Below are 144,179 nucleotides of genomic sequence, written 5' to 3'. Positions count from 1 at the left end.
GAGAACACAGAGTGCTACAAACCTGGAGGTGTATCAAATCTTATGCTTTGCTCCTTTTACCTCAGACGTCAAAGCTGGGAGGGAATTCACACCCGACTGCAGTCCTGTAGTCGCCGGAGTAACAGGCTTTATTTTACTCTGTAGCAAGATGGTCATTCAGCCATCACTCATAAAACACAATGGCCGATTATTTATTAATGTTTTGTCTGTAAAAACTAAGCTGTGACATGTTCATGGATAGGCCTTAGTGTGTGCTGTGTGTATGACTAACGCCTGGATTACACTCCTTGCAGACAAGGACCGCTGAAGACCCAACGGCTGGGTAACCATTCCTGTTATACTTTTTTGTTGTCCATTTTAAGTCTGCCACTTAGGACGCATTGTTGATGCTTTTTACTGTAAATTCTACACGAGTCTGCACAGCACATCGAATTAATGTCTAACTGTTAACTGTCATAAATGTAAAACAGTGGTTGGTTTCAATTTCCCCTACATGACACACAGGACCAATATTCCCTCTAAGCTGCGCGCGTGCGCAATTGCGCACTGATGGCACGGTCTCTGTGCAGAAAAAATCTGAGTTGCGCACAACCATCGAAGATGTGAGCAGGACAGACGGAACAATTGACGGAAAAAGTGTGGACTTTATACCAGTTTTTAAATTGTGTTGATCGGCCACGTGAAACCAGAGTTATGATAAAAATATCTGCAATGTTTGGTTTTCTTCTTCCTGAATACTGTTGTTGTTTATATTTACTGCAGGAAGAAACGGTAAAAACTGCGTTTTATAAGGAAAACGCTCGAAAGCACTCTCCACTTATGAGCCAAATCACCCCCCACCCTTTCCCATTGGTTGAAAAATGTACCATGTCAACACATGGTATTTAGTTGTTTAGGAAGGGGACGTTTTAGGAGTGACGGCCGTGTTTTGAGATGTGAGAGATTTGCTACATTTAGCGCAAATCTTGTGTAGTCAGTGTGTAGTGTAGTCAATAGTTTTGTTGTGTGTGTCAGAACAATGAGGCGACTGCTGAATGTTACAGGTGTTACAGCAGTGATACATCTCCTGCTGTCAGGCCTGCAGGTATCAGGCTGTTGTTCTCCTTTATCTCATAGTGGACAGAAAATATTTTTTGGAGTGGCACAAATGATTTGTGTGGCATCAAATTTGATGCAGAACAGCTGATTGTTCTGTAAATAGTTTAAAATGTTTATTTAAAAAAATGCCTTGGCTGCATTTTTAGGTAAACAGCTGCAAAAACTTTGTTGTTTGCAAAACTTAGTAACTTTTTTGAAGAAGTAACTATATAATTAATTGCCCAACATTGGTCTTTATATACTGTATTTTGCAGACAGAGTTACAGGACTCTCTCCCAGACCACAGACTCATAATACAAGTCAGAGCTTTATTTAAAAAAAAAGAAGAAATTTTTGTTTTCAAAATTGGAGTTCAAGTTATTTTTACTTCCAATAGTGTTAACATACTACACAAGTCATGAACAAGATTCTTTTTATTTTCATTGTAAGTGGGCTAAAGCAGTTAATTAAAAGTAGTCTAACATAAATGTAAATGCTGTAATTTGATTATATTAATAAACCATGTAACTTGGATGGATTCAATGCTGGCGTGACCACAGTGCACACGTCTGCTGTTTCTCACAGTGATCCAAGGGTCTGCTCAGGGAGTTTGTGTGTTCGCTCAGACACATGAAAAATTAGAGGGAACGTAATTCCCTCTAGAGGACGTAACAAAACTAAAGAACACGCTTACATTTGCCGATTGGTATTCATGCTCTATCATTCATAGGGATGGGTACCGGTGTCCGGTGCCATGATGGCACCGGTTCTGACATAAACGGTAGTAACCAGACCGAAAAGCAGCGCACATTTCGGTGCTTTTTTTTCCTAAACTGTGATACACTTTAGATTCTAGCCAATCATTTTACGTTTCCGAGGATAGTAGGCGGGTCCAGGTGCGTACGTTCTTTTAGAGCAGAGCTACAGATTAAAAATGCCCAAGGCGAAGCGGTCAAAAGTCTGGCTGTACTTCACAGCAAAAGATGCAAACTCAGCAGCCTGCAACAAGTGCTTTAAGGTGATACTGTGATACTATCAAAGGAGGTAACACCTCAAATCTGATGAAACACCTGGCGACGCATAGCGGTTTTTTTTAAAGCCGAGAAATGCGCCGTATTTGATAACTTGCTGCGGGTGTGGTGCCTGTTATCGGACCGGGAGCCCTGCTAGTGTAGTAGAAATGATGACGGATGATGATGGCAGCAGCAGCCGTTCTTTTCTGCGTGAGTAGCTTCATGTTGTTTGTGTGTAATTTACGTTGAGTAGGCTAACCACGTTATTACATTAATGCATGTAAGGTGAACTAGCGAACATCATCATAGCTACATGCAGCTGTCTTCTTGTTTGATGGCAGATACTCCCTTCACCCTGGCCAAAAAGGTTAAAATGACCAAAGAAAAAGTGGAAAACAGTTAAACATGAGAGGTTTTTGGACAAAGTTTGTTTTTTTTCCATTGTTTAAGCACTGCTTCCAGCCAAGAGTGATACCATATATGCCCCATAGCTGCAGAAAAGGCTAACATTGTTATCTTTTTACAAAGAAACAGCTGAACATGAGAGGTTTTTGGACCAATTTTGTGTTCTCCATTCTTTAAGCACCGGTTTGAGCACCGGTTTGAGCACCGTTTAAGCACCGGCACCGTTTCAAAAGTACCGGTTTGGCACCGGTATCGGATAAAACCTAAATGATACCCATCCCTAATCATTCATTTAGGTCTTCAACTACCATGTTAATAGAAATGTCGCATTCTCATCCCAGCTTCAATCACATCAGCCTAAAGATCAGTCGGCACCCACCTAGGTAACCCCTGGTTACTAGGGAAGAATGTTTACTCCCTGACTGGTTGGCAAGTGGTTGCCTGAGATTGCTGGCTGTCGCCGGGGGAAATGAGTCATGAAGAGGGTGCTGCACCAAAAACTTTGCGATTGCTTTGCTCACAAGCAGATTGCTACAGTCGCCTGTTTGTTTAGAAGAAGCCAACGTACTTGTGAACACTTGCTGGGACCAATGGGAGGTAGTGAAAAAAATTCCAACACAAATCAGAAATGGAGACTGTTGGCCTCAAAGTAAAACGAGTTTCTCACCAACATGTTTCAAAAAGGAGGGACTTGTCTTGATTTGCTTTACACCTTGGAGTCTTAACTAAGGATACTGTAGCAATCTGATGGTGACCAAAACAATTGAGATGAGCTCTTCAGTGCAGCACTATGTACCTTTCTGAGACCAATTTCACCTAGAGGCAGTCATCAACCCATCAAGGGAATATATTTTTCCCTTAGTGGCTGGTGGTTACTATGGGCCCACAGACCTAATTTCTACATGTGTGAGACTGGGACTTATCAATCACAGTGACTGCCAGCATCCTCCCCAGCTGCAGCTGGTCGGGGAATATTCATTTTTCCTTAGTGACAGGTTGTTACCAACTGGTCTCTAGAGCTGTGTGACTGAGGCCTCACCAAGTTTGATTATCACAAAGCTTGACAAAAAACAACACTGCTCTAAACTCTAATTTGAAACATCTAGAGTACACAAAAAAAGAGAAACAATGCAGCACACCTTTCTTAATGTTATACTTCAGTGATCCTGGGCTCTATTTACCTATTTTGCTGATTTAGTAATCCAGTCTTGTGTTATCTGCACATTCCTCCATGCCTGAGAGAATACTGTTTGTCCTTCTATGTACGTGATGTGTGATTAATATACAGTACATGCAAATGTGTATGGCAGAAAGTGTGCATGTACCACTGAATTATGTGTTGTGTAATGAACGTTTTTGAATAAAGTCCTTGAGATTTTTTCTGCGCCGTGTTTTCATTGTATGTTCCTGTACATTCCAGCAGAGCTGTTCGTGTGCATGCAAAGTTTGTGCGTGAATAATTGTGTTTATTCCCACCAGGCCACCTGAGGTAGCAGACAGATCAGGCTGCACTGTGATTCATCCCCAGGCCTGTTCCCTGTAATCTCTTCTGCTCATGTCCAGGCAATAGCTCTGTTTACATAATTACTTCCCTGAATACATTAATGCCTGTCTCCTATTCTCATTCCACGCAGTCATCCAGGCTTTTCTCGCCTCACGCTACCTGCAGAGTCTGCTAATGATGGCCCGACTTGTTTATTAATGCCACCAGGTCCGATTATCATTCGAATTAGCAGGAAGAAGAATATGATTACACCCAAACGCTTTGTCAACAAGCCAAAGTTTCTGAATTGCCCTCCTGATGTGCATTTATGAGGATGATTAGCAGTTTCTCACAGTATTTTTCACTCACACACACAAACACACACACACTGCAAATGCTTGGCCGTGTGCTGTCTGACTCCTCAGTGACAAAGTGCCAAGCGGGAAGGGTTTAGGTTTCCTGTCTCTGAGGTTGGTGGCAGTGCTTCGCCAACATCCTGGAATTCACACACATGTCACACTCACTCATAAACTCTCAGTGACAGATGTAAACAGTTTTGCATGCGCTTAGCAGCTGGTCACATAACCCCCAGTGACTTGGCAGCTATAAAAACTTAAAGAGCAAACAAACCCGCTTTAAGCATAGCTCAACTTGATGACGGGTTGGTAGTTCAATACTAGGCTGAGAGGGAAATGGCTGTTTTTCCTTCACCCACTCCACCCCCACCCCAATGTCCCATTCTGCCACAGCAGCTGCCGGCCAATCAGATATGAGCAGTCAACACCACCAGGGAGCCAGGGTGGAGGAGAGCAAAGCATGCTGGGAGGGAAATGAGGGGCATTGTGGGATGGATGTTCTGGTAGGGTGGAGAGTTGTTCAAGCTCTGCACCAACCTCGTCTCCTGCTGAGAAATGCTGGTTAGGGATTAGGGCTGATGGATGAGGACGGAGGCAGGCGGAGGGGAGCCTGCTGAGGCAGAGTAAGGGAGGACAGAGGAAACAGCTGGGACACGTGAAGTGGAGGTGAAGGAGGAAAGAGAAGCATGCCAGCATTTTGTTCAAACTTCCTGGATCGGCAAACACAACCAAACACTATCAGGCAGTTCGAGGGGGAAAGAGAGGAGGGATGAGGTGGGGAGTGGAAGCAAAAGCATAAGCCAATCCAGGAAAAACAGTCGATATACTTATGATTATTAAAAAACATATAATTTTTAATTTGTTTGACCCACAGTTTTTGTTCACATCAATCTAAAGCTGAACACAAGAAAATGGTGACACTTTCAAATATACACAAGTTATATGTATAAGTTCTGAGACTATTTAAACTTGGCCAGTCTTCCCAGTCTTTAGCGTCCTCTTCTCTCGACCAGTTATATACACCAATATATGTGAGACATGGACTCCACTAGACCCCTGAATCTCACATATAATGCTGAAATCCTGAGGCCACAGCCATAGATGAAAGGGTGGACATGGTCTACAATAATGCTTATGCAGGCATTACATGTCATTGTAACATCCACATGGATGGCAGGACCCACGGTTTCCCAGCATACATTACTCAAAGCATCACCCTGCCTCTGTCGGATAACCTTCACGTGTGTTCCCACAGAACACATATTAACAAGTATGTGTTGTTTAGAAGGACTGCCCTCCTCTGTATAAAAAAGAACATGGCAGCAGAGCTTAGATTTGCAAAGTTGCATCTGAACAAACCACAAGACTTTAGGAATAGTATACTTTAGACAGACAAGACCAAAGTGAAGACATTTGGCGCTTGGTGCATCACCACAAACACCTTATAGCAGTTGTCAAGCACGGTGGTGGAGGGGTGATGATTTAGGCTACGTCCACACTAGCCCGGATAGATTTGAAAACCGCAAAAAAAAGAAAAAGAAAGAAAAAAAAGATTTGAAAATGGCGTTTTCAGTCGTTTTTGTGCGTTGTGCGTCCACATTGAAATAGCCCAAAACGCTTACGTTCCAGTCCTGCGCATGAGCAAAAGCGAGAGAGAATTAAAGAAATTGAAGAAAAGCTATCTGCAGCATGTACAAACTGATATTAATCTTTTTTAGGGCTGTCAAAATTAAGGCCAATCAAAACAACTGCTGTATAATGCACTCCGCTATCTTTGTTTAATTGGTCACATGACTGCATCACACGACTAAAATGCATCATTGTTTTAAAAAGTCTGCGTTTTCGAGTGTCCACACTGCGACGGGACAGCTCCGTTTTGAAATGTATTCGTTTTCAAGAGCATTTTCAAAACGCTGTCTCAGTGTGGACAGGAGGCCAAAACAGAGAGAAAACGATGCGTTTTCGTTTGAAAACGCATTAGTGTGGACGTAGCCTTAGGCTTGTTTTGCAGTCACAGGACCTGAGCATCTTGCAGTCACTGAGTCAACCATAAACTAAGTTTGGTCCAAATTGGGTGATGCAACAGGACGATCATCCCAAGAAAAGCAGCAAATCTATAACAGAATGTCTCAAATCGAAAAGAATCAACTTTGCAAGGTTGGAGTCATTCAGGCCTCAACCTGAAAGAAAAGCTGCCGTGGGACCTTAAGAGAACTGCAGGCATAAACAAGCCTGCAAACCTCAACAAACTGAAGCAACACTGCAAAAAAGAGTGAACCAAAATTCAACAGTGTGTGAGACTCATAGTCATACAGAAAAGTAATTTCACCAGGAGGTGGTTCAACAAGCATCTGAATCACAGTCTCTGCTGAGTTTTTTGAGAACTTTTTTTTCACAAAACTGCAGGTTAGAAGTTGAGTCTAGAAGCTTCCCACCCTACTTGAACCTAAGGGCAGGTCCCATGAGTAAGGATATTTAAAAAACACATGTGCGGGGGTGTAATGGGTGTGCAGAGACTTTAACATTAAATCTTTTTACTTACAAGTAAATGAGACGATGTCTGTAAATATGATGTAATGTTTTAGGGACAACTCAATCCCTTTAAAACTATATAAAATTGGATTTTTTTCTTGGCTACTGTGTAGTTTACACATTAACTGTTAATGTAAGCATTTTAACACTGACTATGTAGTGTCTGAATCCTAACGGAGACAAAGAGGTATAAGGGAGGATGAAGAGGGAATTTTAAAATAATGAGAAGTGACACCGATGACGGGAGGGGGGACGTGAAGTTCAGGGAGTTTGCTACCGGCCGTGGTGATGTTATAACACCGTCCTGACCTTTATTGTTAAACAAATGCAGGACAAATCAAATCAAGTTAGCTAACATCCTCCATCTAGCCTCCTCTTATTAAGACCAGCTAATAACCTCTGCTTTAGGACAGGAAGGTTCACTTTATAAGCGTGCCAGTGAGAGTTTAATTGTGGGTGACCGGCTGTTTTCAACACGGCCGCGTATTGTTTTTCTTCCCATACATGCTGAGGAGGCCAGATTTGAACTCTCTCTTCAGTTCTCACGCATGCATCAGTTTACTTCTGCAGATTAAATCCACATTGTGTCAACAGGGTTAGGCCGCATGCTTATACATCCATTTAACCATTAACCACTGGCTGAATAGCAGTGACTCATCCCTGCAGACTCCCTCCATTTACCCCCCCCTACCTCTCACCCCAAAGTCACACTAATCATGCTAAACCAAGTCTCGTCAGTTGGATGCCCTGGATTCATGCCCCTCAGATAAATGCATACATTGTGTTTAACGGCTTAACAGGTCCACTTGCACGCGCACGCACGCCGATGGCTGTGTGTACATTTGATGGAGGCAGAGAGAGAGATGGCAAACAAGAGCAGAGTGAACAAACTGACCTCTATCTCTCTTTGTGCCGCTCATGCCTGGTTAGTAATGTGAAAGAATATAAATCAGGTAAAACCAAAGCAGCTCTGTACTGAAAAATACTTTGTTCTGTGTGTAACATACTCGTAATAACAACACCGGCAGCTTTTGTCAAGATCATTAAAAATGCAGCACAAAGTCTGGGGTTGGGATATATCTACTTTTCTGACTCCTATACTCACATTTCTGTTAGTACTGCTTTTTATATTAGTGTTAATGCAGAGGGAGAGACCCCCTGCTGCATAACTTTACATCAGTGTTAAGATCCCCTATGGGCATGTAAAAGTGCAAAAGAAAGAGTCTCACCATCTGCACATTAAAGGACAGAGATACAAGATACATTGTAGCCCTTTAGCGATTACAGGGAGAAAATGTACATTTCCATGTTCAGCAGCAGCAGCTCGCCGTCTCAAGGCCATCACATGTTTAGGCAACAGTTTGTCTGTGACTAAACCCAAAAGGACCACTCGAAGTAAAAGAAAGGAGTCTAATCACCAGCTTTGACTCTTTTCTTGGTCCGGGGCCACATCTGTTGTGGATTTTCTCGCTCACCTCGGTGTCAAAAGAGTGCACGTGTGTGGGAGAGAAAAAATACAGAGGAAGCATTATGCCACGATGACTTAAAATGCCAAAAGCAAACTGAATAAGAAAATAACTCAAATGTAATATCAGAGGCAGATGATGTCTAATAGTGTTAGACAAAGGTCGATTTAATCATTAACAGAGGCACTCACTGGAAAGGGAAAACTTAACAGAGACAGCACTGATATAATTCAAACTAAATCCCCTGAAGGCTTTGCAGGGCTTTCACAGTACGACCCTCCCTGGATGAGATTTTCTAAGAACTGAGTTGCAGGATACGACTGACAGAGAAACTCTGTTCTCTTAATCCGTTTTCAAAAACACGTCACAGTGCTGAAGTTTTCTAAACATAACGAGGAAGCGCAAGAAACACAAATGAATCAACCGGACACAGCAGCATAATGTTCAGCATAATTTGCTATGGTGTCCCTGTCACGCCATTGTTTGTAGGTGCACCGGTTCGACTGTTCTTGAAGATAAATATCTAATCCACCAGTAACATGGCAGCAACCCAGTATATTTAGACATCTAGATGTTGTCAACATGACCTGCTAAACTCCAAAATAAGAGTTTTGGCAAAAACGCTGCCTGCTCTGATGAACCTCAGTTTCTGCTGCGACATTCTGACGGTAGGGTTCGAGTTTGGTGCAAACAGCATGAAGGCATGGATCCATCCTGCCTTGTATCAACGGTTCATGCTGCTGTCGGTATAATGGAGGGCCCCTTACCAGCAACTGAGCATTGTTTAAACGCCACAGCCTAAATGGTATTGCTGACCATGTCCATCCCATTATGTACCCAACATCAGTGTATCCATCATCTGATGGCTGCTTCCAGCAGGATATCACACAGCTCGAATCATCTCAAGCTGGTTTCTTTAATATGACAATGTGTACTCAAATAGCCTCGTCAGTCTAACAGAGCTGCTTTGGCTGCGGTGAAACAGGAGATGGATCCATGGTGAATCTATGCCATGAAGAATTACAGCAGTTCTGAATGTAAAAGAGGGTTTAACCTGGCACTAGGAAGGTATACCTAAAAAAGTAACATGCGAGTCTATAGTCAAGGAAGTAGGCTTTGGTTGCTTGCTGGTAAAAAGTCCATGTGCTGAGCAAAAGAGGGACTACAGCTGCATTTTTAAAGAATGACGATGCGTGGAACAGGAAGTCTAGGTTTTGATATCTGCTGGCTACATCAGTGTCCCCGGAGACAAATGAGACGACAATCTACAGTAGTTTAGTTACTGGCAGGAGTTAGAATGACCTATTCTTAGCAATTTCTCATCTATCTGAAAATAAAACATATATAGCTCACTAGCACAGTCTACAATAGTTTAGTTTGGCTGAGATGACACTAACTACAGTGCTAGGCGATCCATGTCCACTAGCTTCTATAACACAGTTCAAATCCTCATAGAAAATTCATGCTTTTCTATTTTTTCTACAAAATCAAAAAACAAGCGTGTTCCTACACACGTTTTGAGACACTGACATCCGAGTTTTAGAACATAGACAGTGTATAAAGGATGGACATGTGAAATCAAATCTTGAAGTCATGTGATGAGCATTTCAGCCGTCTTAGATTTTTTTTAGGCTCCTTGACAGCAAGGAGTGGCAAGGGGTGGATCTAAATGTGGCACCACTATGAACTCATTCTGCATTGACACAACATTGCTCTGCCCTTAAGCATGCTCTCTCTGATCTATCATCCCTTTTAACTTTTAATAGGACCAGACAGAGGTGCCACCCCCTAATGGCCATTAAAAGGAACAGAGTTGTAATGCAGATCACCTTCAGATCCAGAAGATACCTCCACCTCGTACACTGCCCCCCCCCCCCCCCCCCCCCCCAAAAAAAAACAAACAAAAAAAAAAACAGTATATAATCAAAGTGACATCAGGTCATTATATTGATGTGGTCAGTTAGGTAGCAGAGGGGGTTGTTAATCAGTTTCAGCTTCTTTGGTGTTATAGAACTAACAACAGGTGAGCTAGAGGGGCAACAATGAGACATTCCAGAATCAGGAATGGTTTCACAGGTGGAGGCCACTGACATTTTTTCCCTGCTCATCTTTTCTGGATTTTATTTTTAACTAGGTTTGCTTTTGTCTAGGTTCAGTGCCACTACTGGTAGCATAAGGCGATACCTGGAACCTAAAGAGTTTGGACAGGTAGTACAAAACAGTCAGGATGGAACATCAGTTTGTGCCATTGCCAGAAGGTTTGCTGTGTCTCCCAGCACAGTCTCAAGAGCATGGAGGAGATTCCAGGAGACAGGCAGTTACTCTGGGAGAGCTGGTCCAGATCTGGGAGGAGATGCCCCAGGACACCATCCTTTGCTGCATTACAATCATGCACATATCATGTCAGGCATGCATGCAAACATGTGGGGCACATACACAATACTGAGCATCATTCTGTGTTGCTGCAATGAAATTTCAGCAAACTGGACAAATTTTTCACTTTGAGTTACAGGGTAACTTTCAGTTCAGCTCTCTGTAGGTTTTTAATTTCCAGTCCACATCACTACAGATATCCAGCATGATTCTTTTTTCACATTTGATGTATTTCCAAAGTGTTCATTCGTGTACATAATGTGTTACTTTGGTAGCATGTTCCCACCCATGAAATCTACAAAAACTACCTCACAAAGTCAATTTATTAACTTTTTAACTGTAGACTGACGGTTGAGAGCACTGACTCTTTATTCCCTCTTACATTAGTTTTTATTCAGAGTATTCTGGTATAAATGACGCATAATTTGGAGTAAACTACGCAGCACCAAATGTATCCGTAACAGAGACACGACAACACAGGGTAAGTTATTCTTTTGTAGAGCTGCAAAGCAGTAAAGTGGTTTATTATGATGCAGTAATGTGTGGTTGGACAGCTGAAGATTAGACATAACATAAAAGGGTAATCTAATCAACACCCTTCATGGCCACAAACTTCGCGTCATCCCTCAATAACTACCCTGCTCTGAATCAGATGCCGAGTCGATACATCCCATCAGGAAACCGCAGCAATTTGGACCCTACAAAAAGGACTGGACCTATTCTCCAAAGGCATCAACAGCAGCCGGCCTGTTTTGGAGTGAGACGGCGGCTATTGTCGTGGAACCGCAGTAGAATAGACGGCCGATAATGACAGGGGAAATGGAACCCAGCGCACTAAATGTCACACTCGGTCTCTGGGGGCGTTGCATAGTGCTTAGCCTGTTGGTGGACCTGTTTAGAGCCGAGACAGACTGATAGAGATGGAAAGAGAAAGGGGGGAATAGAGGAGTTGGATGGAAGGATGGGTGAAGGATAAGTGAGCGAGAGACTATGTGCACACATGTGCTCGTCTGTATTGTCTGCCTGTGTTCGAGTGTGCTGTAGCTCCTTCCATCTCCCGAATCTCTACGTGTCTCTAATTCATAGTGACCTCTCCATTGTTAGGGAGCAGATGAGCTGGGTCCAGAGCTACACTGATTGAATGGAGTCCACTGAAGCTGTCTCTCTGTTTTCTACACTATTCCCCTGGCTGTCTCCCTTCATTCTCATCCCAGTTCATTGTTACAGCAGAGGTGCCCGGGTAAAGCACACACACGCACACACTCTCATACAGAGCCTAGGGCAAAGAAAGGGGGCCAGAGAGAGGGGTCTTTCTTTATTGCTCTGATCAAAACATTCATCTATCCTATCTGTCCCTCTCCCTCCCTCTATTACACTCCCCTTATTAAATCATTCCCCTCCTATTTCAGCTGAATTTATCCATGAGTATTACCTTACCCCCAGACCAGCACACACAGGCTTGCACACTCAGATCTCAATTTCAAGCAAATTTATGTATATAGGAGCTTTTTTTCTCTCTTTGAGATCAATTAGATAGAAGCAGGAAGGAGAAGATGTGTTATGAAACAAGGGCTGACCTTGACACATACGCCACAGTCAAATGAGTCACACACACACACACACACACACACACACACACACCTATACAGTAGGTCAGCCCGTGTCGATGTAATGAGACTGAGCAGAAAGTTGGAAGCAGGAGATGATGGGAGGAGGCTTTTCAGGAAATGGGTCAGAGAATTAGAATCACACCTCCTCCGTGCCGCTGCAGCTACTTGCCGGCGCTTCTGAAAGTGTTTCTTGCAAATCGAGAAAGTCTCTATTGTCAATGTCTTGGGAAAAGTGGAAATGAGAAGGAAGGATGAAGCAGGAAGCGGTGAGGTTGCTGAGGAAGCACAAACTAGTACTCAGGGGTCTGAGCTGTTGCATTTGAGGAATTCAGTAATCCAATTACCCAGAAGAGCATATACTTCTTTTAGCAAACTGCCTGTAACCCAGGACAGATGTTTGTGGCCAGGCATATGCCCAAAAACACAGACACACTGGGACACAGACACACATACCTAACAGAAGACTTCAAAGATGTTTGTTTCCAGTGCCAGATAATAGTACATCCTCCCTACTCTGTTTCGAATGAATAAATTATCTAAGCTGAAACACACAAACTTGAGAAATTCGGTTTCAAGACTGTTTTGCTTGGTGTCAGACGAGCCTATTAGTAGCTTTCTTAAGGGGTTAATTGCGCTACTGCTCTACAGGGCATAGAGCAACACTGTGAAAACTGTAAATCTGCTGAGAAAAGAGTGTGGACAGATTAAAGCTACAATGAATATCTGGGTTATTATTTGTTAAATTATAGGAATAAAAAGTAAAGCTTGTGAAAAAAAAATCAAGAGCTACATATTTGTGTGCTTAAAGCACTGTGTGAAAGGCTCAAGGATGAACCGCTGTTGTGTCTAGATACAACAGACAACTTTGCAAAGACATTTAAATTGTTTCTTTAGGCACTTTGTTACTAGTAGCCTGTCTCAAAAGACATAATTACTTCTCATTTCATTAGTTGAGGCTGTGAAAAATGCCAAAGATAACACAGTTTGACAGGCATTGAAAAAAAATCTTTTTTGCACCAACAAGGTGATTCCCAAAGAGCTTAGCTGAAAACTTGGCATATCTCTGTACAGACAGACACATAGATTTATTTGTGTGGAAATTGGCTTGCACAGAATCACCTGACATTTGTGCACATCACATAGAAACAATCACATCAGCATAAAAAACATAAGCACAATATGCACTTTTGCTGTCCTTAGGGATGCCACTGTAGATGCAATGTTTAGTTTGTCCATAAACACACAGTGAAACACATTCAGTCATAGACGAGCCTTCCCAGACCTCAACATCATTAAAGCAGGATCATCTTGACAGAGAACAGAATAAATGGCAGCCTTCAAGAAGCCTAGAGAACTATTCCTGAAGAATACTTAAAGAAATTATAAGAAATATAGCAAGCCCGAAAGTGAGTTCGGGCTGTGTTGAAGAATAAACCTCAATTTTACAAACTGTTTCCATTTATGTTTGCACCTATTTCTAATTTTCCTAGCAAAATGTAAAGAAGTGAGAATTGAACTGAGACTCATCTCTCTCAGAGAGCTGACTGTTAGTAGCTTTCAGTTTTAACTTTAAATGCTGTGCTACTATTAGCTAGCGTTACGGTTAGTTAGCATTATGGTTAGCTAAGCTACAGTTAAATTATTTTAAAAAGTGGCCCAAATTTGGTGGCAGCAGCTACACCTGTTATGCTATTCTTAGTAAGGTGTTAAGTCACATGTGGCAGTCCTTTTCTAGCAGCCATTTTGATGTGTCGTAGCACAGTAAACACAGGTGTAATTAATCAAATTAATTACTGTCCTGTTACATTTAATGTGCCACAGCCATTCTGGTGAGCCAGCATGCTTGGCCTGGTCTTTTCAAATGGAACAAGGACATAATTAATGTTATTAATTACACTAGTGTTTACCCTGTTATGACATGTCAAAATGGCTGCTGTGACAGTGGTGTGTTACTGCTACAGATATCTGACAGTCCTGACATGATACTGTTGACAAGTCTCAGTCTTGCCATGTTTACCGTTGGCTAACATTGTTAACAAACTGACAAGACAGATTATGTTTAGCCCTCGGTGCTTCTGAGGCTTTAGTTCACTTATAAATGCAGAGTGCAGTCTAGCTAGTAAAACGTAACACCTAGCCTAGCTTAAATGTAGCTGAAATTTAGCCGGACTTTGGACATAAAATGGTGGCAGAGTGGTAAAACAAACATCTAGAAAACTGTTTGGAATGGCAAAAAAATTCTGTCTACTCACTTCGTCCAAAATATTAAAACTATTAATGGCCTGTAATTTATATTTACTAGACAACATATTGACTTCTCTTGACAAAAGGATGCGTAACAACTTTTTTTAACGAGTGGGTGCAGGAAGGTCCCTGTGACAGGTCATTTTGCCTTCCTAAAGAGACCATTTACAAATGGTCTCTTTTTGTTAGCTCTTTTTGTTAGCTTTTTTTTGTTAGCTCTAAGCCAACTGATGCGGCTTAGAGCTAACCCTTAGAAAATGGTACAACAGCCATTACAATAGCACATAAAGCACTCGTTCCATCCTGTAATCATCATTATATCAGACCTAATCGCCATTATTGACTGTCAGAAATATGAGGTGAACAGGCTGTCATATAAGCATACTGCCAACCTGACCAGATGCTCTATAGGCTGAACCACAGCTGCTCGCTGGGATTATCTCATTTCCCACAAGCACACTAACACACTTCTTGGCCGACACATGCTGCCCTCCACTCAAATCACACACATGCAGAATTAAGAGAGGTGTCCAGTGTGAGTAATCTTGTCACGCGAGACAGATCAGTATATTGCAGACACATCTATCACACCTAAATGAATCACTCCCACACCATTTCCCTGAGTCATACACACAGTGATAGAGAGCGAGGGAGTGCGAGTTCCCAATGTGCAGGAAAGAAGGGCGTCAATAAAAAAAATGTCACTGATTGATCGCTTAAACATATGCTACTGAATTACTAAGGAGAAACATCCAGAGACAAACACACATAATAAAAAACACAGATTCAGAGTCTGTTTATTTTTTAATCCGGGCCCAGTCCTTACATACAGCCTTATAGCTGCAAGACTTCATTCAGTGTGGATCTATCTGCATGCCAGAATTAGCCACCTTATATAAGTGTTACCCTACATTGCAGTTCAACAGTACTGCATTAGAAGCTGGTCTGAGCACACAAGGATAGGATGGGAGTGAAGATCAGGAGGACACTGCTACTGACCGCACTATTGCTTTTCAATAAGGAAGAGAAATGTAACAGTATAATTCACTTTGAAGAGGTTTTCTCTTGTAATACAGTCCTTGAGAGTCAACAAAAACAACCAATTTATTAACTTGAAATGCCCATCCCAGGCATTTCCTGGTGACTTATCATGTTTTGAAGTGGGACACGACCCAGTGACTCGGGAACGCAGGCTTTCTCATTGGAGAGTAGATGGTGAATGGGGTCACGGGATCCGTCGCAGATGGTGCAACCCCTCCTTCGACCAAGTCCCGCACACCCCCGTGACCGACCCCGTCCCCCTCCTCCGACGCTGAAATCACGCTGCGTGCTAAAATGAAACCTTAATGGGAAGCTTCATGGGTTATTGATCGCGAGGGTTGACCATTTTATCATGTAGTTCAGCGGTTCTATTTTTTCATAAAGGCCTGATTGCTTTTTTCCAGTCAGAGGAAGAAAGGTTTATTCGGCTGTTCACCGTGAAAAAACCGAATGTAAAAGCCGGGACACGTGCACGCGAACATGCACTGTCTACTTTTTCAACATCCTGTTTGTCTTTGACTAAACTCTTTTCTTTGTGACTGTGGCTCTTTAGCTTCTAGCTCAAAAATCCCCCCCCCCCCCAAAAAAAATAAATCAACGCCTACTTGTGCTCCAAACGTTGCACTGTTGCAGGTGTTTATATACAAAACGGTAGACTTTGATACCAAATGACAAGTTTTATTTTCCCTTGACAGGCAATTTTACTTTTTCTAATTACAAGACGGAGCCTGGAGGCAGCAAATATTCATTACTTGACAGCTAAAACTCTTATTACCGTGATTAAAAACAGAAGAGTTTTGCACATTGGGAATATATTTTTCCATGTTCAATAAATCATCCTGTGGATGCTGAAAATCACGCTGTGACCCCCCTCCAGTAATATTTGAAATGAGTAACAAATCCAGACGTGTTGGCAACGCTATGTAGATAACAACTTTTAGCAGAGACTTTCACCTGAATTAACTCATTCTGGGGACTGAATCTAGGACCTGTAGAGTGTGCCAAAGACGCTCCTATGAGTTTTAATGCTGATTGCTGACAGCCCAATCATCATCCCTTCTTTTCCCCTTGTCGTATTACTCAATCACCCTCCCCCATCCACTCTGCCATCTCCCAGGGTCCGACCAGAATGGGCGTTTGAAGGCTGATATCCACACTGAAGGTCTCAGTGATTCGTGTGACGTTGACCACACTCCTCAGCTTACTGTGAACTCCGCAAAACAAGCATAAAATATTCACAGCAAATAGTTAGTATGAAATCTGTTCAACAAGAAGAAGTGAAAAACTTAACATGTGGTTTCTCACAAAGAGTACATAAAACACTGTAGTTTCTTAGGTTGTAAAATGTGTTTTCACAGGAATCGTCACAAGCAGTAATATCTCAAGAAATGTGGACAAAGAAAGTGATATATTATTTTCATATGAACACATCATTCACACTCCTGAAGTCTGCATGGAAGCCGCAGAACCCTCTTTGTGATTGATTTCAAATGGCAACAAGCCAGCAACCACTTGCCAACTAGTTGGGGACTTCACATTTGTGGGGTTGCAGACCAGTCTCGCCTGTGTTACTGAGGCATATTTACAGCCCGTTCTCACTCCTGACGCGTAATATACCAATGATTTTTCCGATCTCATAGTATAGGAACGTGTTGGGTTCCCGGAAGCATAATATACCGACAGTTTGTCACCTAGCGTAAAATGTTACGCTTTGGGAGTGAGACCGTGTTAATATTTAATGTTTTATGTAGACCAAGGGATCACCTGTAGGGCTGAAAAATCCATCAAACTGGCAAAAACTGCAGTTCCTCTTATGGCCACTTGAGGCTGGCAACAAAAGAATAATTTGACCCCTGTCATGGCCTAGGTCTGTTGACCCAGAGCTCATGTATTTTTGGTATGTTTTTCAGTATGTTATGTTTTTGGTGGTTTTCTCTCCTTTTGTCCTTTCTCCCTGTGTTCTCCCGGAAGTTTTGGGGTCGCTGAGGGGACGGCGATCCAGAAGTGTTCCTGCACTGGAGGCTGCCCCACCTGTCGCACATTAGCCTTCACCAGCTGCAGCTGATGGCCTCATGAGGAGCGTCTTATTTAAGAGGGTGGCAGAGCTCCAGTCGGCGCGGGATTATACTAAGTCGAACCTGAGTCGGGAGTCAGGAACGTCGTCACGAGGGGAAGTCACCTTTTTCATTGTTATGGACACGTGCACTGTGTGGGATTCATAGGGGAATCGCCACAGGAGTCACAGTGCCGGAATTGTATATAGTTGTTGTTTCTGTCCGCTCACTACAAATAAATCCACTGTCCTTCACTAGAGTCTCGCGTTTGGGCCCTACTTTCTCTACAACTCCACGGTCTGCCGTCACAGCCCGTGACAACCCCGACATATTCCCAGTTTAAAATGCTTTAAAATGGGATGACACACGGTTCTGGCCTATAAGGGTAGTTTACAGTCTATGGGTGAACATTTTTCTAACCTATCCATATTGATACAATAGTTAGAGGCAGAGTCGTTATGATTGACAGGTGTCCCAATGTAGGCATCTGTAGCTGCTGTCTGTCTGCTAGGTCTTATCTCTATTAAGTGAAACACTGAACTGGATCTCTCATCCGTGTCTGTGCTGTCAGTGCCTTCTGGAGCATGTCTAATGAAAATATCTAGCAAAAAAACACTGCTTGCTAGTTGGTACAGCCTGCCCAAGAAGTTTGGTGAGTAAAAATTAAAATATTTTGCTAGATACTACTTAGCACTAATGGCAGATATGCATGTCTGTGTATGCACTTGTATAATTTATGACTGTACCTTGCTAACCTAGCCTTCTACCGTTAGCTGAAAACTTAGCACTCCAAATCTGGTTCCAACAACCAATGTGTCTATCAATGAAAACAATAACTTTGAGGTTTCAAAACAAAAAGTCCCAAACCAATGAGTAACACCACAGTGGCTATTTCCATCTTTTATATAGAGTCTATGATTTTAGCCTACCAGTCAGTGATAATATACAAGTTTTTGCTGTGCCAGCTGCATTCACAATAATTCAGATAAAGAAACTGAATAATTAGAGAATGACCAGCTACATCACCACACCGTCATCGAGCAGAGACAAACTGTTAGCAAGCTAATGCTTCCTCTGATGCTGTGACAAAAAGCTAGCTATATTGTTTCTGGCGTGCAGGTTGTAGCAAAAAACCCTTAGCAACTGCTGAGTAGATTATTTTGCCCTCAAGACACATGAGGATTGTTAACATGAGTGATGACCCAGCATTCCAACTTGTGTAATGAATAAAGGCAAGCCTATATACTCACTTATAGCCAGGCCGTTGAGGCATTAATCTTCACGATTATCAACTGTTTTGTATAGAAATTCCAACAAAAGCCTCAGTGGATACTATAATTCTCTGCCTTGATGATTACTTCAACAAAAAAATGCAAATTACGCCAGAAGTGCTAAAAGTCTTAAACATGCTTGTGAAACCTTTAACAATGCTGGTGTGTGCTCATCGGCAGCTCTTCTACAACAGTGAATTTAGGTGGCTACAGGATTAGTGCTTAATCACAATTATGAACTTTGAGTGGCGTGCTACCAGGCTAAGTACTACACTGATGCTAACACTGGTCAAAACGGGAGTCATTTTCAGATATATTTGATTAGTTTAACAACTGCATCACTGAAAAACAGAAAATGGGAATTTCTAGAGAAAAATAAAGTCTTTAGTTAAACTCTGGAAGCCTCTCCTCTATGTCAAGAGATCCGTTTCAACCCAGCATTTGACTCGGTTGTCACATGTTTGCAGAAGACTTTCGCAGAGAGCCCATGACATGGGAACCTTTGGATTGTGGACTCTTTCTCTGCGGATCCAGTTTTACAAGACAAAGATCTATAAGAAAACGACAGCCTGCAGCTTATACAAGCTGACCCTGCTTTACTCTGGATACTGGCTTTCAGTCAATATCCCTCTCTGTCAGAACAGGCAATCACTTCTCTTCTTTTTGTTTCCTCACCACCTATTTATGTGAGTCATACTTTTCCATTGTGACTGTCAAAAAAAGGAGTAAATTGACAGCAACTTTGAAAGCTACTCTGTGTATCAGCACATTACACCACAACATGATCCCATTACATGACAGAAGCAAACTCAAGTGTTTTACTGTGGGAAATATTTTTTTGTTATGTTTTACTTACTTTTGGGAAGGTGGTCTTTAGAAATCTTTGATGTTTTTAACGGCCCCTCATTTGATTCACATGACTATTGTGGTGAACTGGTGTAAATATAAAAACTGAATTGCTATAAACCAGGGTTTGCATCTAAAACGTAATATGTTTGTCCATAGCAAGCTTTTCCACTGTTTTTATTTCCATCTCACGTCGGCAGATGGGGTTGTCATGGGGTCGGCCAAGTTTTTAATCCCAACACCCAAGTGTGGAGCTTTGGGATCTCTGTACTATAAGAACAATATGCAGCATATGTTTTAAGAGGTGTAATATGATGGCCTCTGATGCTTTTAAACTTAAGCACGGGCTGCTGAGCTACTTTCATGTAATGGCATGTTTAATATCTATCCTCACCTGGGTGTGTGTTGAGTCTGCTTTCTGTTATGTAGTGGACAAGCACAATGCTTTCTGGGATTACAAAAGGATACACAAGAAAGTGAGTTTCTTTATTAAATGCTCCCTGCTCTCTCTAAGGGCAGTTCAAACAGAAAGAAACAGCATATAAGGTGTATTAACATTACAAAGACAATAATAAAGTCAATAGATTAATAAATAAATAATGTAAAAGTGTCCCTCAAAGGTCTCAGTGAAATCTACAAACAACCTTTGGGTCTTTATCTTCGGCTGTTCATAACTGTATAAATGTATGTTGAACATCCTACTGAAATTTTCTGAAAACCTGGCCTCTGATTTTTAAATAGATTTTTAAATGAGCAGTAGATAGATAGATAGATAGATAGATAGATAGATAGATAGATAGATAGACATATGGATAGTTAGATAGATTACAATGTTAGATAGTGCAGGAATTTATATATTTACAACAGCTATAAAAAAATAAAGTTAAAATTAAGTTAGCTAAAAACAATGTAGCTAATGTAGCTATTGGATAATTGCTAACAGTTAAACAGCTGACTTTTAGGCTGACTTTAAGGCTTGTACCAGTCAGGTTAACATTTGAGAACAGTTTAATACTTAAGTGCTGTTAAAATGAGAGCTTCACTGAACTCTGAAATACCTCTTAAAGTGTTGCTCAGCATTATGAACATTGTTAGCGTTAGCATTAGCAAAGCTGTGCACCTCTCCGTTTGCAGTCGTGCTGTGTGAAATTATGTGTCAGCTCAAGTGGGTAAAGACGCAACAATGTTGTTGCAAATGACTATCTTTTCACGAAATTAATCTTATTATCGATTAATATCAATTTTTTTGACAACCCTGTTTTGCATGCCTAAATGCTTTGAGTTGTTGCCATGTGATTGGCTGAATAGATGTGCTCGAGAGTAGCGGAGCTGACCGAATAGCGTGGCTGATAATTATGCTGCAAAAACATAACCTGTATGTATCATGACAGCACAGACCTGCAGTACGAGAGTCCAGTTACTAAAGGGATAGGTCTGAAGTCCAGACCCATCACCAAATGAAAACCTACTGGCACATTAAGAAAAATACATCAAGCAACTAAGTAGCAAAAATTTGTCTTTTAGCCACAGGATCCACACTTTTTTGTATAATTGGTTCTACTTTTCTGCATTAAACCCTTCCTCCTTTCCTTGTGCTAAATTGCAACACTCTGTTTTCCACTTTATTTCGAGAGCACCGTCATGGACGACCCGGCTGAAGGATGCTACTCAAACTGTGTCATCAGTATTCAGTCTAAGCGTTTCCCAAAGACAAAACTGACTGTGGCACTGATCAATTTCCCAATAAATATGTGCTCAATCAAATCGCAGCATATCCATCATACGAGAGACAGTGACTGAATGATTTTTAATAAAAAGACCAACACCAGCAGACTTATTCGTCACTCCAAGACTCTCCCCCACCACTCAAAAATCATTTGCACCCAAGTGTAAAGCTCTGCTGCCCCCTTCCATCATCTCCAATCGCCGCTCCACTCCTTCTCTTCTCATATCCTTTCCTCTTGCTTTACTGGTCTCTCCCAAAGCTAAACCTTTATCATAGTAACCATCATCATCCCCTTCACAGACTCCACCCTTGTTCCCATTTCTATCTTTAGTGGAGAATGTTGATCTGATTATGGCATTTGATCTGTCCCGAACAAACAAGTACAGCAGGAGGTTGTATGCACTTTTGTTTTGTTTTTTTCATCAAGTAAAGTGCTCTTTAAAGAGCAGAATGAATAACATTGGGACATGGTCTGCTTATAGTAAAACATAAGAACCTTACCAGGAAGCATAACCTCGCTAACATCCAAACTCCAGGCACTTGATGATAAGTCTCTAATCCTCTGTTTATGTATGTGGCTTCAATCAGGTCGCAGTGGTGAGAGTGTTTGTTTGTGTGTGATACAATGTGTCTGAATCACCCTGCCTGGACATGGGGGAATATTTACAGGGGGGGGGGGGGGGATGCACGTGCTCATAGGCAGAAACACAAACAGGTGTTCTGTTCAAAACTTTCTTTGCGTGCAAAATCTGAAGCAGGAAAGGAAAATGTTAAAAAAAAAGAAAAAAGAAAAAAGTCAAAGACAAACAACAAACAGCTGAAGCTGATTCTGTTATAGTTTGGATTGGGGACAGATTACTGGAATATTAGGATGGGATTAACCGGCCAGGTTAAGCTTTTTGATCGTCAAATAAATATGGCTTAGGAGCCGCAGACAAGCTGATGTCACATGGAATTAATCCATCCATGATTTTGCTATGATTTGGAAACTCTTGGGTAATCCACTCATGAATTTAATATGCTGTCAGCGTGGTGGGGCTGCGTGTTTGTGTGTGGAAGTGACTGGTGTCTGAACATGTGTGCATATGAATCACTCTTAACACAAGTGGCTCTGTGTGGAAAACAAACCCATTTTACAGACTGCATCAGGGGTGGCTGGTTAATGCGGGGGCCGCTGACCTCTTTCATTTATACAGACAAAAACGGGCTACTTAAACATATATTAATTATAGCATGTATAATTATGAAATGAGCCTTGGTTTTCAAATACATTTGTTAAAATAGTTTTTTTAATCATATTTACTCTTCCAGCCACGATAACTAGTGATCGGACTGCAAGCATCTCTGGCCTTGAACACCACCCAACACGCACTGTACCCGGCCCCTATCGTGCCTCCTGCAGGTGTTTGTGCCCAGCCAGCCCGTTCTCACTCCCAATGCGTAATATACCAGCAGTTTGTCACGTCTCGAGTTGTCCATGGGAAAGCGAAAGGTGACCTTCCGCGTTCTTATGCTACGCGCCGGACTGTGGATGAAACCGAACAGAATGACGCTCCCACGGTAACACACGTTCCAGCCGTGTATTCCAGCCCTAACGCTAGCATTATCCCTAACCTTAACCACCATCTTAATCATGTTAGATAGTGTTTTCCAAAGCGATTTAAGTAAAACGAACGTACGTGTGTAGATTCATTAAAAACGGTTCTCATGTTTCCTCATTTTTCCGAACTCATAATATAGGGACGTCTTGGGTGGCCAGAAGCATAATATACCAATGATTTGTCACCTAGGGTAAAACTTTACGCTTTGGGAGTGATAACGTGTTGGCCAAGCTAGGCCCCATGGGTTCTCCCTTAAGCACCCTCCCCAGGCCTGGCTCCAGGGTGGAGCCCTAGGCTACGTCCACACTAATGCGTTTTTGTTTGAAAAGGCATCGTTTTTGGCCTCCCGTCCACACTGAGACGGCATTTTCCCCGAAGGAAAACGCTCTCGAAATCGCATACATTTGAAGACGGTACTTTCGCGTCGCAGTGTGGACAGCGAAAACGGAGACTTTCGGAAACGATAACACATTTTAGTCATGTGATGCAGTCATGTGACCATGAGAGGATACCGGAGAGCATTATACAGCAGTTGTTTTGTTTGCTCTCAATCCTGACAGCGCATTAAAGATTAATATCAGTCTGTACATGCTCCAGATAGCTTTTTTTTCCAATTCTTTAATTCTCACTCGCTTTTGCAACTTTGTACTTTTGTGTTACTCGCAGCAACAACTCCACCTCATTGTTGGTCCATTTAAAAAATTCGGTGCTTTTCCTCAACATTTTGCCGCGAGGTTTCAACGAGCCGGAAAGTAAATAAACGGCAGACAGAAATGAGGCAGGTCGAATCTTCTTGCGTTTCACGCATGCACAGTACTGGAATGTAAGCGTTTTCAGCCGTTTCAATGTGGACGCACAACTCTGTGAAAACGACTGAAAATGCTAGTGGACGCGGAGCGTTTTCGGAAGAAAACGCCGTTTTCAAATCTATCTGGGCTAGTGTTTACGTAGCCCTAGTAACCCTATCCCAGGCAGGCTAGACTGTCCCCCTTAGTTTACCTCTCGCATGGGTCACCTGTATCACTTTTCATCTAGTACCTCACCCAGGACCAATTTGGCAAAAACCTCCAGACAGCATAGCCTAAGAAATATACAACCAATTTAGTCACATTTATACAGCACTTTTCTAGTCTTACTGGCTACCAAAGTACTTTAGAGTACAATAAAGGTAGGCAGATTGATACTAATGCGATAGGATCAATACTTTCTTTCTATGCTTTAAGTATTTGGAAATCAAACATGCACAGGAAAAGCTGAAAGTTGTGTTTTGTTGTCTTAACTCATCAATGGTGGAAAGTAAAACTCACTGGTCATTAAAATGTGTTCAGAGTATTCAGACTGATGCATTACCCCATACATCATGACGCACTGCTCAAAAGTATCAACAACTCACCCATTTTATCTACCTCACATCCATGACCAGTTTAGAACCTCAACTAAGCTAATAGCATATCTTTGGGAGGAGGCAGGAGTTTCCAAGAACACCACACAGTCACAGGGAGAACACGAAAACCCCACACAGCGAGGTCCCAGTCGGGGTTCAAACCAGTAACCTTCTTGCTGGGCAGTGACAGCACCACCACCACCCTGCCCAGCTTGCAAGTTTAACCAGTTTGATAGCTAACAGTGAAATGTCACATGGTTGCAAAATCTGGCCCTTCACTTACACAATATATCTATGTTAGAGAAGCAGACGGTTCACATGAGGGATAAATTCATTTTAAATGTGAGAGGACAGAGCCGTGAGGTTTCTGAACAACTCAAAGTACACACGAGCAAGTAAGTGTGTCTGTAGCTCTGTATAATCTAATGTTTATTTTCTGGGCAATTGAAAGGCTAATCCAGCTGTCATTTCAACATTCTGTAAGTGTGACTCAGTTCAGTCTATTTGTTTTTCTGTCTGTTCGTGGATGACAGAGGATATCTGTGAGAGATAGAAAGGTGTGTGTGTGTAATAAATAGGAAGGATGCTGATGTGCGTGCCCGCTGGCTGTAAATGATTACGTGTATCTCATTTTTTAATGTTTTCTGTGTATGCGTGAGTGTACATGGGAGGGGTGTGTTTTTGTTTTTCTATATTCACATCTGTGTCAAAGCTCCCCCCCACCAACATACACAGATACCAGCTCCGAGCTCCAAAATCCCCTGAAAGCTTTTGATCCTGCACAAACGCGGAACTCCCCATTCTCTCTCCTTTTTCCTCCCCTCTCTCCCTCTGTTTCTCTCACACACACACTGTCTGCCTCTTTCTCCAAAGCAGCATTAAAACTCACTCGTGTCCACGTCTCTCCTGACTGAGGAAGTGCTCACTGCTTACTGCACCTATATCGCAAAAAAATCATGGACAGATCGCGGCTGGCTAGGGTAAGGCTCTGCAAGGTGCCCAAGTGTATTTGTGACAACTGCCTCGTCTAACGCCAGCGTTCCCCCATCTTCAAAAAGAGACCTAAAAGAAACACATGGGAGTGCAGGGGGTGGGAGGAGACCGGCACTTGGCTTATAGTCCCCTCGGAGACTCATCCTTCATCCCGCTACCGCATCCCAACAGCTTCAGTGTGCACCGTGCATGCATTCCTAAAGATGATGAAAGTGACTGAGGGCTGACCTAAAAATGTCACTACAGGAAATTGTTGGGGGGGGCAGACAGTTAGTTGAAGCAAAACAGAAACAAAGCAGGTGAATATTAAAGTGTAGTGGGATTGGGGGGTAGAAGGAAAAATGTGATGGCATTAAAGTTTTTTTCTTTTCCTCCAGCAAATTATCTTCCTTGTGTGCACTTGGGACACAGTCAGGGAGCAAAAAAGCCCCCCCTCCCACACACACACACACACACACACCTCCTCACACGCTCATACATATATTACACATTTGCTAGAGCGAATTTTTCTTTTGCTGACTTTACATTTAAATGAGAGAGGGGGATTATCCTAATGTCTGACGCTTAGGGCACAAGTGTGGCATGCACACCCCCTCCGCATGTGCGGAACGGGACGCCGGTTGTTCCTTTTGTTGCCATGGCGACAGACGGCCAATGAAAGCACAGCGGGGTAAATCTTGAGTCAAAACATTTGGCGCGTTTTGAGCAAGGTAAGGAGGGTAAAAGGTTTTAATCTTTTTTTGGGGGGTGGGAGGAGGGGGGGTTGTTGCAAGTTTTATTGGCAGTGTGAGCAAGATTGGGGGCGGGGAGGGGGTGTACATGCACATCCAGATACTCACAGCCCGGCCCTATCTCCACCTCAGCCCCCCGCCCCCAACCCCCGCCTCTCTCTCACTCCTCACTTCTTTCTCTTCCTTTCTCAGGCAGAGAGATGGAGCAGAAAGTGGCGTGTAATTACATCCTAATCTTTGGCTGGTATCTGCTCTGCTACAGGGGCTGTTAGTACAGAGAGCTGTCAGGGACACACTAACACACAGAAACACACACCTCCAGAGATTGTGTCCAGAAGTCTACACATTAAATCTGTGCTTAAATGGCTGTGTGTGTGAAGTCACCGCTCGACTGATAGAGGAGCGTGTTCTAAGAGACAGATGGGCGGCTGATTTGACTCCAGCATGTATGTATGGATGCGTTTGGTTATATAATTGTACTTTTGACATACAGCAACTCTGCCTCAGTTTTATAGATGGAAAAACGCTGATGTCTTCTACATTTGCGATGTGCACGCGTTCATTTTCTAAGTCATCGAGTCATCTAAGTCGAGCAGGGAGTGATCTCATAGTCCAAAGTGGTCATTCAGTGAGGTTGTTCGTACGTCTTCCACGCAGATGAGGAAATGCAACCAGTCTCCACACACATCCAGGCCAGCCGGCGCATCATATCGCGCTTCCCCCAAGCCCTGACGATATATATACGGTTCTACAGCTGAGGGGTCTTGCATTATACATGCAAAGCTAATTTGTTGTGCGCACACATGCAGCACAGAGTCAGTCACACAAACACACGCGTGAAAACATGCACTTAACTCCATTTAAAGTGCACTGAAGTTGTTAAAAGTAGGCCAGGGCTTGCCGAGGCCGGAGAGTGTAAACAAGTCCTGATCAGTTTGGTTCCATTCCAGTGGAAGGACTCTGAATTAAACATAACATACACTAGATCTGTTTATCCAGGGGCCAGGCACAGACCTCGGGCTATGTTCAATCAATCTGGCTGCAGATTAAATCAAAGGGTCGCTCTGCATATACAGTACTGCTGCTTATACTGCCAGGTAAACTACCATGGGGGGTAGTGTATTTTATCTGGGAAGTGCATCAAGATGTCAACATGTGTACATTTGTTAATTAGCATTCTGAAGCGGCATTGACTTTATAATGAATGCAGTGCAAGGCTGAAAGCAGGCTCGAGCACGAAAGCTGGAGCTTTTTTGTTTCCTTTTGCTTGACACATTATTTTATGTTTGAGTAATGCACGCACATTTCTCAGTTGTTTTGTAACTCCTGCTCAGTAAGCAGCTTAACGTGCACTAAAGTGATTCATTAACACGTTCCCCTTCAGGAGTTATCGCGGCGTAATTAAGGCAGGTCGCAGCTTATCTGTTGACCAACAGGTCCATTGTCGCTATCCGGCTTTGTTAAATGGATCAGGACCAAAACATGTTAAATACAGCTTGCAATCAACTAGTTGTAAGAAAATTGGATGAAGTACTTGGTATTAAGTAAAGTTAATAGTTTAGTGCTTTGACCGTCAAATCATTTTAAAGATGATTTAAAATGCAGAAACACACAAGTGTGAGCAGCAAAAGAAATCATGCATGGATTGCATATGGCTGCTTCAGTTACAGTGCCCAGGTGCCGTTTGTAATGCGTGAGTGTCATTTGGAATGGAGCCACCGTTAATGACATTAGCATTTGTGCTTTTCTTACTGTGACAGCTCTAAATGGCTTTGCCATGGAAAGACGTCTCATGTCAGGAGGCTCAAATGAACTGAATAATTACCGCTACTGAATCAAAAATCGCAATTTCAGAGTGCTATTTTAAAGTCACTGGATTCTAATTAAGCTGCGGCCCGCTCGTTAACGACAGATGCTCTGTGGCCGCACATTTACTCAGCTGTAGGTAATTAACATGAACTGCAGTAGGCTCGTGGCTAGCAAAGAGCTGTCTCTAATCACCAAAAAACAAAGGAGAGATTACAGTTAACCATTACTTTAGAAGACAGATTCAGTGAACTTAAAATTAATGCAAGTAGCTGAGCTGAAGCAGGAAAATATTCGTGGGATACAGGGTTGGGTGATATGGGTGCTTTTCCATTGGCAAATACCCCCCAAAACCGTTATTTTTTTCTTGGTCGCAATGTAACGGCTGTTCAATTTTCATAAAATAATAAACATTTCTAGTAATTACTGCTATAACACAGAGTTTGGAGAGCAAACTTCTAGACATTTCAAATTTTTAAGACAAATAAAAGAAATTCTGAAAAAGATAGAAACTAGCATAGGCTAGCCCTTATATGACAGTAAGTAACTTCAGTTCTGTATGTTTTTAGCTAAACATGTTTACATTAGAAATTTAACATCATTTTATTCCAGGTCTTACAGACTAGCAGCACTGCTAACAGTGTGGTTACTCTCTCATAACAACAGCAGCTAACACCTAACTTGTCAGCAATCAATAACAAACATCAGTCACAAACTTTCCTTTAAATGTTCAGCAAATTCAGGTTTTTTTTAATCAGCCATTTAGTATACCACTCCTCCATTATCTAGTGCTCTGAAGCAGCTTACCTTGCCAGGCTGAAAAGCTAACATTAGCTTAGTAGTAAAGCTTTGAAAAATACCATCAGAAGTCAACAGCAAGTTAGCAAAACATCCAGTTACAAGCTAGCTTGTTGGCATGTTCTGTAGTTCTGTGAAAGAAAAGTTTTCACAAGATTTTATGAAGCCCTGTGACAAACATGTTTTACTAGCTGGTAAAAACATCTTCAGGAGCAACAACAAAATAATAGTTTATCAGTTTTTCACACCATTCTGGAGAAATTTGGCCCAATGTACAACGTGGCTTTAGCAGTCTGTACTTTGACGGGACAGCTTGATGCTTTTCTTCATCAGCCATTTTTACCATAGATTTATTCATGTGTTTGGAATCACTGCTCTGTTGCATGAAAAAAAATTGACCAAGGTTTAGTTAATGGACAGATGGGCTCATGGACTTAAGAATATTTTGGTGTACAGAGCAGTTCACAGTCAACTTAACGACCCCAAGGTGCTCAGCTCCTGTGGCTGCAAAACAAGCCCAAATCATCACCTCTCTGCTAACGTGCTTGACAGTTAGTATGAGGTAATTGTATGTATTTGATATGCTGTGTTTGGCTTCCTCCTAACATGGTACTGTGCATTATAGCCAAACATCTCCACTGGTCTCATCTCTCCAAAGGACATTGTTCCATAAGTCTTGTGGTAAGTTGTGTTGTAACTTTGCAAACCTTAGCTATGCAACTTTTCTAAGCAAGTTCAGCCTTTTCTTATTTGTAGTGAATTTTAACATTTAGAACTTTAACTGAAGGCTGTAGAGTCTGAGATGTAGGTTTTCCTCTATTTGTAGTTTGCCTAAACATTGCACGGCCTGACCTTGTGTATGAAAACTTTCTCTTTTTTTCAGTATACTTTATTATATATATATATATATATCAGCTTTCACACTTGGCAGACATGAGCCTCGTTAAATCATGCTCATCCTTCACGGCCTTCATTACGTATAAAGTGTAAGTTACCCTTCCCTGGTTTTATCCAATTTGCTCTTCACCACATCTGTGGGTACAATTCAGTGTTATTGCAGTGAAACATATCAGTGACACTGTGACCTCAAGAATGAGTATTAAAACTCATAATAACAGATTAGTTTGCATCCAGCTGTAACCGAGGCCAAATGTATTCTCCATGAGAAAACAGAAGGGAAAAAAATCTCGCAGACATACATAAACAGACACTTGGAGCAATTTATGCTCACACACACACACACACACACACACACACACACACATACACACTTTTCCCCTCCAGGCTATAAAACTCTTGAGGTCAACACGAGGTCACCTGGGCTAGATCATCGACCTCTTGATGAGTGTGCATCCTGAGCTGACCTTGGCTCTGTCCCCACACTGGTTCTGTTTCTCTCTGCTCTACGCTGCCCTGGGCCTAGTCCTATCTGTCTGGAATGGCAATGAGCCCAGCTATTTTCAGCTTTGTTTTGCATTTACAGGCAGACCTACAGACCCTTGCAATTTTTTGTGTGTGTTTGTTTTTTTCCGCAGCGGTGCGGACATTATTCTGCACTAAAAGAGTCAGATACTTCAGATGGCACGAAAGCACCTTTATCTGCTGTAAAGCGGGGTGAGGAAGTCTGAGCTTTAAAAACGGCATCAGTGAGAGAGGAAGAAGAGAGAACGGAAAGTGCGTTTTTTGCCGTAGGTGCTCCAGCACAAGCGGGGCCAAGTGTTGATTAAACAGACCAGAAATACAGTGGGAATAAGAGGCAGAGCAGATAAGAGCCTTCCAAATACAACACATACACATACATACATATTGCTTCACACAAGGACAGGAGCGCAGCAGACAATATCTACCTCTAACTGCACTCACAGTGTTTTCATGCCAAGGAATTACAAATTATATCTATTTAACTCTCAGGGCCACAGAGAGTCTTTGTGAAGCCTGGAAAGTTGAAGCTGAATTTAGCGAGGAACAACAGGCAAGGCTGAGTATTCACCACCAACTTTATCTCTTCAAGGACTCGCTGTTTCCTTCTCATACATCCACAAATTCTTTTGACAATTAGGTCAAGAATATACAACTTATAAAGCCAGAAAGAAGAAAAAAGACAATACTGGCTGAATTGTGACCTGAGGTTTTGGCTTTTGTAGCTTTAAAGAGAATTACTTTACATTTGTCTGCTTTTCTGTCGTCACCCGGCTCATATCCGTGTCTTCCACTCGGACATGGCAACAAAGACGGACTGTGTTGTGTTGACAAACTGTCTTTGCCTCTCGTCCATACGGTTTTAACCTATACGATGCGAATGCGTCAGCTCTGACGCCTCGAGCCACATTCCTAGTACTGGCAGCGCATTCCACACAAGCCACCCATGCTCCGTGCGTACCCCGTGCTTCTCTGCGGCCCCCGTGGGGAACGGCAGAATTTGGCAAGTTTATTTGTTTATTGTTCGAGCCGCTTTAGTCTGTTGCTTGTGAATTGAAGTGACAGCAAAAGCTGTAAAGAAGCGGTTGGGGTGAAACAGGGTGGCGATTTTTCTTTTTTCACATGGCTGACGACGCCTGTGCATGATGTGCAGCGTAACATCGAATCATCTCATGTTGAAGGTAACAAGGTTGGACAATTGCATAAGCAAACTATGCATGGTGGGGTCAGCGAAGTGTTTTCAACGCAGGAGGTGCTCGGGCACTTTACTTTGTGGTCTAGGTCACCCACGTTTCGACAGCCGTCACAGCCCGATACTCAGACACAGTCATACTGTGATAGTTGTTATAGGTTCATTTGGGAAACACAGCAAATTAGATTTCAAGTGTAAAAACTTTGGGTATTTGTGGGTGTAGAGTGTGAGAAAATGTGAGCCATTATGTGGCTACTGTAGACAGCTGGATAGTCTGGATTGCTTTTGAGAGGTGAGAAAATGCATTTTCTCTTAAATATCACTTTAAAAGCAGAGAGTTTCAGTATTTAGCCTGTGGACTAAAAATCATATGAAAAAGGGGATTAACAAGACATTCAGTTTTAATCCATTACATTAACTTGCAATTTATTATTACATTATAGACTGTATATAAAGGATGGTCATTGCCTACTGGTCTGTAAAGTTCTGTTTTTGAAGACTTTTTTTTTTTTTGAAGCTCTGTCTTATTAGCAAACAAGCAAACTTTTTAAACAAGCTTGCCTTTGTAGAATTTATTGGTGTATCAAACAAACACAGATACATTGTAATTAGTGCTAAGTACTCTACTTAAACAGATATTCACCCTCTAAAACTGGAGCACTGACTTTTCAAATTAATGGTACAACAATTGCTTCCATGAATATGGGATCAGACATCTATTTCTGTGACTCATATTAGCTTTGCTAATATCAAACAAGAAAGCTAGTAACCTTGTAGGCAACTAAATGCCATTCATAGTAATTATGCACCTGCTAATGAATAGCTTCAGTCCATAATAAGAATAAAATGGTTGCATTTTTAACCCTTTAAAACCAGTTGGAGCAGGCATGCTCCGTTTTGCGTAACTATTTTTAAATCCCTGTAGAACTGGAACCACGTAAGCTAGCGCAAGAATTATTTTTGCATACTGAAACTGGAGGAGTTGTACTTACATTTTATGCCATCAGCTTGTCCTAGGTCACGATTTCCTTCCACATATAGCTTTGCAAAAATTGCATAAAAAGCACTTGCAGCAAACACAAAACATAATATTCCAGAAACACGCTTTGCCGATCAGATCAGCTGTTCGTAACACTTCGAACGTCAGCGCAAACTATCGCATGTCTGCCATTACCTGCCCAAAACCGGAAGTGATGTCATTTTCAAAAAAAAAAGATTTTTTTTTTTTCCTTCAGGGCCTCATCAGCCTATACTGGTGCTTTTAAAAGTCATGTTTGACTTTATGCTTTTCTGTATAGTTTCTGGGATGCTTAGAACTCAAACTGCACTGCTGGAAATAGTTTATTTTGATGCACATGCTGTTTTTTTACAAATTTGCATTATAGTATTTGTTTTTCCTGCAGTATATAAAACTTGGTGTATCTCAAAAATAAAACTATGAAGACACTCAAAATAAATTTCCTGTTATTGGAAATTATTTTCAGGAACTTCTTTGTATTTGCAGTTTTGAGGGATAAAACTCTTACATTTCTCTAACCAGAAATATATGTAAAAAAAAAACAAAACACAAAAACAATTTTAAATTTTTTTGTAGTTTATTGGACTTTTTTGCAATTTATGTAGTTACTATGGACTTAATGCATACATATTATTAAATTTGGGCTATAATGGTTGTATTGATATATAGCAACTTAAAATGCTCCCACAAATGGCACTACAGCATGTAAAAATATAAAGATATACTCTGGCGCATCTAGCTCGTTGTTTTCTCTCATGGTTCAGTGTCTGTTCACACAGAAAAAACTAAGCAAACACTAAGTGAACCAAAATGGACCACTACAAACCAAGTGAGAACATTTAGTCCACTTCTTAGTGTGCCTGAGGCAGAAAAAACAGTTGTCTTCTGACCTGGTACATAATGTGAATACTTTATATTAGTTTTATAGCTAGCTGCAAGTCTGTGCTTACCATTTATGTACCCTGCACATCAGTCTTACTGTGTTTACACCAAGTAGGAATATGAACGAGTTTCAACGGAATAAATACTGCAGATGTGAAAAAAGTATTATTCAAGACTACATGTTCAGTTCATGGTGCCCTAAGTAGGATTATCATCATGCATCAACAATCTCTGCACAATCTCAAGAGCACGGAGGAGATTCCAGGAGGCAGTTAGTTACTCTAGGAGATTTGGACAGGGCTGTAGAAGATCCTTAACCCATCAGCAGGACCAGTATCAGCTCCTTTGTGCATGGAGGAACAGGATGAGCAATGCCAGAGCTAAAAATTTACCTCCATCAGGCCACTGATGTGAATGTCTCTGACCAAACAATCAGACTGACTTAATGAGGGACCCACATCTTCTTCTGGGCCCTGTGCTCACTGTCTGGCACCGTAAAGCCTGACTGGCATTTGTCATAGAATACCAGAATTGGCAGGTCCACCACTGGTGCAGTGTTTTTCACAAATGAGAGCAGGTTCATCCTGAGCACGTGTGACAGACATGGAAGGGTCGGGAGAAGCTATGAACAATGCTATGGGTCAATGATGCCTGCACAGACCTCTACAGGCTATGCAGTGGCCCCCTGCCATTAGGTATCCTTGGACCATTGTCAAACCTACGCTGGTGTAGTGGGTCCTAGGTTCCTCCAGTTGCACACTGTTTTACCTCATGTTTTGAGGCGATGTTGAACTTGCCACATGAGGCTGACATTGCCGGGCCTCATGCAGGCAGTTCCTGGAGGATAAAGGAACTGATGTCATTGACTGGCCCCCATGCTTGCCTGATATAAATCCAACAGGTCACCTCTGGGATATTGTTTTATCATTTAGTCCATGCAGGTTCCACCTTACACGGTCCAGGATCTCAGTAATGCATTGGTCCAGATCCGGGAGGAAACCCTCCAGGGGCATGCACTGATGTTGCCAGGTGTGCATACAAGCAAACCACTGAGTACCAGTTTGAGTTGCTGCAGTGAAAATTTGGCAAAACAAACTAGCCGGCCACATCATTAATTCACTTTGATTTTCAGGATGTCTTTGAATTCAGCCCTCTGTAGATCAATCATTTTTATTTCCATCAAATCGCATCCATTTGTTCCTAACACATTACTCAGTCCACATCAGCACAGATATCCAGCAGGACTTTTTCCCATTAAGATTTGATGTGTTTTCAAAGTGTTCCTTTAATTTTTCTGAGCGGTGTACAACGCCATATTCAAGTTATAAGCAAGCTGAAATTAAACATCCCTTGTTAAGAAACAGTGGTAATTTCACAATACTCTGGTTGTGTCAGTTTTGGTGTTAGTGAGGCTGCTTGGTGCATTTGAACCAACCTCCAGCGCTGAATAATACAGATAGAGAAGCAGATTACAAACTATCCAAACATGGAAAACGCAAACCAGAGACTGTCTCTTAATCCCAGCAACACATTGAGATGGAAAACAGTGGATAACGGCACAGAGACAAATAAAAGCTTAATCTAATAAGTCTGACTCGCTTAGGCCACCACACACAGTACACTGCTGCTGTACAAACAGGCTGAGGTAATCATGTCTGTGCGTGTGTGTGTGTGTCACGGCCTGAGAGGCCGTGCAGCACCAAAGCTGCCCTCACCATCTGGCCTTGGCAAAATGAACACAGTGTTCCTCCACAGTCTCTCTCGCTCTCTTTCTCTCTCTACCTCGATCGTTCGCTGGGGGATTTGATACTCATCCACCCAGAGAGATTAAGCGTTTCCATATTCCAGTCATATTCCCCGGGTTGTTTTGCTTTCTAAAAACAGTGTTTGTGTGCCAACATGCTTGGTGGATGGATGGGTGGGTGGGTTAGTAGCCAGGCAGAGAGAGAGAGAGAGGGAGGCCGGGAAATGACATGAAAAAAACATGTCAAATCTGGGTGTAGCGCCAAAACCACACGAAGGTGAAAAAGTAGGTAGACTGAAGGTCATGCTGGTATAATGAGTGTAAAGGTGCATAAATATAGCAAGTGTACACATCCTGAACTCTGTGGGATACCCACAGGGACCCTTAGAGGTGTTGAGAGGGTGTCTTTTCATGTGTGTGTCTTGTGCCTCAGTGTCTAAGGTTAGATTCACAGTTCACAAGTTCAGGGACTTCCAACACTGCAGAATAAATGTGACGCCACACATCTTTGTGTCCCCAAAGCGGCGAGGACCTTCCATCAACCTACACCCGTTCTCCATTCTGCGACCCTTAATCCAAGTCAACATTTCTAAAAGAAAAAAAAACAACATTTCAGGATAACAATTTCCACATTAGGGGATTTTCTCATCTCTGTATCCTTGTGAGGACATTTGAAACACACACACGAAACCACAAATCATTTGACAGGAGTGTAAATCCACAGCTCCCTAAGAGGCTTTACCAGGAAAGATCACACTTTCATATACTCCTCTGTTCCCCTCCCTTTTTTTTCCTAAATACTTGTTTGTTGTTGAATTCAGAGAAGACAAACGAGACATTGGTCACTCTTACTGAACTGAAGATTTCTGCACAGTGAACCAGTTTTTTTAAACAGCACTTAAAAACAGAAAAGGACACAGACTGATAATAAACAGCGCACTCTGCTCTGCGGTCTCCCGTGACAACCGGGGTTAGCGTTCGCTCACATACTCCCTCATGCGCTAAATAATTCAGGGAGGACAACAAGACTCACCCCATCTCAGGTCTGAACCTCCTGCTGTGGTTCAGCCCTCACACACACACACACACACACACACTAAAGTATATTCACGCTTTCCAGCAAAGGAGAGCAAATCCATCCAAGGACACGTAATGCTACTAAATATTCTATTGTCTGGAATGGGATGTTTTCCTTTATTCAAAAGAAAAAGAGTGCTCATTACTGAAAAGTGTAATGGTGATGAAAACCAGATTGGGAGGCATAAGGGAGAAGACATAATTACATCAAAGGGCTCCAAAGCAGAAATCCAACGTTCGACACAAACAGCGAACAACAGCAGAGTTCAGTCCTGCAGTGTTTGCTCCGACACCCTTTAAAGCTGCATATTTATCATGAATCTTCAACAGCAAATTATTCAGTCGCAGAGTGGCTTTCTGTGTTTTTTGGACACCTATTGTCCAGACTGATGGAAGGATTTTTTTCTTAATTAGAAATTATTTACTTTCGCCCATTTCCTGTATCCAGGAGGGACTCGAAGGCATCCCTGCGTGCACTTGGCAAATGCAGGAATATTTTGAGCATGCTGCCAGGAATACTGCAGCGCTAGTGTGCTGTAATCTAAAACTTTAAGACAGAAAAAAATTCAATGTAAACTAAGAGATATTCAACCACTTACTGTATGGGCAGTCATACTATCCTGTCTTTAAGTCTGACATCATTAACTGTTTCCGGGTCCAAACTCTGCTTTTGGTCCCAAAGTCAAACAAACGCTGAGGCATCACTTACAAAATGTCTAAATTCTTTCATCTGTAATAAAATGATCAGTGTGGCGATATGAGGTGTAACAATTAAGTTTAACATCCAGGCATCCATTAAAACAGAATTTATGAAGTTTAACGGAGTTAGAAGTTAGCAGGGAGTTTGGTAGTTTCCATCTAAAGATTATATACCATGTTCTGACTGAGGGATTTCTGAAAAATGAAAACGTACAGCTCTGCTATCACTTCCGTCATAAATGATGACAGAAAACTAAACAGTAGTGACGTTTGTAGGGTTACTGAAGTTACATCATCACTTAACAATCGGATTGTCTACCAGAGAAATGGTCTATGCTAACGCTTTAGAATAAAGCTGCATTACAAAGACAAAATTGAAACTTTTCTTTACGCTTATACACCCAATCTTATACACCCAATATGTAATACTCTCATTTTATTCCCCTCAGCTTGACTGGCCTGATAAATTGCTTTTTGGGAAGACCCAGTTCATTTTTATCAAGTATTCTTTTTTTCTTCTTTTTTTAACCTAGATTTAGCTAGCATTAATTAGCAAACGTAGCATGCTAACATACCAAACTAAACTAGCAAATATGGTAACTATTATCTGCTCACCTTGTTATTATAGATGTATCATCATAGACTGTATATTATATACAGTCAAAACAGTGTCACTATTAGTTTCTGAATGTCATTTTGAGTCTGTGCAACACTTTGCCAATTTTCTGTGAGTATCTTCTTACGAAAGAAGCGTTTTATGTCTATATGTACCCTATCTCCTCCTTAAAAGGTTGGACAATGTGAATTTCACTCATCAAAACTGAAGAACAAACTTCTGTTTTGGTAAATTTAAAAAAACGTCTACAGTTGTCATTATGGTGGAAATTAGCTTTAGTGATTGCACGCATGCTAATGCTAATTCCCTTGAAGTTGAGCATTTTAACATGGAGGTCCACAGGTACACTTTTAAACACAGATTTTAATGACCACCAAAGGAGTCACTTACTATGTATGCCATGCCATTAGAAATATATGCTAGCATTTCACTTGAGGGACATTGTTTTCAGTATTTTGTAATATGTTTTGTTAACTTAAGAATGTTGATTTGTTCATTTCTCCCACCAAGGTATTGTTTTGAATTACCAGATATTAATGAATCACTAAATCACTAAAGACCTTCCACTACGTTTTTGTTCTATGAAATTATATAATAAATATATCTAAAGAGCAGAATGTCTAATTTTTCAAAGCTATGTTAGCATGATGTGAAACAGCAGTTGTTAAAATAGTGAAATAGTGCTAAAAGTAATTACTTAATACTTGAAAGGAGCCAAAAGAAAATTGAAAGACTAAATCGGCTGAAATATGTCAAAATGTACCTCAGAACTGAAGGGAACTACATATTCAAGTTATAATCATCTGAATCGTCTGTGAATTATTTACCTGTTTCACACACCCACATAGTTCTTTGGTGCATTTTCGATAAAGGAAATATTAAATGTCAGTAATTCCTTTGTGTCAAAAGGAAGTGTTGCTGCCATGTTTAATACATATTCAAATATTCTAAAAGAACTGTGATGAAAAAATTTAATTATTTATTGTTCCCTAAATTAAAGACATTTATGTAATATAAATACAAATACATAGATGGACAGAAAACCAACTTACTTATGTATGCAATGTTTTCTTGATGATACCTCGAAAGCTCTTTTTTTCTACCGAGTTACTTTTTATTATTGTCCAACCAGTGCTCTTCATATTGTTGGAGCAGCTACATTTGATAATAAATTGGCCCCCAGGAGAGGAAATAACCACTTGAACGTTGCCATTCTGTGCAAGTTTAAATTAGCTGGCACGAGATGTAAGAAACTCTGTATAAACTAAGGCTAATTAACAGCAGTGGAATCCAGCAGACCTGGAGAACCAGATCACATCTCTGAGTTCACCAAAGTCCTTCCAGGTCCTTTGAGCAACTGCCGTGAACAGCTTTTACACACAGCTGCGTCTCTCACTGTGTGTCTTTAAACTTGCTTGAAACAATCAGCTCACTTAAAAGTGGCGAGTGAGTGCACGGCGTCTGTAGTTCAGCCAGACTGCAAACTTTTAACTTTTATTTATCTTAGCATCAACCCTACAATGGGATCCATAACTCCCAGTGTTTTCTGTACACAGGTGGCTGGTCCAAGTAATCTCACTTGTAGCTCCACATGTCTCTCACTCACACACACACAAACACAGACACACACAGTTTTACACCCATGCTGCAATATCTCAGCCCACACCAGATGACCAACTGTTTGGCCACCTCTTGTTGGCCAGCCTGTGGTTCAGAGATCACAACACGGCCTGCGGACATTAAAATGACTCACCCTTCTCTACAGTCACGTGCGCGTGCAAGCACACACAATATACCCCACGCACGCACACACACACACACACACCACATTTGTCAGGATGAAGTCACTCTGTGTTGGCTGGAGAGGGAGAGATAAAGGGAAAAATCTTGAGCAGCTGAAGAAAAAGAAAAGACAAATGGGAAGTAGATGATGAAAAGAGTTCAGGTTGAGTCTGGGTCCTGCGCTGTCCTCAAACACATTTTTTCATCTCTCAGTAATGGTCTGCTGTGAAGGACCTTTCAGGCAGACGGTGTTTCTGACTGAAGATTTTGTTCATTTTGATAATCCTTAAAATATATATTTTTACACTTTTCATTGCCAGAACATTACATTTCCTATTTTCTTTCATACATTGACTAAAAACACACACATGCACAAACTGTAAATACTAGAAACCTCTCTCGTGAACCGAATCCAGACAGACGTTTCATTAAATGTGCATCAATTTTTCTTTCATGGGTCACAGGTGCCAGAAGACTTGAGCCTTCAGTTTGCCTACTGGCTGCGCAGGGCTTTAGCCGAGCAGCCAATCAAAGCGAACGTGAGGCACTTCTTTGGAAGAATGAAAGAACATGCAGCGAACCTGAAACCCAACAGGATCCTTGTTTCATCTCAGCTTGGAAACGTTTAAAACAGTGACTTGAAAGGCGGTTCCACAAAGTTAAATATTAGCACAGTCTTACTGTTACTGCGCAGACTTGAAGTGTAAATATGGATTTCTAATTTGATTACCAAGCAAACTGGAAGTCTGAATTTGTTTTCTGTACTTCTTGGAAGTGTGTGAGTCTGTTCAACAAAACTAAAGAATTTCTGAGCTGCCTGTGTTTTAAAACTGAACGGAACAGAGACATTAAACGCATGAAAGCATTAAATAAAGAAAAAAAAAGATACTGCAGCAGGTCTTTTATTTTAGACCATGTTGCAGAAGCCATCTGAACACATGGTTTAGAGGTATAATTTCTGCTACTGCAACTGTGGGCTAATAATATCGGAAATATCTTAACTTCAAATGTCATTGCAGTTTATGTCTCTTCCTCTGGTTAAATTGTAATAACTTTGGCAATGCACTGACTAGGAATGTGCATAATTAATCCACTAGACAATTAAATGTTGCCGTCCTCGCTAGCTGGCACCAGAAGACGACCGCAGACTGGTGCAACTGGTGGAAAGTGGGGCAGGTGACAGCTTGGAAAAGTAGCACAATTTGGATTTTTCTTAAATCACAAAAACAGGCAAGAGCACTATGGGAGCACATTTAGTAAAGGCAAGTGGAAGTAACCCTGTATAAAGAAGATCAAAAATGTTATCCATATTAGGAGTGTTTGAATAATATAAGTAGAGGTTCAAATATTTTTTTAACCACAAATATTTGGGGGGAGTTTTCCAATAAATTACACTCAGTTTTAACAGTTTTCCTCAATATCTTTTCCCTTTTTAAGCAACTAGTATACTAACAGACAGGAAGCGCTCTTCCCCCTACTTTTCATCTAGTGCTTTCATCTGGGACTTTTAGATATACTTTGGGTTTTGATAATTTAATTTAATAAATTAACTTTGTCTTGCTAACAGAATACAATAATAGAATGTATATTAAAGATGGAAGCACTATTTGTCTGTAAAACATGAAGCCACTGCTTAAGTACCTTCATCCTCTATACCCCAACAGAATTCTGTTAGAATGTTTCAGATTCCCGAGAATTCCAAAAGAAGGTGAAAATCTGATGAACATTTGAAACACCTAAATATATATAAAAAAAATACAAATAAATAAAAACTGATGTAAAGTATATCAGTTATAAGCTTTTTAAAAAAAATTAAAGATCACAAGTTGTGCTTTTAAGTCACGTATGATTATTTAAGATCTGTATATTTGAACATTTCATCTGCTTTCCTCTATTATGTCTTTCTCCTACTACTTTTATTCATCTGCCTCCTCTTACCACTGCTCTCTCCTTCCTCAATCTCGACCACATCCTCCAAATACTGATTTCCATCAAATTAGACAATCGACTTTCTCGCCTCCGGACAGTTGGCCAGAGCTGGCTATATCAACAAAAGCTGGTTAGAAGCTAACGTTGTTAACTCACATCATGTGAGAATGCAAACAAACATTTTGTTATTCTCTAAATTTATTCACTAAGTGCCCGAGTCGCTCAAAGTATTGGATCCACTTTGAAGAAAGTTTCAGTAATGCTGGCTAACAGCAGCTAACAGCAGCATTCACTGATCACTCAGTATCGCTGTCATCGGACAGAACGATGAGTAACCAACTCATTCACTCATGTCGGACGCTCCACATCTGGCATTATGAGGTATACAGTTACCTGATAGCCTGCACTCACTGGTCAGAGTTTAAGGTGACCCTGGGTTAAAACATAAAATACTGCAAAACATTTTATTGTCACATCCATTTTTACTCCTGATAAATTGTGAAGTGCCATCATTATTCAAATATATTAAAATATCATATGTACAAAAGCATTTTTATACACAAACACTACTAAAAACACAGCAGTCGGCTGCAGCTGAGGTATGGGCTACAGAGAGTTAAACCTGCAGTCCAGCAACAAATCTGTTTATTTGCAATTGATCTTTTTAACTAAACTATAGATGGTATAAAAGGTGAGGATAGCTTCTGGGCCTCAAAAGAAAACCCAGTTGGTAGGTTACTTAAAACTTCACTTTGTTTAATGGCCAGCAGGGGGCGACTCCTCTAGTTGTAAAAAGACTTCTTGCTGTATAAAAATTTATACAAAAACACCCGTGGCATCCTTTCTCTGTGACCTCAATAAACCTTTCCTGATGACACTTCGACTCATAATGAACACAATATGAAATTTGTTGTCTTTGTTTTATGTTATGGCAGAAAAATTTAGGCTATGCTCACTAGATAATGTGCTTTTAATGACAAGCTGTTAGCATCCTTGGTTTCACAGGGTATGCTTTATTGGCATGACCCTGTAGTGTCCTTGGATTTTCCTCCTCTTCGACATGTCAATGGCTGTGAACAAAGAGAAACTTGTAAATAACTCATGAAAGAATAAAGTTACGTTGAAACCAAGCACACCATTGTTTTTCTTGTGACATTACCAATAAGTTTGATGTGTCACATGGCCCTCTTCCTATTGAAAAAATAAAAGTTGTATCCAAGATGGCCGACTTCTAAATGGCCACCATGGTCACCACCCATCTTGAGGAGTTTGCCCCCTCACATATACTAATGTGCCACAAACAGGACTTTAATATCACCAACCATTCCCATTTTATTACAGTGTATCCATATAAATGGCCCACCCTGTACTTCCATTTTTTAATATGCATTCTGAAGCTAACACCACATCCTAAGCAAGCAAACGTGCCAATCATTACTTGCTAAACATTAACACGAGCATATTCACTGAGAGCATGTTAGCAAGCCGATGTTAGCTTTTAGCTCAAAGAACCACTTTGTTTAAATACAGCCTTGCCAAATATTTTGCTTGTCTTTCCACTATAATTATGCGCTCTTCAAGCAGCAGATCACACAGAAACTTGAGCACGAGCTGCAGTAGGATTGTTTTTGATGCTCTTGTTACCCACAGTGGTGAAAAGAAAAGATACCGTTTTAGAGGGATCTCACAATGTGGCTCTTCATAGTTTAAGTGCAGGCTGTTTAATACACTGGCCTGAGACGGAAAGTGGCTCAAGAAACCTTTGCAGACCAAGCAGTGTATTTTAGACATCAGTGACATCATCCCAACATTGTTTTCGACAGAAAAATTCATCTTGTTTCAATGATTCTGCCGCTGCTGTGTGCTTGTGGCTGCTAAAGAACATACTCTGTCAAATAACACCAGTGGGATGCCACTGAGTGAAAAAAAAGAAAGAAAAACATGTGTTTTACCAATAAAAATCACATAAAGATGTTACTCTGGTTTAAATCGAAGCAGCAAATCTGAGACTTCATGAGATGTCAGTTTTTTTGCAGTGGATAACAGAGCAGAGGAGACAGACGGACGACTGTCAAAAAGGCAGAAGGCGAGCGCACAAACTTTCACACAAAAGTCCGAGGACTAGCAGTGAAGTTAAATTGGGGCTGATTGTATTCTCGGCGTAGACTTGTCTTTGTCCCTAAGCTCTGTCTAAATATTGAAGCAGATCGTGGTGAAAAGAGCCGGCTATCCTGAGGATTCAACCCAATCTGCATATTCATCACAATTAATTAGGATTCCTCTCTCTCTCTGCCATCATTTTTTATCTTTCCTGCTTTATTTCTCGAGAGGCATCTACAAGACAATGGTGGGGCGGTGATCGGAATCAGTTATTAGGGGGTGCGCAGGCGGGCGCACACACACACCCCCCCCCTTGCTTCCACATCTTAGGTTTGAGAGTGATTCTGTCTGCATCAGATATGATGATGAGTGTGTTATGGGCACATTTCTCTGTTGATACAAACTTCCAGTGCTTTCTCTCACTTTGTCTTTTCCCTCCTTTTGTCTGGGCCGACTGTGCATCGCGCCTCCGCCAAAGTGACGGAGAGCAGTTATTGTCTGGCAAGACATACGAACGAACTGCTGCTCAACAGCCTTCTCGCAAGGCTAACTCCTTTAATTGCTCAAAGAAGAAGAGAAGAGGCGAGAGATGAAGCCTTAGGGTGAGAAAGTGGTGAAAGTTTTAGACAATCTGTCTGCCTCGTGTGCTCAAGGCGCTATAAGTAGCATGTTCAAGTCAGTATTTATGCACATTCGAGGCTCTGTTGACTTGGACTGGAAGTCAACTGGAAGTTGTATAAGATAAGTTTTTCTGTTTGCACAACATAATGGACACAGAACAAGCAAATGGATGTAAACGACTCGACAGTTAAGAGCAGTACTTGGCGACACTGGGAAGAACGAGCAACCTTCTAACAGGAAAAGAGAGGGGCAGCCATTCGTCTTTACTAGTTGTACGCCTGTGGTGTTATAGGACAGTGAAGAGGAAGAGAAAAATATAGTTATGAGCAACAAAGAAGCAGACGGCAAACAGAATTGAATTTATGAAAATAAATACCCTGTCTGGATAACTGGGTAAGTGTGGCTGTTTTGAAAACCATGCAAGGACCCAAATAATCTAAATTACTAAAAGGCATCTAAAGATATCTTTTACATAATCAATTACTTTCATTGGTTCAGAAGATGGCCTGACTGCAGTTTATCCAAACTTTAATTCAGACCCTCTTAAAAAGATTTAGCATTTTGTGTGTGGAGAAGCACCATGCCTCATGTGAATACAGTGCAAAGTCCTGTTAGTCACACCAAAGTAAAACATAACATAGCAACGTTATTAGTTATTATTAATCTCTGGTTCTCTTCCACAGCGTGTCTTCATCCTGTCTTCCTCCCCTCACCACCAACCAATCACGTCAGACCGCCTCTCCATAAGGCTGGTTCTGCTGGAGGTTACTTCCTGTTAAAAGGGAGTTTTTCCTTCCCACTGCTGCCAAAGCGTTTTGTTTTCTTTGTATTATCGTATGGTCTTTACCTTACAATTTAAAGCACCTTGAGGCAACTGTAATTTGGTGCTATATAAATAAAACTGAGTTGAACTGAACTGAACGTCCTCATAGTGTAACTTGGAAAAATTTGTGTCTTCCCGGTGTCTGAATTTGATTTTTTTCTTTGGTCACCAATTGCACGTTCACCAATTACATTAGGAGCAGTACAACATTCCTGGAAAAAGAAAGCTGACATTTATATGCATAGTACTTATCCATACACAAGTTTGCTAAACACTGGAGGCAAACATTTATGACAAACAACTTCAATTCCTCAAAGTTGTAGCAAGATGTAAGTGATAGCTCCCGATTGTATTTCCCTATTTTTTGAAAACCTTTTTTTTGACTTGACATCATAAATCTCAGAATGATTGTCTCTTAAACAGGGATGCACCGCTGCAGAACAGGAGTCTGCTTTGCAATACAACATGATCAGGCTGATACTTACACCTTTTTCAGGCTATCCCAAACACCATTTTAAGCCATCCAGCAGCAAGCATCCAAATCTTTAAGGCAGAAACACAGCCACTACTGCAAAGCCACTGGGAAGCAGAAAACCAGGCAGTCACACCCATGGACTTGGCTGCGTGCTGTAATCCTGATATTTACAGGCATCTACAAAAGAGAATTCTTGGTTGTTTTTCTTTTAAAGACATTGTTGTCTCCTATTTTTCTGCCGGTGATAACTTTGCCATGTGGCCGCCTGGGGTGCTGAAAGTGTTGAAAGAAAATAAGAGGGAGAAAAAAACAAAAACGGAGGGAGTGTGAGACAGATGACAGAAGTCGTCCATTAAGCGAGCAGAGCAGTCCTGGTGTGAATATTGCATTTCTGCGTTTACCACAATTACAGGCCTGTTCACTGTTTCACTTCCTGCCGAGGGCAAAAATGGAAGAGAGGAGACACTCCTGTGGGACGATGAGAATATCACCCGCCCAGCCGGGGATGTGAGATACGGACACGCGCGCGCATCTTACTCAAGTTTAACGCCACTGCTGTCACGTCTTCGGTGTCTCTGTGGTTAAAGCGATCCTAATCTGCCTGCTGCGGGAGCTAAAAAACACTTAGTCTGCTGTTGTGTCTAAGGCCGCTGCTCTGCGATTTAAGTGAAATAAAATTTGCTGTGGAGACTGAGACGCTGCGCTACTCGTCAGTCAAGTCGCGTTATTTTGACTGACAGAGTGAAACGATGTCGCTCTACGAGCTTTCCGAAGACTTTCAGGCTCCGAATCGGCCTCATTTGTGTCTGTCCATCTTTAACACTTGAGCAGATTTCTTCTGCTGCTGTGAAGGACAGTCTAGCGACGCCGACTCCCACGCAGGCATCGCATGCAAACAGACATGCAAGCACACATAATCAACCTTTCCACTGGCGCTGAAAAAAAACAGGAGTGTCGGAGACACGGTCACGCAAGATCCAAATAATAGGCTGCACCACAGGAGACGGTTGGAGGCCGAAGGTCAATCAGATGACAACTCTGAGCTGCGATGGGCCAAACAAAACAAGCCCTCTGCTGCTCTTAATCTCACCTAATGACGTCCCTGTGGGCTGACAGCTCTAATCCCGACCTCACTTGTATCCCCTACTTTTGCTCTGCTGCCTGACAGAATGAATATTTCGTCCCATTAGTTCTCTCTAAGAGCATCATTGTTTCTCACATCTGCTTCACAGCCATGTTTATTTCTCATTTCCACTGCTGACGTGAAGTATGACTTCAATTCCAAAAAATACCAAAACACAAAGGCTCTGTGATGTTGCCTTCACTTTAAGGTTTCTTGCCTTGGTTTCGTGCTCACAATCAGTCCAAATTCAATTCTGGAGAGACGGCTTTTCATACTCCAAGAATTTGTACTAAACGATGTAATTATCTTTTCTTTATTATCTCTGACCTTTCTGTTGCAGCTCACTTTTATCACTCTTACCTTCCTGTCACTGAAATCTTTTGATGACTTTAAAAAAATTATCTAAAAACTTGGTAAATGTGGAATCTGCTTAATATGTGCTTAAAAGTTAATATCAAACCAAAGCAGCCAAGCAGCCATCATTCATGTTATTACCCAGTTTTTGGGGGGGGGCAGAGGGGGGAGCTGTGACACATCGAAAGGTCCTGTGTAATAAAAGATCTGCTGATATTGAGATGAGATATGTCGGGGACTGTCTGATTCAGCTCAGCGGCTGATTGAGTGATCGGTCATGCTGTACATTCACGACGCAGAAATTAATCAAGAGCAGCGCACTGGCAAAACACAAAGGACAGACAGCGTGATTGGTCCATTTAGACTGGGCATGTGCGCCATTAATTTATGCCACATGCACGAGATTAGTTAACAGCCCCCGATAAAACAGGGACTATTTTACGGCCGTATTAGTCATCCACTAAAAGACATTGCATGAAATGAGGCGGGCAAACAAGAAATGCGGAAAATAAATTGTTATTAAGTGTGTTTGTTTTCATCCATATGGTTCAATAAGACGGAGTCGGTCTCCTATCGGTTTGTGATTGAATGAGATCAAGTTGGCAATGGTCACAACTGTTTGGGGACGGGTTGCCTTCCATCAGACGACCTCTGCAATTGTCTAAAATTAACATGTTGAATAAACGCAGAGAAAGAGTACCGTCTCATGGATTTTGCCAGTGTTGGTGTATCAGATTAACTGACAACTGCTTCTGTGCCAGAAACTGCTGTTAATCAAATGGCCACTTGATGCTGTCTCCAAAAGTGGCCTAATCCTCCCCAAAACCTACATTACGCTACAGTCACACTAGAAAAAATGTTAATTGGAGACCATTATTGTGACATTAGTGGATCAATTTGCAATAAACTTGTTGCCTTTCAGATGGTTGCTTTGAAGATGGCGTCCAGATATGCAGTTACTTGCAGCCAGTTGGCGTCTATGGTTTGTGATTGAATAGGATAAAGCTGTTTGGAGACATGTTGCCTCCCACCAAGCGACCTGTGCAATCACCTTGCAATCGAATGTGGTCACCCAGAAGCTGAAGCTGCTGCTCACTACAACTACTTGCAACTGAAAAAATTCAAACCAATCATCAACCAGGAATTCCCTCTAAACACCAGGAGATCCCATCCTTTTTTTCATTACTGAGCTGTAAGACATGAAGCATGAAGACACACCAATCAAATTTAACCGCTTCAACTTGAACATTTCCATTTTAGAATAGAATAGAATAGAATAGAATAGAATAGTGTTTTACTGTCACTGTTACAAGAACAATGAAAGGCAGTTTGGTATTTTCATGAGTCTCTAAGTTTCCTCTAAGCTCAAAGCTGTCCATAGTCCAAGTGACCACCTCCTCAAGTTGCTATAGTACGAAAGTTATCTCCAATTCATCTTCCTGGTAAGCAAGGACAGCGGGCATGCTGTTGTAGTTTTAAATCTTTGAATCACAACAGACTGCGTCACCGGAAACCAATTATGAGGTTTAAAGGGTGGGCTGACCCACAAGAAGCATACCCAGCTTTTTGACAATTTTTTGTACAAAATGTTGCATTCAGTACGATTAACTCATCTTAATTCACCAGGAAAGTCATTACTGAAGTCAAAGCAACTGCTTTCTACAGCCAGAGGGTGCAACCCGATTATTCATCTTTGATGAACATAAAGCAATAATTCTGTGTAAAAATGCACCTGATATATATATATATATATATATATATATATATACACACACACACACACACACACACACACATATGAGTGTATATATACATATACATATATACATATACATGTATATACATATATATACATACACATACATATACACATATACATATACATATACATATACATACATATACACATATACATATACATATACATACACATACATATATACATATATATATATATTAGGGGTGCAACGATACTCGTATCGATATTGAACCGTTCGATACAGTGCTTTCGGTTTGGTACGCATATGTATCGAACAATACAAATTTTTTTTATCAACTTTTCTTCTGACGATGCTGTCTGTGTTGAGAGCTCAGTGGATCTGCCTTCAACTACTCCGCCTAGGCTGCACTGTCGAGCGCAGATCCACTGAGCGCAGCGCAAGCTAGCAAGACAGAAGCTAAGCTCGTTGCAACATGGCAAATTTAACCTCCCCCACCCTCATTCAGATCTGGCCTTTGGAACTATTTTGGTCTTCATGTGAAGTATGACCCTGAACAAGGGCGTAGATTTGGTTTTGGCATTGGTGGGGACGGATGATTCAACCACCGAACTCTGCCCGGTTTCTTTTTTTTTCCTTTTTGTTTTTGCTTCTTAATAAAAAGAGGAGAAATATACTTCTCTACATATGCTATTCTACATGCTTTTAAACCATTTAAAATCACAATTCATAGTTTTATATGTGAATGATATAATGTTAAATTACTATTAAACAAATGACTGACTAAGTATTTTAGGCTTTAGTTTACTTCAGCCATATTCCATATAAATCAGGTATCATACAAAAATAAAAATAGCTTCAAATACACTCATGACAATAAAAGAATATGACTTTAAGGACTTAACATCATTACTTCAGTTATAGTACACCAACATCTCTGATACATTAGCACTAAGGGAACACTAAATGATCTGGTGGGTTTTGTCCATAAAACTACTCATCTAAGATTAAATAAATAAATAAATAAATAATAAAAGATCTCTCAGCAAAATTATGCAACAGTTTAGGCACACAATTGCCCTGATCAAATCAGTGAGCTGAGATTTTCTATTCTAAACATGAACTACTGTTACAGCAACAGACATGGACTACTGGTGTCCCACACAACAACTCAATGTCCACTATGTGAAGGAGCCAAACACATGCCTGCTCCTCTCGTTAACTGAGATAAACTGCTGGCATATTTGTTTTACATCTATACTGTCCAGTCTCTCCTGGTGGACATGGCATACAGCAGCATTGTTTAATCTCATTTGAGTCATTGTTAACCTTAGCCATCTTTTTAGTCTTCTGAGAGCACTGAAGCTTCTTTCAGCCTCAGTACATGCGTTTTATCCTCAGATTACAATTATTATTCTGTGCTTGATGTGGCTCACCTTTGGCCCTGGCTCTTCCCCTCTGACTGCACTAGGACATATTGCCACCTGATAAAATAACACATTGATTTATGCCATATAAAAAGTGAGACATGTCAAATCAGATTTTTTGTCAAATATACACTAATGAAACAATTTACATCAGCAGCCTAACAACTGTCATGATAATAAATACTAGGTAATCTATAGCACCAAATCATCAGTCAGTCACCTGTGACCTCGCCTCTTCACCTCTGAGCTACAACATGGCAGAGCTGCCTCTGTCACCTGATAAATAACAGTGAGACATTCCAAATACATGCAGTCACACATGTGTTTCAAATACAGTCATGAACCAACAAGTCATCATCCAATTTCACCTGTGATCTTGTGTCACCATCACTCTCTGAGCTTTGTGTTGGTTCTTCTGTCACCTGACAAATAGGACATACATGACAATAAGAATAAAATGTGTAGCTGCTTCAGTGTTTCTGTCAATTTGTGCAGATCTTGACTCATCAGTAATGTTTGCAGGGTGAGTGCATTTTTAAAACAATTTGTGCAAACTGCACTACAAGATGGATATTTGCAAAATCATGACGACCTCATGACATTTTGTCTCAAAAATTAACCCTATGAATATGTCAGTACCATTAGGATGAAATTATTGTGTCACCAACATTTTAATGTTAGACATATAATTTTAACAGCCTCTGTAAACTAATATCCTGGCTTGCTCGAGGCTGCAGTTTTCTCTGACAGTTTCAATCAAAATTAAAAATGCTACTCTGGGAGACTGAGAGAACTAATAGTGCTGCCTGTTGTGCAGTTAGTTTCCAAAACACGTTATTCATGGTTACATACAATTTTAGACTGATGTGGGCCAAAGCCTAGCATAGCCTGTAACGTTATTATGACGGACACATTTTATGAGTTAATTTGGCTTTAAGTGACTTACAGGTTTCTTTGAAAAATACTTATATCCAAGTTCTTCCTTTGCGCTGCCGTCCTCCTCTCCTCCTTGCAGGTCCTCGCAGCGCAGGCTTGCCACTGCTAAAACTAAACAGAGCTCCCTGAAAGGCACAGCCAATCACATTGGCCATATTTGTCACATGAGGTAGGACTCCAGTAGAGGACGTAATTTAACTCTTTCTGCACCGCTGGGTGAATGAGACGTTGAGAGATCTTTTTTTTTCTTTCTATCGGGTTTGACTTTCTTTACTCGAATAGATCAAATTATTGGTGGGGACAATTCAATAATCACTGAATATTGGTGGGGACGTGTCCCTTCCGCCCATGCCAAATCTACGCCCTTGACCCTGAAGGTAAGCGCGTCATGGACAAAAGTACCACAGTATGTCGGATGTGCCACGCAATGCTCAATTACATGGGTGGGAACTAGTGCGTTAGCAGGTTAGCTCGTTAACGTGTTGACGCCGTCCAGCCCCTCGCACAGGGCGATCCGCAGTAGCTCGTTAACCGAGATTTGCCGTGTTGTGGCGTTAACGTCATTTCAGATTAATGCTGACAGCACTAGTGGGAACAAAATGAATATGACTGCACATTTACGCCGACATCACCCTAGTGCAAAGACAAGTGGAAGCAGACAAAAACAACAAGCACGCATGCTACAAACTTTACCCGAGTCATTTAGACCAGCAGTCCCCAACCTTTTTTGCGCCACGGACCGGTTTATGCCCGACAATATTTTCATGGACCGGCCTTTAAGGTGTCGCGGATAAATACAACAAAATAAAACTAGTACCGGTACCAAAAAAAAGAAAATTTATTCATAACACACGTGAAAAGACCCAGGAAAACCGAGTAAACGATAAAAATGATAACAAAATAACGCTGAAAACCGATAAAACCCCTGAAAACTATACATTTCACACCTGAGCCCCAACTCTCGCGGCCCGGTACCAAACGACTCATGGACCGTTACTGGTCCGAGGCCCGGGGGTTGGGGACCGCTGATTTAGACAGCCGTTAGCAGATGATTCTATTTATGGGGACCTGATATGTTTAATATGCTGCTGAGAATATAGCCCAGAAGAAGCGTATAGTATAGCTTTTATTTTGGAAAGAGCCATTTCTCTGTAATAAACTCTGTTTTCCAAAGATGAGTGATTTCTCGATCAGATAGATTTATTATTTTATCCCTTTGTTGTTTCAGCGACATTAAATTTAAAAACTGTACGTTTGAGTTAAAATATATATATATATATAATTTTAATAAATGACAAATTAAAAAAGCATGAACATTTTTTTGTATCGAAAAAATATCGAACCGTGACACCAAAGTATCGAACCGAACGGAACCGTGAATTTTGTGCACCCCTAATATGTGCATATCTATAAAATCAAAGGTTTAATTACCCAAATAATTGACCATTAAGGAAAATGCTCATGTTATAAAATAAATGTATACCAATTAAATACATTTCATTAGACGAGATTCCATTATATGTAACATTTTACAGTGTAACACATTCACCTAAATTAGTTTTTTGTGTTTCTTAGAACAAAGGCAGGTTAAAGGCATTTCAAAGCCTCTTTAAAGATGCTAAGATTTCCACTGAGAGTGGCCAGAGGCATTAAAAATGAGTACATCAGAAGATCAGCTCAGGTTGAGCAGATGGAGACAAAGACATTGGACACATTGGACAAAGGATGTTAAATATGGAGCGGCCAGGAAGAAGGGAAATACTAAGACCACAGAGTCTTAGTATGTGGATGTTGTGAAGGAGGACATGCAGAGGACTGGTGTGATAGAGGAGGATGTTAGGGATAAGGTGAGGTGGAAACAGATGATCCACTGTGGTGACCCTAAAGGGGGCTGCAGAAAGAAGAAGAATACCTACACACTAATCATTTGTCATCGTCAAACTGTGCTCAGTTTTGACTGCTATCTCAGTGTTTTCTCACTCTGAGACTGACCATGTAGTCTGACTTATTGCTCCTTAATCAACTAACAAATGAGTCACCAAGAATATCCATAATTTAGACACGGCGTCTGCATCAGATTGCAAATTAAAGGCTGCTTTGACCAGATGCATTTGTATTATTAGTGACTGCAATCAGAAATCTTGGGAGAAACCTTGTTAAAACGTTGCATTTGCTGCATTTACAGCTGCAGCATAACAAGGCACTCCATCACCTCTAATAGTTTTGTTATAGGGTAAATTAGGATCTAGTTAACCCAGTTTTTCCAATACTGCAACTGTACAGGAGAAGCCTCTGACTGGACAGCCAGTCGAAGCTGCTTAACAGCCACAAGTGAAGGACTTTACATTTTGCATTTCATGTAATTACCAGTCAGGTCTAAAAGCAGAAGAGAGAGCCTTAATCGCTCATTCACAACAACATAGGCCGGATGTGGCAACCTCTGAGTAGTTCTTACTGTAAGATGTTTTAAGTTTGACATGACCAAAGCTCAAACCACACGCTGCAACTGGGAGCAACTAAAGCTGCTTGTGCTGCCGTGTCGTAGCCTGAGCCCGACCCGAGGGTGGAAGCAATAAATTACTCTCAAACTGAGGCTTTTTTATGGACGAGAACTTTGTAATTTTGCTTCGAGGCATGTCATGAGCAAAGCATTTTTCTCTGCTACATTTTAAATTGCTTGCAGGTTCTTCATTCACGTCATTAACTGGACAGCTGCGATTATAATCAAATAATTGGTCCCGCAGCAGTTTTTTTTGGTTGTTTATTTGGTTTATTTTGTCGACTTCAGCTCCTTGAACTTCTGCCTCTCTTGTCCTTGTTGCACAAAGAATTTCCTTTTCTTTTTCTCCAAATGCAATCTTTTCAGAAAGTCAGACACCCATATTTTGAGCTGAACAATTCTGAGTGCCTTTTGAAGGTTGTTGGGGTGTAGAGTCAATAATACAAAATTGTAGGTCTAATGTGCCAAAGAGGATGAAAAGCAATTTTTATTCATTGATTTTATTCATCTGAGTCTGATTACAAGTCTTTGGGAACATTGCTGCCTTTGTGAAACAAGTCATATGAAGCATCTTGTGGTTCCAGGGTAAATTAAATTAAGTGATGTCGCTTGGGTCAGTGTCATGTTGGAGCAAAAGACTACACACCCAGACACACACACACACACACCAAAAACCCCCTCCTGTCATAATTTGGTACATAATTATTTCATAATTACAGGAAAATGCATAGACTTCTGTCAAATAGCTGCGCCGTCACTGCCTGCATGGGTGCATGCTGTTTCAACCCCTCCACCGCCCCAACATCCACCAGCAGGCACAGAGAGGATAGTTTCCTTTCAAATGTAGCAAATTTGTGGGGAAATATGGACTCTGCTGATGTAATAAATGAATCATTTACAACGAGAAGTGTCTGACTGAAGCACAGATATTTTTTAAAAAGTTACGTTAGCCTTCTGGCAACCATCTTTTTGGAACTAGAAGTTAATTTGTTTAAATTAAAGTGTGCTAATTTATCAGCTAATGCTAGCTAGCTGCAATATTGCAGATTTTAACACCAATCCAATACTAAGTATTGTACTGAAGTATTGACCCCATTGCACCAATACCAACTTTGGTATCCATACTATCGACATTTGGATTGATCATCCCACCTTTACTAGCTAGCTAACAAGTTGCATTCATAAGCTGTATGAGTGCCAAGCACAGATAAATATCAGCATATTGGCTAATTAGGATTAAGTAGGAGACTAATATATAACACACAGCAAGCTATTATTTTATTTCGATTATGCATCAACATTGATCCAAGACCTAAGAGCCACTGACTAAAACACCCCCAGGACACATGTCAATTAACAAGGTAACTTCCCCCCACTAGTGGGCTGCAAATATGCTTTTTAACACTGTAAAGTTGGACACAGTGTTTTTGCAACTTTAGTGTTTTAGTGTTGTCTGACTATTTCCCCTCCTGTGGGTGTGGTTTCCAGAGCATAGATGAGTTTTCCACTGTCTATTACAGTAAATCCAATGTCCAATCCACAAACACTTGCTAGTAAGCTCTGCCGTTGCACATTGGCAACCTCAACCAAACACACCTGAGCCTTTCCCTCAGCTCTCTCAGGTATATCTGAGGATATTTTAAATATTCACTTCTTCTGTTACATTCAGAGGTCAATAGCTTCACTTCTCCAGGAATGGGGAATTTTGGAACTGCTGCCAGCACACCAAATAACACTTCTGGACGGCTCCAGCTTCCCGGTGAGCTTCCAGTAAAAGGAACTGGTGGTACCAGCCGCTTTCCAGTTCACACATGCACACAGTCACAGAGTGTCAAACCACAACACACTCACATTGCCAGGAAGGGGTCAAATTAATGGCTGACTTTGCAGCTCTTGGGCAGACGCTCAGACACACATATGCACAGGCAAACGCACACACTTGTACTTGCTCGCGTGCACACGCACACACATACACAACCACACAAAATAATTCCATTTCTCCCCCTTTCACCGCCCTTCCGCTCAGTGCCACTCTGCTTTTTTTCCTTGTTCTCTCTCTAATTTGCATAATGTACTCGCTCCTTCTGAAGCTCAGGCTATACACACACACACACACACACACACACACACACACACACACAGATGGCACCACTGGCTTCAGACACAGTGCAGAGTGGGGAATGTGAGGGGAACGAAGGGACGAGGAGGAGAATGTTCTGGTAAAATAAACACACACACACGCAATAATACCATAATTATCCTGGGCACTGGCCTTGGCACTAACCTGGGGAAAACCCTGATGTGCCAACTCACTGCACCCAGTGACCTATCTCAGCCAGCTGGAGAGGAACACAGTGGCATGCATACGTAGACGTATACATACAGCATGCACGGTCCCATTCATGCAAAAACATTCATGCATACACAAAGTACACAAAGCCAGCAGTGCAGACAGGCTAAGTAAACTCATCACCATCTCTTCTGTTCTGTTTAATCACTCTTGCCTTTTCATTTGTGCATTTAATTATTCGATTTACTTATTTTGGTTTTCGGAGGGGGTCAGATCACGTCTGTTTTGTTGGACTAAGTTATCCTTGTAAAGCTCTGGGCCTGATTATCCTGTGATGAGTCACCCAGGGGTGGGTCAGAGGGAGAGAGAGAGAGGGAGGTGAATTCAGTGCACAAGAACCCAACAACCAGGCCACTAGTTACATAGTTATAAACAGAGGGAGAGCGCGCACAGAGAAATGGGCCTTGAAAGGCATCAATCCCTAGCTCAGGCATGGGAGAGCTCGAGTAGAATGAGGACAAATCACACCACACACACACAGACAGACAGACAGACAGCCATCGTTTAACCTGCTTCCTTTTCTTCTTGTTTATCAAAGCTGTGCAAGATGGGCTCTCTGGCTACCGAGAGCCACCGTTCCCGACGCGATTCTCACCAAGCGGTACATGTCAGGTCACATCATTTACTTGCTAATGTAGTCAGTAATCACAGAAAGAGAGAGAGAGGGAGGAAAATAACAAAAACAACAGGCTGTCGAGGACAGATCTGCAGCCGGCAGGCTTTGTTGATGCCACGAGAGCTGCGGTCGTTTCGGATAAAGTTGCATAACATCTCCCTCATACGGGAAAGAGGAGGGGGGGGGGGGGGGGGGGGGGGTGACATTTAGAAATGGCCAGATAAGGGGGGGTGACAAACACATGTTGACACACAAAAAGCCATGCAAGCTTTTCCACTTTTCACTCAAGTTGCTCTAATAAGTTAATTTTCAGGAAAGTTGAGGCATTTATGATAAAAAACAAAGTAATACTTATATAGTCTACACTTTAGCAAAGAGTTTTGAACTTGAGTGGGTTTTCGTGTACACTTCCTACACATGTATACCGTATATATGCACAAACATATGCAAACACCCACAAGATTGTGGAACAATTGCATCCAAGTTTCTCTTATTTGACTTGATAGACTTGCAGCACTCGCAAATTTCTGTGCCTCGCCGTCACTCTTTAAGCCTTTTTTACTTGAGGTGGGTTCTTCTGTTTTACTCAAATATGATTTCCTGCAGGAGCACTCACATTTCTGGTCAAGTTATATCCTGCCAAAGTAATATTTGCTCTGTTTGAGCAGAATATTTCAGAAGGCCATCCACTTATGCGCAGGAACACACATTCACACACACACACACACACACAAGCGCACATATCTGCTGAGCCTGATTCAACAGGACTGGTCGGTGTTCTCACAGCGCTAACTGTCGCCACAGTGAGAGGTCAAACAGAAACAGTAGCACAACTTATATAAGTCACAATAACAGGCACAGGGGGGAAAGAGGGTGAGGGGAGCGTGGGTGTGTAAATGTGTGTGCGAGCAGAGAGAGGAAAAGCTGATTTTATGCTAGCTTCTCTGCAACTTTTTCAGTAACCCAGGGAAGCTGTCATTTTTCACACCAAGACTCATATTGCTTCTTTCATAAGTGACAGTTACGTCATATTTTATCTTCAGAAATTTAGTAGCTAACAAAAGCATGGAACAGAACATTAATAATGAGATTTTTAAAACAGAAGTGCATGTTGGAAATGCTAGCAGCACTACAAGCTAGTTAGCTAGCTTGGCAGCTAGTTAGCTTGCTTATTAGCATTAATCTGTAATTCACCATGATATTAAATGAGTGCTAATTATGGTTAGCTAAAGCAAGCTTAAAGAATATACCTGTAGAAAGCAAATAATGTTTATTTCAGCTATAAAGACAGTTATTTTAATGGTTCAGTCACACTAAAGAAAAGATAGACGCCAATTTTGCAACTACAAAAAAATCATTAATGTCCACTAACAATACTGATTTTTTTCTGCATTCAGTAACCAATTGCAAGTCCCCCAGCAGTTGAGCAGTCAACACCCTCAACCTCTGGACAACCACTTTTGCAAAATGATTGCACGGGTCATCTGTTGGGTTGCAACCTGTCTCCAAATAATTGCAGTGCAACTCAGACTGAGTGCAATCACTTTCAGACAGTCAAATTTATAAGATGGCTTACCAACACATTGGAATTAATCTGAGTCAGTCTGTCCATGAATTAGTTAAATTGCTATTGTGGAGCAATTACGTCACCTTTTGTGAGGATTTTCAATTTAAGATCTATAAGGTAATATCTGGACTCCAATTTTAAGTAGTTACTGTGAATTTCTGTGTGCGCAGATGGCAACAGATTTGAAATTTACACCAGTTTATTGCAATTAATCACTATTGCATGTAAATGCTAACTTTACCACATTCCATCACAAACGTAAAGACTTATTCTGTCTTATTGCTTTTTTCTCGACATCTTAAAAGTTGCTTTAAAGACAGCGAGTAGCCGCAGCTCTGGACGCCGTCTTTTAAGTAACCACTTCAAAGGCAACAAAATTGTAAGACCAATGGACATGGTTGTTGGTCATCCAATGGTCTCCAAACACAGTTTTCCCTACTGTGACTGTAGCATAATGTAGGTTTCCACTTTTGGAGACAGCATCAAGTGGCCATTTGATTAACTGCAGGTCCCAGTCTTTCTGCAATGGCCTCATTTGTCAGGCTCTGAAGTCGTTCCTTGGCTTCCACTTCCACAAAGTTAATCAGTTAATCTAGCATGCTAACACTGGCAAATTCCACTAAACGTTACTCTTTGTCCATGATTATTCAGCACCTACTCCATCACGGCCTGCTCCCGAACATTTATTTGGGAAAGACATGAAAAGGAGCATTAGCGGTCTATATGCTTTCTTGGTTCCGCCAGCAGCGACCATAAAAGCATACAGAGCTTTCATGGTTGCTGTTGTTGATCCAAAATCACCAAACTAAGTCAAACATGCTGTAAATCTCTTCTAAACAAACAGCAAAGACTTAAATACTTTTAATTTCTGTCCCGCTTTAATGCCAGATTTTCACTCGCGTGTTACCCAGAGAGGATGCAGCATCTAGTATAGTGAGGGTGAGGATAGGATACAAGTTCGTACTGACTAGGACAATGAATGTGTAGACTTCAAGAGTGATTCAGTGCGACAGTTTAAAGGGGAGGGTGGAGAGGACAGAAGGACAGCAGAGGGGTAGAAACGCAGAGGTATGCAGGGGAAAGGAAAGCGCAAGAGATTTTCTATAAGCTTAAGATAAAGAGGTCACGCTGCTCGTTTCTGGGTCAGCTCACATTAAACAGGCAGCAGCACGGAGCTACCGTGGTCCTCGGCCCCGTGGAGGCGCAGCAGTGCGGACGTGCTTCCACCGACTGTGACCGCACATTAGGCACTCACTTTGAGCTGTACAGGCACCGCTCAAGGCGTCAACACATAAAGTTGCCCTTTCTTCTAATCCGCAGCATATAGAGGCGCACACACAGAAGTACATCCAAGAGCCTGGCAGCTAGTGGTGGAGTTTGTGTGTGCCGACTGGCATTAATGTTAACCTAAACTCTGATCAGTGACAGTCCCTGGAACACTGCTGAAGGCATAAACACTGGAAGGTAATGGACACACACAAACACACATGCAGGACATGGTATGGAATACATGTGAGACTGAAATGATGTGCAGAGTTACTGAGCTGTCAGCGGGGCACACGAAGCTTATTTTTATGTCACATTCCTACGATTGTTTATGCTAGGACTGATCTGGGAAGCGTGATGGAACTCAGGCTTTTAGACTCCGGTGGTAAGAATTTAGCCCAGCTTCGGCTGATCCTCAGCAGATGACAGTCACACAGGAAAGAATAGCACGTCCCTGCCAAATCGCACCATTTAGCTAGCTGCTGGTGGTTTAAAGGAGTATTTCAGCAAGCAGATGGTATTAAAGTAAGACACCTCAGAGATGGATTTCAGAAAGAATGCTCAAAATCAAAGACAGAGAAACAGAAGTGTTGCACTTTTTAGTCAGCGTGGGCCAATCTCCACTGCTCAGTCCTACAGTTCGCTTCTCTTTTGTTTAGCTATCCTTCACTGGAAAAATAAATCTTTTCCTTAATCACTGAACATGTTGCTAGTCATGTAAAATCACAGGCAATAGAAAATATACTGCAGCCTATGACACTTTTCCCACAAAATGCACATAATTCATAGGGCAGGAATGGTCGAATGCAAAGCAAGGTCAAAGTTCAACAATCAATGTGGCCCATAAACTGGTGAATCATCAGTAAAGTCTGCAACCTGTTGCTTTTTAAGTACAAAGCAAGGGCATAAGGACATAATGCAAAAAGAAAACCAATGCTACACTCAGACTAGGGAAAACAGTGGTTAGAGGCCGTAGCACAACCAAAATTACTGCAACCGTGTGCAGTGAACTTGCAATCTTGCCTTTGAAATATTTGCTTCAAAGATGGGGATCACGGCTGTGACCAATCACAGTCATTCGCCGTCTTCAGATGGCTTTGTTGCGTCAATCTGCGATAAAACAGGACCGTCAGTCTGCAGCTGACTAGTGTCTGGTTGGCAATTATATGCAATGTTTGTGATAACACAGCGATAAACTGTGATAAATCATCAAAAATTGCAAATCTAAATAAACATAAATTCACATAAACTCAGTCTATAGATCTGAAACTAAAATTCCTCCACAACAGCAACATAGTTGCCACAGGACACTGATTTACCTGCATCAGGTGACCCGTGCAATTAAAACTTGTTGCCCACACTAGTTGTAATCAGCCTCCGCAAGCGGAAAATTTTCAATGCAACCACCCAGTCGCAAAGCAGTTGCTGTCCTATTTTTATTTCCAGTGTGGCTGAGCCATTGTGCAGCCCATTGCTGCTTCCGCCACTGCAAACTGCTGCCTGCATTGTGCAGACAAGCAAACTGAAAGTGACAGCCTGCATTCAAATAAAAGTAGTGACGCCACCAGCAAAGACATTTATAGCCTAGCTCTTCATATAAATCTCATTTTGCTCCACAAAAGTGAATTTCTAATGACGTGTTCACTTTGAGCAGTCTAAGCGTTAAAAGCAACGAGACTTGTTACCTTGTTCTTCGATTTGTTCTTCATGACACATGCAGTGGGAACAAGTCTGCATCCCTACGACCCGGCTCATTAGAGTTGGATTTGTGCAAAAATGATCTACAGCCTCACCTCCACAGCCACAGAACATATATTACAAGGATGACAACACGAGTAACACTTTATAGTAACTGTTAGTTTATTCAATCATCCAGAGACAGCAACAATGTTACAATAACCAACCAGCTGTTTAACTCAAATACTACTACCACTTATTAACAGCCATTATAAAGTGCTGCCACGTGTTTCACTGAGCTGTGCATCAAACTCATTGGTCTGAATGAACTTCCTGTCATAAAGCTGGATCTGTCAACATGTGAGCTCATTAAGGCCAGGAATACACCCACGACACCTTTAGGACCTTCGAAATAGCACTTCAACCAAACAAGACAAAGGTCCTCTCCTTCCACTCGCTGCATTCATGATCTTCACCAGCGACGGCGTTGGCTCAGTTGTCATGGAGATGGAGCTGCTGAAGCTCAAGCTCAGCAGCTACCGAACAAGGGTAAGGTTTAAGGTTGAGATCTCTCGAAACAGATTGCAACGCAGACCTGGAGTCGGATGTTTTCTCAAACTTCTATTTCCACGGCTTTCATGCAGAGCTGTCGTTTAGGAGATTTCTCCTTCTGTCGGCTTGTCAGACCTTGAATTGGGCTGAGGTAAGTTCGCAGCACCTCCTCTGGAAAGGAAAGCATTTCCTTTTTGTTCTGGCCACGATGCGGGTTAATGCGGGTGAGTTTTTACATTCAGGCTCTGTTTACTGCTAATTTCACATGGTTAAACCAAAGATTTTGAAAGGCACAACTAATCTTTTGTCGCCTCCTGAATGTCGCCTATTCATTTTGGGGCTAAATGTGTCACATGTCTGAGTGATAACTACAGCAAAACTGGCCACTTTCACCTAAATTCATCAACTAAGCTCTAGCTAAAGAGCCAAAACAGGAATTTGGGGGTGTTGAGAGGGGTGGGAAGGAGGAATATTCTTTCAAGGGCAAATAATGGACCCGACTGAACTGAACTGAAAGCAGCCATTAAATAAAAGAAAGACAAGAGAGAGCAGGAGAAAGAGGCAAATATCTTTCCAATTATCAGCTCTGGAGCATGTTCTTAAGAGAGAGCTGAAAGGACAGGTTATTAAGCTTTAATGCATCACAGCATAGGAACCATTCAAGGCCTTCTCCCTCATTAGACCTACCACCAGCCTCACAGTGTGTGTGTGTGCGTGTACGGCCTCACACTACACTAAACACTTAAAGAGTAATGAGAGCGTGAGTGCAGGCTAGTCCGCTTACAGACGGAATCATTGCAGATTTAGCCAACATGGGCATTTTCATTCCCTTGTATAGATGGGATTAGCACACGTACAGCAAACAGGAGTTACATTTTCCTAATAAAACCACTCAGCGGGATCGAGAACACTGTTGGACCCACGCCCAAGCGCTATATACAAAATGTATGACAGAGAGAGAAAAAAAACAAAGATTTGATCAGATTTTCCTGGATGTTGTGATCTTTTAATGAAAAAAAAGAGAGAGGTAATACTTATAGAAACACTGGCACCGCTCCTCGCGGGATGTGGCTCTGATCTCTAACTTTCATTTCTCGCCTTTATGTTTTTTTTCCTTTCCCAGGCAAACAAACAACATGATGAAATTTCTGCGGATGATATATTGCCCCGGTTGATGTCAGTGTATTAGAAGTGTGGTGTGGGGTTGATTCCGCAAACAAAGCCAGAATTGATTCTCCTTATTGAAATCCGCCACGTAATATCTGAGGGGATCCATCTGGACCGCAAAGCTCTCTCGCCCTCTATAAATAAAAGCAGACTGAAGAGGGGAGAGCGGAGGAGAGGGGGGGAAAGGAAGGAAAACGGGAGCCTCACCCTGGAAAAGGGGGGCTCCCGATCAACGTTGGAGAAGACGGAGGAAGAGGAACTTAAACAATTTGGCCTGCTCGGTAGAGCTGAGACTTCGGCGCTGCCAGACGGCACCATATGAAGGCATTAGCGAGACAAAACACCACCTAACACCCAGTCCAACTTCCTAGGATCAATGAAGAGGCATTGGCTGCAGTGCCTCTGCTCAGTCAGCCACTAACTCTCCTTCTGTCCATCCAGTGATTATCACCATGTGTGCACACTGTGGCCCCGGAGTTTGATGAGGATGATTTTCCCGTAGATGGGATGATTAATGTGGCTGCTCTAAGATGCTGAGTGAGATTGATGCTGCCCACTATCCCCTGCATGCCTAATCTTTCATCCTTACAGTAAATATGACACAATGTCCATATGCACGTGGAAACGGCCTGATTACAAACAGCTTGCGAAGCCCTCGTCCCGTTTAATGATTACATCCAAAGGCACTCTGAGTCAAACGGCCGTTTCCCATAATGAAATTAGCTGGTCGCACTATCTGCCTGCCTCTGAGCGCGAGGCAAGGAGTTTCCGTGAGGGTCACCCCAGCTAAGTAATCCTAGTTAAGCAACTCGAATGCAAATGAGATGTAAATCAAGCTAAAACGGAACACTGGTTAATTTGGCCTCCTGACATTGCAAACAGTCGCAGGGGGATCCAATGCAAATTGCATGCAAATGACAACTGACGGTCTTTGTCTCCATTGGCTCAAGGGTACGAGCCTACGAGCTCAGGTTCGTGTCTAGTTTTGTCTATGCAAATATTTAATGTATCCAAGTGGAACTAAAGAAAGTAAATACCCACTGGAGAGAGGGCTGGAGAGGTGGACGAAGTTCACAACAGGTCACGAGGCTGTCATCGCAAGAGCTGAGGCATTATACACCCACACCGCGCGGCCCCGGCGCAGGAGAGGAAAAATCCAAAACCTCAGACCAGAGAGCGCGAGCGAGCCAGACGTTACATTCCGACCACTCCGCGTTTACCAAAAGCCAGGACCCAGCTGTGTGTGATCCAGCCAACTCCTACATCATCTGGAGCCTTGCCTTATATATTCACTGCTGAGATCAAGCCCTACAGTACAAAGCCCCACATATAATTTTGGCAATCCTACCAGGCCTGTTTTAAGACCTGACAGAGAGCATATCTAAATCCAAACCCCCCTGGGAAGAGGTCAAATCTTTGCGGAGACGAGCCCCTAAAGACCAACGGGCTGAGCAGAATGACTTTCCTGGTCCATGTACCGACCCCCAGTATGGATTCCCTCACACAAGAAATTGATTTTCCCTGCAATCTTCTATCAACCATCAATATCAACCATCAAAAGAGGTGGAAATCAACTAGTGGCAGCTTCTGTTTGTGTCTCTTTTCATCTATTAAAGAAAAGCCATAAAGTATGAGAAATGGCCGTCTCCTTGCATCTCTCTTTTCTCCATACATCACAGTGTGTCTCGGCTGGTTGTGCACAGCGCACACCCACCCTCTTCAGGCTTCAGCGCTCTCTCGCCTCTCATTTACTCTGAACGGGGCGAATTCATGTGTTGCCCCACTGAACCAACGATTTGTGGCTTCGCTTTTGCATGCGCTGAAAAGTTAAGACAGGTTCAGCGTTTCAAGAGCCAGCCAAGAAAAACACGTTTATTAAAATGCTCCAGTGCTGCCATAAGCCAATGAAATCATATCATGAACAGAGAGGGCGAGGTGGTTGCTAGGGCAGCCTGTCGGTTCACATCAAAACTAAGGAGAAGCTCGTCACAGTGGTTGAATTATTGCACCATGTGTATGAAACTGCCTTGGCTCATGCAAACTGCTAATCAAACTTCTGCTTCGGCAACTGTCAAAACAGGACTAGAAACCAGTTAGCGACCACCCGGCAACCACCCATCACAAGGGGAAAATGAGTACTGCTGGACTGTTGCGACTGGTTTCTAGCAGTCACCATAAAATCGACTGCTAAAACCCAAGTCATGCAGACCTAGAGAGCAGTCAGTAAGTCCTTGCAACCACCAGACTCTTAGGAAGAAAGTTTAATCTGGTTGCTGAAGGTTGCTTATTGTCACTAGGTGAAAGTGGTCACAAAGATCCTTGCAACTATTTTGGTCACTCGTTGATTGCAGCAGTTGCCCTTGTTTGCATGGAAGACGCTGACTTGTCTTGTGATTTGCAGACGAGTTGCAAAGTGGTAGCGAAACTGTGAAGATGTTGACACACACAAACAGAGACCATTCTCCCTAAATGCTACATGTCTTTTGAAATGTAAGCACTGAGGCATTACTTTAACAGTGAAGGTAAATATTTCCCATTTAAGGCTTGAGTTACAGTTTTTTACGTTTCAGTAGTGCTTGCTAGGTAGTTGGGGAGTGATTGCAGACTCTTCCTCTTCTGTGGAACCAGCTTCCAATTTGGATTCGGGAGACAGACACTATCTCTACTTTTGAGATTAGGCTTCAAACGTTACTTTTTGCTAAAGCATATACTTAGGGCTGGACCAGGTGACCCTGAATCCTCCCTTAGTTGTGCTGCAATAGACGTAGGCTGCCGGGGATTCCCATGATGCATTGAGTTTTTCCTTTCCAGTCACCTTTCTCACTCACTGTGTGTTAATAGACCTCTCTGCATTGAATCATATCTGTTATTAATCTCTGTCTCTCTTCCACAGCATGTCTTTTATCCTGTCTTCCTTCTCTCACCCCAACCGGTCGCAGCAGATGGCCCCGCCCCTCCCTGAGCCTGGTTCTGCTGGAGCTTTCTTCCTGTTAAAAGGGAGTTTTTCCTTCCCACTGTCGCCAAAGTGCTTGCTCATAGGGGGTCATTTGATTGTTGGGTTTTTCTCTGTATCTATGAAGCGCCTTGAGGCGACTTTTGTTGTGATTTGGCGCTATATAAATAAAATTGAATTAAATTGAATTGCAGACAAGTCAGCACATTTCATGCAAACTACAGGCAACGAACAACAAAAAATTATCGTTATTAACCTCGATCATATCAAAATTAATAAACAATAAACCCCGAAATCACAGAATTTTAGAAACTATTTGAAATCACAAAACAGACTGGCGCCTAGGGTTGGGCGATATGTACAAATTTTCCTACCGACAATCGTCAGTCCAATAACCGCAATGTGCGATATATTCGCACATGTGCAGACTTTTTGATGGGCGGAGCAATGTAATCATGCACGGACTGATCTGCGCATTTACAACACAGAAGTCCGAACATGGACGAACTAAATTTGGGCTGTCAGCGTTAACGCGGTCATCACAATTAACACGATTAAAATTTCTAATGACTAACGCGATTAACAATTAACCCATCTGGAGCGCAAAATGAACAAACTTTGGACAAACTACCCAAAATGCGTTGACAGACATTTCAGGGATTTTGACTCAGTCTGCGCTCCAAATGGGTTAATTGTTAATCGCATTAGTCATTAGTCAGTTAACGCTCACAGCAATTAAAATTGCTCACAGATCAAAGAGGGTGCTGTTAAAACAGCGCTATTATGTCACTATTATCACTATTAGCAAACTTAGTCATGACCAAATGAATAAATCACCGATGGGCTCAGCCTATCTTCGATAGTCGATATATTCGTCCAATCGCCCAACCCTACTGGCGCCCCTGTCACATTTGAGCTCCAGTCCATAATAATCCGATATCTGGCTTTTTACTAGTGCTCACATATTCCAAATATAATAGAAACCAAAGAAGCTGCTCTCAATGATATATTTTTGGAGGTGTTTAAAATGGTATTAAAGTTCTCACAATCGTGGCTGTTGAATCTAGTCATTAAAAGTTATTGGATTTATCGAACGTTGTGGGTGTTCGCAATCACATTTCCAAATGAGACAGTCATATACAGCACTCATTTCAAACGCACATAAACTCTGCTGAGAAAAGGTAAACAAGCCATGCATTTCTGTCTGTCTCTGACCCATTAATTTAAATCTGAACTAAGTTTCAAGTCACGCTGATTTTTTTTCTTTTTAGTAAACTTAGTGAACTACACCTCCGAACTTGAGCTGTCATTTATTGGTTGACTCGTGCAGTGTCGCCCTCCATGTGGCAGGAGAGTTTTGGGACAGAGAGTGTGTCACTTAAAACACTTTAAAATACATGGATGTGAAAATGTTCCATAGCTCATTTATTCCCATTACTCATGAAATGAACGAATCATTTGGTTCATATGGTCTAAATTACTCTTAGAGCAGAGGTCTCAAACATAAGGCCAGGGGACCAGAATCGGCCCGGCGAAGTCTCCAATACAGCCTAATGGGAAAATATGAAGGAGGACACAAATTTAACTGTGTTTTCATATTTTTCATATATTGAAAAATTATATATAAAAATTATTATTATATATAAATATATTATTATATATAAAATTAAAATGAAGATTTCTGATTTATTAAATCTGTAATTAAATTTCTGTACACTGAGAAACTGAAGTTTTGCTGGTACAAAACCATGTGTGTAACCCGGCAGTGTGAAAGGAGTTTGACATCTCTGCTCGAGAGGGTTGAAATAAGAGGATGAAATGGTTTGGTGAGAAGGAAAATATGTAACTGAACAGTCTCTTTTCGGTTCTTTGGGTGTGTGGGGGTTTCCATATGTGGACTGTTTAAACAACAGCTTGTGTCTTCATACATTTTTCAACATTTTTAACTCTTTTCGCCATAAAGATGGCAGTCACTGCTGTATCTGTAGGGTAGAGGTGAACATTTTATTTTGTCAAGAAACATTTTGAGGAAAGTGACATTTGAGTCCAGCTGATTAATACCCAAACACCTTGACGTTGCCGACCTCTGAAGGAACTGAGAGCCAAAGGAGTGCAAATCATGTTATTATGGAGTAAAAACTCAGTGACTCAACATCTCCTGACCTCTGGACGAACTCCACCAGCAGCTGAGCTTATAAGCCCACTAACAGAGTTTAGTGTGCTGCCCTTTCAGTCACTCTTTACATGAATGAAACTGTGCTGGACTGTGACAACAAGTGTGTGCAGAGAAAACAGGAAGAAGGTAAACAGCCAGTTCTGCCTCAGGCTGGTCCACCTGCACTGATCAGGCTTTGATGCGTGCATGCACTGTTTAAACTGCACTTACTTCTTTGTGAGATAACAAAGATGGATAAAGGTGTGCCTGCGAGTGCTTTTTGCATGTGCTGCTGCATCGCTGCCGCCCACTGATCTCTCTGTGCGCGCCTAGAGGCCCTCCGAGGCCGCGTGCGTAGCAAAACAAGCGCACCTGTGTCTTCAGTCTACGCCACGCAACCCGAGCTTACGGGTGATGAATCAAACTACTCCTGTCCTGCTTTCTCACTATTCATTTCATTCATAAACCCAAAAATACTGCACAAGTCGTCGATTGGCTGGGGCGGCGCTACGCAAAAAGACGCCGTACTCTCCCCCGCCAATGAGAGACGAATAGTACGCTCGCTCCATCTCTCTCCTGGTTTTCATGCTCCCTCTTTAACCCTCTCTTATTTTTCGCTCTCTCTCTCTCTCAGCCTCAGTGCATTACAGCAGTCAAAACAACCGCCTGGCTGAAGAGAGCGTAGTGCAGAAACAAGTGCTGTGTTTTCAGGGGGGTAAAGGGAAGGAACAGCCGGGCAAGCCTACCAACCTGCAGCGTCACATGCCTCGAGTCACTCCTAAAACCCCCTTCCCTGAGGGAGTGAGCCTTAAGTGATGATGACTTAGTCCTATGTCACACTTTAAGCCAAGCCATCTGTGTGTTTTGTCCAGTGATTCAAAACCTTCAAAGCCACCACACATCATGCACTTGCAGCCAACAAGGAAAAGCACTTAAAAAAAAAAAATAAACCTCACAGAATGATTGATCGCCCGATTGACAGTTGTATCGACTGAACTTTAAGTGAGCCCTCTTGAGATGGGAAGGTGGTTGACGTCGAACCTAATTCGATATGACCCAATTCAATATTCACTCCCCCCCCCCCCCCCCTTCCTCCAATGTGCAAATCTTAAGCGACACAGAGAAGAGCAAAAAAAAAAGAAAGAAGAAGAAACAACAACAAGAGAAGCACACATGAATCAATAATAGCAGTGATCCAGTGACTTCATGAACTCGGTGTGAGTGTGCCACTGTTTGTGGGGAACTGGGTTGACAGGGTTCATGAGGGATTTTTAAGGTACCACACTGCCATCTATAGTCAGGCTCGAAGGCTGTAGGCACCTGACGGATTACATCATCATGTCGAGGGCGATGATGTGTTTTTCTAAGATGCTGTGGCTCAGACAAAGAGAAGTAGGGACGGGAAAAGAAGAAAAAAGTTTACAAGGTGCGGGTGCTTCTGTATAAATAAAGAGGAACATCAGAGGCACTTCTTTTTTTAAACTGAGCTTTAGAAGATTTTAGATCACTTTTTTTTTTTTTTTAAAGAACCCTGATTTAATCAGCGATCATCTGACAATAACACCCACATCTACCAATGTGCCACAGAGGATTTCAGCTGTGGAGCAATGTTTCAGTCTCACTAACATGTTCTCCTTCCTCCAACCATGAAAGTCGGGCAAATACATTCAATGTAATTACCAGTCTCTCCTTTCATATCCAGTAAGCGGCCTAAGGATATGGTAATCTGATCAGCAGAGTCAATGATGTCAGTCAAACCTGCATTTTAACCCCGCTCTCCCAGCTCCTCTGAAGCCGCTAATGCCTCCAAAACTGATTCAGATTACATGTCTGATAAGTAGCCTGGGGCGATCTTGGCGACTTCACTTGAATGAGATGACAAACTGTCACATCGTCATGTCAGCAGGCGCCCGGTCCTTGCACAAGTGGGCACGGGGAATAAATATAGCTCCGACAGCTCAGGGAGGTGATGTTTGCGGCTGAAACAAAACCGAGCACGTGGGTGTTCGGTTTGACACCGAGCCTGTTCCTGCTGATTTTTCCGTAAAGGATGACTAAAACTTTCCTTCCGCTATTTAGATTTAACGTGACCAGCAAGGCGCCACGTTATATCATCGCAACCCCGTTCCCACTTCAATTTATACAAGCCGCTTCTCAGATGGGCAACACTTTATGGCACAGTTTGAAAACAACACAAGCTTGTGAAAATGTAATTGAAGGATTCTGTGGGATCTCAGTGCCTCCTAGTGGCAGAGACATCCCACTAGTGCACTGCACTGAGGGTTACATGGCAATTAGGATGGTTAAAGAAAACTGAAGCTTTGTTACTGCTATTAAACAGCATGAACACTAAACAGAAGCACAGAACATGACGACTGTTGTTGTGTTGCAGGTAAAGTCAAGCTGCTTCATCCTGGTGCGTAGTTTGGGATCTTAAAAGCACAGCTGATCACCCCACACTGTGGAAACATTTAGAAGTGCTCAACTGCATGGATTTAAAAGAAAATACACTGCTCAAAGAAATGAAAGAAAGATGGATTCTCCCCACCCGTCCATGTCTGTCACATGTGGTCAGGGTGAACCTGCTCTCATCTGTGACAAGCACAGAGCGCCAGTGGTGGACCTGCTAATTCTTATATTCTATGGCAAATGCCAATTGGGTGCTGGGCAGTGAGCACAAGCCCCATTAGAGAGTCCTCAGGCACCCCTCATGAGGTCATTTTGCACCTCTGGCAGTGCTCGACCTGTTCCTCCGTACTCAAAGGAGCAGATACAAGGCCTGCTGATGGGTTAAGGACCATCTACGACCCTGTCCAGCTCTCCTGGAATCTCCTCCATGCTCTTGAGACTAAGCTGGGAGACACAGCAAAGCTTCTGGCAGTGGTGCATACTGATGTGCCATCCTGGAGGATTTGTATTTCCTGTCCAACCTCTGTAGTGTCCAAGTATTACCTCATGCTACCCATTGCAACACCGACCCAAGCTAAGTGCAAAAGTAGTGAAAATACAATGAGAACAGATGACGTGGGGAATAATGTCAGTGGCCTCGACCTGTGAATCCTGTATTTGCAGTGTCTCATTGTTGCACCTGTTGTTAATTTCATTAACACCAAAGCAGCTGAAACTAATTAACACCCCCTCTGCTACCTAACTGACCACATCAATATAAAGTTTCATTGACCTGATGACGCTCTGATTAAAAAGTGTTCCCGTAATTGTTTGAGCAGTGTATTAATGACTGCGTATGAGTAAGGCCCAAAAGAAAACAACAGCAGATTTAACGGGAGTTATTCCACTCAAGGCCAGAAAAAACTAATTTCAACTCTGTTGAACTTCCCACACGTCACAACCTTGAGCCAAAAGCACATTTTTCTCCATGACCAACTTTGAACATCGCTAACGTGGATATATCCGTTTCAAAAGCAAAGCTCTCCCAGTTGATTGTCTGTAGTGCAGAGTAACAGAAACAAGCCTTGGAGCTTTTTTCTGCTTTCTGATAATTCACAGAGGAAAACTTGAAAAAGTGCTTCTTGTTTACACTTTAAAGGATTGTATCAGCATGTGGGAGAGCTGGCTCATCAAAACAAGATCCATCTTCTGAAAGCTTACCCTTTTACCTTTTAATACCCAGCACAATTAAATTATTGTTAAAATAATTTTCCAATATAGTGAAAATTTAACAACCACAAATTTGAAGCCTTCAGTGTTTAATAAGCTTTACTTAAAAACAAGATAAGAAAGTGTGCTTAAGTAGTCAGGGACAGCTCTCCAGGCTTCTTGAAGGACAGTCAAAGCTCTTCTTTGGGTGTTGCCTCTTGTTGATGATCCCATGATGCTTCAATAATGCTGAGGTCCTGGCTGTGGGGAGGCCAGTCCATGTCTGATCATGTTCAATTGTGGTTTGTTTGTGTCTTTTCCACTCGAGGCATGTTTTTAGTGCACGCAACGTGAACCCAAATGCTTCCCTGATGGCACTGAATGCTGGATCACAATCCAACAGTAGTTGGACAAGATCTCAAACACCGCTGTCTGAGATGCAAGCCAAACTATAACCGAGCCGCCACCGTTTTCCCCTCTCTCCTGACTCTGTCTGTACAAATTGATTTGAAACATATTTCAAAATTGTTTTTTCATTTCATTCGAACTGTTGCCACCCATTTTCAGTCTTGTAATTTGTAATGAGTTCTGCAATTTGCCATATCTCAGTCTTTTCTCTTCCCTTCCTTAAGAAGGGAACAGTAGATTGGATCAACTGAAGGGCCAGAACCATCTCTCAGGTGCTGTGTCAAGTTGTTTTTTGACCTAATAAATCTTTGGGAATCAGCTTGTTGGCACAAAAATACTATTTTATGCCATTGGCTCATTAAATCGGAACTAATTGTGTGCGTTTTTTTTTTTTTTTTTTTTAAAAAACAAGCTGCTTGTTGCTTGCAAGTGCCAAATGATGCAATTTCAAACTGGTTCTTTGCCAAGTTGTCCGTTATGTGGAGACAACACCAGCTCATCTCTTGAGTTGGCGCTTATTTTTCCTCCCCCACACACACTTTAATGATTCATAGGTCAGTGTTACATGATCTAATTGATTAAGGCTTACACTACCACTTAAATCAACTAGTCAGAAACATTTAACAGGCATTAGAGCAGGGGTGTCCAACTCCAGGCCTCGAGTGCTGGTGTCTTGCAGGTTTTAGATGTGTCCTTGATCCAACACAGCTGATTTAAATGGCTAAATTTCCTTCTCAACATGTCTTGAAGTTCTCCAGAGGCCTGATAATGAACTAATCGTTTGATTCAGGTGCGTTGACCCAGGGTGAGATCTAAAACTTGCAGGATACCGGCCCTTGAGGCCTGGAGTTGGACACCCCTGCATTAGAGGATCCAATGTTCATTTAAAGCTCTTTTTAATCTCAGTAGCTTTGCACGATTCAGACCTGTGTGTCTTCTACTTATACCAGCTGCCTGTATTAAAACTGTCTTCTGACCCTTATAAACAGAAACTCTGGACAGCAGTTGTGATCCACTCTCAGTGACATCACAGAGAACCACGAGTTGGAAAAACTCTTAAACCTTAACATTCAGTGCTGTCTGAATATAAGGAAAAGCATAATGAGAGTAATTTAACGTGGACTTACTGAAAAGCAAAATGTAATTTAAAAATAAGAGAAAACAGAATAGACTTGTTTATTAATAAGTAAATGAGTTCAAATTTATTCAAGTTTTGATACAATATTTAACAGAAATGAGAAGGCAACCCTCAGCAGAGGTCTTCTGGCTACAAAGCTGCATAAGAGGGACAGAATCAGTGTTAAAAGGAGGCTCTCGAGTGAGAATGAATCTAACTGAACACAAAACTGATGCGAATACGTGAACAACAGTAAAAATAACATGAGGGGAAAAACCTGAAGCTTTCAATTAGATCTTAGTGTCGAATTGTTAAAAACACAGAAAACAGTTTTTCCTTTCACAGCCTCCCGACTCTGCCAAGCAAACATAACACACATCGTGAAGAGACTAGCCCACTCTGTGGATTACAGAACACCAGATATGAGTGCCAACAGTGGTTAGCCGTTCAATGCCTCGTAAATACAGCAGTTTAGCCACTCGAGCCGGGCGCTGTCCTAGTTTGATACAGACAACAAATGACAAGAATTCTGGTGAGCGTTCATGAGAGATGCTCAAGTGAGCATGAAAAGGGTTTAGTGTTACAGTCCTTTCATCAGCAGAAGCCCTTTCATTCTCCGAGAACGATGACAAAACAGTTCACCCGAATGCAACGCGTTTGTTTTTAGTGGCGCCGAACAACCTCGCTGAAGTGTGCGCCGTGAAAAAGGCACAATTTAAAATGTTCTGTAAACAAGAACGGGCTTTAAATGGTAGAGCCTCTCCTCTGTGCTTTTAGTGGTTCAGCGTGTCATCATCAGACAATCCTGCTCCTCTTAACAGCTAAGAGAGCGCATACAGGCCGCGGCGGTACCTGAGAAAGTGACCTGCTGAAATGTCCGCCATCATAATTAGTGTCATTTTAAACTGGCGATCAATATTAAAGCAAAGCTCTCGTACATGTCAAACTCTGGACAACATTGTAAATACCAGAGCCCGACAGATATCAGCCGATATCAGCATTCCTAATCGCGCGTTAAAGTTGAAAAGTGGAAAGAAGACATGGCTGTAGAGCATATTTTGAGTGTTGATGTTGCAAACTTTTAGTTCAGAGATCACTCCTCTGTGACTTCTCGGTAAGCAACACCTGTTTGTTACACCACAGACAACAAGCAGCTGATCTGAGCACCTCCAGTTAGAGTGCTTTTAAACTACATGTGCCAAATCTTATGGAAATGTGGTTATGCTAAATATTGCTGCTTATAAGTTGGATTTTTAAATTGCCAGATATCAGTTTAGGTCTTAGTCATCCTACATCAGTGGGGCTTTGGTAAATACTGTGTATGAATCAGCCTTTAACTTATGAAATTGTACCAGGTGTAAAAGCTACTGGAACCCTGAGAAAAGCCAACATGGGCTTATAGCACACTGTGCTATGAGGCGTTCAGTCTAAGTAGCACAGAGTAATGCACTGTTCCAACACATCAGTAAACCTTAACAGTCATTGGTCATAGCCTAACCAATCAACATTCACCTGTTACTTTGTTATGTCATCACAAACTGCTTCATAGCCAAAATCTTTATTCCGTCACGCTGAGCCGCAAACTCAGTCTTAAACTGCACATCGAGACGATTCAAATGACCTCGATGCAATACGATAAATCTGAGGGCAATGAGAGCACGTGCCTGGACCGATATATCGTCCTGACTTAAGGTATCTGAAATGAAAAACCTGGATGGGAGAAGGCCAAATAATGGACAGGTTTGCTTTAAACGCATCACTGCAAGGTAATACAAGACCAGCTGTAACTAATAAGACACAAATCTGCATTAGTGTCTCCAAGTCGAGTGAATCAGTAATAAAGCACAACAATGTTCATCAAACAGTTGTGTATTAATGCCATCTGCAGCTGTTTGTCATCACAGAGCTCCAACACAAGCAGCAAGAGTCTAATGAATGACTTTGGACAGACTTCTAAACCTTTGGTGTACGTCACCTCTCCAGACCAGTTCACAGTGTCCCTGTAACTGACAAAGCTCTGGGTTCAAATCAGTCCTTTTTGTTGACACTGAAATACTGACATTGTGGAGAAGAGCTGTCAAAAAGGCCTCAAAAACAGAAACAACATGCCTCAGAGTGTGTGTCAGCTCCAGTCCAAAAGAGAAGAAAAGAGGCCTGGATGGCAATGGAATTACATGGAAGTCTCCTTCACTAGTTTGGCTCCTTCAACTAGTTTATTGGATCCCGTTAATATCCCATTTACATGGAAATTCCATTTATTCCTTCACATCTGTTCAGAGAAGCGGAATATCCAGAGGCAACTGGTCCAAGTCAACAGAGGAGAAGAGGTCAGTGATGCCCTCCCCGTCAGCCACGCTCACAAAGCAGCCCTCCTCATTGTGAGAGAAGGCCACAGGGGGACTGAGAGCAACAAAACTGCACTCAGAGGGGGGCTGGGGGAAGGTGAGAGTGGAGGGCATAGGAAAGCGCTGCTGCGGTTCAGGCTGAAGCTTGGAGAGATTATCAATTCCACAACTGCTGTTAGCGTTTTCTGGAATGACACGGGAGTGTGAATGAGGAGACACCGGTGAGGAAGAAAGTGATCAAAATCACCCAAAAATCTCAAACCAGAGTTGGAGCTGGGCACAGTACCGTTCAAGGCTCCTGTGACAGCAACGCGGTTACGGGGATACGTCGTTTCCTCGTCCTCTGTGGCACCAGAGCGACAGGACGCTCAAACACAAGACTCACCTCTGGAAGACTGAGCGAAGGCCGCGAAGGGCAAATCGAGCATGGAGTCGCTGTCATTTAAATAACTTCCACTGCCCTCGTCAGCAGCTGAATAACCTGTGGCTTCGATGGGGAGGGGCTCATCGGAGCACATGAACACATCAATGGGTCCCTGAGTGCTGCTGAGGTGGATCTGCAGGCTCTGAGCATTGAGAAAGCAGACACGTGAATTTTGATTAACGACTCAAAAACAGCAGCAGTTCCACTAGAGAACAGAAATGACTCTAATAACGTTACACCTTGTCCGACTGACATGTACCTCGTCTGGGTGTGGCACTACGAGTTGAGTCTCTGCGGGGGCTTTGATCACGATCACAGTCTGATCTTTCAGAGCGGGAATCCTATAGATATCCTTGTAAGTCAAATAGGCGTATGTGAGCCACAAAGTCAAGGAAGACAATAAAAACAACAGACTGGTGTTTGTGTGCCGCTGGAGCTTAGAGTTCAATGGACTCCAAAACTCATGCACGTGTCGCACCAGCAGTGTGGTTTCACCTACATCGTGTCAGCTTTTCGAATCACAACTGTACGACTGCAGGACACCGCATGCTCACACTGCAACAGTTTCTTTATCACAAGGTAGACCTGTTTTCTTTACAACAATATGAGCCACAATTCATAAAACAAACACCAAAAAAAAACACTATAGACCCATTAGGAAGGTGTTTTTCCCCCTGCCACAAGAGAGGCAGATTTATCCCACTTGGGCTTCAGTTTTCCTTTTAGCCAAGCCGGCAATTAAATACAATACATTTGTGATAATACATCAATCAAATGTGATCAAGTGGCAAAATTCATTCATTCAATTTGTTGCCAACTACAAACATCAAAACTCACATTAACTACTGGCCAAAATGTCACTGATGTAAAACAGGCATTCCCAACAAATATGACACAGCTGCTGCAGGTGGGATTTAACTACAAAATGACCCGCACGCTCTTTAACGCAGGCACAGTGCAATCAGTCCGTCTGCGGTTATGAATTGGATGGCAGTTATTTTCAAACCTGCAGTTGGTCTGAGCCAATCCGCGATTGCTGGGAGAAACTGCCCTCCCACCAGGCAACCAATCACCCTGTAATTAAAAGCGGGCGTTGTGGACCAGCTGGTTGCTGCAACTACTTTGAATCGGCCATCAAATTTGATTTGAAAAAATAAATAAAAAATTCAACGCAATCACCAGACAACCACTTCTTTTTATTAACCACAAGTCGGGTGCGTTCTGAAACATTACTGATAATTAATTCCAGGTATTGTTTGCTCTTTGAAAGCTAGTATTTTTCCTTGATTGGAACAAATAAACTTTTCCTCCTTTATGCCAACAGCACACACACCACTCCAGTAAAGACTGTCTCTGGTCAGCCATTATTAAATGTTGACAGTTTACAAAGAAAGATGTACCTCTAGTGCCACCTGCATGTCTCATGAAGTCATTGCAGTTTGAAAGGCAGACATACTGAGACTTTGAGAACACCTCAGGGCTCCTGGTGCTGTTACTTTAACTGCAAACACTAATATTTTTATCCGAGCAGTTTTGCCCATTAAACCTGCCTTCAGAGTATTTCCTGGGTGACAATAAAGAGTGAAATGAAGCTGAACAGACAAAGGATATCTGTGACTGTGGCAGTCCTCACACAGCTCATGAATCTGCTCCGTACAGCTTTGGATCAGCTCGTCCAGCTTCCTCTCCTCCTCGCCAAGAGCCTTTAGCACAGGCTGATAGTCTTCACTCAGTTGTCCGCCCCTGTGCACAAGCATTCAAAAACACCCAGGTCAACAGCGAAACAAGCAACACTCAAGGTATCCAATGTGCCTGAGCATTAGAGGCAGAAAAAAAGCCCCCTTGCCCTACTAAATACAGTGGCCTGCAAAAGTATTCGGCCCCCTTGAACTTTCCCACATTTTGTCACATTACAGCCACAAACATGAATCAATGTTACTGGAATTCCACATGAAAGACCAATAAAAAGTGGTGAACACGTGAGAAGTGGAACGAAAATCATACACGATTCCAAACATTTTTTACAAATAAATAACTGAAAAGTGGGGTGTGCGTAATTATTCAGTCCCCTGAGTCAATACTTTGTAGAACCACCTTTTGCTGCAGTTACAGCTGCCAGTCTTTTAGGGTATGTCTCTACCAGCTTTGCACATCTAGAGACTGAAATCCTTGCCCATTCTTCTTTGCAAAACAGCTCCAGCTCAGTCAGATTAGATGGACAGCGTTTGTGAACAGCAGTTTTCAGATCTTGCCACAGATTCTCGATTGGATTTAGATCTGGACTTTGACTGGGCCATTCTAACACATGGATATGTTTTGTTTTAAACCATCCCATTGTTGCCCTGGCTTTATGTTTAGGGTCGTTGTCCTGCTGGAAGGTGAACCTCCGCCCCAGTCTCAAGTCTTTTGCAGACTCGAAGAGGTTTTCTTCCAAGATTGCCCTGTATTTGGCTCCATCCATCTTCCCATCAACTCTGACCAGCTTCCCTGTCCCTGCTGAAGAGAAGCACCCCCAGAGCATAATGCTGCCATCACCATATTTGACAGTGGGGATGGTGTATTCAGAGTGATGTGCAGTGTTAGTTTTCCGCCACACATAGCGTTTTGCATTTTGGCCAAAAAGTTCCATTTTGGTGTCATCTGACCAGAACACCTTCTTCCACATGTTTGCTGTGTCCCCCACATGGCTCGTGGCAAATTGCAAACGGGACTTCTTATGGTTTTCTGTTAACAATGGCTTTCTTCTTGCCACTCTTCCATAAAGGCCAACTTTGTGCAGTGCACGACTAGTAATTGTCCTATGGACAGATTCCCCCACCTGAGCTGTAGATCTCTGCAGCTCGTCCAGAGTCACCATGGGCCTCTTGGCTGCATTTCTGATCAACCTCTGAGGCCGTCACAGAGCAGCTGTATTTGTACTGACATTAGATTACACACAGGTGCCCTCTATTTAGTCATTAGCACTCATCAGGCAATGTCTATGGGCAACTTACTGCACTCAGACCAAAGGGGGCTGAATAATTACGCACACCCCACTTTGCAGTTATTTATTTGTAAAAAATGTTTGGAATGATGTATGATTTTCGTTCCACTTCTCACGTGTACACCACTTTGTGTTGGTCTTTCACGTGGAATTCCAATGAAATTGATTCATGTTTGTGGCTGTAATGCGACAAAATGTGGGAAAGTTCAAGGGGGCTGAATACTTTTGCAGGCCACTGTATACATTTATGCATAAAATGGGTCTGTTTGTTACTTACTGGCCCAGTTTATACTTACCACCACTGGATGTGGTTTTTAGACTTCTTTTTGATGAGCTGGATCCCTTCAAGGACATTTGTGATATCATAGATGCGCCTCTTAGAGGCGCCAAGTTCCCGACACACTACGTTTAAATCCAAAACCCCATCGGTGGAGCACCTCAGGAGTTCTGCAAACTTCCGGGTCAAGATACCCAGCGACGTATCGAAGCGTGACCTCTCCCGCTTGCACATTAGGGAACCGAGACCTGGAGGATAAACGGACAGGTGGAGACTGAGATGTTTTCTTGCTGGTAATGGCTGCACCTTAGGAGTATCTCTTAACCCCCCTTTTCCTTGACTACCTACTCAGATCAACTCTGTACGGTTTGCCATGACTTTCAGGATTTTCTATTAGGTTATAGTATCTGGTTAGGTTATAGTTGCCCTGGAGGCAACAGCTACAGCAGGAATAAGGTTGGCTGGTGCTTGTGTATGTGATGGTCTGTCAGAACTTTCTCTCAACAAGATAGTTTTACATGCATGTAGCTGAGATTACAGTTAAGGCGGAGTTCAAAGATGGGCAGCGTCTGACTGCTCAGTTAGTGAGTAAGGCTGCCATTCATGACCCAAAAACTTCAAAATGTTAATCCTTGTGATAATCATCAAGTCCCCCAAACTGTATCTGTCACTGACTCATTCAAGGATGAAGATGACACCAATTTTGAGTTTAAGTTTTTTACCAGCACAGTTCTGCAGTACACCAATGACACAACTGTCTAACAGGTAATATGACCAAAAACCTTCCAGTCCTTTCTTGTCCACTAGACCTACAGGATCTCATTCTAAATCCGTAGGCTTTAAGATGAATCTGGTGACCCTTTGCATCTATAGCAGCTTCTACTGTTCTGGGAAGACTTGCTACAAGATTGAGTGTGTGTGGGACTTTTTGCCCCGCTGATCCAGCAGAGTACTTATGAGGTCAAATGCTGATGTTGGAATTAGAAAGTCTGACTTGCTGTTGCAGTCCTAGAGTCCAGTGAATACTTTACACCACTCTGTCCGATGCAAGCCTCATAACACCAACCACAGGAGAACCACAAAGCTCCTGATGCACACTTTTTGTCCTGATGTTAATGCCAGAGGACCTTTGAAACTCTGCAGTTACTTAGTCAGCCTAGCTTGGCAAGGACTTTTTCACATTGTGTACTTTAGCACTCTGTCATCCTGCCCTGCAAGAGTGCATGCTCTGACACTTCAAGGCTGAGTTACTAAATACTTCTGCTTGCAATAAAACCACTTACAGCCGATCTTGGAATATTTAGGAGAGGACCAAGTTCATGAACAGACTTTCTGCAACAGTGCAGTCCTATTATAGTACTAAGCTCTTGAGAATAACCCAGTCTTTCACAAATGTTTGCAAAGGCAGACTGCATGACTGAGTGCTGGATTTTATACACCTGTGACCGTGGGATTAAATCAACACCTCAACTGAGTGATTAAGCCGTGTGGCCCAGTTAGTCCATTTTTTGAAGGAGAAGCATATCAAAGCATTTGACACCATTAACTTATTAATTTAAGTTTTTGCTACACACGCCATTGGAACAAAATATCACCCATTAACTATGCTCTCCTGTAAACTGTAAAGCTGCGTCCGAGAGGTTTTATCCATTTCTTCCTTGGAACGGGCATGTTTTTCCATCTGATAATCCAGAGCACAAGTTATTACATCACACAGCCTTACTGGTTTCTCCTGCGTTTGTCAGATGGACCTCTGGCAGCACTGCCTCCATCCTGGAGGTCTGGGGCGGGTCACCGTCTTCCAGCTCCAGCTTTATTCCTTTGCCTGAAAATATTTAAGACAACTTGTTAGAAGTTACTGCTTGATATTGCAATATCATGCAACTTGTGATGTGTTTCCCCCTAATTTGTCACAGGGCTGCAATTTTTGCAGTAATATAAACTTGTCACTAGCCCACTGCCTTTACTTGAGAACCATGTAATTGTAAGATGTGAGCACGTCTCTGCATAAACTAGTAAACCCGTGTTGCCTTCACGGACTAATTGCTTTAGTTATTTCAAGCTGTCACTTATTACTTCGCAACTGGGGCAGAAGCTAGCTTCCCTCATCAGTGTGTGTGTGTGTGTAAGCTAACAGTAGAAACACTCCCCATCCCCCTCCCATGCTGAGCATGCGGCAGTTGTTTTGCAGCAATGATAAACAGCACCCCGCTACCGGGCTCCTTACCAATGTTTCCTCACACAAACTCGACGGCTGAAGTGTGCAGTCAGATTACACGGCACCCGAAGTCCGACATTTACACAAGTCCCCGACCATGCGCGAAGGGAAAAAACAAGCGTAAATCTACCGGAAATACGCAAAAGTTCGCGAACGGTCACAGTCCACCCTTCTAAATAAAATCATACTCACACGGGTTTAAAAGTTGAACTTCTTCAATTAAAACATGACATCGTTATGAAAAAGCCTTTAAACCTAAAGTATGAAGTGATCCATTATAGCTTATATTAACTATTAATGCAAACTGTTTAAATTCTGTATTGTGTCGTGTTTTTTAACCAGTTTGAAGAAAATCAGAAAAATAAATAAATAAATAATAATAAAAACAGCAGAAACTAAACAAAAACATTACATTTTACACCAAATCTTACCATCTACAGTTATTTTTTTACTACTGTTGATTATTTTAGACGTTATACTCTGATTTTTATACAGCAAGGACACCTATGCAACTTTAAAACTAAATACTTTTTTGGACAAGCCTTTATTCTGAAAAGGTACTTCCTGGCTAACCAGCACGCAGATGACCGATAATAACCTTAACTGATAAACCACAAAGTATTTAAGTCTCTCACCGCTTGCGTAAAATAGTCTCCGTTATATAGACATGTCCACATCAGCTGTCAAACCGCACTTCGTTTCTCAATTATAAACGGCCGTAACAAATATAAGCCTTCGGGCCTTTTCGAGCTTCACTTTCCTCTGGTCTCTGGGGTTTGGTGCTGCCTACCTCCAAGAACTCCACTTTCACAGCGATTCCCACACAAAGGGCCCCGACCTATTAGGGTCCACACAGCCTCTGTACACTCCTGTTAGGCTCTCCGAGAACAAGAAACCAGCTTTTCTTCTACCGTCAAGCAGAAACAGTCACCCTTATCATGATTTCTACTGAGCATCCTGACGGGGTTTTAAAATGTTTTAAATTCAAGCTGTAAACAGTTTTCCCGGTATCCTTTTAAACCAGATTTTCACGAGACAGGATATCGGCTATGCACGCTAGTGGTGGGCGGATCGATCCAAATATCGACTGTATCGATACCAAGTCGGCATCGGATCGATACTAGCCTGGTGAGATCGATTCTTTACTTTAAGTTTTGCTCTTGTTTGCAGTGCTGTGCTTTCAACAAATATGAAACAGCCTCGCTCCTGTGTCAGCGCAGAGAAGGCGCACTTTGCTTCTCCTCCCCCCTCTTATGTTTAGGTGTTGTGCTGTCACGTGACGCGATTTAGACGCTTTGGGGGTTAAGTTGTTTACACATTTTCACCAGTTATATTATATTTTCACAACAGTACTTGTTTTAACTTGTTTACTGGTTCTCGTTCATTTTTTAAAGAAAAATCTTTAAAAAAAAAACTTGATAACCAAACCACCACGGCAGACCCGATGGTATTTTCATGCTTCGCAGCATCTTTTATTCTTACAATAATCACACGGCTGCTGTAACAGCACATTCAACGGCTGCAGTTCTCCCGCTGCCAGCTGTACACATCATCAACAACACAAGAAGAGTACATTTTTTAATCTGGCGAGGCATGACTGTAGATGAGTCCATCTCACCTGCAGCGGCATCCCCATCGCCCGCCTGAGGCCGGGAAGCCATCCGGCCGAACCTACTCCCCAGTCCGCTGAGCAGGCGAGGGAATCGGCCCGGACAGGGAATTGTCCACTCTGGTGGTCGCCCGCGCCTCCAGCGGCAGCCCCGTAGCTGGTCCGGTGACCACCCACATTGGCATGTGAGGGTTTTGTTGTTTTTATCCAGGTTTGCTTTTACTTCATTGGAAGTGTGGTTGGGAGTATTGTCACCATAAAAATACCATGCCTCCTCTACACACTGATGACAAAATTTAATTTGCAACTCCATACTCGCTGAGATATGCCAGGTTTTCCGCTAATAGCGCTTTGAGAATCACCTTGTTGGTGCAAAAATACCAACAATTCTACTTTATTCGTGTATTATTATTGTATCTATTTTGTATGGTCTACCCTACAATATAAAGCGCCTCGATGCGACTGTTGTTGTGATTTGGCGCTATATAAAAAATTGAATTGAATCTCAAATTATGTTACCTTTGGCAATTTTTGAAGGTTTGATAAACGGAATGGGAACAAATGATATATTTTTATGACAGGCTGCAATCAACAAATTGCATAAAGGTACAATTTAAAATTGGTTCTTTACTCAGATGTCAGTTGTGTAGGCAGAACACTGAGTTAGGTGTCTTTTTTATGCTTGAATGAGTCATAAATCAGTGTTAAGCAGCTTAACAAAAGAGCAAGAGAAAAAAATACATTCCTCTATAAAATGGTCAGGTACAAGGACTGGACTGAAAATGGGTGAAGAAGAAGCCAATGTACAAAAATAAACTACTGGTCAAAACTACATAAAAAAAAAAACTACAAGTCTGTTTCTTTGGAAGGAAAATGTACTGAAACGAGTGGTGGCTCAAGACATTTACACAATATTGTAGATAAAAACTTTACAGCAAAAAATGGCACAATATGCTTGTGTCAAGATTACAACTGTATTATTAAAAAATGTCTAATAATGAACGACTTAACAAAAAGTGGATAACATCATCACAAAACCATCGCTGGAATTACAAGGACAGAAAACCTGAACTGTGCACACGTTCAAATACACAAAAAACAGCTTCCCAGTGTCCTACATTCAAATTTGTCCCGTTACTATAGTGCAGCCATAGAATGAATGCGCTGCTTAAACTGCTGCCCACTGACAAAGCTATCACAGAACAGGTTGCATCTTAGAGTTTAAACCTTCCAACACATCATCCCTGAACTTTAAACTTTACACAAACAGCCAACAACTTTCAGTCATCATCATCACCAAACTTGATCTTCTTCCCCTGGAAGGCCAGGATTTGTCCTTGCTGCTCCTTCCTTCTCTTACTGGCCTCCCAGGATGGATGCAGTGCCTGCTGTGGTGCCCGATGTGAGAAGACACCTCCACCCCTGTGATCTTTTTGTCTCAGAACATCGCCTCTGCCTTGTCCCCTTCCTCTGCTAGCGGTAGCAAAGCCCTTATCCTCAGACTTGGGGTGTTTGCCATCGGGGCAGGGCTTGCTGTACTTAGACCCTGAACTTTTGTCCGGCTTCTGGAACTTGGGCTGTTTATTGAAATCTTTATTGTGTTTCCTAAATTTATCTCCACCTTTCCCTCTGCCAGCACCTCTACCCCCACCTGCCAGAGAAGGACAGAAGAGAGACTCCAGCTTGGTCGCTTTTGATTTCAGCCTAGATTCAAGCTCATCGAGTTGATTCTCGAGCTTGTCCGAAGACTTCACGTTCTCAGCAGAGTCCTTTCCTGCCTCAGCTCTCTTATCCGCCGCCACCTCCTCCATACTTTCGTCTTTTGGCTTTTTCTTTTTCTTCTTGAATTTGCTCACTTTTCCTACAAAGAAGCCGTCATCATCATCGCTCTCCTCCGACTGCGATGACTGCTTGTGGAACCGTTCCTCCGTGCTGTCATCAAAGTACTCTTTCTCTTCATCACCGGATGACTCTAAATCGCTCTCTTCCTCAGCTGCCTCAGCCTGGATAATGGGTTTCTCTTTTTTAACTGGAGATTTATTTTTCACAATCTCCTTTATGTCACTAGTTTTTCCTGGTGCTGCTCTAACACTCTTAGGCTCTGTCTTTTTTTGTGCGTGAACATCAGAAGTTCCACCTTTCTCCGTTTTTTCTCCGAGTTCGGCAACAGCTCCATCTTCACTCTCTTTAAGATGTTCCTCCTCGCTGTTTTCCCTAAGCTCCTCTTTTCCCTCCTTTTTCTCTTGTAACTGCAGAGTCACCTTTCCTTCCACTGCCTTCCCTTGATTTTGCACTTTTTCCTTTCCTCCTCGCTTCCCGCTCTTCGTCCGCTCCTCTTTGAAGGCTTTCACAGCTGCTTTGATGTTCTCAATCTTCCTGCTGAACTGAGGGTGGGTGGCGATGCGAGCGATGGCCCGGTCAGATATGGTAGACTTGGGGTTCTTGCAAACCTGCTCAAAGCTGAGATTCTTCTGTAAGGCGGTCTTGGTCACCTGTAGATAAGTTGAAAAAAATATTTCAAAATGAAAAGATAAAGAATGAAATGGTAAATGGCCTGTATTTGTATAGCGCTTTTACTAGTCCCGCCTAGGGACCCCAAAGCGCTTTTACACGTCCAGTCATCCACCCATTCACTCTCACATTCACACACTGGTGGAGGCAGCTACAGTTGTAGCCACAGCTGCCCTGGGGCAGACTGACAGAAGCGAGGCTGCCATATCGCGCCATCGGCCCTTCTGGCCAACACCAGTAGGCGGTAGGTGAAGTGTCTTGCCCAAGGACACAACGACCGAGACTGTCCGAGCCGGGGCTCGAACCGGCAACCTTCCGATTACAAGGCGAACTCCCAACTCTTGAGCCACGATCGCCCTATGTCGAAATGGCTTGGAAGTCGTTGCAGAAATGATTTGCTGATAGGACAACAAGCCCACCTGATCGGGTACGAGGTTCTTCATGTCGTGGATCTCTTCCAGAAGTCTCGCGGCTCTCCTCTGATTCCTCTCCATCTCGGTCTCGTTCCCCTTCTTCTTCTTCAGCGCGCCAATCTGACGCGTCAGCTTCCTTATGATCAATGCCCTGACCCTCTTCACCTCCTTCCTCATCTTCACCACCTCGTTGTTGAGGTTCAGCACATCTGCCTCCTTTTTCTCCTCATCATGACCAGGTAATGGATTCTTTTCCTGCTCCTCTTTTTCCTCATCTTCTTCCCTCTCACTTCCATCTTCTTTCTCTTCTGTTTCTTCTTCCTCATCTTCATCTGTCTCTCCCTCCATCTCCTTCTCTTCGTCCTCAGCGGACGGCACCATTTTCTCCATTTTGTGCAGCATCATCTGTTGAAAAATAAATCCATATACTGCAATAAGAGCAAGCAGTCCAGCACTAGCAATGGTGCAAAAGAAAAAAGTCACGTGAGGGCGAAATGATCTTTTTTTCCCCCATATTAAGTAACTAGAATGCAGACCGTCATAAAAAATTCAAAGTGCAGTTCATTGATATTTGAGGTTATTTAATATAAAAAAAAATGTTGTAATCATAAATATACATCAATTAGATTATTACATCCTCCAACAAACAGATGCATTCTCATAAACTTAGAATTAATGTATTAAAACCACAAAGGACCGGCTGCCTATTTGTGGAAGTCACCATGTTGTCTCGTCATGTTGAATACAGTGGCTGAGCTAAACTCTTGCTTTTTAAATTAGTGTCTGCACCTTCAGATGATATGAAACATCATTCCTATGTTTTATCATGTGAGAAGGAGTCGCCTTCACCAAAGAATCGAAAATGAAGGAAAGAGACAACGCCACCACCATATGGATAAAATGTCATCCTCTTCCTCCTCACCTCAACCTTCTAAACAAAGTCAGGGCACTAAGACATGAAAATATGCACAAACATGTTCATTTACTCCAGTTATTGTTGCAATTAGTTATTGATCAGTTATTGACGCCCCCCCCCCCCCCCCCATTTTACTCACAGCTGACAACAGGTTAGCTAAACAACAAGAACAGCTGGTTATGACCTAATGTTACACCAGCTAACATTAGGCTTGAGTGTCATAAGAATCACACTTTCTCTCTGATAAACAGTTTGATGACATCTTCACTTATATAAGAATTTATTCAGTAAGTGCAGCAATGTTGAAACCACTAATGCTAATGTCTGCTAACAGCAGCATACTCAGCAGTGCTTATTGACCAAAAGGTTCAAAATATCCTCAACAGTTCACCTCTGTATTGCCATCATCAGTCAGACGTTAGCCTCACTGACTCGTATCAGACTCCTTTCACAAAGTTTTTAGGATACTAACTGAGGTAAATAGCAGACTGGCAACTTACACTCACTACAGGTGAGCGTTGGTCACAGTTGTTTGTCCTACAGCGACCACCTTAGTTACAATCTACTGATGGCTAGGGGTGGGATTTTACACATTTCACCTATAAGTGGCTTTAAAGGAGAGGCATGCCACTCAAAGAATCCTGACTTTAGGAGTTTAGGTTGGAGTTAAAAACATTATTTTGGGGCAATGGTGACACACTTTAAGTTGATTTATCAGATTAGATAGATGGTAAATGGCCTGTATTAATATAGCGCTTCTACTAGTCCCCCCTAGGGACCCCAAAGCGCTTTACACAGCCAGTCATCCACCCATTCACACACACATTCACACACTGGTGGAGGCAGCTACAGTCGTAGCCACAGCTGCCCTGGGGCAGACTGACAGAAGCAAGGCTGCCATCGGCCCTTCTGGCCAACACCAGTAGGCGGTAGGTGAAGTGTCTTGCCCAAGGACACAACGACCGAGCCGGGGCTCGAACCGACAACCTTCCGATTCCGATTAACTCCCATCTTGAGCCACGATTGCGGGGCGATCGTGGCTCAAGATGCAGTTTTTATGTCCAAGTAACCACTGAAAGTACAGTAAGATTTTAGCTCATGCATCAAAACAACTTTCCTCTGTGGCAGAGTGGCATGACGTCCCCAAAGAAGGAGTTTGTTTCTGAAGTCCACCCCACACCATAAATAAATAACATTAAATTAAATACACCGCATACTGCTTTACCGAAGTTATCTCTTTTATGGAGCTTTTATCTAAACAGAGATTGGAAACAACTTTTCTTACTACCGTTCTTCCGAGAAATCCAAAAAATGTGCTTAAATACCCGGCGGACCCTTCCAAAACAAACGTGGTTGAACACGCATGGAAGCGTTTCACCACAAAAAAAATTAGCAATAAATAGCTCGCTCTACTTAAAACACGATTAAACCTGGCAACAAATCCAAAAGACCATCGCTGCAAAGTTTTACCGCGACACTTACCGTTCAAAAAGTACAATTAAGAGCGAAAACTGAGCAAATTGCTTGGGCTAGCTGAGAGCGGCCATGTTTCGGACGCCTCCGACAGCGGCGTGACGTCAGACGTCAGCGAGTCTACGCCGCCGTGTCGTGAAAAGGGGAGGGCCTTCCGCGGACTGTTTTTATTTATTTCTTTGTTTCATGTGCATAAAACAACAACAATGGTGGATAATTGAAGAAGTGTGAATATTAGAATGAGCGAATGACGTGTCCAGTCACAGTTACCAGGCCGATATCACAAGTGAATCAACAGGGGGATGATGAAGCGGCGCAATGCGGACTGCAGCAAACTCCGACGGCCGTTAAAACGGAACCGAATCACCGAGGGTATATATAGCAGGTACAAAAAGGGGGCCGGGGGGACGTTATTGTATAACAATGGCGCCTCGTTGCATATGTCAAGACAAGGCGGCCAGTCTCTGCTCATGTTCATATTGAAGCGTATTGACGCTTTGTTCTCGAGCTGAATGAACATGCCCGCTTATTGTCATAATTATAGGCCTAGTGTGGCATCGTTTACACGGCTAGGCAGTTAAATTCAAATTCGGGTTAAATGTAAAAGAATAATGCAAATTGCGTTCAGCGGTCAATCCGCTTGAAAAAAAAATCCCAAACAAAAACTAAACAAAACCGTGAAGTCGTGGGGAAAAAATCCTGCTCGTGCTCGAGATGACAGCAGCAATGTCAGAGGCGCTCGTTTTGAAGTGGAACGGGTTCTCACCTGTGCTTTGTCTGCCATACACCGGGGGCTAAATTTAAACACGTCAGTGGAAACCGTTAGCAGAAAACAAAACGAGTCCCCGGACCGGAAAAGCCACACACGATTCAAGCACGGCTCGCAATTTCAAAATAGCATGGCCTTTCCTATAGACTGAAAGATGGCAGGCCAGAACAGCTGTGCAGCAAGCTAGCATGTCCAGACATGAAACTCTGTACATACTGTTTTGCCCCTAAAGGTGTTTGGATGGTTTGAACATTGTTCTGATCTTTTATTGATGGGAATAACTGTATGCGTCCGCGCTCTGTGCTTCACTGTTTTTTTTAGTGGTATTATTATGTTAATTTTTTCTGTGAAATTAAATATTTTTAGCTTTTATAGTGTGAAAGATAAATAAGCTCCATTTGTGTACAACTTTCCCACCTCTTTTATCAATTAAATTAATATAAGCATAAACGGAAGCTTTATGCTTTAAGTTTTTGTGGTCTTCTGCAGTAGACCTGAAAGTCACATGCTCACTCAAAAATGCAGTTTAGTGTTATTTGAGCTTCTGTTCTGTTCACACAAAATGCTGTGCAGCCCCATCATAAACTGAGAAGCCTGGTCAGCCTTGCTACAATGTTAGACACCCCAGGGACCAGGTGATCCTCAGATAATGAGTAAGCACTTGGTGATGATGGGGAGGAAGAACTCCCTCTTAAGACAAAGAGACCTTTGGCAGAGCCAGGCTCAGGAAGGGGCAGCCATTAGGAACACTAACCCCCAAAATTGGCTGGGGACACTGTGGGAGAGAGAGACGAATGTCTGTGCCATGCAATAGTTTGGTATAAAACACGGAGCTTCTCCAAAGGAGAAGCATTCAGCCCCAGGAGCTTATAGCAGTATACCTAAGGGATAAGGATGGTTCAGGGAGCTTTTAGGACAACCGGATAACAAACTACTGAAGTCGAGCCCAGAAGTAACAAATGCACGTACCAGTTTTTCAGCAGGAGGCAGGATTATTCCTACTTTTGCCTTCAATCCTAGAGCTAGCACTGCAGGTCGCACTGAAAACGTGGTTCCTATAAACATATTAGACTGTTGCATAAACCTGAGGCCCACATGACTGTCATTAAACTGTATCTAAATCCACAATAAGCCATCTTTAGTGGCTCTGCTTTATCTCCTTTTTTCATCTGTCCATTCACCTTCCTTTTCCCCTGTGTTTTCCTCTGTCTCTTCTCCACAGCACGTTCCTGTACCTGAAGTTCCTGGTAGTGTGGGTGTTGGTCCTGCTGGCTGACTTTGTGCTCGAGTTCCGCTTTGAGTATCTGTGGCCCTTTTGGCTTTTCATTCGAAGTGTCTACGACTCCTTCAGATATCAGGGGCTGGTAAGAGCTTAGTTGTAATGACCCTGAACACACCGCTCCTTCCACTCAGTATAAATGTACGCTGGAAGATGAAACATCTAATATCTCCATCCTTTTCTCTCCCACGCATTTTTAGGCATTCTCCGTCTTCTTTGTGTGTGTTGCGTTTACATCAGACATCATATGCCTCCTCTTCATCCCCGTCCAATGGCTGTTTTTTGCTGCCAGCACCTACGTATGGGTCCAGTACGTCTGGCACACAGGTTAGTCCAAGTTGGTTTTTTTTTTTTCTTGCTTTGTTTTTCCCTTCTGGCAGCCAAACGGCCACTTTCACCTCAAATACTCAGTGCGCAAGAAATTCAAAGCTGCCAAGTTTCTTCTCTGCTGACTTGATGTTTTTTTCCCCACGTCTCCTCCTTTCATGCAGAGAGAGGAGTCTGTCTACCCACTGTATCGCTGTGGATCCTGTTTGTGTACATCGAAGCTGCCATACGATTCAAAGATCTGAAGAACTTTCACGTAGACCTGTGTCGACCCTTTGCTGCTCACTGGTGAACATCAGTTTGTTGTGATTTTTGCAACAATTTTCAATGTTCAGTAGTAAGAAAAAAATCATGACTTCCTTAATTTTTCTAATAATTGTACAAAGCACCGATTGTTTCCCCCCTACCTCCCAGTATCGGCTATCCAGTGGTGACTCTAGGCTTCGGCTTTAAGAGCTACGTTAGCTACAAGATGCGACTGAGGAAACAGAAGGAAGTGCAAAAGGAGAATGAGTTCTACATGCAGCTCCTACAGCAGGCGTTACCTCCAGAGCAGCAGATGCTGCAGAGACAAGAGCGGGAGGCAGAAGAGGGTAAGTCACAAAAACACATTAAAGGGGTTCTGTAATATTTTTCAACCATTTCTTTCATCTATATTCTGGTACTATTGTATGTTCTCATATTAAATAAGTGTTTTAAATAATAAAATGTGTATATATGGACGTAATCCCTGCTAGTCAGAAACTCTGGTTTCAGACAGGATGGATAGCCATTCATTTCTTTCTTTATCCAAACAGTTTAACCACAGATAGTTTGCCACTGTGTCATGGGGCTAATGAAAAACGTGATTGCTAATTATTATTGAAGCTTTCACTTGAAGGCGTGCTTTCACCAATGCATTTTAATAAAAGTCTGCACACTGTTGTCTTCTAGTACTTAGCTTTACTTAAGAACTAAGAGCTCTAGCTATGAATTTGTATAAAAACAGCTTGGAAAAAAAAACTAAAGAATTTTTAAAAAGAGAATAAAGAAACAAGCAAATGTTCTGACTTTAACACTGCTACAAATGTTGAGCTGTTCATAAGCTCAGATAGACGTAATCAGCCATCGCTGTATATGAACAAGGCTGGTATCCTGCTTGTGGATATGTTACCTTTTGGGCTTGAAGTGGGAAATAAACAAATGCAGTAACAGTTGCAGTTATTGATGTTAAAGGGGATGAAAGAGTTATAAGAAGAGAGTACTGTTTGGCTAACCCTATATATGTTTCACACTCCTAAAGGCCTGTTGGTCAAGCTTTAACATCAGAGTTGGGTCACGGTCGGGGTAAGGATTTGGCATTCGGATGTGATAGTTGAAGCTGGTTGATCACATTCCTAGACTAGGTGATACAAGCAGACCTCAACTCAGTGCACACCTGTTTAACTTAACCTTTCAGTTTTCATCAGAAAATGCTGATGTGGCTACTAGTCATCGCTTTCTTAGAAATTCACAAGTTGGTAGTTTATGTTTTGAAATGATCTGTTACGCTTCGGATGCTCTGCTTTGCTTTCAAACCACATACAAACCGAGATGCAGAACTAGACCCAGCTTTTTTTTCTGCGGCTCGGCCCAGATTTTTAGAGTTCGTTTGACAGCGCGTACACCTGCTGAGACAAACTGAACAAAACAGGAAATGCACCAGATTTGGTCCCCCCCCTAAACAGGTTAGGTCTGAAATCACTCTTTTCTGTTAATACAAAACAAGAAACTAGGCTGCTGCCACAAAGCTGTTTTTTATACACACATATATGTATATATCAGGGATTGCCAAGGTCATCACTCATTCTCTGTTTATGACCAAATATGAATCTAGTTTGCATTAGTATTTGCTTCAATTCATCTACTGTGTTTTTCTATGTGTTCTAATGCTGTATTCAATTGCTTTCATCCAGCTGCCTTAGCTAAAGGGATCTCAGAGGTAGAGCCCACAGTGGTGTCCCAAAACGGAGCACCTCCTGGAAAGAAAAGCACTTCAGTACCGTTACCTGAGCTGGAGTACCGGGAAAAAGGGAAGGACACTTCTGCAAAAGAGGGCAAAAAACAGAACACAGTTGGAATCAATAACAACAGTATTATACACGCACTGGACTCCAAACTACAGGAGACGGAATATATTGAGAACTACGTTGGGGCAAAAAGACTGAACAACGACCTGGCAGGCGACAACACACACGCCGACACCAACACGCACACTTCTTCTAAAGAGGAAATTGGGGGGATGGGGAAGAACTACAAAAATGCCAGCGGAGGAGGCGGAGGCAGCAACTCATCACCTCGGAATCACAGTTCTGCCAACGGCAGCGTGCCGCCAGGTTCCTCAGCTAATAAGAATGAGAAGAAGCAGAAGGGAGCAGGGAAGGGGCAGAAGGATCCGGTGGAGAACTGCATCCCCAATAACCAGCTGGGAAAGCCAGATGCTCTAGTGCGGTAAGACATCCCTGTTATCATTTTCCGACATCCATTTTTTACTTGGATACTTTGAGGGACACTCACTACTTGCCACGTTTCCTTTTGTCTACCTCTGCTGGATAGCCAACTTAGTCATATTTCAATACTGAAGCTGCTAAAACAACACTAGCGTTATGTACTATATTAGAACAACTCTACACTGAAACTGATTCTTTTAGGAAATGTGTTTGCTAATATTGCCGTGTCCCTTCCCAAAGACTGGAGCAGGATGTGAAGCGTCTGAAGGCAGATCTTCAGGCCAACAGGCAGCTGGAGTCGGAGCTGCGGAGTCAGCTTTCCTCTCTGAGCAGCCAGGATCGTAGCCTGCGCTCCGAACTGAGCCAGCTGCGCCAGGACAATGAGCTGCTACAGAACAAGTGAGTGCATGTACACTTAATAGTCAGGACCACTACAGTCAAAAGAAAAGATCAGTATTTCCAACTGAAGTGATTCATATTTGACTGTATTACTCTGTTTTTGGACCTCCCCAATCTTCCATATGCATATGTGGAAAGCCAGAAGTGGCAGCAGCAAGCTGCTAGCACAGAACAAAGCAGGAAAGACAACAGATATAATATTGATTATCTAAGAATGTCAAACTCATTTTAAACTGTGAGCAACAGCCTGATTTGAGCGGGGCAACACTCCTCTCTATCAACATAAAGATATTTAACGGTACACCTAATCCCTGCAATAGCTTGGTATTAGAAAAAGAAATGCAAGTGAAAGAAATATTCTGCCACAACTTTTTTTATTTCTTACACATAAATGATAAGAAATACAGAAATTGTTCTGGTAGCTTATTATAAAACAGAAAGTTGTTTTATTTTTTTCTTCTTATTTTTATTGCTTTGAACCCATTGTAAAAAAACAAACAAACCAAACAAACAGAAATTTCTATATTGGTTAAAAAAAACAGGACGTCTATTGTTATTTCATTGTTTATTTGTTACTTTGATGTAAATACAAATGGCTGTGGAGGAGGTCTTTATCTTTAGGAAAAGCTGTAAAATACAGTTTGAAGTTCAAAACTTATGCCCTCCTTAATATTTTGGAAACATGTCTAGTAGGCCGGTTGGGAGTCTTTGCCAGGCCTAATTTTCCAATTTTGGCCCCTAGATCTTATGTTTGACACCTATAATGAAAGATATAACATGAAATGAGAAGCTGGGGTGGAGGTGGGTTGTAAAGTGGTTTGCAGATAAGATATTTTGGGGAAGGCAGTTTGGGTTAGCGATATAACCTCAAGGATAATTGTATATTAAGGAAATCTGTCCTAATGATATTTACAATGATATAGAAAAACACATTTTATTCTTGATCACAGCTTGCACGCTGTTGCATTTATTTATTAGTGCAAGCAAAAGTAAGGGGAATTTCCATCCTTCTATTCCAAGGAGTTACTGTCATTGATGATGCACTAATTTGATCTAATCTTAAGTGTGAATCTATTGCCACAAGGTGCCAGTAGCAGCATTAAAATTCATTAGTCGTATAGCACATTATATATAGCATAGTGACACAGCGTCAGATAAATGCAAACACAAAAGTAGCCTTGTAGTGTTTTCACTGGAGTTGAGCTGATCTGCCTGCCTGCTAACACTATGTGTGATTTGCATTTTTTTTTTGTTTTTATCTGTTTGTTTTTTTTCTTCACAGTTTTTCAGATTCAAGTTTCTAAAGTCGTGTTCCACTGAAGAGAGGCAGATTAGTGCCATTTGTTCCCATAATGCGACTGTAGGAGTGTAGATTTGTCTTTAGAACCTCAGTGCACATTTATTTTAAACTTCATGGCCCAAGATCAGAGCAGTGAACATGCATCATTTTCATCAAGTTTGGCTCATCTGTTCAGCTCGTTTCCAGTTCTAGATTTTTATTCATAGGAACTGTAGAGAAATTTGCATGAGTCACAGTTTAAAATAATCCCCGTTTATCTTCTACTGGGCATTGGTGCAGCTCTTTAGTTCATCCACTGTTTAAAACAAGCTGTTTGAGCTTCTCCCTGTTTAAGGCCACACTCCTTTTAAACCAACAGAAACTGAGTACTTTAAGTTATTGGTGCCACAGAGTCATGGAGTGTATTTTCACAAGTGCTTTTTGCATTTTGGCTTCGTGTGTCGTTCATCTGAGATTGTATTTACCTCAAATTTAAGACCTGCCAAGGACCAGGTGATTTTTTTTAATGTGGTAATATGTACAACTTTATAATTCTAAAGAAGGTGTGCTTTCATTTTTTAACATTACTATATAATACTTTTCAGAACGGATTGCCCCGTGCGTGGGGCTGCACGGCGCTAATGCGTTAACAAGCTAACGTGTTGACGGTGTGCAGCCCCACGCACAGGTGATCTGCGTTAACGAGCTAATGGAGGCTACATCCACACTAGCCCGGATCGATTTGAAAACTGTGTTTCCATCTGAAAACACTCCGCGTCCACACTAGCATTTTCAGTCGTTTCACAGAGTTGTGTGTCCACATTGAAACGGGCGAAAACGCTTACGTTCTAGTTCTGTACATGTGTGAAACGCAAGACGCTTCGACCTGCTTCATTTCTGTCTGTCGTTTATTTACTTTCCGGCTCGTTGAAACGTCACCGCAAAATGTTGATGAAAAAGTTTTTTAAATGGACTAATAATGAGGTGGAGTTGTTGCTGCGAGTAACACAAAAGTACAAAGTTGCAAAAGTACGAGTGAGAATTAAAGAATTTGAAGAAAAGCTATCTGGAGCATGTACAGACTGATATTAATATATTAATCTTTAATGCACTGTCAAAATTGAGAGCAAACAAAACAATTGCTGTGTAATGCCCTCCGCTATCTTTGTTTAATTGGTCACATGACTGCATCACATGACTAAAATGTGTCATCGTTTTAGAAAGTCTCCTTTTTGCTGTCCACACTGCGATGCGAAAGCACTGTTTTCAAATGTATGCGTTTTCGAGAGCGTTTTCGAAACGCTGCGTTTTCCATCAGCGAAAACAGCATCTCGGTGTGGACGGGAGGCCAAAGCGGACAGAAAACGATGCGAAAACGCATTAGTGTGGACTTAGCCGGAGATTTGCCGCGTTAATGCGGTTATGGCGTTAACGTCATTTTAACGATATTAACGCTGACAGCACTTATTTCTATAGCACAAAGTCACAACAACAGTCGCCTTAAGGGTCTTATATTGTAAGGTAAAGACACCAAAGTAATGGTAAATGGTAAATGGTAAATGGCCTGTATTTGTATAGCGCTTTTACTAGTCCCGCCTAGGGACCCCAAAGCGCTTTTACACGTCCAGTCATCCACCCATTCACTCTCACATTCACACACTGGTGGAGGCAAGCTACAGTTGTAGCCACAGCTGCCCTGGGGCAGACTGACAATAGTCATACAGAGAAATGAACAAGCACTTGGAGACAGTGGGAAGGAAAAACTCAATTTTTAACAGGAAGAAGCCGCTGGCAGAACCAGGCTCAGGGATGGGAAGCGAGGGAGACCAGACCTAATAGAGATTAATAATAATGAATGATTAAATGTAGCGTGGTTTAAAAATACATAGAGAGTGAAAAGAGGTTAATGAAGAGGAAACGTGGATCAAAGGAAGCCTTCAGGAGCCTGGGCCTATAACGTCTAAATAAATACACCAAATATTCTCAATGATTTCATTGTTGACTATTTTTTCCTGTGTCCTTCAGGCTCCACAGTGCTGTCCAGGCCAAGCAGAAGGATAAGCAGACCATCTCCCAGCTGGAAAAGAGACTAAAGGCTGAGCAAGAGGCTCGGGCTCTGGTTGAGAAACAGCTGGCTGAGGAAAGGAAGAGGAAGAAGATGGAAGAAGCCACTGCCGCCAGAGCTGTAGCTCTTGCAGCTGCAACCAGGTACAAGCCCTCACTATTTTTGTCTTTTGACTCTTAGCTGTTTTGTTTTGGGGGATTTTCAGCTCCTAAAAAGCTTTTTTTTCCTCCTCTGCCCAACAGAGTGGAGTCGACCGATTCGCTCCGCGGTCGTATCAGAGAGCTGGAGACAGAGTGTAAGAAGCTCAGCATGGATATGAAACTCGCAGAGGAGCAGATTAGAGACCTGGAGGGCAAATGTCAGGTGAGCCTGAGAAGCAGAGCCTTTCCTTTATTATAACTGCGCTTTGTTCTTGTCAGTGTTTGCATACCAGGTTTAAATTGATTGGAAAGTACATTATTTAATTGCTCCGAATATAAATGCAGTTAACGGACTGCTGCAAGACTCCAGCATATTTTTCCCCTGTTCTAAATGCTTAGTGTAAGTAACTGTTATTTTATAGCATAATAATGTTGTCTCACTTTCCTTTTCTGTTTCTCTCACTCCTGCCTCACAAAGGAGCTGCGCAAGTATAAAGAGAACGAGAAGGACACCGAGGTGTTGATGTCAGCGCTGTCCGCCATGCAGGAGAAGACCCAACACCTGGAGAACAGCCTCAGCGCCGAGACCAGGATCAAACTGGACCTCTTCTCTGCACTGGGGGATGCCAAGAGGCAGCTGGAGATAGCACAAGGTAGACTGCTGCTGTAGGAATCCGGTCATTTGGAAAATATTTTTATGAGACGTGTCTTTTCAGCAGTTGAGATGCTCATTCTGCTGCTGAAACTGCAGTGCTAGGGGCGCAGCAATTCGAAACTTGTTCCATAATCTTTTGTAACCTAATGGCTCGACAAACCTCCGTCTGTCTCTGGGAGCAAAATTGATAAACGACAGCCGCTACAGCAACACCATAAATCCCCAGCTACACGAGTGTAAGGAAGCGTTTGAGGTCTTGCTTTCAGCATCACAGCGTGGCTTTTTTCCTAGTTTTATCTAGTGATTACTTTCACACATCTTATTTCAGTGATTGCAGTGAGGATCATGTCTTCGCTTTGTTTCATTTGTGTAAACACAGAAGCAGCAAAGCAACGAATTTCAATTACATATAACATTTTGCCTCAAGGCACTTTATGTTTTAAGGTAAATACTCTAAAATAATAATGATGAAATTCCCAACAATTGGACAACCCCCTTATCAGCAAACACTTAGAGACAGAAGGAAGGAAAAACTCCCTTTTAACAGGAAGAGAAGCAGACTAAGAAGGTGAATCGACTGGTTTGCTGGGCCTTTCTGTGTCGAGTTTGCATATTCTCCCAAATTCAAAATGCTGGTTTAATTGGTGACACTATATTTGCCATAGCTGTGAATGTGTCTGTCTGTATTTGTGTGTTTGGATGGGTCCATCTCAGACACAGGCCCCACCCACCTGTTATTAAAACTTCCTGTTTTCAAGCGCAACTAATCTGAAGACGTCTCATAGAGAGTGGGAAGAGAGCTAAAACATGCTATACCAAGACTGGTTTAAAATGAATAAGATGAATGATAATTATTTTAAACTATGAGGGCCAAGTGTGTAAATACTTTTTTAAACAGTAATTGATCATGTTGATGGTGTTTTTATTGAACACAGTGCTGTAATTCATTACACCTCACGTGAGAGTGTGGTTGTCAAGTGCTGACTTAATCTCAGTAAACTGCAGTTAGATTTTAATGAAAGAAGGCAAAGCCCAGGTGAAACTAATCACCTTTAAAATATGTTATTAATTCCACCTGTGCTTGACACCATATCTTCTTCTTCCTACTAGCTTTTATATTCTTTGACTTGGTGAATTACGGCATTTTTAGCTAGCTATTACGGCCCTTGGTTGCATAGTGTGGGACTAGCTACTCTCCTTATGGTGGCTGTGGTTTCCAGATTTGAATGATATTACTACAGGCTAAAAGCAGGTCTTCAGCAATGTTACTGAAAAACAGTAGATAAGTTAGGAAGCCACTGAAAAATTACCCTGAAATCATGTTGCAAACTGCATGAAAGCCATGGGATGTTAATATTTTTGTTGCCCCTCATGTTTAAAGCCAAAACCAACACACAAAAAAATTGTTTCTTCCATAGTGTGTCTTTGTTTTGACTCCCCCCCCCCCCCCCCCCCCTCACCCCCCAGGGTTCTTCCTGGTAAAATGTAGTTCTTCCTTCCCACTGTCACCAAATGCTCACTCATAGGGGGGTCATTTGAATATTGAAGTTTTGTCTGTATTATTGTAGGATATTTACCTTACATTATAAAGCACCTTGAGGCGACTGTTGTTGTGCTTTTCTTGGAATATAAGTAAAACTGAATTAAAAAGAAGGTGGCTTTAATATAACTGGGAAACTGGTCTTGTGAAACATCACTGCCTACCTAATAATGAGTTTATCACTCATTATTAGGTAGATGAGAACAGGAAGATGAGAGAAATTCATCTAAACTCATGATTTGTTATTTTATTTTATTGTAGTTTAGTTTTTTTCTTTTGGTCACGTTTATAAAGTTGATCCCGTCCCTTTAATATTTCGGGCTGTATTAGCCCAGAAGGAAGTCAGAAATGAGGCTTTGCTATGAGAGCACACCTAAGGCTGTTTGATGTTCGGTCTGTCCGCCCCTCTGCTGTTTGTAATACTGTGAAATGAACGTTGTGTTTTTCCCACTCATCTCATCCCATCCAGGTCAGATCCACCAGAGGGAGCAGGAGATTGCAGAGCTGAAGCAGAAGATAGCAGAGGTGATGGCAGTGATGCCCAGCCTGTCCTACTCGTCAGATGGCAGCAACCTGAGCCCCGTGACCCCGCACTACTCTTCCAAGTTCATGGACAATAGTCCCTCCTCCCTGGACCCCAACGCCTCAGTTTACCAGCCCCTTAAAAAGTGACTCTGACATCCACGTTTGTCAGACGGGACTTTTCCTTTATTTTGATGTCAGTTCTGGTTTCGGGTTATTTTACATTATTTTCAAGCTTACAAAGCCCCGGAAAGTTTTTGCACTTTCAACACGCACACACAGACACACACAGCCCCTCCATACATCTGGGTATTCGCTCTGGGTGTTTTTTATTTGGGTTTTTTGTCCTATTTATTTTAGTGGGGGTTGAATTTTGCTTGTTTGTTCTTTTTGGGTTGTTTTTAGTTTTGAGGGGGTTTTTTTGTTTTTTTTTTTGGATTTAGCCATCAGACAGCGCGATCTGTTTGAAGGTTGGAGAAAGGAACAAACATTGTTTGGCCAAATGTACTGAAGAGCCATCATGCATCGCTTCGTGTCAGTCTTCTTTTAGTGTAAAGCGTGAACCTCCCTCACAGGCATATTTCTTTCTCTCTCTCTTTGTCGTCTGGATTAAACTGACAGCCAGGCTTTTAGTTTAAGAAGAATTGGCTTCATTTTTTTTTTCCATGATGGTTTGTAGATGACAGAAGGCATGCTTTCAGTGCAGATGTGAATTCGAAGCTCACCTGTAAAGTAAAGCCCTGTGAGAGATACATGAATGTAATACTGTTCATGTTTTGATATCAGCATTAACTTAAATCAGTGATTGTTTGTTTCGGGTTTTTTGTAATATTTCAGTTCAGTCACGCCGATGTACATTTCTTCTGATTTAGTGATACTGAACAGATGATCATTTGCTGTGTTTCTCGGATACACTTTTAGTCTCTCGATGCTGGAATAGCGGTTTCTCCAGGATTATCAGTAAGTGGATGAAGCAGATGTAGACTACTACTCCTTGATTGGACGTGGCACTGCCGAAAAAAAGAAAAATGTTCCATCAACATTCAGTTGTTTGCTGCAGACACCTCTCTTCTCCTTCTTCTCCCTTCTGGACCAAATTAGAACCGGTTAAGGCCATATCATTCGCTGGATTTAATGATGTCGAGGTAACCACCCCGCCCCTCCCGTTACCTTTATTTGGGGATCTCACAGTGCCTTGCAGTTTCTCTTTTTCAAAAAAATGCAGAAAATACATACTTTGCAATCCTGGGATCTAAAAGCTTCAAACCTGTTTTCTCTCTCTCTTTATCCTGTTCATCCACTCACACGCGTTCATCAGTATTCAAAAGCTAAACCGATTACGTGTCATATCGCAGCTAATTGACCAGCTGTGAATTTAAAGGGAAAGCCTAACTCTGGTACATGGTACGCATCGTTTCACGGTGACACAGTCTTGGTATGCCAAACACCACACCAAACTGATTGTCTTGCCCTCTTGCCGGCATTTTGTTGTTTACAGCGATGTACATTGACTTATTGAGGAATGTTTTCTTTCTTTCGTTTGGGTTCTTAAGTGCGAAGTGTTGCCGTTCTGTTTCCATCCATACTTCGATTGATGTAGCTAGCATAATGTTTGCAGGAAAAAAAAGGAGTGCTGTTATGTTTTTGTTTTGTTTTGTTTTTCGGATTTGTTTTGTTTTTTTTGTCAGTAGAACATATTCGGATAGTGTTGTGTTTACAAAAGGTTCCGGGCCGATCATGATGAAGCAGCAGAAGCAGATGGTCAGTCGGACTGCTCGTGTTATTCGCACATTTATTTATTTGTGACAGCCTTTTTTTTTCCTTCTTTTTTTAAATTGAGTGACACTTCTTTGATATTTCCCATCACGATCAGTTGGTTTCCAGTGTTTTCTAACCAGGAAGGATTGTGTGAATGTGTCGTGTTGGGAAAAGGTTACCCCTGAACCATTTGACCATGTTGTGATGTCATGTTGCCTACCTGGGGAAAAAAAAAGGAAAAAAAAAAAGTATTGTTTGTGGATCGCTCTGGCGTTGTGAATTCAGTTCTCAAGTTGCTTTTACAAGTTTGTGTAGAAGGAAGAGAAGGTTTAAAAAAAGTGCTTTGTTTTACCTTTTTATTGTTCCACCATGTTTTTGTTTTCTTTACTCAAAGTGATGGTGGCTGTGTCACACTTTTCACTTTGGTCATCACTATTAAAGAAAGTCTTGCTGGTGACAACGCAAAGCTGTTGAGTCTGTGTGTGCGTCATGTTCTGTGTGTGGACTTTCACAGGCCTTTTACATAAAACTTATCACAACATGGGGACAGTGTGATCTGCAGAATTTGCAGAGTAAAAAAAAAACGTACCAGTCGATATTCTCAAGGAAAATATCGAAACTTGTAAGACTTGTAATTTGTATGTGCTGTTTTCTATTCACACTCATTTAAAGCAGTAGCTTGAGCTTGCTGACACCTCCCAAACCTTTAATCTGGATTTATTTGTTTTGTTCATGTTGTTATCGTCTAAACTTAGACAAAAAACACATGCCCTATAATTCAATGGTGCTTTCAGGTTCTATTTGTAAATGCCTACTCCGTTTGTGTGTTTTTTTGTCTTACCCCCCACCCCCCACCCCACGTAACCTGATATAAGCTTCATTCACTCATGGGGGGGGGGTCAAACATAAGGCCCAGAATTAGGCAAAGACTCCAATTCAGCCCTGCTGCACAGCTTTGGAAAATGTGAAGGAGGTTATTCATGGTACTCCAAAGTAATTAGGTAATTTTTTTTTTTTAATTAATGATGGAAATGTTCCTTTTCTCCACCATCTACTACATAGATTTGTTTTGGGTTTTGTTTTTTTAATAAATGGAAATAATAATGGATACAAAGGATATACACTCTGTATCCATTGCACACAATACAATGTATACACTTACAATCAATTTATAAGTGCATATATATTTTTAAGAGTTGTGCTTAGAGATTTCATTACTAGAGCAACATTTCTTTATCCTGCAGAGAAAACAGACGTTAAGGTTACACTTCTTACGGTGGCCCTGAGAGGCCAAACGGACTGCAACTTAAGAAAACACCAGCAATAAGAAAAACGCTGAAAAAGCACACAAAACACAGCGGAAATAGGAACAACGAAAAAAGAAATAGGAAAGAAAAAAAACAGAAACTACTTCTTCTTATCATCATCTTAAGATATGTCAAGAATGAAATCTGTAATTGTTTCAGTTTTAGTGAATGAAATTCTAGAGATTTACTTGTCTGTTATTTAGCACTGGTTAGCAGACATGCCTGTCTATTGTGCCTGTACAGTTTATAAATGCATTTTGCTAACCAAGTTGTTAAACGGGCAGTCTGCCAATTCTGGGTTTATACTGTAAGAGCATTCTTTAAAATTGTGTCCTGAAAGCTATAGTTGAGGTTCTGATCACTGCTTCTATCTTTTATATAGCGAGTGAGTTACTCAAGAGTAACTTTGTTGATTGTTGATTTTTTTTTTTTTTGGTCATATTTATGTGGCTCTTCCATATGAATCGTCTCTTCTTTTTTAATTTATTTATTTAGCATCCTTTCAGATACCACGTAATGTCCCATGTAACTCAAATGCAGCACCACTCCTCTGTTCGGCTAGTAAAGTCAGTGTAGTGCAAAAAATGATTGCTCGTATTTAAATTGCTATATATACGTTTTTGTGTCTATAATATGTGAAAAGTGTGAAATGTATCCCTCATGAATGATATCAAGTCATCTTGAGCCACAATCAACATTCCTGTAACAAGGTAGAAGCCGGACTTATCCAGTTAAAAAAAAAACTCGTTGACATTAAAAATATTTTTTTGGCCTAAGAGGACAGCAGAAATTGCAACAAATATAACAATAGTTGTGTAAACATATTTTAAGTGCACAAAAAGGACCGGATTGGTTATAATGTAAGTACAATAACACAGCGTTATGAAGATACTTGAAAAACAGGTAATTTTAATTTTATATATAACCTCTTTGTAGGAAAAATATTACACATAAGAAACACACGGAAAGTTTTTGGCAGGCGATGACTTTTTGGCACAACACCGGGATTTCTGACTGCACTGGAAGGCACCACAGGTCCATCCTCTCCCCCCATCAGCAGTCCGGTCAACATTTCTCCTGGAACACTTCGGGCAACTTCACCGACTCTCTGCACTTTAACACACCGACATGGATGCCCTCAAGTCTGCTGGAAGAGCTATTATCCGGAGCCCAAGTATGGCGAAACAGTCGTGGACTGCCAGCAAACACAGAAGTAAGAAATACTCGTTAAATTAGCTAAAGGAAAATTAAAAAAAAACATAAAAACAAATGGTAATACCTTCTTCTTCTTTTTACCGTTAGCAACAAATTTAAAATTCCGCCTAGCCGGAGTTTACTTTGCCTGTACCCAATTTACCTTTTTTTTTCTGTGACAAATAGTGATTAATTAAGACATTTATATGCTAACTTGACCAAACTTTGGTTTTTGTTTCACAAACGACGTATTGTGCTGTCGGCTGTCACAGCGGGTGGTAAAGAAGGAGTTTGACATCTCTTTTTTTTCTTTAGCTTGAGCAGTTACGTCTCTTTTAGTTTGTCAAAGGAGGGTAAAGGTAAATAGTTTCTCGCGCTTAGTGTTTCTGTTCTGGGGAAACATACAGCGGTTTCTTCCTGCGGAGGGTGAGTAACTGTTTGCAATGCGGTTTATCATGGTGCAGGAATTTTCCGGGAATTCAAGTTATTTTAAAATGAACCACAACAACAAAACCAATTAGAAGTTTTATTTCTAATTTGTGCCATTTCTCGTGGATTATTCACGTGTTTCAAGACAGATTTTTGTGTGTTTTTCACGGTCTTTTACTTAGGTGGGAATTACACCAACTACTTCTTTTGCTTTGTGTTTCGCTAACTAAAAAGGTATTTTTGGATTTCTTGATAATCCCACCTCCCTCTTTCCGCCAACCCTGCCAGAGGAAGTTCAGAGGTCATCGTCAGCACGAGATCTTATTATATTTATATTTCCCCCATTGTATGTTGCTGAAGAGCACTTTGCCAGGGCAGGAGCAGTCACATGCAGCAGCATTAACATAAAGCTCCTTAAAGAAGGCATTGGCACCCATTGTAGGACTCAAGGGCCACTTTGTAAGCTAAATCTCACTTGATCCTGCCTGTGAAGTTGTGGGGTGGGGGGAATGACCGTGTGGCTTCCAAAGCATGAAAAGTCCACAGCCTGTAACCAAGAGGACAAGCCAGGAATGCTGCGGGGCGAGTCTGTGCACTGCCCCTGTTGGCTTCGAGTCACACTGCTGCTCTTTTGTTTTCCTTTTTTCTTTTTAAATTCCAGAAAGGCTACTGTCACATCTGCAGAGACATTAGAGAGTGACAGGATGGATAACATAAACACACTGCATTGTTGTGTGTAACCTTAGTTGCTCACCAGGAAAAAAGGCAACGCTGCAGAAATTTTAGATGGACACTTCCATATTATGCCTGCACATTACTGCGTTAATGGATGAGGCTGAGATGTTAATCTTACATCTTCCCAGCTGTCAGTGGAGAGGTGATATCTGGCTGTATTACATCTGGCAGACACTTTCCACAGTGCGAGTTTCTTCTGCCCGAGTTGTTTGTGTGTCTGTGGCAGCCGTTCCGACTGGAAGTGGGCTATTCTGATTGTTCGTGGACTTAACGGCTTCCTGTAAATGTGGCTACTGACCCACTTGTCGTAGAAGTAGAGTATTATGGTGTGGTCATAGACTACCTGGCTGCAGGGCACGCATTCTTCACCAGCACTGACCCGTATCATTCATGCTGGATTTTCAGGTCTGACGTTGCCTTCGTCAGAATCGTCCTACATTTCCATGTACTCGGGGTAGGGATTACTTTGGGTCAGGTGAATGCAGTACAGGGCTCGAGCACCTGAGGACCCAGGCATCATTTCCATTAATGAGGCTGTATTACAAACTGTACATAAAATGATGGTCAAAGTTACTGTGACTTCATCAGTTGGATACTGGTAGTTCAGCTGCTGCCGTGATGTTTTTTTGTTTTTGGTTTTTTTATTATTATTCTATAGGCTAAAAGGGTGTCAATAGAGGAATCGATTAACTCAGCATGCATTGCGTTCTCGCTGTTGATTTTTTTTTTTTTTTTTAGGTACTCTATTATATTTGTTAACCTGTCATATGTCAATCACCAGTAACCTTCTCTGTCATTGGTACTCGCTTGCCTTTAGTACTCGCTTGCCTTTAGTACAGGGTGTATCAAAAAGAATGATCAGATTTCAGAGTGCCGATTGAAAGGCATGCTGTTAGAAAGAGCAGATTGGTGAGTTTCCCACGGATGCTAGTAGGTAGAGTAACAACAGCAGTGGCTGCAGTGACTCCAGACAGCTTGACTATCATCTGGACATGTGCCGTGCATCCGGGGGGAGCACCTTAAGTGCTTGCCAACATTGTAAGTGTAGTATGTAAAACTTTATATTCAGCCATGTATTTTAAATTTTTAGGTTTCTGTGTCCATTACTTTAAAAAAAAAAAAAAAAAAAAAAAAAGCTTTTAGTAATCGGATGATTCATTTAGATGGACCCTGTATAGAAAAGTTGTGATCCACCTATGTCACGTCACTTGTATGCCTCTTTGCATATTCTGTTTTCTCACCATAAGTTTGTGTTAGGAGAAATACATTCAGCTTATCTAGCTAAGACTTCATCTTCTCTGTTCTTTTGCCCTGGCTTAGACGGCCTATGCCAACAGGGTTAAGGGGACCCCCAAAGTTTATTTGTTTGTGTTGAAGAGCCCTTTTCCAGGATCCTCTCCAACAGGTGCCACTCTTTAGCTCTGACTGGTTTTCACTGCAGCTGTATTCATGTGGTTGCTCTAAACTGGCTGTAATGGACTTTTTGATGAATAAATATGACTTGTATTAAAATAATCCGGAACGCCATGAGGCTGAAGTTGGAGATTCAGCATGTGGCATTTGATGTGAATGCAATAGCGCTGATCAGTTGTGCTGCATTTCTCTTAGCGGTGATGCTTGCATTTAAATTTCCATGGCTCCTTTTTCCTTTACAATGTTACTGTCTGTCTTCCATGAAATCTCAAACTGCTATGGCAGGTTCTGCACCACATTTATGTAATTATTTAAATTTTATTATATTTTATTCTACTATATCTATATTTAATGGCTAAACTTTACCCGTTAGCTGTTTAACTGTTATGTTGTTATCATTAAGGTAGTGGCTAGCGGCTATGGCTAGTAATAAAACAGTAACATTAATGCTAGAGCTGCACAGCCAGCGTCATCAGTCCTGCCTGTGAGTAATGTTACTAGACTGTGTTATTTTAACAGGGTAAAACAATTTAATGGTCTCTAAAAAGAGTTATGTTTCTCTTAAAGTCTCAAAATGAAGCTGAAAAAAAGTCTGTCATCAACTAGATGGAAAACAGTAGCAACCTACTGTACCAACTCTATTTGACCTGCAACGAACATATGGGAACATCAGCAGAAGCACAACACTACAGCCTGAAAGTAATGTTGTTGTTTTGTTGTTGTTGTTGTTGTTGTTGTTTTAAGTGACCTGACAATCTTAAAATATTTATCATGCACATTTACCTAAAAGTAATGATACTGTATTATTTTGCAATAGGTAGACAATTTAAAAATGCTCTCTTCGATGATGTTTTTTGTATTATACTACTTTTTTAATGTAAAACTTTAATTAAAAAATATGTCTCATCAATTTATAACAGTTTCCCCCATGGCATCAAAATGGTATTGCATATTTTCCTGTGTATGAATTTTCGTGATGACAGTCTGCCAATCTGACCACTACAGAACTGTGTTTGAGACATAAGCAACAATGGTTGTTGAGTCAGTCTAACACTTTTGTTTGAAGTGACATCTTCTTGGGACAGTATCTCACCTGAATGCAGTTTTTCAGAATCTTGTTTAAAGTCAGGTTTAACATATGACAGCTTTACAGGCAGTAGTTGACTTTTAATTTATTTTTTTATTCATGTTCCACTTGACTGAAGTAGACAGAACCTGATTGGTCCATTTTGTCAAAAAAAAGTTTAACGAACCACAGAGAAGGTTGATAGCCACCGCTGTGATGCCTGTTACCTCTCATAGAGGGTTTAGGTTTTGTTGAGCAAAGCTAATGCAAAGAAAGCCTTGCTATGTGGCTAAGCCTGCTTCATACACTCTTCAGATGAAGGCAACCCTGTTTGTTAATGTGAGTGTAGCCCACCAATCAGAAGGTTGGCCTTCACTGTGCGTTTATACACAAGAACCACTTCTACTCCACAGCACCCTCAGGATTGAAACTCTCTGTATAATATAAGTACTTAAATTAAAAGAATTATGTCACACTTTTCATAGGTAAAAATCATAAAAGGTTTCACAATAAAACACAAGAAATGTGTACAACCTATCATAACAGTGGAAAGCAAATATGTATTTATATATGTTATCATAATCCTGCTTGTGACCACTTAGCTGCTGTATGAAGAGCAGACGGCTGCTGTTGTATACAGGAAGCGTCTCTTTCTGATTTTACAATGTGTTCCTCTCAAAATAAAATCAAATGAACATGCTTCTCCATAGCTGCCCTATTATGGGAGAAACAATGTGTGACTATTTGAGCCAAATGTGTGTAACTGGTTTAGGAACTGGCCAATGTAACAGACAGGAAGCTGAACAAACTCATTAGGAGGCGTGTGTCCTCAGTGTGTAGTGGGCTTTCCCCCCCCCCCCCCCCCCCCTTTAACCATGAAGAAGCATTGCTTTTCTGAAAGCGATGAGAATGCAGTTGGACTAAAAATTTATCTCACCTTATTTTGTCTAGGTTTAAAGACCTTGCTTGGCACATCAGGTCTTTCACTGATAAACATTTCAGATGCATTCTGCCCCTAATTTACTCGACTTTACATCTGCAGAGACTTCCAAATTGACACACTCTCACTAATGTGTTTATGTTTTCCCCACATCATTAGAATCCCAAACATAAACTCGGGTGAATTTGGGACTCTGTGCATAATAATTTGAGAGGCGTGCAGGCGTAGATCAGTGAAGGAGGGAGGAAAGTGAAAAGGCAGCAGAGGCTGAGTAAAAGATAATTTGGCACTGGAGGAGTCCAGAGTTGTAGGACCACAGTTGGTGGTTTCCCCAGTGATCCAGTGTTTGTTGTAGACACACAAATCAGCCAGGATGCAAATTGCCTGTCAGTTGGACCTTTCTGGATCAGCGCCATTGTTGTCACAGTTTACAACTAAGAGTTATTTTGCACTCTGACAAATCAAATGGCTACTCATCCATCAGTGTTGGATGTAATGGATATCTATAGAGCTGAAAACTGAGGCTCTGTCTTCCAATTTTTTTCTCCTCTTTTTCTTATCTTTCTCACATTATACCAAGACACTTCCCCCAATACTACAGTGAGAAACCAGTAAGAGATTATTTGCCACATACGGGTGTGATGTTAGTAGCAGGTCACCTGGTTTTTCTTGTTCTCAGTTGACTCGTGCACACAGCTGTTTCCATTGACATATAACGGTTGCTGACCTTTTATCCTCAAAGCCTTCTGCATTCTTGGGCTGATTGGTGCCTGGTACCGTCTTTGCTGCTGGTGAAACAAACTGAAAACCAGAACAGGTTCTTTATTACAAGCTCAATATTAGCTCTCCAACACTGTCAGTGGAAAACATGCACTGAAACCTGCGTCAGTGAACCACTAAAAGGATCCATTTCTTCTTTGTGTAAATTAAATGTTTTGATGTCCAAGATGTCTAAAATGGAAAACATTAATATCTGCAGTAACTAGCATTATATTTGTTACGTTTTCCACTCACTATAATTTATTCCTTAATGTAACACATTTACAGGAGGCAGTCGTGGATACAGAGAAAGGATTTTCTCCGTAATCAGTGTGTTGTAGACTTTTTGACCTGGTTACATTTCAACATAGGTTTCAAAGACTCCCTGATTCCACTTCTCTCATAAAATGAGCGAAACATGAAATGTTTACCAAAAGAGAAGCTGAACTTATTTGTTATGAAAATTAAATTTGTTTTCAGCTATTTCCAGGTGGCCTATTATGCTTTTGTATATTATTGTTTTCTGACAGTGATGGACGCTCACGTTAAATAGGGTCAGTGTTTGTACAAGCTCAGTTTTTCTTTCTACACTTAGCTCTGTGTGATGTAAAAGATTGGGAGCGTTCTTCATATGATCAGCTGCTTTACACATAGATTGAATAGGCCTCCTCTTGGCCACTCTTATAACAACCAACCGCGTCAGGAACGTTACAGAGTAGGCATGCTGAAAAGTAATAATAATCGATTTTTATTTGAAAGCGCCTTTCAAACTTTCACTTAACAATAGAATAAAATACATTATAGAACAATGAATACGAAGAAAAATAAGAAAACAAAAGCACAACGTAAAATAAACAAACAGTGTCTTCTGTCTGCTCTTGGAACGTCCTCTAGCCTGTGTTCCAGCTGTTTTGAGGCCTCAGAGGTGATGATTAAGTGATATTTTGACAGTGTGCCCTGACAGCTTTAGTCGCTTACACAAATCGACTTGACTTGGTGGTGTTTGCTGGTATTGATGACTGAGGCTACCTGCCTCTGCCTTCAGCACCTTGGTATGGCTATCCCCCAGAGCCTTTGGGCAGCTGCTAAGAAGATGTTCCAAAGAGCCTCTTCCAGAGCAAAGGGTGCAGGAGGGTGTCTCACTCTTTCACCAAACTTCATGCACTGCCTGCACCAGGAACAGGACCCACTTTAAGTCTGCATGCATGATGTTTCCCCAGGTGATCCTGTACTGCAGGATACCTCCCACCTTGTTCATGCTCCTCGGTGCCAGAGCCCCAGTGTTCTGCCAATTTCCTCTTCCTCTACACCTGCTAGGATGTCTTCCTAGAGTCGGTGGTGTTCCTCCTTGAGTTTTGCTTTGTTGACGTGGGTCTGAAGTGGGAACTAGTTAACCCAAGTTCACTCTGCTTATCACCATGGTGCCCACCAGTGCCTTTTGTCTCAGGCGTGATTCTGCTTTCCCAACTTTGGATCTCTTGGCACTGTTAACATAAACTCCAGCTGATGACGCTCTGCAGTCCCTGTTACTTAAACGCTTTATGTTTGATTATTTTGTAGCCGATATTGTTACTATAAATAACGGCCTGATGATAACGATGATGATGATATCTGACGCTTTCACACGTGCTTTGGCTGAGTTAATATGAACACCTGTTTTTATAACAGTGTACATGTGACAGAAAATAAGGAAAATCGCATTGAGTTTCCTTCTAAGACTTTAAGATCTTAAGATCTCTTGGTCCAGTTTGTGTAGTCTGCATTCAAAATGTATGTGTGTGAACATGTACTACATCCCAGAGGAGGGAAATGCTAGGAGGGTGAAATTCTAGGTAATAATGGTGGATTGAGTTTTTTCCCCCTTCCTTCACCCCCCCCCCCCCCCCCTTTTTTTTTTCTCTGATGAAAGTGCAAACAGTATTACAGGTTCAGGGTCGGCCAGCGCCACACAAAACCTGATAAGAAATCACACAGAGGTAGAAGCTGTTCCTTCAGTAGTTACACTTTAAACAGTCTTTTTCAGAGAAATTTTAAAAATGGAGACAGTAATGCACTTTGAGAACGACACATGATTCATGCTGTTGGAGAGATCGCTGATGTTACCACGCTTTCCTCTTATCACAGCGTGTCACAGTGCATGTACAACTTGCTCCAAACTCTTCATGTTTTTTATTGTCGAGCCCTATAAGCTATTTGGAAGATGAAATATTTACTTTACGCCTCAGCACCTCTGACCTAGATACCCTGTTTTGCCTTTCCTCTTCAGCGAGGGAGCACATGAAGTGGGCCAACTCTAAGTTCAACACAGACTGTTTACATTTCTTCTGATTTGTGTTTTTCTCAAAGTCTTTGAATGTTGCACGAGCCTTATTTATTTTGGAACATGAACCCTGGGAAAAAGCAGATAAATATTTGATGTTTGCAACGCTTGATGTTTGACAAGAACGTCGTTACAGTTGATCAGAGTATCGGCCGCTCCCGCTCTTCTCCGCAGAGCTCCCAGAGAACTGGACAGACACGCGGGAGACCATCTTAGAGGGCATGACCTTTAACCTTCGACATCTCGGCATGACACTGGTGGACCAACCCAAAGGAGAGGAGCTGTCAGCAGCTGCTGTAAAGAGGATTGTTGCCACGGTCAGAGATCGCTCATTCACAGTTTACATTATCTCCACTTTTGACTGCTCTGCTTTGATTTCCTGCCAAAATCAACAACAGCAGTGTAAGAAAAACAATCCAGTGGCTTTTAAGACTACCGCTTTAATTATTATCATTATTTTTTTCTTAAAATAGAACATCTAAAAGCTCTCTTAAATTTCACAAACATACTGACATTAAGGCTTTCATCATGTCCTCACCACCATCTGCATGTTTATAAACTCTGGATCAAATTTAGTTTAAAGCTGCTCTCTGTATCTTACTGTGCCTGTTTCCATACATCCTGACACTAAATCCTGATAAATAGTAAATGCAGGGTTTTTTGAAAGTGTCTGGTGATTAATAATGTACAATGTTGTCTCTAGTGTACCACCAGAAATAGACATTGTAGAAGAGCTGAGTAGTCCATGTAAGCAGTGTGCGGACGTTTTGCATTTCGGTCATAAAACAATCATCAGTTTCCGCTGCGTTATTTTCCCCATGACAGGCTAAAGCCAGTGGGAAGAAACCTCAGAAGGTCACTCTTAAGGTTTCTCCTCAGGGAATTGTCCTACATGACAGCTCAACAAATAAACTCCTGGAAAACGTGTCCATATACAGGTATGTGTAGAACGACTGGTTTTGTAATTTTATTTCATTACTTAAGTAATTTGAAATAGATTCTCCCTGGTGGGTGTCATTGAAACCAAAAAGTCACATATGAAAGTCTCAGATGAGTTCCAGTGTCAGTACCGTGACCTAAAGGTCCAGTATCGGGGTGTGTACTAGGAGGCTGAGGGGTTGCCAGTGTTTACTCATTTTTAAAAAATCAACATTGTATTAATCTTTGACAAAAACACACTAACACGGCAGGTCAATTCGTCTTAAACTGTTTTTTAGTCTTTCTGTGTAAATCTCATTCTTGCTTCTGGAAAGTTTGAGCGTATTTGTGCTGTCAAAAAAAAGCGTTGGATCTCTGTACGCTGTTTGTCTAACCTGTTGTCTCTGGTCTGCAGGATATCCTACTGCACGGTGGATAAACTACACGATAAAGTCTTTGCTTATATCGCACAAAACACCCTGAATGGAACCCTGGAGTGCAACGCCTACCTCTGCTCAAAGAGGAAAGTGGTGAGTTTAGAGCACGTACACTACCAGTCAAAAGTCTGGACACACCTTCTCATTTAATGGCTTTTCTTTATTTTCATGACTATTTACATTGTAGACTCTCACTGAAGGCATCAAAACTATGAATGAACACATATGGAATTATTTTGTAAACAAAGTGTGAAATAACTCAAAACATGTTTAATATTTTAGATTCCTCAAAATAGCCCCTTTGCTTTGATTACTGCTTTGCACACTCTTGGCATTCTCTCCATGAGCTTCATGAGGCAGTCATCTGAAATAGTTTTCCAACAGTCTTGAAGGATTTCCCAGAGATGCTGAGCACTTGTTGGCCCTTTTGCCATCACTCTGCGCTCCATCTCATCCCAAACCATCTCGACTGGGTTTAGGTCAGGTGACCGTGGAGGCCATCTGGTGCAGCACTCCATCACTCTCCTTCTTGGTTAAATAGACCTTACTCAGCCTGGAGGTGTGTTTGGGGTCATTGTCCTGTTGAAAGATAAGTGGTGGTCCAATTCAGCACAAACTGGATGGGATGGCATTATCAGTGTGCCTTCAATTTTGAATAAATCCCACAACACTGTCAGCAGCAAAGCACCCCCACACCATCACACCTCCTCCTCCATGCTTCACATGGTGGGAACCATGCATGTAGAGACCATCCATTCACCTTTTCTGCGTTGCACAAAGACACTGCAGGTGGAACCAAAGATCTCAAATTTGGACTCATCAGACAAAAGCACAGATTTCCACTGGTCTAATGTCCACTCCTTGTGTTTCTTGGACCAAACAATTCTCCTCTGCTTGTTGCTTTTCCTTAGTCGTGGTTTCTTAGCAGCTATTTGAACACAAAGGCCTGATTCGTGCAGTCTTCTCTGAGCAGTTGATGTAGAGATGTCTCTGCTGCTGGAACTTTGTGTGGCATTTATCTGGGCCCTAATCTGAGTAGCTGTTAACTTGTGATTTCTGAGGCTGGTGATGAATTCAGATGAATTTATTCTGGGCTGGGCGGTCATCATGTGAACCAATTTCATTGTCGTGCTTGGTTGATGATTTTTGCAACTCCACACATTGAAAGTTTTAGCAATATTCCAGGCTGACTGACCTTCAGTGCTTAAAGTAATGATGGACTGTCACTTCTCTTTACTTAGCTGATTGGTTCCCGACCCCATAAAGAAGGCAAGAAATTCCACAAATGAACCCTGACATGGCACACCTGTGAGGTGAAAACCATTTCAGGTGACTACATCATGAAGCTCACTGAGAGAAGGCCAAGGGTTTGCACCGTCAACAAAGCGAAGGGTTGCTGCTTCAAGGACTCTAAAATAAAAGACATGTTTAAAGTTATTTATATATTTTTTTCTTTGCTACAGGACACCATATATGTGGCTTCATATATTAGATGTCTTCAGTTTGCATCTAAAATGGAGAAAGTAGTAAAAATTAAGAAAAGACATTAAATGAGAAGGTGTGTCCAAACTTTTTAACTTTTCAGTTTAAATTCAAAGTTTCTCAATAACTCAAATATTTAGCATATCTTCCTCTGTGGCTGTGGGGGATCATTACCTTCCTGATGATGTAATGACCCACATTCAGCCATCATTCGTCCTGTAACTGGCTCTCTCGAGTGTCTTGCTGTCACCATAGCTCTTCCTCTTCATCCCGAAGAGGAAATCCTAGAAGTTAAGCTCCTGTCGTCTTCCTGTCTTTTCCTTGGTGTTGAAAACAGAAGGGCACTTTTCCTCTCATCTTACTTGCTTCCTCACTCCGCTCTTTTTTTCTCCCAGGATAACATGAGAATACTCTGCTTCCTTAATATGTGCTCCTCTATCTATCAATGGGGTTCTGAAGAGATTTGGGATGACCTCTCTGTGTCCTCTACTCAATGAGAGGAGTGCTTCAGGACTCATAGTTAAAATAATACCTTTTTTTAAAAAAATGACATGACAATGACATAAAGTTGGGGAAAAAACTGCTGGTCTTAAACTAAAAAAGATAATAAAGAGAAGTATATGAGGACCGCTTTAAAAAACCAACTAAAGCAGGGAAATTAAAGTGAAAGCGAGCATATGAGGTTAATAATGTGCTGAACAAAGACACATTTTTGTAGGTTTTCCTCTATACATTGTTTGATTTTTAAAAGAAATAATCAAAATATGATTGAAGTAAAGTGTGATTGAAGTGCAGACTGTCACCTTTTCAGGGGTTTAATAAACGTTTCTATTAACGGCTCAGCAGTTGCAGCCATTTTTATTCAGTCCCCCATTTCCAGAGGCTTAAAAGTAATTGGACAGTTGATTGTCATGCAGTTTAACCCCTTGAATTTAAGCTGAAAGTCTGCAATTCAATCAAATAATAATTAATTATTTGACTTAAAGCCCCAAAGTGACCTTTTTTCTTTTATGTGACAGTGACGACAGACTGTGGACAGAGATCAAGAGCTATCCTTTTTTGTACTCACATCTTTCAGTCATATAAATATAAAGCATTACTGTTGAAAGGCAATATTTTATAACCATTTTTACAGCTGTCCATGTTATAAATATAACTTTGTTACCTGAGATAAAGCATTTAGTGTTGTAAACTACATGTTCTATCTTGATGGTCATGCAAAGTTTTCTTGGACGGTCAACAGCAGTCAGAGAAGCAGACTTCTTTAAGTTAGTGCTCTGTTTTTCATCCTCTGTTTGTGTCTTTTTCTCCTGTCCTCCAGGCTCAGGCTGTGGCGCTAACAGTAGCCCAGGCCTTCACAGTAGCTTTCGAGCTCTGGCAGGTGTCCAAAGAAGGTAGGCATCACACACTTCTCCATTCAAGTCCGGAAATGACACGCAGGGGTTGTTTTATCAGGAGACTGTCTGTGTTTGTCCTTGTTTCACCAAATTTGTTGATATGTGCTGTAAACAGGTCCTGACCTGCTTGTGTTGTGTTTCCTCTTATCTGTTTTTTAGAGAAAGGGAAGAGAGCAAAGTCTGGGTCCGCTGGAGAGGCTAGCAGCAGTTCTCATTCAGAGAGATCGAACAGCTTTGGGAGTTTGAAAGGGACAGGTAAAAAAAAAAAAACAAGATGCAAAGCATAAAGGAGCTGTAGCCACATGAGGTCATTTGTGTTATGTAGTCATTCACAAATGGTGTCAAGGAACTTGGCAAAGTTGTTTTCTTTATCTTTTTTGGCTGCAAAATGAAAGCATAAAATTTCATCTAGTAATTTATATTTATTACTGATGCTCATGTGGGAAACAGACTTCAGGCAGTATTAAAACTTTAGACCCTCCTACTGTTCGTACACAGAGGTCTGAGGGATCCACTATTTTCTGAAGCTTGATTGGTCAGGTGGTGATTTCATACTTGTTGATCTCTAATGTGAGAGCAGGGTAGGTTTGCAGCATAAGTTACCATAGCGATGTCCAGGTAACCCAGTTTCCTGGATAAGACAAAATTCTGCTTTGTAGCACAGGCCTCTGGTCGTTTTTTATAATCTCACTGACATGTGGTACTCATCATTTTATCCAGTGTGTAAAATTCTTAAATTTTCCACAGAATTTCATTGTGGGTGTTAAAGAAACACCCTCTATGCTCACAACAAACTTTACGAGGGGCTTTGGCCTCGTGTTTGTACTTTCAGGCAGCACATACAGGTGATTGGTCCAGTTTGTGAGCACAAGCCATGTTGTGTGGCCTAAAGTTTTCAGCTTTAGTTCTACGTACTGTTCACAGAACGTGATCAGCTGGGAAATAAACCTCCATGGCACATCTGCCTTTTTTGTTTTTCACAGTAGAGGGTATGTGGTGCTTCAGGCTTTTATTCGTCAGCCCTCACTGGTTAAAATAATTATTTTACGCCTGTAGTCCCATGGTCAAAGAGTTATATTCCCGCAGACACACAGGCTTAATAGACGTCTGGCCTCTCTGTTCCTGTGAGAATGTAATTCTTGCTTTTGAAACTGGAGGTTTGTGACGTTGGCATTTAGCCTTTCACAGATATTACACGGCTCAATGCAGCACAGTTTGTGAAACAATTTATTGTAACCAATGTCAACTAAAATCTAACTAACTGTGAAACCAATTTATTCATGGCTATAGACATAAAAGGACATGGAAAACCTTTGCATGCTTTAACATTAAATTGCCACAGAGATGCAGAAACAGACATGGCACAATGATCTCCCCCATCATCATTTTTAACTGCCCCCTCTGTCACTTCATGTGTGGAGGCTGCACTGTGTCTTGCTCTGATCTGTTATTATAACACCAATCAGTTGTCATTCCATCTCTTTTCTATTAGATGTGGCTACAGATATGTTATTGGACTTGGAGAAGAGTGTGAATGTGGCAGTGGAGACCAATGGAAACATCGGAGAGGATCAGCTGGATAACCACAGACAGACCTCCGAGTCCAACAACAATCCTGCCTGGGTGAGTCCGTCCTCTCGCTTTGTGTCTGTGTTGACTGTGAATCACTTACAAATGACCGTTCTTTCATACTCCGATGTTGACCATCCTCAGTTTGAGAGCTGGATTTTTCCCGACTCAGTTTGGATCTCCAGCTTTTTGAAAGATTTGCTTTAAATTTCCCTTGTTTGTGCCAGCACCACACACATATTACATGCTTTCCCCTGAGTTAATGTTAAGGACTGATTGCTTTTCTTGCAGGAAATAGAAGATGGTTTGGATGAAGCCTTCTCCAGGTGAGATATTTGATTCTAAAGTCTTAAAATAATCTGAAATTAATCCTAGGTGATTTTCTTTGATCCCTGTTCCCAATAAAACATCCCCAAAACACAAAATCTGCCTCTACCTCTGTATTGTAGTTCCTACTTGTACTGCTTGGCTCTATGTCGCCACTTACTGGTGATTTCAGTGTACTGCAGACCACAAACCCTCCATTCTCTGACGATATAAAAATATAAACGAAGGGATAATCTCAGAGGTTTGACAGTTGTGAGAAATGATTTCATAGCTGAACTTTAAACTGTCCTCAATCTGCTGTGTGTTTGTGTCTCCAGCTGTGCTCTGGATAGCTATGGTTCATTTCCAGGTAAAGTTGAGCAATTGTTATCACAAGCCTTACATAGAGTGGTAGTCCCAGTTACTAACCTGACATCAGTCCATTTCATTCAATCACCTCCAAACCTGAAAACCCAGATTACAGGTCAGAGATGCGAGTCGCTCGGGGTAACACGACCTCCTCCATCTTTTATTTCCTGTCAGATGCCTTTGTTGTCGATGGATTTTGTGTTTGATTCGATGTATTGAATTTCAGTCAAAATGAAAAATGTTATTATCTCAACCCATTTCATCATCACCACAAACATGACTGTGTCTGTCTGATAACCCTCCTCTGTGATGTGTAGTGTGTGTTTTGGCTGAAGCGGTGGGGATGGTGCGACTCCACTCCACACAGCGGGGCTTTTGTCGAGCAGTTCCCGTGTCTGAAAGTGGAGCAGTGGGTCACTTGAACTCATTTACGGATCAACACCGTTTATCCCGCAGTTCAAATGAAGTGAATGTGAAGTAATCCCACTGACCTCTACCCAGACTCTGCAGATATTGTTATCCCAGAGAGAAAGGGATGTTTCAGACATATCGGAGCAGACTGAGGGTGTAGTTACATAAACGAGTCTGAGAGGCTGAGCTGCAGTGAATTAAAATCAGCAGAAAACTGAATGCTGGTAGTCGAATCAGCTCTGCTTGCTATTAAGCCCTGAGGGTCGAGAGGATAAGAGTAGGAAACAGAATGACGGCTAGTTCTCATCATACTGCCCGTTACTGTTTACATGAGCTGCTGATGCCTTCTTGTTTCTTCTATTTTATTTGACTTCATTCTGATGGAGGTTGGAGGGAATTTCCTTCTTTTTCTGCCTCAATATGGAAATATCAGAGTTTAATTTTAATCCCAGCTCTGTTCAATCTAATTCCAGTTTCCAGGCAGAGGTTTTGTTTTTGCTTGGTTGAGACCATATTCAGCGCAACTCTGTCAACAATCAGGGCTGTGCTGAACTCATTGGTCCCATTTTAAAGAGACCAAAAGCAGTGATGAATTGAGCTGTTTCCAAATGTTTTAGTGGATTTGTTCAGGATTATTTTGTCTTTTGTAACCAAAAATCACACCGCAAAGCTGTTTTGGTTTTTTTTGGGTTTTTTTCTAAAGCTCTTTGTTTGTGATTTAAATTGTAGAGTATTAAGAAACAGACCTGTACATTCAATTCAATTCAATTTCAATTCAATCTTTATTGGCAGACTTTATGTCCATAAAAACAAGACAGAAACACAACCCCCCCCCCCCCCCCCCAACACAAGGTATAGACCATTAAATATATATAAGTATATAAATAAGTATATAAAGCATTTGTAAAAATATAAAACCATAATATACATAAAACATAATTAATTAAAATAAATCAATAAATACACAAACACTTTAACCAGTGCTTTCTCAGACTGGATGAGTAACGGGAACCACTCACTGTCGGATCTGTAAGTGCTAAAATTATACTGTTTCTCGAACCATCCAGTCGTTCTCTAAAATTGAACATTAACTTTCTTAAAAGTGCTTTAAAAGTCCAAACACCCACAGCTACAAACATCTGGCTGGCACTACCACTTCTAGGTATCCTGCAAAGGATTCTCATTGCATCATTATATGCAACATGCAGCTTCAGCATGCTACATTGTTTGTAGGATGACCACAAGGGGGCAGTATATAGCGGTGTGCAATACGCTTTAAACAAAGCCACTTTAACTGGAAGTGAACAAAAGCTGAATTTGCGTGCAATAGTATTTGCCTGCACATAGAGCTTGCATCGTTGTCTGTACATGTCATCATCATCATTCATTTGCTCAGTAATAAAGTGACCAAGGTATTTCACCTTTTTATGAACTTCAAGAGTTTTTTTGTGCCAGTTTAAACAAAGGAAAATTTAGCTGTTTATCCTGCTTGGTTCTACATATCAAAACAGCACTTTTAGCAGCATTGTACTCAATGTCATATTGCACACCATATTCAGTACAGACATTAAGAAGATCCTGTAATCCAGCACTGCTTGGACTAAAAACAACCAGGTCATCTGCATACATAAGATAATTTATCAATGTTTTACCTAATATACACCCAGTGTTACAGGCTCTCAGCTGTATGGACAAATCATCAACATATAAATTAAATAAAATTGGAGACAAAATCCCACCCTGTCTGACACCATTGCTGACACCAAAGGGGGCAGAAATACTGCTTCCCCATTTAACCTGCATGTTCTGATGAGCGTACCAGTAAGAGAGAATCCTCACGATGTATTGAGGAACCCCCCGTGTCTTCAATTTATCAAAAAGTTTTCTGTGGTTCACTCGATCAAAAGCCTTAGAGGCATCAATGAAACACATGAGGACAGATGAATTTTTAGCCCTATACAAACTGACTATTTCCTTGAGTGCATATATGCACATGTCAGTGCCGTGCTTTGGTTTGAAGCCAAACTGATTATCCAGAGAAGAGATGAACACACTAACTCTGTCAAACAAGATTCTTTCTAACACCTTAGATAAAATACTGGCTAGTGCAATTGGCCTGTAATTATCCAAACAGCTCACTTTTGCAGCTTTGTCCTTCATAACTGGTACCAGTAAAATACACAGCATTGAGTCTGGTAATATGCCATGAATCATAAACCCAGTGAAACAGAGTGCTAAAAGAGGAGCTAGCCTTAAACTAGCATGTTTTAAATGTTCTGCAGTGATGCGATCCAAACCAGAAGCTTTATTATCAGACAACCTATGAATGGCTTCATATACTTCATGTGTCCCTACACTTATTGTGTCATTACTCATGTCAAGATTGTCCTCATATGGATCACTTTTTATACAGTTAAACAACGCACTGTAATGCTGTCTCCATAATGCTGCAATGTTATCTGCCCCAGAAACACCTTCAACAGTTGATGGTAGAGATGGTTTACAGTTATTAAGAGCTTTCACCTCTTTCCAAAAATCTGCCATATTATTACACAGCATTTTCCTGGCCAAAGAATCTGCTCTCAGCATTTGCTCATTTTTAGTTATAAAGCGAACAGCGTACTTATATCTGGCATTCGCACATTTTTTCTGTTCAAATTCTGGGCCTTGTTTAGGTCTTCCAGCCATGGCCCAACATTTATAAGCTATGCGAGCTTCATCATGATACATGGATACATGTTCTTTCCAGCCAGGTCTGATGTTAGGTTTCTTATGCTTATATTGTTTATCAAGCAGTGTACCACTTTCATACAGAGCAGTCACTATATCATCATACATGGAGCAGAGTAAATGTTTATGCACAGCATTCTTACAGTTGACATCCTTGCACAAAAGAGCTTCTTTGGGCAAAGAAATGTTGTTCAGATGTATATCGGTATTACTATGATAAGCTAAGAAATCATCTTCACTACATGCTGACCAGTCTAATTTTACACTGGTAGCAATATTAGTAATATTATTCCCAGTTGTTGCTGGCATTTGTTCCACATTCACAGTAAAACCAAAAGGTATATGATCTGACACAGTTACCTCATACCTAATAGTCATGTTTGCTAAAGCTGCATGCCCATCAGCTGTACAGATACAGTGGTCCAGCCATGATGTACTATGCCAGGCTTCACTTATGTATGTATAGCTATCTGCAGGCAGTAACACTTTGGTAGACAAGATAACTCACTTTTGTCAAGTTAATAATCTTAAGTGGTTAGCAAACCGAGAACTGCTGTCTGTGAGATCAGCATTAAAATCACCCAAAACATATATGCTGTAAGTATCGTTGTCTTGAATAAATGCATTAATAAAAGCCAGCCTACTGAGGTATTCTTGCTCATTTTGACAAGATTCATAGGGAGTATAAATATTAAGAATGATAAAACTACTATTGTTCTGTGTATATTGTATACCAATACACCAGTCTACATCCAGTCTAATGGGCTTTATCACAGGGTCTATTTTTTTATCCCAGAGCACAGCAACCCCTCCAGGTATTCTGCCTCTGACTATAGCTGTGCTGAGATCAGTTGTTGATTCCCCCACTCCCAAAAAACTTGCATTTAGACAGTTAAGTTTTCCCAGGTCCTGTTTGGACAACCATGTCTCCTGCAAGCATAAAATGTCACATTCTGCAAGCAGACTGTCCACAACAATCCGTCGAGCTTTGTCCCCTGCACTCTGTCCCAAACGTAGACCACGACAGTTGTAAGATAATATCCTAATAGACATCTTCATGTTGATATATTGGTACCAAAAGGCGCAGTTATCTCCCCTGCTGGATCCCCTGAGCTTGGCACCACCGTACCGGTCTTACGAGGTTCATAAAAACGCCGGACCAGAGCCCCTTCAGGCCAGAGTTCAGGATTGTACATTTCACCCACATCATTACATTCAGCAGTAACCTTGAAAGAGCCGAACCTGCTACGTTTACCAGCAATTTTTTGACAGGTCACATCTCTTTTGAGTTTCTCTCTCAAATACAGAGCAAGAGTTTCTGCATCTACATCCAGGGCAAATTTAGTGGCAAACACGCTCACCAATTTAGTTTTCACAGTTCTGATTGTACTCACAGCTCCAGTGCCAATAATCGATACAGGTCCAGGCCTCTTATTGTGTCCAGTGGTAACAGCATGCATTCCTGAACCCGCATTAACCTTCTCCAGCTTGTGACGAGGCTTGCCATTTTTCACAACTTTACTCCATTGTGGGGAGCATGTAGAAAGCACTGTCTCAACGGGATCCTCCGTCGTTGCAGTAGTTTCCATATTACGACCTGAGGCTGTCGTCAGAGCCCGATCTTGACCACGTAGCAACATCTCCGGACAAAACGCTGACACTGTGCTTGTCCCAGTCCTTGAAGCAGCCAAAGCTCCGGCTTCCTGCGCTCCGTGCGGGCCGCCTTTACTTCGGCTCCCCCACCGCTCCTCTGCGTGTTTCCCCAGGGGAAAGTGGGAAGCGGTCCCCGACCCCTGAGCATTCAGCGTAACAGGCTCAGCCGGTACCTCGGGCCGACACTCAAGAGCAGTCACACGGTGGTCGACCTCCACAGCATTGGTCATGACTTGCTCGCAGACATCCGCCTGTAGTTTAACTACATGTTTTAAAGCACCCACCTCAGCACACAGCTGGTCCATTCGCCGTAGTAGACAACACACATCCATGCTGGAGTATGTAACAGGCGGCAAATCATCCAGGTGATGAGATACAAATCTTGGGATATTCTCCCCACACTCATTCAGCACTTTAAGACAGAGTTTAATATTGTTGGCGTCTTTATGCTGTCCTTTATATCCGACGCACCGCTGTGAGGTAGTGGGGCAGAGCTCAAACAAAACTTTCTTGGAGGCTTCAATCCCCTCGGATTCAAATGTGTTCGTGGCCAACAACACAATTTCATCCTGACTTAAAGTTTTGATTTTTACAGCAAGGAAATTAAGTAGTTCATCCTCTACAATTACCCTTCCATCAGTTGTTTTATATATCTCTGGTTTTAATCGTGACCGTTTGAAAGTCGGAGCTACGTCTGCACCACCACCTGCTACATCCGCCATTTTGATTATCTAAAAAACATTACTGGTTTTGGTCTTTTCATGGGATTGGTTCACACCAAAGTAGAAGAATTTCTGCTTGCTTGCATTCTTTTAAAGGGGAACTGTTGTTGACCGTTGACAGTTGTTTCTCTTTCCCTCAGACTGGCAGTGTCACGTACTAACCCCCAGGTCCTGGACATTGGGGTGACCCCCCAAGATTGGCTCATTGAACCAGACTGGGATGGCACCAATGGAAACACTCCCAACACTGTCAGCCCATTTGAGGATGACTTCTTGGGCTTCTGACCACTGCTGCACTGCTGCGAGAGAGTCAACGACTAAGAGGGGGAGGGGTGGTGGTGTCTTCCTATGAATTAACCAGATATCAGTGTGTATTTAAGATGAGTTTACTGTACATCTGCAAGGGAATGAAGTGTTGTGAGCTCTGAGTTTGCCCTCTCCACCTTGTCGTACTCTTCAATGAGCAGTTCTTCCTCTTTCTTTGTGGAAACAGCACAGGCCGCTGCCCCTGTGCACCAAAGCAATAACAGCCTTTAATGTTACCCCATCTCCTCCCATATTACACTGCACAGCGTTACTACTAACTTATGTTCTTCTGTCAGCACTTGTTCTCCTCTGTTTACTTGTTTCTCCCTAATCAGTGTTTTTTTTTTTGTATGTGTTTAGTTCTAATTTATAGTTGAATAATTATTTTTTTATGAATAAAGTAAATATATATTCTGACTGATATACAGACAGTAACACCGGGCCTTAATAACAGCAGGACAATCAGCTATTCTCTAAGTGAAATCTGCTTTGGTTGCAAAAAATTACAGTTGTTTAATGTTTATAATCTTGTTGCACGTGTATTTATAAGAAATCTCCCAGCGACTCATTTACAACACGCTATAAGCTTTGCTGTTTCAGTGCAGCGGTGTAACAGTGCTGAATGAAGCCCAGGTATGTTCACAGTCTATTGTGGCCATTTCATTTTGCTGGAAATATTCCAGTGTTGTATAGAAATAAAATATAATCATGAATATATCATTTTTATAGCCGTGTTTTGGTCTGTATTCATCTAAGTTTAAGATTACACTAGTTAGAATCATTTGTAAAAATGTAGAAGAAGAAATGGAAAACATATATAATATTGATATAAATATCTTTATTTAGTTATTTTTTTACCAGAACACGTGAGAAAGACATGAATTTGACTTTGAAAGATTTCCACATTGAACAATTCCATATTGTTATTGCTGCACTTCACAGGTTAGACTCTTTCTCATGCTGGTTCAGCTCCTCAGCTTAGACACTTTTGGATAGTCCTTTCCCCTTTTTAAGCCCACTGTCTTTCCACTGGCTACTCATCATAAACAAGAGGTTTGAAGAGAAGGTGGGTGGGGCTTCTGTGGTCAAATGCAGACATGACCATATAAGGAATATCTGCTCTCATTTGAGGAGCTGTCTGAACCTTTTTGTGTTGACTGTCATGTCTATTTGATCCATAGCCATTTAAACAAAAGATGTGTGTTTTGTTGTATTAACTGGGGCGATCGTGGCGCAAGAGTTGGGAGTTCGCCTTGTAATCGGAAAGTTGCCGGTTCGAGCCCCGGCTCGGACAGTCTCGGTCGTTGTGTCCTTGGGCAAGACACTTCACCTCCATCCATAACTAATTACTGTGGAAAGTAAAAATCAAAGTGATTTAGTGGTCATCAAAAGTTTTTTAGAATTTGCATACTGACGATGATTCATCACATTTTGACACACTGTGTGATGGACCGAGCAGTGAAGGAAACTTAGGCACAGGTTAAAGTCCAAAAAAATGATTTATTTAACCCAAAAAACATAATTAGTTAAATCATGCCAAAAGAATCAAAATCTTGGGCCCATAAAAGAGGTCAAAATAACAAAACTCTACTCAAAGTTGACAACAGTACTGATAACTCAAACAAACTGACCTAACTTAAAGAGACAAAGGGGAAACTTAAATAGTGGCTGATCAGCCCACAAAAACAGGAGAAGGGGTAAAATACACAAAACCTAACTAAACCAAACATAATGAACTCCAATTCCCCCCCATGGTCCCGAGTTATGGCATGAACCAATTTGTAGTGTTCCTTTAAAACTCGCTCCGCCCCTTTTCCACCTCTTGGCTCCTTAATCAAGGGACTGGAACAGCTGCAACTAAGGTAACTCAGAAAACAAAAGATTAATCATACATAACAGTGTAAACTAAAATGTGCGCACTTATTTTAGAATACAGTGTTATGTGGATATGTGAATTAACTCTAAACAAAAACCAGTTATTTATTGTCCTGTAAATTAATTCCTATATTTAAAGAAAGACAAATGTGAATGTGATGTTACTTATAAGCCTCTACAAACATGGTGGGTATTACCACTGTGTGGCTGTAATTGCAGCCATCACACACTGCTCTCCCCTACATAAGCTGCCTTTACAGGTTAAAAGTGTCCGTACTAGTATTGGTATCAGCAATGCTTGCTCTGTATTTACTTGGTATTGGATTGATACTAAAATCTGGACACAGCCATATTGAAGCCTTTGGAACAGCTACAGAATCATACTATAAGGAAGGACCTCTTGAATGAAAGTGTGAGTCAATGCACGGGCAGCAGGGGGCAGCCCTGTCAAATGAAATCAATCCCACGCAGTACACTTGAGATGACTGCTCTTTGAATTCTTAGCAGCATCTAATGCTGGTCACATCTTGAGCTCTGGACCAAGACAATCATTTGTGCTCTCCACTGCCACACAATGATGTCTAATTCTGTTTAATAAGCCCGCTCTGTTGTCCTCGATTCAAAGTGACAGCGTAGGTCAATAAATGCAACTTTATGAGCTCTGAGAGGGCTTGTCATAAAGAGGAAAGGATGCTTTGTGTCAGATTGATCTATAAACCACAAGCAAGTGGACATGATATCAGGGAGAGAGGACACCGGGACCTGTCTGGCTGCCCCATCACACACACACACGTTCCTTGCCACGTTCTGTATTCGACCCATGTGTGAAGAGGACTCTGGAGGGCTGAAAGTCACGCGGTCTCCCCCCTTTCTCTCTCTAACAGGCTGTGGCTCAGTGAAGCAGGGGCTTTTTTACAATTCGTCCCGACAAGCTTACTTAACCACCTGCATTATTTAACAGTCTTTCCTCAAAGGGAGCTCCAGCTCTCTGTCTCCGCTCTCTGTAAGTTTGATGAAAGCGTGCACAGTGGAGAAAGGAAAAAAAAGTCCAGGCAAAAGTCGCCTCTCCCTCCAAAAAAAAAAAAAAAAAAAGTGACAGGTACTGTAAGCACGAACACTTAAAAGGCAATAACAGCTAAAGACTCAGCGAGCCTTTGGGCATCAAGGTCAAGCGACAGCAGATGGATAAAAACTGTGGTATATGACATATTTAGAGAAAACTCAACGGACAGTAAGATGGGAAGATTAAACTTTTTGTGTATGTATGTGTGTATATATATATATTACATTCAAGTGAATATTACATTGTCTGAAGAATACTACACCAGGGAAAACCTTCTAAAAGGAAGTACTTATCTAAAATTCAGGTACCTTACCTGTTTTTCTTCCATTGCTCTGCTTTTAAGGTTTCTGGTATAAACCTCAGTGCATTCCTTAAGGGGGAAAAACACAGAGCAAATTGCCTGCAAAAAGGTGGTACTTCTCCTCTAAGGTAGAGAGGAAGATAATATATATAAGCACCTTTTTTGTTTTGCCTAGAGTGAGATGAAAAGTTTGATATCATATCTTTTAGGTGCGAAGCTACACCAAGTTGGGTATTTTAGCATGCTGAGCTTTGAAAATGAGCTACACAGCTGTAGACTAATTGAACATGAGGACAGAGGAGCTTGTTGGAGGGTTTTTTTGACTGTTCTCTTCCAAAACAAACCAGTAGTGAATATTACATGAATAATAATTCTTTAACCTTGTATTGATTTTACCCTGATTTTACCTCTGTTGCTGTGGAGGTTAAACTTTCTGATTGTTAGAAACAAATGGTTTTATTCACAAGGGCAAGGCTGATAGCATTCATATCTGTTAATAGCTAGATACAGTTAAATCCATATGTTTTTGAACAACAAGGCCTGCACACCACCACAGTGGATTTTAACTTAAACGGTCAATGTGTGATTCAGATTTTGAAAAATTTAAAAAGTAAACAGACAGACTATATAGGGTGCCATTTGTAAACTGAAACATGCTGAAATTAACAGCAACATCTTTCCACATTTAGCTCAAAACCCTACAAAACATGTTTGGTTTTTTTTAGTCATTTTTTTACAACATTTAGTAAAACATTTGTAACTTTTTATATTTAAAACACAATTTTAAATGGTAAATCTGAATGTTAAATATTAAATCTAAATAAATTAGCTAACGTGCAAATTTATTGTATGGATCAACAGGAATACCAGAATACAAGCTTTACGAAAACCTCCGGCGCTAAAGCGTGCCGGTAGTGGTCAGGTTGTTTCTGCTCTCCCCTCACGGTCACTTCTCCCCACCATCAGCTGCTTCACTTCTTGCCTACCAGCATGTCCAGAGAGACCTCCACTAAACTTCTATTTTGACTTGAAAATAGCAATGAATGAAATTCTTGTTGCACACTAAACATCATTTACTTACTGAAGGTCTGTACAGCGCATATCCTTTGTCTCCGTTTATGAATATCCCAGGTAAACTTCCTTAGCTGAGGTCTCTCTATCATCTCATAGCTGTAGCTGTTGAGCACCATGTCTCCCTGTTACCCTAACTCCAGCTTCATACCGAGCATGCACCGAGCACCATTGATCTCGTCCTCTCATTCTCTGAAAGAAAGCAATTAAGAGTATTTTCCTAAATGTCAGTTTGTTTAACTGTCACGCTGCTCGCCGTGGCTTTTTCCCTTTTTCAATCACACACGCTGATGGAAACATGCAAGTGCAAACATGCTGCAAGACAGCATAGACTGGACGATGGTCATAAGCATGTTGAATACAAGTTGCTAGTTTATACTCAACAGTAAAATCTCACGGGTAAACAGACTTTGCAGCGGTCAACGAGGGTATACGGTGGTTATGTCATACGCACGCACACAAATAACTTCACAGAGTGTGTGCTCAGTGTAATTGAATAGCTGAGACAAGCACTGCAGTAAAGCTGGCAAAGCATCGAGTAAACATTTACACAAACTAATCCATAGCTTTGGAGAAAATTAATCTACAGTGGCTGCAATTGATTGCAACGGATTTTAATTCGCATATCTGGTAAATTTCATCCATAAGGGGACCTGCTTGCTGTAGTCCATGGGTTAGAAACGGATTTGAATTTCACCTCCTTTTTCCCTCTGTCAGTCGACTTCAGTGGCTGCAAAGGGAAGCAGCAGTGAGAGGGTGGGGGTCAGTTTAAAGTGCCACAGATAAAGAATGAATGTGTGTCCCTCTTCGCGTCCTTGTCTTCATCTTTGACATCCGTGGCACATCAGACAGACACCATCCAAGCTTCAGCCATCCAAGGCAGGCACCGACCGCATCATTAGGCTCCATCAGCCTCCTCTGACAATCTTTGCCATCGTCATCTGCCACCGCTGTTTACCCCATTCATTATAAAGCAAATATCGCCGTTTTATTTGACACAGCAACCATTAGCAGCTGTGTGTGTGTATGTGTGTGTGAACACCTGCAGTCGTGTGCAACTCTCTGGAGCCTCAGTCTAATTTATGTTTCGAGTTCCACATGATGCCCTGGATAGTTGGGAGTGAGTGTGTGTGTGTGTGTGTGTGTGTGTGTGCGCAAGTGTGTGAGTGTTCCTGGGTTGTTATATTGATGCATGGCGACTGAAGATCCAGCCCAGTAAACCAGCCTTGAGTTTGAAGGCCTGGGCCACATCCATTGCAATCTAACCTTGTCACACCCCATATGCTGGAGGCCAACTTTGGCCACCCACACCCTTCATTAGCATTCAGAGCGATAACATCTGCTTTTCCAAAAGCCCTGATATATTGGGCAGATACGGATCTTTCATTAAGATCACATCAAGGCTGGAATGAAGCGTCACCTGCCTGCTGTTTAATGGATATGATACAGTTTGATCATTAAGATACTGATTATTTTAACTCAGGGTCCATTTGTGGAACTCTTCACGCATCTTAAGGAAATAAAGTAGTGTGTTGGGTGAAGCTCTCTACAGTTTAAAGTGGACCAATATCATTCTTATTTATTGTACTGCCTGGCCTCGGTGCAGCCTCCTTCTGAAACAAGCTCTTTTAGTATGTTCCCTCTCAGGCCCTTTCAAACAACTTTTGTTTGATTGGCTGCCCCTCATAACCAACAGGTTTTAAATCAGAGTGACTAAATAGAGATGTCTACTCTCACTGACATCATTTAGAGTAAAAACAGTAAAACATCATCTGAAGTCCTCAATAGTTTTTATCCAGGAGACCCATCTACTCAGAAACGACTTGGTGAAAGTACAAAGGAGATGGCCAGGCAAAGTATTAGCGTCCTTTTTCCCCTCTCATTCTAGAGGGGTTATGGTGTTAATTCATAACTCAGTGCCCTTTCAGGTAAATAACACTATTTATGACGGAGCGGGTAGATTTTTGGTGGTCCAGGGCACCTTTTTGAAAGAAAATATAAATTTGGTTAATGTCTACGGCCCCAATGATGATAACCAGTGTTGGGAAGGTTACTTTTAAAATGTATTCCATTACAGATTACAGAATACATGCCCCAAAATGTATTCTGTAACGTATTCCGTTACGTTACTCAATGAGAGTAACGTATTCTGAATACTTTGGATTACTTAATATATTATCATGCTGTTTACAACTACGTGAATGTACTATTGCTGTGATTTATCACTGTTACTGAAGGTCTGCGGCTCCGAACCGTAGTAAAGGGACCTCTGGCTAATACGGTGGGTTCTGTGTTGGGCTCGTAGCCGAAAACTAGCTTTACTTTGTTGTCTGGGTCAACTTTGCTAGCGAGAGACAGAGAGAGGTGTTGAAAGGCTGCTCCAACGGAACTTATTGTTTTTGGAGGAAAACGCGAACACGGTGTACAGTCGAGTCTTAATAGCTTACTTACAACTGGGCTCGTCAGGCTCTCTTCTTGGCTGCAGTGGTTATTATTATATTTACATGCTTCCAGCTCCCGTTTTTGCTCGATGACAGCTCGTACTTTTCCTTTTTCTCTCTCCCTCGCTCACAGACACATAACATGTATGGCAGTCCATTCTCCCTGCAGCACGGACTACACTGCCTATGATGCTACATTCTTTAGAGCTATACCTGTAGCATTCTGCCTATTAGCTTAGCACAACAACAACAAAAAGGCCTCTCTCACCCAGGAAACACGCAGAGAGAGAGAGAGCGTCACCCTGTAACCATGGCAACCGTAACGCTGCCACCTGGAACAACAGAACGTAGCTGTCAAACAAAACTCAAACAGTCCTGACCCGCCACAATATGAAACAGGGAAGTACCGCCGTGTAATCCATTTATTTCAACAAAGTAACTGTATTCTAAATACCACCTTTTTAAACGGTAACTGTAACGGAATACAGTTACTCATATTTTGTATTTTAAATACGTAACGGCGGTACATGTATTCCGTTACTCCCCAACACTGATGATAACTTATTGTTTTTTGAGAATTTGTTTTTGTTATTGGCCACCCTTCCTGGTAAAATAATATTGGCAGGTGACTTTAATTATGCCTTAGACCCGAAGATTGATCGCTCGTCAGGGACCTCACATTCTCAAACAAGAAAGAAACTACTTCAATATATAAAAGATTTGAATCTCTGTGACCCCTGGAGGAGTCAGAATCCTACCAAAAGGGAATACTCATGCTACTCTTCAACATTTAAAACCCACATTCGAATAGATTTTTTTCTTATCTCCTCATCTTTGTTACCTAGTGTAACTGACTGTATTTACGATAGTATTGTTCTGTCAGATCATGCCCCAGTCTTGCTATTTTATAATGTGGTACAATTGAACAGACACTCTTTTAACTGGCGCTTACATCCTAAATGGTTATAAGATTCTGACTTTATAAAATTTATAGGAGAACACATCGATCTCTACTTCTCAATAAATAAAAATCAAACCAATGCAACCACCAGATGGGAAGTATTTAAAGCATATATTAGAGGACAAATGATAAGCTTCACCAGTTCTAAATTTAATAAATTCAGACAGACAACGAATGAATTGGACTCTAAAATTGGAGAACTAGAAAGAGAGGTTATTAAAGACAAAGCAGAGCTACTCACCCTTAAAGTAAAATATGAGGAGCTGTCCTTGTTTAAAGGTGAAGACCATCTAATTACATTGAAACAAACTTTTTATGATCAGGGTGAAAAGCCGGGTAAATTGTTGGCCTGGCAGATTAAGAAGCTTGAATCTGACGGAGCCATTAATACAATACAATTGGAAAATTACTTACGGACCCCACAGAAATGAATGATTCTTTTGTCTCATATTATATATAATATAATTCAGATGGCTTACTTGACTCTGAACGCATAAATAGTTTCCTTGATGGCCTGACCATCCCTTGTATTTCTGAAGATACAAAAATTGCTTTGGAGAAGGATTTGGATCTGAATGATGTCTCTAATGCATGAAAGGAGGTAAAACAGCTGGCCCAGATGGGCTCCCGATAGATATTTATAAACTATTTAAAGAGAAAATAATAGCCCCATTGTTGGATGTGTATTGTGAATCCTTTTAAAACAGGGAGTCTCCCTGCTTTATTACGAAATGCTCTGATCGCTCTTATTCTAAAGCCAGGCAAAGAGGCCATTGAACGAGGTTCATACAGACCCATCTCACTTTTAAATTCCGATGCAAAGATTATAGCAAATGTTTTAGGGATGAGACTAGAGAGGGTACTGCCTGCCATTATACATACGGACCAAAATGGTTTTGTGCAAAACCAACAGGGGTTTCACAATGTGAGGAGAGTTCTTAATATAATTCATGCCTGTGAAGAGTTCCCTGACGATGCAATCTTATCTCTCCATTCAGAAAAAGCATTTGACTGAGTGGAATGGCCCTATATGCTGGAGGTGCTGTGGATTTGGTGAACATTGTAGATGGGTCAAAATAATACTTGTTGATACTACTACTGCAATGATATCTACTAATAACTTCATCTCTCACCCTTTTGAATTGTTTCGAGGTACGAGGCAAGGGTCACCAATTTCTCCTCTGCTTTTCGTTTTAGCCATGGAACCACTGACAATAGCAGTTAGATTACACACCTCAGTTCACGGCATTAAGACCATGGATATTGAACACAAGATAGCAATGTATGCTGATGATACTATTTTGTTTCTATCACAGCTTGCAGAAATAATACCGTTATGTTTTTAAATGTTAATTAATTAGTTTCCCACCCATTTGTGAATGCCGCAGAAGGATTTTGATACTTGGGTATCAGAGTAACTCCAATTATAAGCAAACTTAGTTCAACCAACTACGAACCCATGGTATCAGAATTGGTGGAAGAGATCAACAGATGGACAACATTGCCTATATCTATACTAGGAAGAATAAAGATGACCATATTACACAATTTCCTATATGATTTTCAATCAATTCCACTAGCCCCGCCTCCTTCTTTTTTCCCCCAAAACCAGAAAGCTTCTCTCTAATTTTATCTGGAACAACAGGAAGCCAAGACTTAGACTCTCTCTCCTCTACTTGCCCTATGATAGGGGAGGGCTACAGCTGCCAAACCTAGAATGGTAATATTGGGCTGCTCAGCTGAGGGCCACAATGTTTTGGTTTTCTAAAGATGTTTTCTTGCCCTGGGTAGAAATTTAAAAACTGTCTGCAAAAGCTTTGGATAATTAATTATATTCGGCATCACTTAAGAATTTAAAGAACAATCCTACTAATCCCTTTGTAAAAAAAATTCTATTGTGGTTTGGCACACAGTTCAAAAAATACTGGATGACCTCATGGGGTTATCCTGTTTTTCCCCAATCTGGGCTAATGAGCTCTTTACTCTGACACATAAGGACATGGGTTTTAAAATATGGTTGCATAAGGGCATAGTGAAAATACAAGATGTATATAAGGATCATAATCTTGTGTCATTCAGTGAGTTGAGGGCAAAGTTTGATGTACCTCAGAAACACTTCTTCAAATATCTACAACTTAGAAGCTTTATTCCGGCTCGACTGAATAATTCAACGCAACAGCCCCCATTTTCCATCCTAGAAACACTTGTTACAAAAAATTGTTTTGGTAAAAGACTGGTCACTCAGTTTTATAACTTGTTGGTTGAGAAGCATAGAGACACTTCAATAAGAGACAGGAGTGGATACAAGACTTACAAGAAGATATTTCACCCATCGAGTGGAGAAAAATATGTTTAAAGACATACACTCAACATCAACACCCGATTGAGATTGATTCAATTTAACTGGACAATGCCAGCATATGTCTCCCCTATAAAACTAAATAAATTTGATCCTAATATATTGGACACATGTTATATGCAGGGGTGCACATAAGTGGTCCGCAGGTGCGCATTCGCTGTCAAAATAAAAGACGCGCACCAGATAAGAAGATGCAACGCGCGTTTGCATACATACAAAAGGCACTGTTTTTTATTCCGCTAGAGTGGGATTTTCACAGCATATTCTGCACCACATCTCTGTGCGTTCATCATTTGCTTGAAGCCAGCTCACCTCCTGCAACCACTTTTCCGAGAATGCGCGCTTTTTTTGCGGTTCGGACTCCTTCTTTGGAGGAGGAGGAACATTTCTTTGGAGGTGGAGGAACACCAAAGTAATTGCTCAAAGAAGCTTGCTTCTTCGACATCTTTAAGAGTTCTGAACAAACGTCTGTCCTCCTCCAGAAAATCTTATGTACGCAAACGCACGTTGCAACTTCTTATCTGGTGCACGTCTTTTATTTTCACAGTGCATGCGCACCTGCGGACCACTTATGTGCACCCCTGGTTATAAGTGTACCGATCACAAAGGTTCATTGTACCACTGTTTGTAGTATAAGTGTGAAAAGATTCAAAACTTTTGGTGCTCAGTGTTAAAATATGTCTCTCAGATCACAGCTTCCCCTGGTCCCTCTTTTGACCAATGGTTAAACAGTGTATCATCAAGTTTAGTTTTTGAGAAACTGACCTATGTGGTTAGGAAAAGATCATCAGAATTTTTTGAGATTTGGAAGATGTTTCTGGACCTATTAAAGACTGGGGATGCTGAGGAACCGGAGAGAGAATAATGTAATGAAAATATGCAACTAAATTTGGGAACGTATACAGTATAGACTATCCTGTACACTTTTTTCCCTGTGTATTTTATTTATTTTTTAATTTGCCTAAGTATTATTTATATATATATATATATATATATATATTATTTATTAGGGGTGCAACGATACACAAAATTCACGGTTCGGTTCGATACTTTGGTGTCACGGTTCGATATTTTTTTCAATACAAAAAAAATGTTCATGCCTTTTTAGTTTGTTATTCATTAAAATTATAAATATATATTTTAACTCAAAAGTACAGTTTTTAAATTTAATGTTGCTAAAACAACAAAGTAATAAAAAAAAAATTAATATCTGATTGAGGAATCACTCATCTTTGGAAAAGAGAGTTTATTACAGAGAAATGGCTCTTTCCAAAATAAAAGCTATACTCAGCCCCAAGGGGGGTTTCTGAGCCTTCTGCTCGAAAATGTAATGCCCAAATTTAATTGATTATTTCTCTGCAATTACAAACTCTGTCCTTACAATCTTGGTATCAAAATAAAGCTAACACTTGGGAAATTTCATCAGAGGTGTAAATATTGAATCAGATATTACTGTGTCAAAGTTACTGAGACTGGAACACAGAAAAAGTAAGTAGCTTTTATCCTCGCCTAATTTTTTTTTTAATTTTTAGCATATAACCCTTTGAAAAATATGCCTCAGATCACATTTGGTTCCAGAAATCCAGTAACCAACATATAAACATCATCTGTGCAAAGATTTATGTTTCTAAAGTGAAACAGTGAAAAATTACAGCGCTGTCAATACATGAATATCCAGACGTTGTACAAAAATGTCCAATTTTGGCACACAATTGGACACCATGCCAGTTGATTTTTTTTAGGTATTAAAGAGCAGAAATTAATAAATTTTATTAACAGGCCTTAATTCTTCAAAAATATATATTTTTGAAGAATTAACCACACATTTACATGGCAACGGCCCTTTTCTGCAGCGCGTATAGAGCGTTTGATTGGCCTCTGGCCCTTTAAACTCCGAGGGGCTGTAACTTTGGTTTCTTTTGGTCAATTTGCGTGATTGACACCTCTTTTTAATGTTTGAGCCAATAGATTCACAGTGACGATGCCACGTTCACGTCAACCAATCAGACGTTCTAATGCCAAAACCCACGTGGGCCCAAATTTACTGCATGTGGCGTCTGTTCAGTCACGTGTCTGTAGGGGGGTCTAAAATGGAGGTTATTGACGGAAAACTGCTCTGATGCGGGCTAGGTAGGCATGGCAACTACTGTTAATCACATGGCTACCAGCTACCGGCGAAAATAACGGAGGAAATCAGGATGGTAAGCCAATTTCTGTCTTAGCGCATTTGCGCTGCTGTGTGTTTTTGTGGTCTTCTTTTGTGGCTCATTCAGTGAATTTTGGTCTGATCGTGGTGAAACTTGGTGTGTGGAGTCAGTGATAGCTCTGGAAGCTAACCAGCCCATCTTTAGCCGGTTACACGAAGTCTGAAGAATTTCTGGTTCGGTTTTGTTTGTTTAGCGGACTTCTGCGCATTTACGTAACTGCTCGTTTTATCACGGCTTGTTTTCGGTGTGTTTGGTGGTTGTAGAAATGGTTTATATGACGTGATCTCCCCTGTACCGGGCGTGGGGCTTAAGTGGTTAAACATATCAGGTCCCCATAAGGAGAATCATGTGCTAACGGCTGTCTAAATGACTCGGGTAAAGTTTGTAACATGCGTGCTTGTTGTTTTTGTCTGCTTCCACTTGTCTTTGCACCAGGATGATGTTGGAGTAAATGTGCAGTCATATTCGTTGTGTTCCCACTAGTGCTGTCAGCGTTAATCTGAAATGACGTTAACGCCACAACACGGCAAATCTCGGTTAACGAGTTACCGCAGATCGCCCTGTGCGTGGGGCTGGACGGCCAACACGTTAATGAGCTAACCTGCTAACACACTAGTTCCCACCAATTTAATTGAGCATTGCGTGGCACATCCAACATACTGTTTTACTTTTGTCCATGACGCGCTTACCTTCAGGGTCATACTTCACATGAAAACCAAAATAGTTCCACATCTGAATGAGGGTGGGGGAGGTTCAATTTGCCATGTTGCAACGAGCTTAACTTCTGTCTCGCTAGCTTGCCCTGCGCTCAGTGAAACTGCGTTTGACTACTCCGCCTAGGCTGCACTGTCGAGCGCAGATCCACTGAGCGCTCAACACAGACAGCATCGTCAGAAGGAAAGTTGATAAAATAAATTAAAAATTTTGTATTGTTCGATACATATGCGTACTGAACCGAAAGCACTGTATCGAACGGTTCAATATCGATACGAGTATCGTTGCACCCCTAATATATATATATATATATATATATATATATATATATATATATATATATATATATATCTCCTTTCTTCTTTAATTTGTTTTTTGAATGTCTTGTCTTCTTAGTGCTTTCTTACTGCCATATGTTCAAGGTGTTTAAAATGTTGGATGTTTATGAATACAAAATTCAATAAATGTATGTTTACAAAACACAGTAAAACATATAAATTTAAAAAAAAGTTTAAAAATAGTTTAAAAACTTTTAAAAATAGCTAAAGCTATCAAAGGATTGTGAAGAAACAATCACCTTGACTTTATGTCCCAAAAAAAAAATCAGAGCATTCCAAGGGCGTAGATTTGGTTTTGGCATTGGTGGGGACGGATGATTCAACCACCGAACTCTGCAGTTTCTTTTTTTTTTTTCCTTTTTGTTTTTGCTTCTTAATAAAAAGAGGAGAAATATACTTCTCTACATATGCTATTCTACGTGCTTTTAAACCATTTAAAATCACAATTCATAGTTTTATATGTGAATTATATAATGTTAAATTACTATTAAACAAATGACTGACTAAGTATTTTAGGCTTTAGTTTACTTCAGCCATATTCCATATAAATCAAGTATCATACAAAAATAAAAATAGATTCAAATACAGTCATGACAATAAAAGAATATGACTTAAGGACTTAACATCATTACTTCAGTTATACTACACCAACATCTGTTATATTTTGGCACTAAGGGAACACTGAATGACCTGGTGGTTTTTGGCCATAAAATTACTCATCTAAGATTACCACAAAATAAAAGATCTCTCAGCAAAATTATGCAACAGTTTAGGCACACAATTGCCCCGATCAAATCAGTGAGCTGAGATTTTCTATTCTAAACATGAACTACTGTTACAGCAACAGACATGGACTACTGGTGTCCCACACAACAACTCAATGTCCACTATGTGAAGGAGCCAAACACATGCCTGCTCCTCTCGTTAACTGAGATAAACTGCTGACATATTTGTTTTACATCTATACTGTCCAGTCTCTCCTGGTGGACATGGCATACAGCAGCATTGTTTAATCTCATTTGAGTCATTGTTAACCTTAGCCATCTTTTTAGTCTTCTGAGAGCACTGAAGCTTCTTTCAGCCTCAGTACATGCGTTTTATCCTCAGGTTAAAATTATTATTCTGTGCTTGATGTGCCTCACCTTTGGCTCTTCCCCTCTGACTGCACTAGGACATATTGCCACCTGATAAAATAACACACTGATTCATGCCATATAAAAAGTGAGATGTGTCAAATCAGATTTTTTGTCAAATATACACTAATGAAACAATTTACATCAGCAGCCTAACAACTGTCATGATAATAAATACTAGGTAATCTATAGCACCAAATCATCAGTCAGTCACCTGTGACCTCGCCTCTTCACCTCTGAGCTACAACATGGCAGAGCTGCCTCTGTCACCTGATAAATAACAGTGAGACGTTCCAAATACATGCAGTCACACATGTGTTTCAAATACAGTCATGAACCAACAAGTCATCATCCAATTTCACCTGTGATCTTGTGTCGCCATCACTCTCTGAGCTTTGTGTTGGTTCTTCTGTCACCTGACAAATAGGACATACATGACAATAAGAATAAAATGTGGAGCTGCTTCAGTGTTTCTGTCAATTTGTGCAGATCTTGACTCATCAGTAATGTTTGCAGGGTGAGTGCATTTTTAAAACAATTTGTGCAAACTGCACTACAAGGTGGAATATTTGCAAAATCATGACTACCTCATGACATTTTGTCTCAAAAATTAACCCTATGAATATGTCAGTACCATTAGGATGAAATTATTGTGTCACCAACATTTAACGTTAGACATAATTACTGTTATAATTTTAACAGCCTCTGTAAACTAATATCCTGGCTTGCTCGAGGCTGCAGTTTTCTCTGACAGTTTCAATCAAAATTAAAAATGCTACTCTGGGAGACTGAGATAACTAATAGTGCTGCCTGTTGTGCAGTTAGTTTCCAAAACACGTTATTCATGGTTACATACAATTTTAGACTGATGTGGGCCAAAGCCTAGCATAGCCTGTAACGTTATTATGACGGACACATTTTATGAGTTAATTTGGCTTTAAGTGACTTACAGGTTTCTTTGAAAAATACTTATATCCAGGTTCTTCCTTTGCGCTGCCGTCCTCCTCTCCTCCTTGCAGGTCCTGGCAGCGCAGGCTTGCCGCTGCTAAAACTAAACAGAGCTCCCTGAAAGGCACAGCCAATCACATTGGCCATATTTGTCACATGAGGTAGGACCCCGGTAGAGAACATAATTTAACTCTTTCTGCACCGCTGGGTGAATGCGATCGTTTTTTTCTTTCTATCGGGTTTGTTTTTCTTTACTCGAATAGATCAAATTATTGGTGGGGACAATTCAATAATCGCTGAATATTGGTGGGGACATGTCCCTTCCGTCCATGCCAAATCTACACCCTTGGAGCATTCTCATTCCCAATACGTAACATACCGACGATTTGTCACGTCCTGAGGCCTCTCATAGTAACGAGAAAGGTACCCTTCGGTGTCCTTATAAGATGCTCGGAATTCTCAATTGAATCCAATAGAACGCCACTCACGGCAGTAACACACGCTCCAGCCGTCCATTCCAGCCCTAACCCTAACCTTAACCATAACCTTAAGCCTATCAGACGTTGTTTTCCAAAGTTATTCACGATCAGAACATAAAACACATTTACACTTATAAATGGCTCTCATCCCTTCGAACACGTAACATACCGACGATTTGTCACATAGCGTCGGTATGTGTTGGGATGAGAACCTGTTGAAAAAAATCTGTGTATGATGTTGCTGAGAAATCAACTGAAACGGAACAGGGCCAGGCTGTACTTTGATGTAATACCACAAGATGGTGCAATGAGCCACTTCAAGTTCAACGATGATCCCGGTGGCTTGAGGTAACGGGTGGAAACCTAAAAGAATTATGAAATGTTAAATCCAGTATGCATCTCTGGCATCGCTGGCAAAATGCTGCCCCGTAAGGGTGAAAGCTTAAATTTATGGACTGTTTGAAAAAAATAAATCCCCCAAAACAGTACCTTTTTAAGCATTTGTTAATCTTTCCCTCTCCGAGTGCAAAAAAAACGCCGGGTAATAATATATTTCAACATCTTTACGTTGACATATTTTTTTAAATTTATTTTATACACTTAATGAGATTAACTTAGACTAATTTGGTACAAACCTGGGGCAAGGCACAGTGGATACTGGGGATTATTTCACTCTGCTGCTGTCAAGGATGGAGATCAGGATAGAAGACTGTCACATCTACTTTTCAACTTAGTCACAAAATAAATCACAAGCGCATCCAACAGCTTCTTCTCTCACAGAGGAGGAAACAAGCTTTGAACTTCGGAGGCAAAAAAAAATGAAGCTTGTTTAAATTTAAATATGTTAAATCCAGACATTTATTTCTTAACTATGTCATATTCTGCTTTTCAGCCTTAATGCGAAAAGTGGCAGCAGCTTACAATCCATGACATCTCGGTATTGATGGCTCCACTTTTCTAGTGCTGGTGATGGCTAGTGTTAGGCTTGGTTCAATACCTTTTTCTTCTTCACAGCATGAATACAAGCAAGTAAAGTCCCTATTTACCTTGAGAAAGCGGTAGGGCTTCTTACTGAATAGAGTGCCCTTTATAAACTGAATTACATCAGAATTTTGACATCTCAAAATGTTAAAAATGAAATATATATATATATATATATATATATATATATATATATAAATAAATAAATATATATATATATTATATATATATATATATATATATATATATTATATATATATATATATATATATATATATATATATATATATATATATATATTAATTATATATATATATATAAACTTTAATAGTTTTCCTTAATTTGTGTCATGGAATGCATGGTTTCCATGGCATCCAAAACAACCAAGTCTGACTGTGAGCACAGAAGCCCCACCCACCTGCTCTTTAAACCTTTTGTTTGCAAGAGCAGCCAGTCACAAGAAAGTTGGCCTGGGAGAAAGTACTGTTACTAAAATGCTTTGTTTCGGACAGAGGTCGGGCTAAGGCCCAGTCCCAGGTCAATAAGGATTATTTTGAACTGTGTGATTCATGCTAAGCTACTGTAGTAGATCCAAGAATAAAATAAGGGTACTCAAAAATAGCTACATGACCAGTGGGATGCTTGTTTCATTCCTTTTACTTCCCAAATATCCATATTCCACTACTGCACTGGTTCTGTCAAAATGTCTTCCTGTCTAAATGGAGTTCTTTCTCCCCACTTTCACCAAGAACGCTATACTGTAAGGTAAAGGCCCTACAATATTAAAGGGTCTCAAGATGATTGTTATTGTGGACTGGAGGTATATACAGTGATAAATAAAATAAATAAAAGTGAACTGATCAAGTGAGTGAATCAAAAGCTGTAAATAGTTACCATTTTTGTATAAACGTATAATTATTACAGATGTACAGCGAGTGCAGCAAACAAGATGACACATACATGGTGCTTTGAAAATATTTTATTTCCTTTCCGTGTTGATACATAATTAGACATTTATATTTTCATAGAAATAGTATATTTATATATATATATTTATATATATATATACCATGGGTGTGAACAATAGCAGAGTCATGCTAGCCCTCATGAACAGGTTTTATCCCATTAACATCAAAATGGTTCAACAGACATGGTGTACATAAAACACAGACTCACATTATTCTGCTGTAAATCCATGCTTCTTGGTTATTTGCTTTGACATAATGAACAATATATGCCATAAGTAAACGGCCCTATTCTTCTCTACACTATATAGGGCCTTATTCAAGGTTCTCAGTATTCAGTCATCCAGTCTACAGTACAGGCAAACAAGTGGGAATTGGCTCTTTTTTAGCCATAGGCTTCAGTTTGAAGATGAACAGGAGTTGGATTTAAGGCCGGGGTTACTGAGAAGCTCACGGATATTCATCATGTCACAATGACTTAAATTACATAGTTATATCTCGGTTTATGACGTACAAAGGAGAGAGGCTGCGAGTGTGAATGAGCACTTAAAAGTCCTCTGCTGCAAGTATAGCTGCTTTCAGGACACCTATGGACACAAAGTGGAGTAAGAACTGGTGAGTGGATCGGATGCTGTTTGGCCAATGTGATAAGTTGTCAGATTTTCTGTGGTGCAAATGTTTGTTTGTTTTTTACAATTTCGCTAGTGCAGTTTCTGTCCATGATGACACATTCAAATCCAAATTGAGACTCTTGTCACGCCGCAAACAAAAGACACCCCTGTTAAGATTCAAACATGTCACCGTGACTGAAATCGGAGGTTCGATTCAGCGAACCCCATCGGGTATAATGATCTTTCCTGCCCCTCTGCGTCTGTCACTCATGAGCCTATTCCCTCTGATTCTCTGACTCATCCTCCCCTCTGTGCGTGTGCCTCACTCGGTCTCTGTCTTTAGGTCTCTCTCCCAGTCTCGAGCTTCATATTTGCACATGCCTCATTGGACGTTCACCTTGAGCAGCTGTTCAGTGGCTTCCTGCAGCCTCAGATAGACAGAGACTGAGCTGTTTGGGACAGGCCTACCTTCTGCTGCTTCTCTCTCCATGTGTCAGTTTGGACTGCAGCCAGTTGGAGAATAGACGTGGTGGATGAGTGAGTGTGCGTCTATGTGTGCTTGGATTCGACCGCTATGAAAATGACCACTTCAGCTTCAGTAGCTGCACAGTCACTAAGTATATTTGTACTTTTATCACCCTCAGATTACGTTTAGTGTTTACCCCCGTGCACCCTGATTAGGGGAAAGTTCCCACGTCACGTACGTGACATGAATATCAAACACTCAGTACTTTCAAATAGCTTAATTCTTTATTTCTTCAGGAGTCTAATATCAATTTGGATCTGTGCATTCAAAATAAAAAAAAGGATTTCATCGTATTTTTGGATATCATGGCCACAATTTAAGCAAAAAAAAAAAAAAAGAAGTTTCCTGTATTTATGTTGTCAATTAATTTATGGTTTCATTTGAAGTAATAACTGCTCGTAAATGGAAGAAAAAATGTCATTATGTCAAATTAATCTAATGTTAGAATCAAGTATTGTTAAAAGTTTCAGTTTTTTTCTCAATGACCACAAAGAGGAACGTATTACAAGTGATATAAAAAAGCGATGTTAAAAAGAAGAGCAGATTTAGATTTGTTTAATTTGCGTTATAATAGTTTTTGTCCGTTTTGCTATTTTGTCAAACAGTATAAAAGATGGGCGTAGCTTCCCAGGTCTGAAAAGTAAAGCCAATACGACATGCCTTAAATATCTGCTTTGTTTAATGGCCATCAGGGGGCGACACCAAAAAAGACTCTTGGTCCCATCGAGCTTGACCCCTGGACATGTTTTCTGCTGTGCTTGTGGTTACTCATTTTGGGCCATAATGAACAAAAACAAGGTCATTTTTATAAATCTAGTTTCAGAGTATGTTCATTGGCTAATAACTTGTCAACAATATGCTGGCCAATGAGCATGCAGTTTCACAGTCAGACCTGCTTCTTTCTCACCATAGCTGGTTTCAAAAAACCAAGACTGCAATGAAAATGCTCAGTAGAAGAAATCAGGATGGGACTTTGCAAATCAATGCGTGACATTACAGTATGTCCACATTTTATACTCTATGTTCCTTCGGGTCTAGTCTGTAGACAAGATGATGCTCTCATGTTTAAGCTCGCCTAAAAACCTCACTGGTACTTAATTACTTCTACCAGAGCTGTAGCACTAGTTTTCGAGTAAAATTGGGGATATGTGCAGTGATCTGGGGTTGTCTGCACCAGCTGGTTTTTACAAAGCCTGATCTTATCTCGGTGCACATACTGCCTTGCTTAGGAGAAGGTGAATCAAAGGAAAAGCACATCAGTGGGCACCAACTTAATTATTGATGTCTTTAGAGAGGATTTGCCTGCGTTGGCCTGGTTTGTTCAACATAGAAAGCAGTGTGCTGACTGGAATATGGACCAACACTGTCTTGGGATCTTGAAAACAAGGTAACTGGACTTCTTCAGTTCTAAAACTAATCATTAGTTTAGCTTAACCTGTTGAACCCTAGTGCCCCTGATACCAGGGTCAGAGGGAGAACATCTGGTTTCACAGGCTGTGCCACTAGGTCTGTCATTTAAATATAGACATGTATGGCATCAGAATCTCAGCTAAACGCTCACAAAATCATTTTGATTACCACCAATCAGTTTAAACAAGAAACAATTAAAGAGCAGGTAAATAACTTCTGCGAAAGATGTTAACACAAAGCGCAGATTCCTCCGTTCACATGAAGGCATGTACACGGACAAACAATGTTTTACT

General features: G+C 41.4%; 5 protein-coding genes across 7 annotated transcripts; 2 read left to right on the top strand and 3 right to left on the bottom strand.

Annotated features, from left to right (window-relative positions):
• Positions 1-72,725: 72,725 nt before the first annotated feature.
• e2f3 (E2F transcription factor 3) lies at positions 72,726-80,519 on the bottom strand. The gene is made up of 6 exons (XM_087835512.1): positions 80,423-80,519; positions 78,719-78,947; positions 77,051-77,182; positions 75,699-75,813; positions 75,401-75,581; positions 72,726-75,200 (listed from the first exon to the last, which is right to left on the bottom strand). The coding sequence occupies exons 1-6, from the start codon at positions 80,469-80,471 to the stop codon at positions 74,944-74,946; spliced, it is 963 nt and encodes a 320-aa protein (XP_087691638.1). The 5' UTR covers positions 80,472-80,519; the 3' UTR covers positions 72,726-74,943.
• Positions 80,520-83,385: 2,866 nt separating this feature from the next.
• Positions 83,386-88,751, bottom strand: srfbp1 (serum response factor binding protein 1). 2 transcript variants are annotated; one of them, XM_006806646.3, is made up of 3 exons: positions 88,606-88,751; positions 85,457-85,855; positions 83,386-85,018 (listed from the first exon to the last, which is right to left on the bottom strand). In XM_006806646.3, the coding sequence occupies exons 1-3, from the start codon at positions 88,621-88,623 to the stop codon at positions 83,807-83,809; spliced, it is 1,629 nt and encodes a 542-aa protein (XP_006806709.2). In that variant the 5' UTR covers positions 88,624-88,751; the 3' UTR covers positions 83,386-83,806. The 2 variants fall into 2 exon arrangements, with proteins under 2 accessions (XP_006806709.2, XP_006806710.2); XM_006806647.3 differs by lacking the exon at positions 88,606-88,751 and adding an exon at positions 87,849-87,943.
• Positions 87,969-101,564, top strand: maco1a (macoilin 1a). The gene is made up of 11 exons (XM_006806648.3): positions 87,969-88,224; positions 89,831-89,972; positions 90,088-90,214; positions 90,379-90,502; positions 90,629-90,807; positions 92,149-92,683; positions 92,923-93,081; positions 96,386-96,568; positions 96,668-96,788; positions 97,044-97,218; positions 99,230-101,564. Exons 1-11 carry the CDS (start codon positions 88,142-88,144, stop codon positions 99,430-99,432), a joined length of 2,031 nt encoding a protein of 676 aa, XP_006806711.1. The 5' UTR covers positions 87,969-88,141; the 3' UTR covers positions 99,433-101,564.
• Positions 101,565-103,401: 1,837 nt separating this feature from the next.
• Positions 103,402-124,210, top strand: LOC102779987 (low density lipoprotein receptor adapter protein 1-B-like). 2 transcript variants are annotated; one of them, XM_035914757.2, is made up of 10 exons: positions 103,402-103,560; positions 111,378-111,520; positions 112,029-112,141; positions 112,537-112,651; positions 115,362-115,434; positions 115,597-115,692; positions 116,930-117,060; positions 117,298-117,332; positions 117,651-117,682; positions 123,338-124,210. In XM_035914757.2, exons 1-10 carry the CDS (start codon positions 103,476-103,478, stop codon positions 123,382-123,384), a joined length of 870 nt encoding a protein of 289 aa, XP_035770650.2. In that variant the 5' UTR covers positions 103,402-103,475; the 3' UTR covers positions 123,385-124,210. The 2 variants fall into 2 exon arrangements, with proteins under 2 accessions (XP_035770650.2, XP_006806708.2); XM_006806645.3 differs by lacking the exon at positions 117,651-117,682.
• On the bottom strand, positions 121,360-123,223 carry LOC148096814 (uncharacterized). The gene has a single exon (XM_087834899.1). The coding sequence runs from the start codon at positions 123,195-123,197 to the stop codon at positions 121,878-121,880; it is 1,320 nt and encodes a 439-aa protein (XP_087691025.1). The 5' UTR covers positions 123,198-123,223; the 3' UTR covers positions 121,360-121,877.
• Positions 124,211-144,179: the final 19,969 nt, after the last annotated feature.

This window comes from Neolamprologus brichardi, chromosome 22 (assembly GCF_056152115.1).
Source record: "Neolamprologus brichardi isolate AB-2024 chromosome 22, ASM5615211v1, whole genome shotgun sequence".
Classification (NCBI taxonomy): Eukaryota; Metazoa; Chordata; class Actinopteri; order Cichliformes; family Cichlidae; genus Neolamprologus; species Neolamprologus brichardi.
This window is presented reverse-complemented; position numbering and strand designations above follow the sequence as displayed.

Excerpts from the sequence above, each read along its gene's own strand:
- e2f3 (XM_087835512.1), bottom strand. The coding sequence starts at position 80,471 with ATGGAGGCAGTGCTGCCAGAGGTCCATCTGACAAACGCAGGAGAAACC. Across the intron at positions 75,582-75,698 it reads TAGTGCCACACCCAGACGAG|AGCCTGCAGATCCACCTCAG; the intron begins GTACATGTCAGT and ends CTCAATGCTCAG. Across the intron at positions 75,201-75,400 it reads CTTCGCTCAGTCTTCCAGAG|AAAACGCTAACAGCAGTTGT; the intron begins GTGAGTCTTGTG and ends GTGTCATTCCAG.
- LOC102779987 (XM_006806645.3), top strand. The coding sequence starts at position 103,476 with ATGGATGCCCTCAAGTCTGCTGGAAGAGCTATTATCCGGAGCCCAAGT. Across the intron at positions 112,142-112,536 it reads GAAAACGTGTCCATATACAG|GATATCCTACTGCACGGTGG; the intron begins GTATGTGTAGAA and ends TCTGGTCTGCAG. Across the intron at positions 115,693-116,929 it reads TGGGAGTTTGAAAGGGACAG|ATGTGGCTACAGATATGTTA; the intron begins GTAAAAAAAAAA and ends CTTTTCTATTAG.
- srfbp1 (XM_006806646.3), bottom strand. Across the intron at positions 85,019-85,456 it reads AGAACCTCGTACCCGATCAG|GTGACCAAGACCGCCTTACA; the intron begins GTGGGCTTGTTG and ends ACTTATCTACAG.
- maco1a (XM_006806648.3), top strand. The coding sequence starts at position 88,142 with ATGATGAAGCGGCGCAATGCGGACTGCAGCAAACTCCGACGGCCGTTA. Across the intron at positions 93,082-96,385 it reads AATGAGCTGCTACAGAACAA|GCTCCACAGTGCTGTCCAGG; the intron begins GTGAGTGCATGT and ends TGTGTCCTTCAG. Across the intron at positions 96,569-96,667 it reads GCTCTTGCAGCTGCAACCAG|AGTGGAGTCGACCGATTCGC; the intron begins GTACAAGCCCTC and ends TCTGCCCAACAG.
- LOC148096814 (XM_087834899.1), bottom strand. The coding sequence starts at position 123,197 with ATGGCGGATGTAGCAGGTGGTGGTGCAGACGTAGCTCCGACTTTCAAA.